This window comes from Carex rostrata, chromosome 1 (genome assembly GCF_964058835.1).
Source record: "Carex rostrata chromosome 1, lpCarRost1.2, whole genome shotgun sequence".
Lineage (NCBI taxonomy): Eukaryota > Viridiplantae > Streptophyta > Magnoliopsida > Poales > Cyperaceae > Carex > Carex rostrata.
Window position 1 is genome coordinate 5080485 of NC_135918.1, and position 113728 is coordinate 5194212.

The window sequence follows — 113728 nt, forward strand, 5'->3', positions numbered from 1 at the left end:
TCCCTATATGGAATAAAAATACAGCATTTGCAACCCTAATACAACACTCCGATTAAAGATGTTTGGAGCACTCTAGGAGTGTCTTCAGAAGTAAAGATAATAGGACATTTACAGCCTTAATACAACACACCAATTAAAGCTGTTTGGAGCACTATAGTAGTGTATCTATATTGCAAGACAATAATGAATCTACAACATTAATACAACACCCTAATTGATGGTATTTGGAGCACTCTAGTAGTGTCTCCAGTTGGCAAGATAAAAGGGCGTTTATAACTCTAATACAACACTCCAATTGATGATGTTTGGAGCACTCTAGTAGTGCCTCTATATGGCAAGATGGTAGGGCATTTACAACTCCAATAAAACACTCCAATTGATGATGTTTGGAGCACTATAATAGTGTTTCTAGATGGCAAGATAATAGGACATTTACAACCCTAATACAACACTCCAATTTATTATGTTTGTAGCACTCTAGTAGCGTCTTTAGATGGAAAGATAACAGGGCATTTACAACCTTAATACAACACTCCAATTGAAGTTATTTGGAGCACTCTAGTTGTGTCTCTAGATTGGAACACAATAAGGCATTCACAACCCTAATAAAATACTCTAATTGAAGGTATTTGGAGTACTATAGTAGTATGTCTATATGACAAGATAATTGGGCATTTAAAACCCTAATACAACACTCCAATTAAGGATGTTTGGAGCACTCTAATAGTGTCTCCAGTTGGCAAGATAATAGGACATTCACAACCCTAATGCAACACTCAAATTGATGATGTTTGGAGCACTCTAGTAGTGCGTCCATTTGGCAAGATAGTAGGGCATTTACAAGTCCAATACAACACTCCAATTGATGATGTTTGGAGCACTGTAGTAGTGTTTTTAGACGGCAATATATTAAGGCATTTACAACCCTAATACAACACTCCAATTTAATATGTTTGTAGTACTCTAGTAGCGTCTTTAGATGAGAACATAATAGGGCATTTACAACCCTAATACAACACTCCAATTGAAGATGTTTGGAGCACTCTAGTCGTGTCTCTAGATGGCAAGATAATAAGATATTTACAACATTAATACAACACACCAATTATTGGTGCTTGGAGCACTCTTATAGTGTCTCTAGTTGGCAAGATAGGAGGGCATTTCCAACTCTAATACAACACTCTAATTGATGATGTTTGGAGCACCCTAGTAGTGTTTTGAGATGGCAAGATAATAGGGCTTTTACAACCCAAATACGACAGTCCAATTTAATATGTTTGTAGCACTCTAGTAGCTTCTTTAGATGGGACAATAATAGGGCATTTACAACAATAATACAACACTCCAATTGAAGTTGTTTGGAGCACTCTAGTTGTGTCTTCAGATTTGGAGCACTCTAGTAGTGCATCTATAGGACAAGATAGTAGGGCATTAACAACTCCAATACAACACTCCAATACAACACTCCAATTGATAATAGGGAATTTAGAACCCTAATACAACACTTCAATTTAATATGTTTGTAGCACTCTAGTAGTGTCTTTAGATGGGAATATAATACGACATTTACAACCCTAATACAATACCAATTGAAGTTGTTTGGAGCACTCTAGTTGTGTCTCCAGATTGGAACATAATAAGGCATTTACAACCCTAATAAAATACTCTAATTGAAGGTCTTTGGCGCACTATAGTAGTGTGTCTATATGGCAAGATAATTGGGCATTTGCAACCCTAATACAACACTGCAATTAACGATGTTTGGAGCACTCTAATAGTGTCCAGTTGGCAAGCTAATAGGACGTTTACAACCCTAATGCAACACTCCAATTGATGATGTTTGGAGCACTCTAGTAGTGTTTTTAGACGGCAAGGTAATAGGGCATTTACAACCCTAATGCAACTCTCCAATTTAATATGTTTGCAGTACTCTTGTAGCGTCTTTAGATGGGAACATAATAGGGTATTTACAACTCTAATACAACACTCCAATTGAAAATGTTTGGAGTACTCTATTCGTGTCTCTAGATGGCAAGATAATAAGGCATTTACAACATTAATACAATACACCAATTGATGGTGCTTGGAGCACTCTAATAGAGTCTCCAGTTGTCAAGATAATAGGGTATTAACAACCCTAATACAACAATCCATTTGATGATGATTGGAGCACTCTAGTAGTGCCTCTATATGACAAGATGGTAGGACATTTACAACTCCAATACAACACTCCAATTGATGATGTTCGGTGCACTCTAATAGTGTTTTTAGATGGCAAGATAATATGACATTTACAACCCTAGTACAACACTCCAATTTAATATGTTTGTTGCACACTAGTAGCGTCTTTAGATGGGAAGATAATAGGGTATTTACAACCTTAATACAACACTCCAATTGAAGTTGTTTGGACCACTCTAGTTGTGTCTCCAGATTGGAACATAATAAGGCATTCACAACCCTAATAAAATACTCTAATTGAAGGTGTTTGGAGTACTATAGTAGTGTGTCTATATGACGAGATAATTGAGCATTTACAACCCTAATACAACACTCCAATTAAGGATGTTTGGTGCACTCTAATAGTGTCTCGAGTTGGCAAGATAATAGGACATTTACAACCCTAATGCAACACTCAAATTGATGATGTTTGGATCGCTCTAGTAGTGCGTTTATATGGCAAGATAGGAGGGCATTTCCAACTCTAATACAACACTCTAATTGATGATGTTTGGAGCACTCTAGTAGTGTTTTGAGATGGCAAGATAATAGGGCTTTTACAACCCAAATACGACAGTCCAATTTAATATGTTTGTAGCACTCTAGTAGCTTCTTTAGATGGGACAATAATAGGGCATTTACAACAATAATACAACACTCCAATTGAAGTTGTTTGGAGCACTCTAGTTGTATCTTCAGAGTGGAACATAATAAGGCATTTACAACCCTAATAAAGTACTCTAATTGAAGGTGTTTGGAGTGGAGTGTCTATATGGCAAGATAATTGAGCATTTACAACCCTAATAAAACACTCCAATTAATGATGTTTGGAGCACCCTAATAGTGTTTCCAGTTGGAAAGATAATATGACGTTTACAACCCTAATGCAATACTCCAATTGATGATGTTTGGAGCACTCCTGTAGTGCGTCCATCTGGCAAGATAGTAGGGCATTTACAAGTCCAATACAACACTCCAATTGATGATGTTTGGAGCACTGTAGTAGTGTTTTTAGACGGCAAGATAATAGGGCATTTACAACCCTAATACAACACTCCAATTTAATATGTTTGTAGCACTCTAGTAGCGTCTTTAGATGGGACGATAATAGGGCATTTACAACCCTAATACAACACTCCAATTGAAGTTGTTTGGAGCACTCAAGTTGTGCCTCCATATTGGAACATAATAAGGCATTAAAACCCTAATAAAATACTCTAATTGAAGGTGTTTGGAGTACAATAGTTGTGTGTCTATATGGTAAGATAATTGGTCATTTACAGCCCTAATACAACACTCCAATTAATGAATTTTGGAGCACTCTAATAGTGTCCAGTTGGCAAGATAATAGGACGTTTACAACCCTAATGCAACACTCCAATTGATGATGTTTGGAGCACTCTAGTAGTGCGTCTATATGGCAAGATAGTAGGGCATTTACAACCCTAATACAAAAGTCCAATTTAATATGTTTGTAGCACTCTAGAAGCATCTTTAGATGAGACGATAATAGGGCATTTACAACCCTAATACAACACTCAAATTGAAGTTGTTTGGAGCACTCTAGTTGTACCACCAGATTGGAGCATAATAAGGCATTTACAACCCTAATAAAGTACTCTAATTGAAGGTGTTTGGAGTAGAGTGTCTATATGGCAAGATAATTGAGCATTTACAACCCTAACAAAACACTCAAATTAATGATGTTTGGAGCACCCTAATAGTGTTTCCAGTTGGCAAGATAATAGGACGTTTACAACCCTAATGCAACACTCCAATTGATGATGTTTGGAGCACTCCTGTAGTGCGTCCATCTGGCAAGATAGTAGGGCATTTACAAGTCCAATACAACACTCCAATTGATGATGTTGGGAGCACTATAATAATGTTTTTAGACGAAAAGACAATAGGGCATTTACAACCCTAATACAACACTCCAATTTAATATGTTTGTTGCACTCTAGTAGCATCTTTAGATGGGACGATAATAGGGCATTTACAACCCTAATACAACACTACAATTGAAGTTGTTTGGAGCACTCTAGTTGTGCCTCCATATTGGAACATAATAAGGCATTTAAAACCCTAATAAAATACTCTAATTGAAGGTGTTTGGAGTACAATAGTTGTGTGTCTATATGGTAAGATAATTGGTCATTTACAGCCCTAATACAACACTCCAATTAATGAATTTTGGAGCACTCTAATAGTGTCCAGTTGGCAAGATAATAGGACGTTTACAACACTATTGCAACACTCCAATTGATGATGTTTGGAGCACTCTAGTAGTGCGTCCATCTGGCAAGATAGTAGGGAATTTACAAGTCCAATACAACACTCTAATTGATGATGTTTGGAGCACTGTAGTAGTGTATTTAGACAGCAAGACAATAGGGCATTTACAACCCTAATACAACAATCCAATTTAATATGTTTGTAGCACTCTAGTAGCATCTTTAGATGAGACGATAATAGGGCATTTACAACCCTAATACAACACTCCAATTGATGGTGTTTAAATCACTCTAGTAGTGTCCCTGTATGGAATAAAAATACATCATTTACAACCCAAATACAACACTCCAATTAATGATGTTTGGAGCACTCTAATAGTGTCTCCAGTTGGCAAGATAATAGGATATTTACAACCCTAAGGTAACACTCCAATTGATGATGTTTAGAACACTCTAGTAGTGCGTTTATATGGCAAGATAGTAGGGCATTTACAACTCCAACTGATGATGTTTGGAGCACTCTAGTAGTGATGTTAGATGGCAAGATAATATGACATTTACAACCCTAATACAACACTCCAATTCAATATATTTGTAGTACTCTAGTAGCGTCTTTAGAATAAGAACATAATAGGGCATTTACAACACTCCAATTGATGATGTTTGGAGCACTCTAGTAGTGCTTCTATATGGCAAGATAGTAGTGCATTTAAAACTCAAATACAACACTACAATTGATGATGTTTCGAGCACTATAGTAGTGTTTTTAGACGGCAAGATAATAGGGCATTTACAACCCTAATACAACACTCCAATTTAATATGTTTGTAGTACTCTAGTAGCGTCTTTAGATGAGAAGATAATAGGGCATTTACAACCCTAATACAACACTCTAATTGAAGATGTTTGGAGCACTCTAGTCCTGTGTCTAGATGGGAAGATAATAAGGCATTTACAACATTAATACAACACGCCAATTACTGGTGCTTGGAGCACTCTAATAGTGTCTCCAGTTGGCAAGATAATAGGGTATTTACTACCCTAATACAACACTCCAATTGATGATGTTTGGAGCACTCTAGTAGTGTTTTTATATGGAAAGATAATAGGGCATTTACAACCCTTATAAAATACTATAATTGAAGATGTTTGGAGTACTATAGTAGTGTGTCTATATGGAAAGATAATTGGGCATTTACAACCCTAATACAACACTCCAATTAATGATGTGTGGAGTACTCTAATAGTGTCTAGTTGACAATATAATATGACGTTTACAACCCTAATGCAACACGCCTATTGATGATGTTTGGGGCACTCTAGTAGTGTTTTTAGACGGCAAGATAATTGGGCATTTACAACCCTAATACAACACTCCAATTTAATATGTTTGTAGCACTCTACTAGCGTCTTTAGATGGGACGATAATAGGGCATTTACAACCCTAATACAACACTCCAATTGAAGTTGTTTGGAGCACTCTAGTTGTATCTCCAGATTGGAACATAATAAGGCATTTACAACCCTAATACAGTACTCTAATTGAAGATGTTTGGAGTAGAGTGTCTATATGGCAAGATAATTGAGCATTTACAACCCTAATAAAACCCTGCAATTAATGATGTTTGGAGCACCCTAATAGTGTTTCCAGTTGGCAAGAAAATAGGCCGTTTACAACCCTAATGCAACATTGATGATGTTTGGAGCACTCCAGTAGTGCGTCCATCTGGCAAGATAGTAGGGCATTTACAAGTCCAATACAACACTCCAATTGATGATGTTTGGAGCACTGTAGTAGGGTTTTTAGACGGCAATATATTAAGGCATTTGCAATCCTAATACAACACTCCAATTCAATTTGTTTGTAGCACTCTAGTAGCGTGTTTAGATGGGACGGTAATAGGGCATTTACAACCCTAATACAACACTCCAATTGAAGTTGTTTGGAGCACTCTAGTTGTGTCTCCATATTGGAACATAATAAGACATTTACAACCCTAATAAAATAATCTAATTGATGGTGTTTGGTGTACTATAGTAGTGTGTCTATATAGTGTGTCTATATGGCAAGATAATTGGGCATTTACAACCCTAATACGACAGTCCAATTTAATATGTTTGTAGCACTCTAGTAGTGTCTCCAGTTGGCAAGATAATAGGACGTTTACAACGCTAATGCAACACTCCAATTGATGATATTTGGAGCACTCTAGTATTGTTTTTAGACGGCAAGATAATAGGGTATTTACAACCCTAATACAAAACTCCAATTTAATATGTTTGTAGCACGCTAGTAGCGTCTTCAGATGAGACGATAATAGGGCATTTAGAACCCTAATACAACACTCCAATTGAAGTTGTTTGGAGCACTCTAGTTGTATCTCCAGATTGGAATATAATAAGGCATTTACAACCCTAATAACATACACTAATTGAAGGTGCTTGGAGCACTCTAATATTGTCTCCAGTTGGCAAGATAGTAGGGCATTTACAACTGCAATACAACAGTCCAATTGATGATGTTTCGAGCACTCTAGTAGTGTTTTTAGATGGCAAGATAATAGAAACTCCAATTTAATATGTTTGTAGCACTCTAGTAGCGTCTTTAGATGGCAAGATAAGAAATCATTTACAACCATAAAACAACCCTCCAATTGATGTTGTTTGGAGGACTCTAGTTGTGTCTCGAGATTGGAATATAATAAGGCATTTACAACCCTAATAAAATACTCTAATTGAAGGTGTTTGGAGTACTATAGTAGTGTCTCTAGATGGCAAGAAAGTAAGACATTTACAACATTAATACAACACACCAATTGATGGTGCATGGAGCACTATAATAGTGTCTCTACTTGGCAAGATAATAGGGTATTTACAACCCTAATACAACACTCCAATTGATGATGTTTGGAGCACTTTAGTAGTGCCTCTATATGACAAGATGGTAGGGCATTTACAACTCCAATACAACACTCCAATGGATGATATTTGGAGTAATCTAGTATTGTTTTAAGATGGCATCATGATAGGGCACTTACAACCCTAATACAACAGTCCAATTTAATATGTTTGTAGCACTCTAGTAGCGTCTTTAGATGGGAAGATAATAGGGCATTTACAACCCTAATACAACACTCCAATTGAAGCTGTTTGGAGCACACTAGTTGTGTCTCCAGATTGGAACATAACAAGGCATTTACAACCCTAATAAAATACTCTTATTGAATGTGTTTGGAGTACTATAGTAGTGTGTCTATATGACAAGATAATTGGGAATTTACAACCCTAATACAACACTGCAATTAATGATGTTTGCAGCACTCTAATAGTGTCCAGTTGGCAAGATAATAGGACGTTTACAAACCTAATGGAATACCCCAATTGAAGATGTTTGGAGCACTCTAGTAGTATTTTTAGACGGCAAGATAATAGGACATTTAGAACCCTAATACAACATTGATGATGTTTGGAGCACTCCAGTAGTGCGTCCATCTGGCAAGATAGTAGGGCATTTACAAGTCCAATACAACACTCCAATTGATGATGTTTGGAGCACTGTAGTAGGGTTTTTAGACGGCAATATATTAAGGCATTTGCAACCCTAATACAACACTCCAATTTAATTTGTTTGTAGCACTCTAGTAGCGTGTTTAGATGGGACGGTAATAGGGCATTTACAACCCTAATACAACACTCCAATTGAAGTTGTTTGGAGCACTCTAGTTGTGTCTCCATATTGGAACATAATAAGACATTTACAACCCTAATAAAATAATCTAATTGATGGTGTTTGGAGTACTATAGTAGTGTGTCTATATAGTGTCTCTATATGGCAAGATAATTGGGCATTTACAACCCTAATACGACAGTCCAATTTAATATGTTTGTAGCACTCTAGTAGTGTCTCCAGTTGGCAAGATAATAGGACGTTTACAACGCTAATGCAACACTCCAATTGATGATATTTGGAGCACTCTAGTATTGTTTTTAGACGGCCAGATAATAGGGTATTTACAACCCTAATACAAAACTCCAATTTAATATGTTTGTAGCACGCTAGTAGCGTCTTCAGATGAGACGATAATAGGGCATTTAGAACCCTAATACAACACTCCAATTGAAGTTGTTTGGAGCACTCTAGTTGTATCTCCAGATTGGAATATAATAAGGCATTTACAACCCTAATAACATACACTAATTGAAGGTGCTTGGAGCACTCTAATATTGTCTCCAGTTGGCAAGATAGTAGGGCATTTACAACTGCAATACAACAGTCCAATTGATGATGTTTCGAGCACTCTAGTAGTGTTTTTAGATGGCAAGATAATAGAAACTCCAATTTAATATGTTTGTAGCACTCTAGTAGCGTCTTTAGATGGCAAGATAAGAAATCATTTACAACCATAAAACAACCCTCCAATTGATGTTGTTTGGAGGACTCTAGTTGTGTCTCGAGATTGGAATATAATAAGGCATTTACAACCCTAATAAAATACTCTAATTGAAGGTGTTTGGAGTACTATAGTAGTGTCTCTAGATGGCAAGAAAGTAAGACATTTACAACATTAATACAACACACCAATTGATGGTGCATGGAGCACTATAATAGTGTCTCTACTTGGCAAGATAATAGGGTATTTACAACCCTAATACAACACTCCAATTGATGATGTTTGGAGCACTTTAGTAGTGCCTCTATATGACAAGATGGTAGGGCATTTACAACTCCAATACAACACTCCAATGGATGATATTTGGAGTAATCTAGTATTGTTTTAAGATGGCATCATGATAGGGCACTTACAACCCTAATACAACAGTCCAATTTAATATGTTTGTAGCACTCTAGTAGCGCCTTTAGATGGGAAGATAATAGGACATTTACAACCCTAATACAACACTCCAATTGAAGCTGTTTGGAGCACACTAGTTGTGTCTCCGGATTGGAACATAACAAGGCATTTACAACCCTAATAAAATACTCTTATTGAATGTGTTTGGAGTACTATAGTAGTGTGTCTATATGACAAGATAATTGAGAATTTACAACCCTAATACAACACTGCAATTAATGATGTTTGCAGCACTCTAATAGTGTCCAGTTGGCAAGATAATAGGACGTTTACAAACCTAATGGAATACCCCAATTGAAGATGTTTGGAGCACTCTAGTAGTATTTTTAGACGGCAAGATAATAGGGCATTTACAAACCTAATACAACACTCCAATTGAAGATGTTTGGAACGCACTAGTGGTGTCTATAGATGGCAAGATAATAAGGCATTTACAACATTAATACAACACATCAATTGATGGTGCATGGAGCACTATAATAGTGTCTCCAGTTGGCAAGATAATAGGGTATTTACAACCCTAATACAACACTCTATTTGATGATGTTTGGAGCACTCTAGTAGTGCCTATATATGGCATGATAGTAGTGCATTTACAACTCCAATTGATGAAGTTTGGAGCACTCTAGTAGTGTTTTTAGACGGCAAGATAATAGGACATTTACAACCCTAATACAAAACCCCAATTTAATATGTTTGTGGCACTCTAGTAGCGTCTTTAGATGGGACGATAATAGGGCATTTACATCCCTCATACAACACTCCAATTGAAGTTGTTTGGAGCACTCTAGTTGTATCTCCATATTGGAATATAATAAGGCATTTACAACCATAATAAAATGCTCTAATTGAAGGTGCTTGGAGCACTCTAATAGTGTCTCCAGTTGGCAAGATAATAGGGTATTTACAACCCTAGTACAACACTCCAATTGAAGATGTTTGGAGCACTCTAGTAGTGCCTCTATATGGCAAGATGGTAGGACATTTAGAACTCCAATACAACACTTCAAATGATGATGTTTGGAGTACTCTAGTATTGTTTTAAGATGACATGATAATTGGGCACTTACAACCCTAATACAACACTCCAATTTAATATGTTTGTAGCACTCAGTAGCGTCTTTAGATGGGAAGGTAATAGGGCATTTACAACCCTAATACAACACTCCAATTGAAGCTGTTTGGAGCACTCTAGTTGTGTCTCCAGATTGGAACATAACAAGGCATTTCCAACCCTAATAAAATACTCTTATTGAATGTGTTTGGAGTACTATAGTAGTGTGTCTATATGACAAGATAATTGGGCATTTGCAACCCTAATACAACACTGTAATTAATGATGTTTGGAGCACTCTAATAGTGTGCAGTTGGCAAGATAATAGGACGTTTACAACCCTAATGGAACACTCCATTTGATGATGTTTGGAGCACTCTAATAGTGTTTTTAGACGGCAAGATAATAGGGCATTTATAACCCTAATACAACACTCCAATTAAAGATGTTTGGAGCGCACTTGTTGTGTCTCTAGATGGCAAGATAATAAGGCATTTACAACATTAATACAACACATCAATTGATGGTGCATGGAGCACTATAATAGTGTCTCCAGTTGGCAAGATAATAGGGTATTTACAACCCTAATACGACAATCCAATTTAATATGTTTGTAGCACTTTAATATCGTTTTCAGATGGGAAGATAATAGGGCATTTACAACCCTAATACAACACTCAAATTGAAGTTGTTTGGAGCACTCTAGTTGTATCTCCAGATTGGAACATAATAAGGCATTTACAACCCTAAGAAAATACTCTAATTGAAGATGTTTGGAGTACTATAGTAGTGTGTCTATGTGGCAAGATAATCGGACATTTACAACCCAAATACAACACTCCAATTAATGATGTTTGGAGCACTCTAATAGTGTCTCCAGTTGGCAAGATAATAGGACATTTACAACCCTAATGCAACACTCCAATTGATGATGTTTGGAGCACTCTAGTAGTGCCTATATATGGCAAGATAGTAGGGCATTTACAGCTCCAATTGATGATGTTTGGAGCACTCTAGTAGGATTTTTAGACGGCAAGATAATAGGGCATTTACAACCCTAATACAACTCTCTAATTTAATTTTTTCTGTAGTTCTCTAGTAGCGTCTTTAGATGGGAACAACATAGGGTATTTACAACCCTAATACAACACTCCAATTGAAGATGTTTGGAGCGCTCTAGTCGTGTCTCTAGATGGAAAGATAATAAGGCATTTACAACATTAATACAACACACCAATTGATGGTGGTTGGAGCACTCTAATAGTGTCTCCAGTTGACAAGATAATAGGGTATTTACAAACCTAATACAATACTCAAATTGATGATGTTTGGAGGACTCTAGTAGTGGCTCTATATGGCAAGATAGTAGGGCATTTAGAACTCCAATACAACACTCCAATTGATGATGTTTCGAGCACTCTAGTAGTGTTTCTTGATGGCAAGAATAGGGCACTTACAACCATAATACAACACTCCAATTTAATATATTTGTAGCACTCTAGTAGCGTCTTTAGATTGGAAGATAATAGGGCATTTACAATCCTAATACAACACTCCAATTGAAAATGTTTGAAGCACTCTAGTAGCGTCTTTAGATTGGAAGATAATTGGACATTTACAACCCTAATACAACATTCCAATTGATCATGTTTGGAGCACTCTAGTAGTGTTTTTAGATGGCAAGATAATATGGCATTTATAACCCTAATAAAACACTCCAATTGAAGATGTTTGGGGCGCTATAGTCGTGTCTCTAGATGAAAAGATAATAAGGCATTTACAACATTAATACAACACACCAATTGATGGTGCATGGAGCACTATAATAGTGTCTCCAGTTGGCAAGATAATAGAGTATTTACAACCGTAATATAACACTCCAATTGATGATGTTTGGAGCACTATAGTAGTGCCTCTATATGGCAAGATGGTAGGGCATTTACAACTCCTATACAACACTCCAATTGATGATGTTTGGAGCACTCTAGTAGTGTTTTAAGATGGCAAGATAATAGGGCATTTACAACTTTAATACAACACTCCAATTGATGATGTTTGGAGCACTCTAGTAGTGTCTCTATATGGCAAGATAGTAGGGCAATTACAACTCCAATACAACACTCCATTGATGATGTTTCGAGCACTCTAGTAGTGTTTTTAGATGGCAAAATAATAGGGCATTTACAACCCTAATATAACACTCCAATTTAATATGTTTGTAGCACTCTAGTGGCGTCTTTAGATTGGAAGATAATAGGGCATTTACAACCCTAATACCACACTCCAATAGAAGTTGTTTCGAGCACTCTAGTGGTGTCTCTAGATGGGAAGATAATAAGGCATATACAACCTTAATACAACACACCAATTGATGGTTCTTGGAGGACCATAATAGTGTCTCCAGTTGGCAAGATAATAGGACATTTACAACCCTAATGCAACACTCTAATTGATGATGTTTGAAGCACTCTAGTAGTGCCTCTATATGTCAAGATAGTAGGGCATTTACAACTCCAATACAATAGTCCAATTGATGATGGTTGGAGCACTCTAGTAGCGTCTTTAGATTGGAAGATAATAGGGCATTTATAACCCTAATACTACACTCGAATTGAAGATGTTTGGAGCACTTTAGTTGTGTCTCTAGATGGAAAGGTAATAAGGCATTTACGCCATTAATCCAACACACCAATCGATGGTGCTTGGAGCACTCTAATAGTGTTTCCAGCTGGCAAGATAATAGGGCATTTACAACCCTAAGACAACACTACAATTGATTATGTTTGGAGCATTCTAGTAGTGCCTCTATATGTCAAGATGGTAGGGTATTTACAACTCCAATACAATACTCCAATTGATGATGTTTGAAGCACTCTATTAGTGCCTCTATATGGCAAGATAGTAGGGCATTTACAACTCCAATACAACATTCCAATTGATGATGTTTGGAGCATTCTATTAGTGTTTTTAGATGGCAAGATAATATGGCAGTTACAACCCTAATGCAACACTCCAAATTAATATGTTTGTAGCACGCTAGTAGCGTCATTAGATTGGAAGATAATAGGGCATTTATAACCTTAATACTACACTCCAATTGAAGATGTTTGGAGCACTCTAATAGTGTCTCCAGTTGGCAAGATAACAGGGCATTTACAACCCTAATACAACACTCCAATTGAAGATGTTTGGAGCACTCTAGTAGTGCCTCTATATGGGAAGATAGTAGGGCATATACAACTCCAATACAACATTCCATTTGATGATGATTGGAGCACTCTATTAGTGTTTTTAGATGGCAAGATAATATGACAGTTACAACCCTAATGCAACACTTCAAATTAATATGTTTGTAGCACTCTAGTAGCGTCTTTAGATTGGAAGATAATAGGGCATTTATAACCTTAATACTACACTCCAATTGAAGATGTTTTGAGCACTGTAGTCGTGTCTCTAGATTGCAAGATAATAAGACATTTACAACATTAATCCAACACACCAATTGATTGTGCTTGGAGCACTCTAATAGTGTCTCTAGTTGGCAAGATAATAGGGCATTTTCAGTCCTAATACAACACTCCAATTGATGATGTTTGGTGCACTCTAGTAGTGCCTCTCTATATGGCAAGATAGTAGGGCATTTACAACTCCAATACAACACTTCAATTGATGATGTTTGGAACACTCTAGTAATGTTTTTAGATGACAAGATAATATGACATTTACAAGAGTAGAACTTGGGTGCTCTTAAGCTCACCAAAGTTTTGGTGAGCTTAACTCTAAAACTCATCAAATCAATTTTAAATGACGAATCCGAACCGTTGAAACCCGCCGACCTTACGTGTGAGACATCTACATGCGAAATTTTCAAACATTCGAATTAATTTAGTATAAAGTCAAGCTTAAAAAAAAATAATAAGCACCCATTTTTTTTTCCCTTCTTGCTACTAGTTTCGGAATTTCCTGAATCGAGGGCTAAAAATGTTCAAATTACTCTTTCCTTCCTTTTCTTTTTGTCCAAAGGAACGGGTTCAGATCAATTACATATTCGACTGACACCATTTAACCGGTTTCCGATTTATATCACAGATTATTTGTAAGTTAAGAATTAGATTACTTTGAGGAAAAATATACATGCGATTAATTTTTTTTTTTGTGTGTGGAAAATCTGGCAGCAGCTGCCATATGAAATTTTGATTGTCTTGCTTCTGGATTTCTCTTTGTTTCCCTTCAGTGCGCCGAAACCAAACCAATTCCAATAAATGATTTTATATTTATTTCTAGTTATTTGCATCCACTAGTCATGAAAGAACTGATTCTCATTTTTTAAAAATATTGATGGCTCTCCAATCTCTTGCCATTAACAGATTCTCATATTTTAATTTGGAAAAATAATGATGCCTATCCAATCCCCAATTGCCATATTAGGTTAACTACAATTTTAACTAATAATTTATTACAGGTTGTTATAATATCGTAAAAACTTGAGCTTGGTTTGCAAGGAATTTTCAACTTGTCATACCCAGCTTGTTTATTTATTGAATTGTGATCAAGTTGGATACAAATTTAGTATTTAATTAATTAGCTAACTCGATCGTTAGTCTGTGCTAGATTGTGAGTTCGTCTAGAATTTTATTTTGGGTCTCAACCCGACCCACAAGTTCATATAATTAAGGAGATCAATTAATGATAATATATATTATGTTGTATACTAAACAATTTAACCATCATATATAACTAATGTTACTTAACTAAATCATCGAATGTTTTTTCGATAAAATTAAATTATAGAATGTAACAGTTACCTTGGACAGTACAAGCAAGAAAGTGGAATGTTATTTTTGTCAACAGGACAATTATGCGGTTGAAAATTTTGAATCGAAACATTACACAATGTTTCTTTATGGATTACTGGGCATCTGGACCATTGTCAATGGTTTAAAACAACTAGCTAGTAACAGTTTGTTGGCTGGTTTGCAAATTTTGTCTTCTTCGTTTCTAAAAATATTATGCCTTAACTTTCTAGTGTTTATGATACTTGATTAACTGATCAAAATACGCACTTTGTTTGATTATATGTCTTCTGATATTGAAGTGTTTTCTTTTGCAGAATCATACAATTTATAGTCTCAAATCTAGTGATTTAATATTGAAAGGTTTAGGTAGATTAAGCAAATACCTATTTTTTTTTGGCTTGAGGTCTTATTTACTGAATAGGGAACCTGTTGTTGTAATAAATAGTAAGCTAGGTGGTAACCTAGCTAGGGAGAGGCTTTGTAAATAACTCTTTTCATTATTTATAAAATCTGTTAGAAGGCATCTTGCCCTCTAACCTTAAAAACAAAAATCTCACTGTACCAACAAATGCTAGTCTGCATTTAAGAATTAGAAAGATGATAGGAAAAACTCAATAATCAATTTTTAAGGTTAATCAGCTGGATGTACAGCTCAGTCGAATGTTTTCAAATTTTGTTCTTATTTTGTCCACGGATGTTAATTTGAATACTATGCAACAAATCTTATGTTTTCAATTGATGTTGCTTGGTTGGTATGCACCAGGAAAGTCAAAGTCACAATTGAAGTTAAATTAAGCAAGAAGATCAAAAGAGAAAACTAGTGTTAATCATAATCTCAAATTGTTAATTTGTCAAGAGTTGAGTTACTAGTTGTTTCACATTAAAAAAGGTTCTTAAATAAAAGCATACTGCGTTAACTGTTTTCCATCAGAACAGCCGGCCATATCAATAATAGCCAAAAGTTTGAATAATTCAAAACTATTTTTTAGAATAACTCAAAATCATTAAAATTGAAGATGGTTACCGAAATATATAATTCTTCAGAGTCTCTTTGTTCTATTTAAGGCTTCTCCCTCCTCACATTTTCTTGCACAAGTCCAAAAACCTTCTCTTTCATTAGCAACTCTACCAACTTAATAAGCTAATTCATACAGCTAACCAAAAAGGCATGGATCTTGTGCAGAAACGGTCTAAAAGCTTTGCTACTGTTCTTGCAGTAGGCACAGCAGTTCCACCGCAAAAGATCTCTGTAGATTATATGATTGACAATTACTTCAGGGTCACCAATACAGAGCACTTAACTGAGCTCAAGAAGAAGTTTGCCAAGATTTGTAAGTGGTCCTTCATTTATATTTTATTTGTGTACATGTTCTTAATTTTTTGAAGAAATTATATTTAATAAACATAAATGCTTTTACAACACGAGCAGTATACATGCATGATAATCGTACGTTAGTGGGTCGAGACTTCAGCATAAGAAAAAGAAACACGCCAAAGGGCTGTTTTTGAAGAAATTACTGGCACGAGCAGTATACTTGCATGAATTATACAAACACAAACACGCCAAAGGGCTGTTTTGTTTCATTTTCAGACTACATTAGGAAGAGAAAAATATATACGCTGCTAATACTAATATCTATGTTTACTTTAATTAGTATGGTATTATATATTTGGTCTATTCTGCTTACAAGTTACAACATACAATTTCCTATTTACTAAATGCAAGATAATCAAGGCAGTCCGTGAAATTTTTAGTCTCGCTACTTCAAATTAATGAGATACATGATCCAAATTAAATATTTACTCTCCAATTTTATCGATTTACTCCAGGCAAGGCAACCACAATTCAAAGCAAATACCTTTATGCAACAGAAGAGACGCTGAAGGAGCACCCAAACATTGCTGCGAGCATGGAACCATCTTTGGATGACCGACTGGACATTCTAGTAGAGGAAGTGCCAAAACTGGGAAAAGAGGCAGCTCTGGCAGCCATCAAGGAGTGGGGCCAGCCTGTCTCCAAGATCACGCACCTTATAGTTGCCACTAATAGTGGTGCCGACTGCCCTGGCGCTGATGCCAGACTCGTACACCTTCTCGGCCTGTCTCGAACTGTCAAGCGTGTCATGCTTTACTACCAAGGATGCCATGCCGGTGCAAGTAGTCTACGTCTGGCCAAGGACCTTGCCGAGAACAACCGAGGTGCACGTGTTCTTATCATCACTTCTGAGAATATTCTCCATGCATTTCGTGGTCCTGCTGAAGCATATGCTGACTTCCTTGTTTCCCAAGCATTGTTTGCTGACGGCGCTGCTGCTGTTATAGTCGGCGCTGATCCGGACTTGGAAACTGAGCATCCACTGTATGAAATTGTGTCTGCGAGAGAGACCATGATTCTAAACACAATGGAGGAGCTTGGGATGCAACTTCGCGAGGTAGGCAATCTCATATTTTTGTCGCCCTCAATACCGAAACACATATCAGCAAACATCGAAGGTTGTCTTCTCGAAGCATTCTCGCCACTAGGTATCACGGATTGGAATTCCCTTTTCTGGGTTTCTCATCCAGGGGGGCCCGCAATTTTGAATCAAGTAGAGGCAAAACTCAAGCTCGATAAGGATAAATTGCACCTGTCAAGGAAGATCCTGAGTGAATATGGTAATTTGTCGAGCCCAACTGTCCTGTTTATTCTAGACAAGTTGCGCAAGGAATCGGTTAAGGCAGGCAAGTCGACCACAGGTGATGGGCTCGAATATGGGGTTCTTCTCGGCTTTGGACCAGGGCTCAGCATTGAGACAGTTGTTTTACGTTCTGTTCCTATCTAAGGAGGAGCATCTGCAGGCAAAAGTATAATACAATTGTTTGGCTATTCAAAATATCATCTCCTTCATTCATTATTAATTTAATTTATCAGTCCTTTAGGATTTGAAATATTTTCTTTGATTTTTGTATTGTTTATGGTATGTGTGTTTTGCTTTGCTGTAATGAGCTTATTATATCCAGATGATTGATTAAATTTTTATGTAATTGGTTTCAATTCATTCTAAGATCTGCGTGCACATGTGCTATTGTTTAATTTTAATTTTCTGAATTGGAGAACAAGAACAAAGAACAGAGTTTCCATAATATTTATTTATTGAGCACAAATGACAAGTATTAGAGTTTCAGAAATATGAGAGAGTTTCTTATTTAAATATTATGCATGATTAATTATGGAAATATGCGGAAATGAATGTTCGGTTGTACTGTGATAAAAACTGTGAGAAATCTTGATTTATCTTATTAATATGTATTTCTATGTTATTTTCTCACTTATTTACAATAAAAAGTTATAATAAATATGTAATTTGTAATTTATTCACCTATTTGTAAAAAAAATAACTTGTATTATAAAATTCTCACCTATTTATATAATTTAATATAATTATGTAATTTAAAAAAATAAAAAAATAATGTCCGGACTTGAAACCAATTAGTCCCACAATTATTAATGAAAAAAAAAGTTGAGTTTTTATATAAGAGGAAAGGACTCTTGCTGGATAGAGAAAATGAGAGAGCTGTAATATCCTAAAAATTAAGTTATAATTATCTATGCTTACAATTTTTTTTTCATAATATATATTAAAGATTTATAAATCTTTTGGTAACATATTTTATTTAAAAATATATTACTTTAAAAAAAATCAAAAGAGAGAAATGATATCGTAAAAAAAATATTGTTTCTTTTATTTTATTTCCTAAAATTATTGATATGGTCAAATTTATTTCTATTATTATATAATCTCCTAATCATTAATTTGATTTAATTCTATTTAATTTTATTTAGAAAGAAATGCTAATGTGGCAATAATCGGGCGGTTTCATTCCTTAATTGTGTCCTCTGATTCCTTAACACGATACACATGCTTTATGATAAATTTCATATAAATCTAATATAAATTCCCCTCCTTAATTAATTACCCTAAACAACAAAAAAATAAAATAATAAAAAGGAAATGATGCGGTTATACATGGCAACCCCTCACCCTCATCGTAACCCCTTTATAATTAGCACCGCTTGCAGTTTTATCAATTCAGAAAAAAAAAAACACAAAGGCAAAGAGACAAAACAGAAGTGTCTCCAGTTGAAGATGTTTGGAGCACTCTAATAGTGTATGATATCTCCATATTATATCTTAATTACGGCCCTGATTTACACTAAAACCTGTGTTTTAAAGTCTATAAAAGTGGACTTTGTAATTGTATTTCGATGAAATGTGGTACTGCTATGCTTTGTTTGATATTTTGCAGGAAAAAGGGCGAAAAACTGAATCTGACTACTTTTCATACGACCCGTAGGACATTCCCTACGGACCGTACAAGATCTGCCCAACCACACAGAAAGTTCCACAATAGAGGCACAAAGTCTCCAAGACAAAGCACAGGCATACGGCCCGTACGGGGTCCCCTACGGGTCGTAGGACGCTAATTCGGAAAATCCAGCTGGAATATGAAATGAGCATAATTTAAAGAAGCCTCTTGGGACGTGATCTGGGGCATTAAATGAGATATTTCATCACCAAAAAAAGGGGATTCAGCACTGGAACTTGGACAACTTTTCTTGGAGCAAAAGACAAGAGGATGAGAAGAGGAAGAGAAGTGAAAAACGCGAGTTTGCAACGGATCTTCGGATTTTCCACTGTTTTGTCATGAACTCTTTCATTTCTTGTTATTTGTGTTATCTTATGAACATGAGTAGCTAATTTACTTTGTTTCTAGGGTTAAGATGTAGTTTCTAGTTTGGTTTTGTTTGCATGCTACTTGGATTTTGTGTTGAATGCTTTGTTTTTACCTTGTCGAGTAGTATTTTGATTGCTTTATTTGTGCTTGCTTGAATTGATTAGTCATTCCGTTAGATGAATGCGCACATCTAAGTGTTAGGAGCCAAGTCTATGACATTTAATCCAACCGAATAAAGTATATGAATAGGGTGAAACCAAAGAGTACCCGAAAGGTGAAATTTCCTTGAGGCGAAAGTCCTTGGATACTTTTAGTAAACCAACAAGTAACTTGGATAAATTAGGCCAAAATGCGAAAGTTGAGGTTTAACGCATCTGAGAGGGAAGTATTTGAGTCCGGTAATCGGGTACTAGGCCAAAATGTGAAAGTTGAGGTTAGGTATCTAGATCTGGTCGATAGAAACCCTAAACATTAGCATCAACGTAGAAAACAGTAGCTGCAACATTAACTCGGGGTCCCCTACGGACCGTACGGGAATCCGTACGGGCCGTATGCCTCGGGGCTGAACATAAATGAAATCTGAACCCTGGAAACGCCTTTTTATCATTTGAAAACAACTTTAATTCTCTTTATTGTCTTTTAAACTTGTTATAAATCATTAGAATTGTTAGAACCAAACCAAACCAATTTCACTCACTTCTAGAATCTCAAGTAGTTTTAAGACGAGTCCGGTCATTTTCTTCCGTCCCTGTGGATCGATACCTGAGCATACTCATCGATAGGATAGTACACTTGCTATCTGATTTGACAGAGTATAACAAAGGTTTAAAAGGTATAGCTTGCTATACCGAAACTTCGTAGCATATATTCTGTGCGAACAAGTTTTTGGTGCCGTTGCTGGGGACGGCAACGAAAATTCTAGACTTTTTCTTATTTTTGCTTGATTCTAGATTTTAATTTTAATTTTTCTTTTTCCTTATTTGCAGGAACATACTGGAAGAGTCATGTTTGCTTCTCAGAGTGTGCTTACAAAGTTCCAAATACAACTAATTGTACTTGTTTTAAACCTTGAATCCACTCACGTCTAGGATTGCAAGTGTACAATCCTATCCGTGTAGTAAAATAAGGTATCGATCCTCAGGGACGGTTAAACTCAATTCTAGACTTTCACAAATCCAAGTTAGGTACTAGAAGTTTGAAGAATTGGGTTTGATTTGTTTATGTTTCCTAATTTCAAAAGACAATTCAATTAAAGGTAAATGAAAGCGATTAAAAGATTTGGTTTTGAATCAATTATAAAAGGCGTTCTTAGGGTTTCAGACTTCATCTCAAACTTTTCCTTCTCTGGACCTATCATACAACTCGCATCATCTCTGATGCGACCTGTGTGATGCGACTCGCATCATCTCTGATGCGGGTCGCATGGCCCTCGAGCAGAGCTGACATGAGTTCGTATCTAAGTTGATTTCTTGTGCGAGGCTTCAACCTGTGGCTCTCGCCTACTGGTATCTATCCTAAATTGATTGTCTGGTTAACTAGAAGTATCTATAACCTCTCGATAATAGAAATTTCACCTCTCGGTTACTATTGATCTTAGATCTACTTCAAGTGCTCAATTACAATTGCAAGATACATCAAGGCCTAATTACTAGAAGAGATGCTATAGACATCTAACAGTAGACAATCAAGAATCAATCAAGAAATCACAATCAAGCAAACGATGAATACTCAAACAACAATCACACAAGTTCAACATTAGATCAAAACATCATTCAACTCAAAGAAAAGGTTTGGAGATTACATCTTAACCCTAAGAACTAGAGATCTACTCAAGCATAACAAAAGTAAACATGAAAGAGAGAGAGAATAAGCAAATCATGATGGAGCTCGAAGATCCAAAGTAGATTGGAGAGGATCTTGAAATCTTCCCTTCTCTTCTTCTTCAATCAAGCTCCAATCTCCTTCTTCTCTCTTGATCTTCGCTCTTTTTGTGTTCTGGAATGTAGAGGGGGAAAAAGCTCTCCAATTTCTGGCTTAGGACCTCTTTATATAGGCATTAGATCTGACTTGGAGCTTATCAGGTCGAATTTGAATTGGGCGGCAACAGTTGATGCGACTCGCATCAACTGGATGCGACTCGCATCAACTGGATGCGACTCGCATCAGATGGTCTTCAAGAGAGAGCAGTGAGGGTCGCATCGCAGGTCGCTTTGGGCTTGGATGCGACTCGCACCAGGTGAATGCGACTCGCATCAGAGCTTCCTGAAGTCTGCCTTTTGCCTGATTTCACCTGATTCTTGCAAAGTAGGAACCAAAACATAGCAGTACCACATTCTAGGGATATTCAATGTAAAAGGTGCTATTTGTTGGTTCAAAATATCATTTTCTGTATGGAAACAAGTCAATATAATAGGTCTAATAATGTGACATCAAATTCCCCCAAGCTTAACCTTTGCTTGTCCTCAAGCAGAAATCTAAACATTGGTACCAATCTAAATTCTAAATGCGAGTTTCCTAAATGTAAGAATTTATATGAGTTGTTTCAATTGGGAACTTTAAAAATCATGTTGGTATAACTTGGACTTTCCTATTTAACCTTGATTCTCCACACAAATCGACCAACCAAACTTCAAATTCTGAAATATTTGAATACTTGTAAATCTGAGCACTTGAATCAATCAAGTTATCATTTATCTATTTAACTATTGTCCTCATTTGTGGAGATTTTCCCTTTTCAACCCCCCCAAGCTTGGAACAAGCTTAGGTCAGAAAGTTGCAGACTTCGCGTGTTGATATGTGCAAAATTTTCTTTCTTTTCTAAGTGGGAGACGAGCTCAAAGGCGCCCTAAAATGACTTATTGCCAGTACTCTTATGTTCTCCGTCTTTTCATTTCTTCTCTTTTTTTATTTTTTTATTTTTTATTTAGGAGATGAGCTCAAAGGCGCCCTAAAAAGGACTTATTGCCAGTACTCTTGGTTTCTCCATCTATTATTATATTTTTATTCTTTTGCACATATCATGAATACACACATCCTTTGATATTCATTCATACAAAATGATATCCCAAACTTTCTTTATCAATAACCCCCATTTCCCTATTTGAGAAGGCACAAGTCAATTTCTAAATGAGTTTCTCAATACAGTTCAAGTTTTCATTATTACAAATGGTCAAAACATTCGTCCTCATCAGTTTGTTGGTCGATTATGGGATAGTTCGAATCTCCTAGGGTTATCCTGATCAACACCAACAATTATTCAAAAAGTTTCCAATTTACACAATCACACAAATTCCTACCTATAAATGCAATAAACAAGTAAACATGGCCTAAGTAAGAACGAATAAATCCTAAAAATCCTAAAGTCACCCCCCCAAGCTTAGTCTGAGCATTGTCCTCAATGCTTCAAGACTCTAGGATAAAGCAAAGGGAAGGGGAGAAGAAAAACAAACCTGCTCAGTCATCGGAGGGGTCGAACCTCCAATCACGCAGAACATCCTCAATGTCTCCCACCCGGCGCTGTAAGTCGTAGAGAATGGCACCCTGCTCAGACCTCATGTCATAGACGAGGCTGTAGATATCCTGGATAGTGGGTGAGGGAACTGGTGGTGGATAGGAAGGACCAGCATATGAAGTGGAGGGGCCAGCATGATAGGGAGATGGGCCTGCCTGGAAGGTGGATGTGCCTGCCTGAAATGTGGGATCAGGAAAGTGCATAGGAGAAGTGTAAGGGTGTGCAGGAGAGCGAGGGACATCTGGCATGGCGACATCCTCCTGGGCTGGAGAAGTGATCTGGATAGGCGGAGAAGGTGGTGCTGGCACATCTGGTAGTGGCTCAGTGAAAAACCATGTGCTCTCATCCTCAAAGGATAAGGGTGCAAGACGGAGAGGCATCAGATGCGAGCCATGACCCTTCAAGGTCCAGAAATACCGAGAACGGTGGCCAGCAGGACCGCGCTCAATCTTGAGAAAAGTGGCCCGCTCGTAGGCCCTGGCATCCAGGGTGAGATGGCCAGTGGAGAGAGTGAGGCCTGCGGTGGAGATGCCCAGCCGATCAGCGATCAGGGTGACATAGGCGCCAATGCGGACAGCGCCACCCACCTTCGTGTTGCGCTGGAGATCCACCCAGTGACGGACCATGAACAACATCAGGTCCGGTCGCACCAACTCAGCCTCAGGACGGAGCATGTGGTCCATAAGGCAAAGGTCCTCCTCATTGACTCGGGCTGCAGTCTCCCCGCGTGCGAAGATAGAGCAGCCGTTGGTGCGCTGGATGCACCGCAGTACCGGGTGAGAGATGGCAATGCTGCGGTACTGGGCACTGGTGGCACTCATCATCCCAGTGATCAGACGCCAGAAATGAGCCTTGTCGAACCCCACGCGATGGTCAAGGAAATCGGTATCGGGGTCGCTGTCAAATCCGAACCACTCACGGAGTCGGACCAGAGTGAGCCGGTGCGTCTGGTTGAGCATCTGGAACTTGATGTAGTAGTTGCCATGCACATCCTGACGCAGCTTGAGAGAGGAGAGGAACTCGAGGGTAAGCTCGGTGTAGCAGTTACGCTCGATTGCCCAGAAGGCGGGAGTGAACCCGATCCTTCCAGTGAGACGAAGGAATTCCTCGCGAACCCCAAAGGCATCCAAAGTGTCGAAATCGACTTGGCGCGTGTTCTCATAAGTGCGCTGCATGAGGTAGAGAAAGCGTTCCAGCATACCATGGCTGGAGAGAGTGAAGTGAGGGGCTGGGTAGTCTGCTTCTCGGGGGGTTTCCCTACCCGAGATGGGGTCAGAGTCATCAGAGTTGTACTCTATAGTGCCCAACCCAGCCCCTGCTTGTGCGGGAGAAGGGTGATAGGAAGACTGAGAAAAATGAGAAGAAGAAGAGTGAGAGGAGTTACCACTGGTGCGAGCTGAACTGGCGCCTAGCTGAGACCAGTCGTGGTCCTCAGACTCTGAAGGAGAGGGAGTAGGGTCCGGTATCCCCTGTTGGATACGGAGATCCCTCTGTCGGCGAAGCTCGCGTTGTCGGCGCTCTTGGTTGCGCTTGGATCGGAGCTCGCGGTTCATGGGTGGTTCTGGTTCACTCATGATGGCTCTGATGCGAGTCGCCTGATGGGTGATGCGAGTCGCCTGACTGTTGATGCGAGTCGCCTTGTAAGCGATGCGAGTCGCACTGGGTAGCGATGCGAGTCGCACTGGGTAGCGATGCGAGTCGCACTGGCTGGTATCTGGCGGCAGAGGCGATCTAGCAGAGGCGGAAGAAGAGAGAATGAGAGGGTTGTGATCGTGGTGAAGAGGGCAATGGAGAAAAGGGAAGTGATAAGGAGGTTTCGGCAGGGAGAGATGGAGATGGGTGTGATCGATGGAGAGGAGGTGAAGGCCGGCGGGTAGAGAAGGGAGAGGCTAGGGTTTTGGGTTGAGGGTTCGGTTGAGGCTCGCACGGAGTTGATTCGAGTCGCAACGAAGAAGAAAGAGGAAAAGTGGAATGTGGGGTATGCTGGGCAGAGAAAGAGAGAGGAAGAAGAAGAAGATACGGCTTTAAAAAGGAAGCCGCACCGTTTCGATGCACCTATTCAGTGCTGCGTCGGTTCACAGCGATGCGAGTCGCATCAGGTTGGATGCGAGTCGCATCACGTTGGTGCAAGTCGCATCAAGTGGAAATTGGCAGTCCAAAACAGTAAAAATAACTAACAAATCTAACTAAAACTAAAAGTAAACTAAAAAGGCTTGGGTTGCCTCCCAAGAAGCGCTTGTTTCAGGTCTCAAGCTCGACCTTCGTTGTGCTAATCCTTTGATGATATGGGATCGGAGAGGTCCTGAACAACCCGCTCCTGATAGTCATGATCTGCCACAAGTGCTTGAGACGCTGACCGTTCACTTTGAAATTCCCACATGCGTCATTCCCAATTTCAATCGCGCCGAAATGGTGCACCTTTCGTACCACAAACGGACCCGACCATCTGGTTTTCAATTTCCCAGGAAAGAGTCGCAACCTGGAATTGAACAAGAGGACCAGATCGCCTTCTTTGAAGTCGCGAGACATGATGCGCTTGTCATGAATTCGTTTGGTTTTGTCTTTGTAGATCCTCGCATTCTCGTATGAGTGCTGACGCAGTTCTTCCAATTCGTGCAAATCGAGGATACGCTTCTCTCCAGCTGCTAACAAGTCCATGTTGATAGCTCGAGTGGCCCAGAACGCTTTGTGCTCAATCTCAACTGGCAGATGACAAGGCTTTCCGTACACCAGCTTGAAAGGGCTCATCCCAATCGGTGTTTTGAATGCTGTACGGTAGGCCCAGAGTGCGTCACTCAATTTCAAAGACCAATCCTTCCTTGTTCTTGCCACGGTCTTCCCCAAGATAGATTTGATTTCCCTGTTGGAGATTCTTTGCAGCATTCCAGTGCTTTATGCCTGGATCAGCCTGATATCTACTCATCACACTCAAAGCGTACGAGTCATCAGGGCGAGTGCACAACATGGCGTATATGATAGAGCCAATAGCCGAAGCGTATGGTACTCTACTCATAGTGCTTTGCTCATCAGTTGTCGAAAGACACTGAGTCTTGCTAAGCTGTGTACCATGATTCATTGGCAGGAATTCTCTCTTAGAATCCTGCATGCTGAACCGATTCAGCACTTTGTCAATGTATGTGCTTTGACTTAATCCTATAAGTCTCTTTGATCTACCTCGGTAGATCTTTATGCCTAGTATATAGACATCCTCGCCCAAGTCCTTCATTGAAAAGACTTTCTTCAACGAAGACTTGGCTTGTTGCAAAAGAGGAATATCATTTCCCATTAAGAGTATGTTATCTACATATAAGATTAAGAAAGGCGATGGCACTCCCATTAGTTTTCTTGTACACATAAGATTCTTCTTCGCATCTGACGAAGTCAAGCTTTTTGACTTCTTTGCCAAATCGAAGATTCCAACTCCGTGATGCATGCTTCAATCCATAAATGGATTCAAGAAGCTTGCATACCTTCCCAGCAGTCTCTGGATCTTCAAAACTCGTAGGCTGTGTCATGTACACATCCTCTTCTTAAATTTCCATTTAAGAATGCTGTTTTGACATCCATTTGCCATATTTCATCATCATGAAATGCGGCAATTGCTAGGAGTATCCGAATTGACTTAAACATAGCCACGGGTGAAAAGTTTCATCAATTCCCAGAATTTGTTTGAAACCTTTTCGCTATTAGCCGTGCTTTGTAAATAGTCATATTGTCATCCATGTCTGTTTTCCTTTGAAAACCCACTTGTTAGCTATGGGCTTCACCCCATCAAGTGGTACAACTAGGTTCCAAACCGTGTTGTCATACATGGACTGTATTTCGGATCTCATGGCCTCCAGCCATTTATCAGAGTCAGGCCTATCCATTGCTTCCGCATAGGTCAGAGGATCTTCAGTGTCAAAAACTGAGACCTCGTGCAATCCCAAGTACCTCTCGGGTTCATGGACTGTTCTCGTTGACCTACGTAGCACTTGTTCTTCAGGCTGTCGAACTTGATCCACAACTGTCTGCGGATCCAGTTCTACTTCAACTTGCGTTGAAGCACTTGAGCTCGAGACTAGAACCTTATTCACAACTACTTGTGGACTTGGTACTTCCAGATGCTCATTAGCCAAAAATCAAGAGGTGGGTTAATCTGATCTAGTTCAGATATTGTATTGTGTGATGTATCTTGAATTTCTTCAAGTATTACATTACTCCCACTACTTCCTTTTGCAAGAAACTCGTTCTCCAAAAGTATACCATGACGAGCAACAACTAATTTGTTCTCGGACTGGTAATAGAAGTAATATCCTTTCGTTTCCTTAGGATACTCTACGAAAAAGCACTTGTCAGATTTGGGACCAAGTTTGTCAGACGTCAGGCGTTTGACAAATACTTCGCAACCCCATTTTTAAGATAAGACATATTTGGGATTTCCCAAACCATAACTCGTATGGAGTCTTTTCAACTGACTTGGATGGAACCATATTTATCGTTAGTGCGGCAGTATCTAGTGCGTATCCCCAAAATGATTTTGGGAAGGGTGGCGTTACTCATCATGGAACGAATCATGTGCAGCATGGTTTGTTTCATTTTCTTGGCAACATCGTAACATTGCGGTGTCCCTAGAGGTGTGAGTTGTGAGACTATCTCACATTCTTTTAAGTACATTTTGAAAACCATAACTCAAGTATTCGCCTCCACGGTCCTACCGTAATGCCTTAATACTTTTGTTCAGTTGATTTTCAAATTTAGTCTTAAATTCCTTGAACTCGTCAAAGGATTCAGACTTATGTCTTATGTAAGTCAATACTTTCATGAAACATTTTGAGTCTTTTGTTATTGATGTTAAACACGGGATTTTCCATTTCTAGCATATAAAGACCATTTAACAAGTAAGATGATCCATAATATGTCTCATTTTTATAAATAGAACATCTATTGTCCTTTATAACAAACGAGAAACCATTCATCTCTTAACACGAGATTGATATGATATTTCTAGAAATGGCAGGAACAAAATAGACATTTTCTAGTTCCAGAATAAACCCGCTAGGCAAGTACAATTCTATCCTACCGACTGTAACGGCTGCAACATGTGCTCCGTTTCCAACTCGGAGTTGTACTTCCTTATTGCGTAACTTCCTCTTAGTGCGTGCATATTCGTGCAAATATGAGCACATGATCCAGTATCCAGTACCCAATCATTAAGAGAAGTCGCAACATTAATTTCAATAACATAAATACTTGAGACTGAGACTTTTGAGACATTCTCAAACTTCATATCTCCAAGATACTCCGGGCAGTTTCTCTTCCAGTGATCTTTGCTATTGCTAAAATAGCAGTCAGAGTTAGCAGAAACATTTATCTTGGGAGAGTTCGTTCCCGGAACCAACTTCCCTTTGCCTTTGTACTTAATCGCCGTTTTTCCCTTTTGCTTTCTTGATCTTCCTCCCACCTTCTTGGATCATGAGGACATGAGAGCTATTCTCAATGTCTTTATCAGTGATCCTCAGCATCCCTTGGAGCTCCTGCAAGCTCTTATCCAACTCTTGCTTATGGGAGTTCACAATGAACTCCGAATAGCTGGGAGGAAATGAGTTCAGGATAACTAACGTGGCCAACTCGTGGCTCAACGGACAGTTAAGCTTCTTCAGTTTCTCATCATCACTTGTCATACGAAGCGTGTGAGTACTGACAGAGCTGCTCTCTACTATTTAAGCAGGGACCGGTGTATTTAGGATATATTCCTTTTTCTCACGTATGTCTACCTTTTCGAGTAGGTAGCGTAAAGAGAAAAACGTTTCTTTAGCCATATTTCTACAACTTTTAAAGTAAAAATTTTTAGCTTTGTTCATGTAATGTTTTATTCAATAATAAAACTCCCACTGCAAATTTGTTCTATTTCCGATTGCAGTAGGACCAAGATCCATATTTTCACCAATAACCAAGGCAGTGTATGCATATCATGGCTATCAGTTATCTTAGGTAAGCAAACTTGCTAATCACAACTCTTTGTGATTCTTAGTTTCGTTAAAACATCACGTGTATTTAACGAAGATTTTGCCCCGAGCCTAAAACTCTTTTAGAAATCATCGGTAAGTAACCTCACTCTATTTTATTTTGTTATGTCTCACATAACCCTCAACCACCAAAGGTAAAAGGCGATGCCTACTGAGTAGGTTTCAATCATACAACCAATGGACAATGATGTGACGAGGATAGAGTGGGAAGGGCATACTACTTAATATTTAATGGGTTGGTGTTTATGCTTAACAGTGCTAGTAATATCCAAAGGGGTATGTCAGAAAGAACGACTAATGTGATTCTATTTGTATATTTATAGCGACCTCTTTCATATGCTTCATTAAGCAGTTGTGGAAAGGAAGTCTTGAATACCGAATGTGATCCCCATTTCTTTTCTTAGCTTATGTCAGAAAGAACGACTAATGTGATTCTATTCGTATTTTTATAGCGACATCTTTCATATGCTTCATTAAGCAGTCGTGGAAAGGAAGTCAAAAATATCGAATGTGATCCCCATTACTTTCTTTTCTCAGCATATGTAAGAATGACTAAATGTGATTCTATTCGTATCTTTATAACGACCTCTTTCATATGCTTCATTAAGCAGTCGTGGAAAGGAAGTCTTGAATACGAAATGTGATCTCCATTAGTTTATGTTCTTATCAGTACCTCTTTGATATGCTTAGCTTTGTTAAGCAGTCAGTTCTTGTAACTGACTTTAGCTACCGTCTATCTTGTAGAGGTAGTTTATATGGTTTCTTATAAAAACGGTAAATCTAATCTATACGTTTTTATATGATAGCAGTAAATCTGATTTACCTATATATGTGACCGAGTCACGTATATTTCTTTCAGTTCGTAATGTTGACCTTGGTCAGCGTTACGGACACGTGAAAGTTGCTTGTCAGAAAAATACCGATTGTGATTCAATTCCTATCTTCCTGAAAGACCTCTTTCATATGCTTCAGTAAGCAGTCGTGGAAAGGAAGTCAGACAGAAAGAATAGTGAATATGATCGCATTTCCATTTTCTTAAAAGACCTCCTTCATATGCTTCATTAAGCAGTCGTGGAAAGGAAGTCAGAAAGAAAACAATGCTAAATGTGATCCCACATTCGTATTTTTCTTCAAACAAAATTTTCTTTCACGGTTCCTTAGAAAGACGGTAAATCTAGTTTTACCCATTTTCATTTTAAAGCAGTAAATCTAATTTACTCTAAGCTGTAAATCTAATTTACTTATATACGAGACCAAGTCGGGTATATAATCTATCAGTTACCAATTCTTTATTTTGCAGCTATGCTCAGTTCTTATTTATGCCATTTAAAGCACATAAACAATTTATATGTTTTAAAATCAAATATTCTTTTCGGTCCATAAAGCAATTTGGTAACGTGACAAAGTTCCTTTTGGGCCAGCCATTAGGACACGTGAAAGGGGCTCCCAGGAAAGATTGGGGTCACGAGGACCGCTTAGACTCAATCTTTCCTAGACAGAACCATCTCTTTCTTGTGTGGAAATGACAGCTCTTACTCAGGTACTTTATTGCTTTATCACATTCTTCGATGAACTTTACTTATCCGAAGGTTTTCGAAAAAGCAAAAACTTACACTTAATTTTGCCATTTCAAAAGCATAGAGTAATTTGGTAACGTGACAAAGTCCCCTTTGGGCCAGCTATCAGGACACGTAAACGAGGGTTAGACGAAAAGCCGAGACTTTTCTTGTCATTAAACTTGTCGTTTACGGGTGGAGATTAGCAGTTATTACTTGGGTACTTTATTGCTTCATCACATTCTTAGATATACTCAAACGCAGTAGAAAGTTTTGAAAACGAAAACATAAAGAAAGCATAAAATCCTATTTTATCTTTCTCGGTCGGAAAACCGATCCAAGAAATGTAAAAATTTACATTTCATAAGAAAGCATAAAGAAAGCTTAAATCTAATTTAGCTTTCTTAGTCGCTAGAACCGATCCAAGAAAATCTCATTTCTAATTGGTTTTGGACTTAAGCTGCAAATGTAAGAATTAAACTGATATGCGGTATATGCACCTAATTTGCATAAGTTGTAACTTTTAGAAAATCAATCAGCGGGAAAGCCTTGCGCTCTGATACCACTGTTGGGTTTCGGATACCACTTTTGGGGTTTCGCGGTAACCAAAACCCGTTTAGGCTTAAGGTGCGGAATGACCGTAGAACAAAAATTTCTACAACCAACTTAAGCTCAGGATTAAACGGGGTATGTCAGGAAACTTTCCAAGGCGGTCCACCTTCAGTATTCCTTTGGCATCAAAACCCAATTTAATCCTTTTACAGATCTACTCCATGATTGATTTCTAAAACTTTAATCTACTTACCAATTAAATAGATTAATATAACATATTTATACCTTGTTTCCAAATCATAGTTGGAATGCAGACCGAGCGAGTAGAGCCTCACCAGGGAAGGAATCGACTCGGAGTATCACACGTGTGATACCTCTATCGGTTATCCACCAGGACTAACCAGAGAGCGGTTTATTTCTTCTGCCAGAAATACCATAAACCGCGGAATTATGCAAAAACACTATTCACGGGGAAAAAGACGAAAACCCGTAAACACGAATTTTCGGTTGCTCAGTTTCATCAATATGCAAAACTGACATACCGCTAAATTCGGTAAAACACTATTCATCGATCCCGTAAATATACTCCACAACAACCCGCAAGATTATACGTCAAGTACGTATAACTTTCTTTTCTCAACCGAAACACTATTTGGGAGAGAAACCGAGAAAGAGAGAAAATACCGATTCGATTCTGCACGAAACGATACAAGTGAATTAGTGATTTTTCTCTCTACATGCACCCCTCTATTTATAGGCTTTTGAGGAGGTTCGCAAAAGACCGAAATACCCCTCAACATATGCCTATTTACAAGATATGCCATTGAATGGATAAGGATGACATGTCATGTGGATAAGATCGATGACGTGTCATCTGGATAGGATCGATGACGTGTCATGCGGATAAGGACGAATCTGAAAAGACCCGAATGCCCTCGGCCCGAACACAAATAATGTTTGTATAATTATTCTGAACAATTATATATATTTTTCTGCGGTTGTTTGTTTCGGTATCGATGACGTGTCATCTGGATAGGATCGATGACATGTCATGCAGATAAGAACGAATATGAAAAGACTCGAATGCCCTCGGCCCCAATACAAATAATATTCGTATAATTATTCTGAACAATTATATATATTTTTCTTGCGGTTGTTGTTTCGGTAATTTATACAACGTGTCTTGCACATTTATAAATTAACCGGTTAACTTTTATACAGCGTGTCACACACGTTTATAAATTAACCAATGTTTTTGCTTGTTATTTTACATAACATTTATAATTTAATTATAACACGTATAATTAATTATAACCATCTTACTATTGATCATAACCAATTTATAATCAATCACAATAAGATTATCCGATTAACTTTATATGGTGTGACCCAATAGGATCTGTGTTATGTTGGTAAATAGAGTTAAAACTGTTTTAACTTCTATAATCATGGGTGGCGTCTGGCAACACATCATGACCATCCAATTACACAGATGATGCTCTACTGTACAATATCACGATCCAGTAAACTATTTACTTGTGTCTGTTCTTCTGTCTCATAGCTATCAGATTAGTTTCAAGGTAGATGTGTGTCATCCTTGCTAACTGAATCTTTTCTTGATCTTGAGCATATTATCAAATATGATTACTCTTGTAATCATACTGCGCGCTGATAATCTTACTCTATCAAGGGGCCCAGTGATGCTATAGCTCGTATAAAATACGAGGGACAAATAGTATTCTTGGTAAACTATCACTTCCTCAGCTAAGCTATACATATGGAAAAGCTACCGTTATGACTGCTTTTTAGGGACAGCGGTGGATAACAATCACACATACATATTTCTCAGTGGGAACGATAAATACCTCATACTGTAGAACGTGACACTGAATGAAAACATAAATGACACGAACACAATTCTATTTAATGTTTCATTCGGGGTTTGTCAAATACCATGTTCCTTGAACATGTATCTATGTGATTAAAATGACAACTCCTTGTCTATGGTCTGTAAAACTTGACCATCATTTAATCCACATACTAACCTTATAGTGATAATTAGTGTTCCTGCTAATTACCTTGGTCAGTGACCTTTTAAGATTAAGAGTATATATCATCTATATTATGGAGTTTCACAATTTCAGTCATGAACTCGAAATGATCCATAAATGCAATAATACTCAAGGCAACAAAATGATATTAATCATCCAATTCATGAACAAAGCTTTATGATAAATTATCGTATTATTGACTTCTAGATTATTACACTAACACCTAGAACATGTATCTATGTGATTAAAATGATATCTCGTGTCAAGTGGTTTGTAAAACTTAACCATCTTTTAATCCATATACTAACCTTATAGCGGTAATTAGTGTTCCTGCTAATTACCTTGGTCAGTGACATTTTAAGAGTATATATCATCTATATTATGGAGTTTCACAATTTCAGTCATGAACTCGAAATGATCCATAAATTCAATAATACTCAAGGCAACAAAATGATATAAACATTCAATTCATGAATAAAGCGTTATGATAATTTTTCGTATTATTGACTTCTAGATTATTACAAACTAACAAGACAGACCCAGAACAAGGCGCAATGAACAACGGCGGAGCTAATCCACCCATCACTGATCCACCCGTTCAGGATCCACCCATCCAGGATCCTCCCGTCCAGGATCAATTCTCTGATGATGAAGGAGCAGACTATGCGCCAAGGACGTTGCGAGAGTTCAATGTCCCGAGAGCTGGAGATGTTAGAGGAGCAATCCGATTGCCAAGGGTTGCCAGCAATCAACCCAACTTCAATCCGGGCGTTGTCAACATCGTCCAGCAAAACACATTCCATGGCATGGATCATGAGGATCCGCATTCCCATGTTCAGACCTTCCTTGAGTGTTGTGCCACCATTAAAATCAATGGCGCAACAACTGATTACATTAGGCTTGCTTTATTTCCTTTCACTCTTAGGGATAAAGCCAAGAAATGGTTAGGGTCATTACCAAGGGATTCAATTACCACTTGGAGGGAACTGTCCAAACCGTTTTTGACTAGATTTTTCTTCCATAAAAGAACTGCCAATGTTAGGACCCAACTGACCAGTTTCAGACAAAGGCCTGATGAACCACTGAATGAGGCCTGGGAAAGATTTAGGGAATGACAATACTCTTGCCCACATCATGGTATTCCTGAATGGCTACTTGTTCAGTCTTTTTATGCTGGTTTAACTGATACCACTCGTACTTCAGTTGATGCAGTTGCAGGTGGAGCTCTCATGGATCGAGAGGCTACCGAGGCAATGAACTTAATTGACAATATGGCAACCAACCAACAATGGTCCGGCCGAGGGAGCACTCGAGCAACTGGAGGAGGCCGACTTGAGGTCGATCAGATAACTGCTCTCACCGCCAAGATGGATGCCATGCAGAAGGCTTTTGACAAGATGAGTGTCAAAGCGCTTGGTAACCAGCAACCACAGCCTTGTGTTATGTGTGGAGACGAGAGACACGAGTATGAGAATTGCCCGCTTGCTCAAAGAGATGAAGAGCCCGAGCAAGTAAATTCTCTTAACAATGAGCCATCTTACTTCCCAAAACCTCCTTTCAGCCGAACCTATTCCAAGGACCCGATTGAATAACAGAATTGGAGGTGGAAGCAAAACAATCCCACACACTTCAATAACAACCCTTCTGGCAACAACAACAACAACCGCAACTTCTACAATAATGTTGCTTTCAATAACTCGAACAACCGTGCACCATACTCAGGACCATCTAAGCCCTATGTTGCCCCTGCAGTGGAGAACTTTATGCATGAGCAAGGGAAGATGAATCAAATGATTTTCGAGCAAATGCAAGCGATCAGTGCTCAGTTGGCTAGTTTTTCCGCCCAAAACAACCCTCAAAGTGGGAGCCAAAGCGCACCACCACAACCTGGAATGTTACCAGGGCAACCAGAGATTAACCCCAGGGAAGAGGCCAAAGCAGTGACATTGCGAAGTGGGACACAGTACCAAGGACCAGCCATGCCTGTCGAGCCAGAAGCCGACCATACGGTCCGTACGACTTGCATGAGTTGCCTGTCGAGCCAGAAGCCGACCATACGGTCCGTACGACTTGCCTGTCGAGCCAGCCATGCCTGTCGAGCGATCAACATGGACCTACTTGCAGTCGGGGAAAAGCGTGTCCTCGACTTGCATGAGTTGGAGGAAATGAGGTGGCATGCATACGAGAATGCCAGGTTTTATAAGAAAAAGACGAAGCGATTGCATGACCGACGCATTTCGCTTCGCCAGTTCAAAGAGGGAGATCTTGTACTTTTGTTTAATGCTAGATTGAGAATTTTTCCAGGTAAACTCAAGTCAAGATGGTTCGGCCCATTTCAAGTGCAGAAAGTGTATCATTTCGGGGCAGTTGATATCTGGAGCACAGAAAGTGGGACCTTCATGGTAAATGGTCAGCGTCTCAAGCACTACATTGCTGACCACTTGATGAATGAGTGGAGTCTTCAGTTTCTTTCTGACCCCGCTTCGATAGAAGCTTAATTTGCAAGGTGGTCTAGCTAAAGACCTAAAACAAGCGCTTCTTGGGAGGCAACCCAAGAACTTTTAAATTTATTTTGTTTAATCATTTCTTTCATTCTTGCTTTAGTTTTTGCATATTTAGTTTCATATTAGTTTAATTCTGATTCTTCAATTTTTAAGTGTCTTTCAATTCAGATCAGGTAGGAGGAAAAATCATTTCTGGGAATTGGTACAGCCCGTACCAAATTTCATACGGGCCGTAGGGCATTCATTCGGCGCAGAAACTCAAGGGACGCAACTTTCTCCCTTCGCGTCCTTTCAAATCACCCCTCTACCTTTTTATACCCCCCCTCCCGACAGCCCCTAACCCACCCAAACCACCCTTGTCGTCTTCCTCCTACTGGCCGCACGAGACCCCGTAATACCAAACCCTAGCCGTCGCCACCCTCTCCTCCGCCAGTAGCCGCCCGATCTCCAACCTTGCACGAAGGAGACGCGTCATTCTCCTTGCTAACCCGACAGCCGCCGTCTCCCTTTCTCACTTCTTCAACCCAGCCAACTCCACCGCCAGCCGCCTCTTCTTCTTCTTCTCAAAGGTAAGCACCTTTACCTTCCTCCTTTTCTTTTTTACTCATTTTTCTCTATTTTCTTTCCTTTTCTCCAAATCTTCTCCGATCTCTCGGCCACCATCACCCAACCAGCCACAACCCCACTCTCACCGAAAATCACAAACCCTACGGTCCGTACACAAACCCCTACGGCCCGTAGAAAGTCTCTGCAGAAACCAACGAAGGCTATCCACCAGCCTACAGCCCATACCCAAAACCCTACGGCCCGTACCAAAGGAACTTGACAGCCATGTCTAGTGAACACCACCGAAAGAGATGCCAAGATCGCTCACCATCCCCACCACCTCATCCAACCCCTGAGCCATATGACTTTGGCTCTGACCAAACCTACTCTGGCGAATACACCGACCGAGCTGACCGCTTCGCGGTATGGTACTTCGAAATGCCCACTTGTTGGATGTACGAGAAATTCATTAATTTCTAAAAGAAGACATTTGAGAACACAACCATAGTCCACCTGGACACACTCCACACTTTTGGAGTGGAGGATGATTTCACGCTTCTCACTGCCAGGGTTGGGTTTGACACTGATTTTTGGAATCTCCGCCATCCCGCCTACGAAATGGACACCAAGGAATTTCTCTCCTCTCTCGAGCTTAAGAGGGACAACCAAGATGTCCCCTTCATCAAGTTTCAGTTGTGCAACAGAACTCATCGCGTCTATTTCCCTTCTCTACGCGAGTGGTTCAGTTTCAACCGACACCCTACTACCGACACCCTCAGTTTCCGCGAAGGGTGGGATCAGGATACCTTCTGGGCCATGATCACTGGCTGCCCTAGATCGACCAGTACCGAATACCGAGCCCGCTTCATCCCTCACCCTACTCTCCGTATCATCCAGCGTGCCCTCGCTTCCACTATCTTCACGCGCGGTGAGACTCAGAACCGCGCCAACACCATTGATATCATGCTCATGGACACTATGCTCCGTTCCGAGACCGAGTATCTGGACTTGGCCCTTCTCATGGTCCAGCATTGGATCCAGCAAAGAGACAAGAAGAAAAGTGGTGGAAAGATCAAGATTGGGACCTATGTCGAGGTAATCAAGCAAAAGTTAGGATTGGGGACGATACCAGGTCGAGAGCCATGTACTGGTCCCACTATTATGGACCCTGAGAGCTACCACCAGGCCCTTTCCATCTCTATCTCACGTGGGCCAGCGGGTCACCAGGACTACTATGACTGGCGCTTTGAGGATGGTTCCTCATGCAGGTTACGATTTGGCCCATCCATCTTACCACATGACCCATCCACCTGGTTGGTCTCAGCTCCTCCACCTCCTGCCTCTGACATTCCCAGCTCCTCTACCCAGCCACCACCATCAGAGTCTGCGCGCCCATACCCAGCCGACCCCACTCTTAGGGATATCTACTCCCTCATGCGGGACATCAGGGTTACTCAGCTGGAGCAGGGCCGTCACATCACGGCTATCCAGCAGCAGACAGACCTTCACAGCGATCGCTTGGATGAGCTCAGTGGACACATGTGTGTCTATGCTGAGGACCAGTTTCACGACTGGCGCTTCGACCCCTCCTATGATTACTGATCAGGTTTGTTTTCACTACCCCAGCTTCTATCTTTTTATCTTAGTTTACTTACTTGCATGTCTTGAAGCATTGAGGACAATGCTCAGACTAAGCTTGGGGGGGTGACTAGTTGCTTTGTTTAGTTGCATGTAGTTTGTTCTTTTTGTTTTTGTGTTTGCATGTTTTGAGGATATATTTGTGTGAATTGCGAGAATTAGGGACCAATTTGAGAAATTTTGGTTGTGACATGGTTCAATTTGTGAAATTGGAAATAACCACACATTTGGTTGAAAGAATTGTATACGATAGTTTGTTTTGGGACTTTGTAAAATTGAGAATTGAATTGTACCAAGAAAGCATTTGAAACCGAACTGTGCCTTGTAAAAATAGAGGAATAAGATTTAAAAATAATAGAAAGGTTGGGATATCCATTGGTATGAGAGAATACCATTGGATATGTGTATTCATGATATGTGCAAACAAATAAAAAAAATAAAAAGATGGAGAAAATAAGAGTACTGGCTATAAGTCCATTAGGGCGCCTTTGAGCTTGTCTCCCAAATATAAAAAAAGAAAAGAAATGATTTTTGCACATATCAACACATGTAGTCCGCGACTTTCTGACCTAAGCTTGCTCCAAGCTTGGGGGGATTTCAAAGAAAAACAAATCACCACAAATGAGGGCATAAACTTGGTAGAAAAATGAACTATTGATGGGTTTGATCACTTGGTTCTTACAAATAGCAATACATTCTTGAATATAGAGTTTTAATCGATTGAATTGTGGGGTGAATCAAAGTTGACCAAAGGAAACCAAATCACTACCCAAAATGACTCTAATAGGCTTCTAACGAACGCAAGATCATGCAAATTTTCCTCTTAGTAGATTAACTTGCATTTAGGTAATTCCAACAACCAGAACCACACCTAAGTTAGAATTTTTGTTTGAGGACAAGCAAAGTTCAAGCTTGGGGGAATTTGATATCTCCATATTATATCTTAATTACGGCCTTAATTTACACTAAAACCTGTGTTTTAAAGCCTATAAAAGTGGACTTTGTACTTGTATTTCGATGAAATGTGGTACTGCTATGTTTTTTTTGGTATTTTGCAGGAAAAAAAAGGGCGAAAAACTGGATCTGACTACTTTTCATACAGCCCGTAGGACATTCCCTACGAATCGTACAAGATCTGCCCAACCACACAGAAAGTTCCACAACAGAGGCACCAAGTCTCCAAGACAAAGCACAGGCATACGGCCCATACGGGGTCCCCTACGGGCCGTAGGACGCTAATTCGGAAAATCCAGCTGGAATCTGAAATGAGCATAATTTAAGGAGGCCAAAAAGGAAGCCTCTTGGGACGAGATCTGGGGCATTAAATGAGATATTTCCTCACCAAAAAAAGGGGATTCACCACTGGAACTTGGACAACTTTTCTTGGAGCAAAAGACAAGAGGAGGAGAAGAGGAAGAGAAGTGCAAAACGCGAGTTTGCAACGGATCTTCGAATTTTCCACTGTTTTGTCATGAACTATTTCATTTCTTGTTATTTGTGTTATCTTATGAACATGAGTAGCTAATTTACTTTGTTTCTAGGGTTAAGATGTAGTTTCTAGTTTGGTTTTGTTTGCATGCTACTTGGATTTTGTGTTGAATGCTTTGTTTTTACCTTGTTGAGTAGTATTTTGATTGCTTTATTTGTGCTTGCTTGAATTGATTAGTCATCCCGTTAGATGAATGCGCACATCTAAGTGTTAGGAGCCAAGTCTATGACATTTAATCCAACCGAATAAAGTATATGAAGTAGGGTGAAACCAAGGAGTACCCGTAAGGTGAAACTTTCCTTGAGGAGAAAGTCCTTGGATACTTTTAGTAAACCAACAAGTAACTTGGATAAATTAGGCCAAAATACGAAAGTTGAGGTTTAACGCATCTAAGAGGGAAGTATTTGAGTCCGGTAATCGGGTACTAGGCCAAAATGCGAAAGTTGAGGTTAGGTATCTAGATCTGGTCGATAGAAACCCTAAACATTAGCATCAACGCAGAAAACAGTAGCTGCAGCATTAACTCGGGGTCCCCTACGGACCGTACGGGAATCCGTACGGGCCGTATGCCTCGGGGCTGAACATAAATGAAATCTGAACCCTGGAAATGCCTTTTTATTATTTGAAAACAACTTTAATTCTCTTTATTATCTTTTAAACTTGTCATAAATCATTAGAATTGTTAGAACCAAACCAAACCAATTTCTCTCACTTCTAGAATCTCAAGTAGTTTTAAGACGAGTCCGGTCATTTTCTTCCGTCCCGGTGGATCGATACCTGAGCATACTCATCGATAGGATAGTACACTTGCTATCTGATTTGACATAGTATAACAAAGGTTTAAAAGGTATAGCTTGCTATACCGAAACTTCGTAGCATATATTCTGTGCGAACAATGTCTCCAGTTGGCAAGATAATAGGGCATTTATAACCCTAATACAACACTCCAATTGACAACACTCCAATTGATCATGTTTGGAGCACTCTAGTAGTGCCTCTATCTAGCAAGATGGTAGGGCATTTACAACTCCAACACAACACTCCAATTGATGGTGTTTGGAGCACTCTAGTAGTGCCTCTATATGGCAAGATGGTAGGGCATTTACAACTCCAATACAACACTCCAATTGATGATGTTTGGAGCACTCTAGTAGTATTTTTAGATGACAAGATAATAGGGCATTTACAACCCTAATACAACACTCCAATTGATGATGTTTGAAGCACTCTAGTAGTGTCTCTATATGGCAAGATAGTAGGGCAATTACAACTCCAGCACTCTAGTGGTGTCTCTAGATGGCAAGATAATAAAACATATACAACCTTAAAACAATACACCAATTGATGGTGCTTGGAACACCCTAATAGTGTCTCCAATTGGAAAGATAATAGGACATTTACAACCCCATTGCAACATTCCAATTGATGATGTTTGGAGCACTCTAGTACTGCGTCTATATAGCAAGATAGTAGGGCATTTACAACTCCAATACAATAGTCCAATTGATGATGTTTGGAGCACTCTAGTAGTGTTTTTAGATGGCAAGATAATAAAATATTTACAACCCTAATACAACATTCCAAATTAATATGTTTGTAGCACTATAGTAGCATCTTTAGATTGGAAGATAATAGGGCATTAATAACCCTAATACTCCACTCCAGTTGAAGATGTTTGGAGCACTTTAGTCATGTCTCTAGATGGCAAGATAATAAGGCAATTATAACATTAATCCAACACACCAATCGATGGTGCTTGGAGCACTCTAATAGTGTCTCCAGTTGGCAAGATAATATGGCATTTACAACCCTAATGCAACACTACAATTGATGATGTTTGGAGCACTCTAATAGTGTCTCCAGTTGGCAAGATAATATGGCATTTACAACCCTAATGCAACACTCCAATTGAGGGTTGAAGCACTCTAGTAGTGCCTCTATATGGCAAGATAGTAGGGCATTTACAACTCCAATACAATAGTCCAATTGATGATGTTTGGAGCACTATATTAGTGCTTTTAGATGGCAGGATAATAGGGCATTTACAACTCCAATACAATAGTCCAATTGATGATGTTTGGAGCACTATATTAGTGCTTTTAGATGGCAGGATAATAGGGCATTTACAACCCTAATACAACACTCCAAATTAATATGTTTGTAGCATTCTAGTAGCGTCTTTAGATTGGAAGATAATAGGGCAATTATAACCTTAATACTGCACTCCAATTGAAGATGTTTGGAGTACTGTAGTCGTGCCTCTAGATGGCAAGATAATAAGGCGTTTACAACATTAATCCAACACACCAATTAATGGTGCTTGGAGCACTCTAATAGTGTCTCCAGTTGGCAAGATAATATGGCATTTACAGCCCTATTACAAAACTCCAATTGATGATATTTGGAGCACTCTAGTAGTGTCTCTATATGGCAAGCTAGTAGGGTATTTACAACTCCAATACAACACTCCAATTGATGATGTTTGGAGCACTCTAGTAGTGTTTCTAGATGGAAAGATAATATGGCATTTACAACCCCAATACAACATTCCAATTGATGATGTTTGGAGTACTCTAGTAGTGCCTCTATATGGCAAGATAGTTGGGCATTTACAACTCCAATACAACACTCCAATTGATGATGTTTGGAGCACTCTAGTAGTGTTTTTAGATGGCAAGATAATAGGGCATTTACAACCCTAATACAACACTCCAAGTTAATATGTTTGTAATACTCTAGTAGCGTCTTTAGATGAGAACATAATAGGACATTTACAACTCTAATACAATACTCCAATTGAAGATGTTTGGAGGACTCTAGTCGTGTCTCTAGATGACAAGATAATAAGGCATTTACAACATTAATACAACACAACAATTGATGGTTCTTGGAGCACTCTAATAGTGTCTCCAGTTGGCAAGATAATAGGTGTTTACAACCCTAATACAACACTCCAATTGATGATGTTTGGAGCACTCTAGTAGTGCCTCTATATGGCAAGATAGTATGACATTTAGAACTCCAATATGACACTCCAATTGATGATGTTTGGGGCACTCTAGTAGTGTTTTTAGATGGCAAGATAATAAGGCATTTACAACCCTTATACAACACTTCAAATTAATATGTTTGTAGCACTCTAGTAGCGTCTTTAGATTGGAAGATAATAGGGCATTTACAGCCCTAATACAACACTTCAATTGAAGATTTTTGGAGCACTTTAGTCATGTCTCAAGATTTAATTGGAGATATTTTCATAAAATCATTGATTTAGAGAGGAATATGTTACCATAAAATTTTTATATATTATTCTCATTAACACTACCTATGGATATTCTTCTCATGATTGATTCTTTCTAAAATTACATGATTCAAAATATATTCAACAAGGAATGAAATCACGATATTAAATTCAAAGATTAGGAATGAACTCTATATAAGAAGAGCTCTTCCTTAGAAAAATATTCCAAGACTACTTACAATAATATCCTTTCCTTTTCCGCTCATCTTTCAATCAAAAGAAAAACCTAACCATGTCTCCAAAACCTTATCCCTTTAGAAAGATTGACATTGACAAACTTAAGAAAGGAGAATGGGTGAGCATTGATATTGAGAACTGGGGAAATTACATGAAGTGTGATGAAAAGACTAGAATGCTGGAGATGTTTTACTGCATGGACTGCGCTGCCACAATTCATCATTTCTGCCTGGATGAGGATGCCGATCTGTATGATGATCCTCGTTTCCAATTCTGGAAGTGCTCCACATGTGAAAAGAAAGAGAAGAACAACAAACTTGAAGAAGGTGAAGGTGTCTCCACAAACAACAATGAAAAACCCAACAAATGAAGTTACTTAGAGTCATATTAAATAAAATCTAGATATGTGCTCTATAGTCTATGTTTGTTGTTTTCACCTAGTCTTTCTTTCATGATCAAGTCAAGAGACTTATATCTTTATATTTTGCAACCCTTATGATTTCTATTTTTCAATCAATATGGTATTATTATTATATGTTTTTCATGTCTACATCTGATGGATGAACTTAGGTTATTTATGCACCTCATTTTCAAAATAACTACAAAATTTACTATATCCTTATTGAATACACACATGAGATTTAATGCAAAGGACTGTGCATTCCTAAGTATGACATAAATTATTATCAAGAACAATAACTAATTTATTAAAACTATAGTGACCTTAATTGACTCAAAGGAAAACTTCTTAATCTTCATTATCTTACAATAATCATATTTCATAGATCTACATAGTAAGGATTTGTAAGTATAAAGTAATGTCCAAGTAGAAAACTTTAGATCTTCTCTATCATACCTAACATAAATAAACATCTATTTGATTTAATTTCAATAGTTAAATATTATCTTAGCCTTGGAAGACAAATTAAAAAAATTATATATTATTGAAAATAAACATCCAGTTTTTGCCATATTTTCTTCACCAAACTTTTATATTCTTGATTAATTGATATTCTGTCAAAAAATCATGATTCCACTTCCAAAATTATGTATATTTCTCAATTCCAAATTGATATATTCCTCAATCAATATCAAATTGCCATATAATCAAAGATGTGTAGCCCTAATTACATCTCTTATTTAAGCACATCTTCGTGCACACATCTCGTATCATCACTTCTCATTCTATCTCACTCCTTCTCACCTTATAATTCAAATAAAACATGTCCTCCTTGAGTCTGATGCGGAGTCTCCAATTGAGTGCTACACATGTCTTGTTTGTAACAAAGATAGCACGGCTTGAAGTATGTTCACATGCAATGATTGCAACAAGGCCTTCCATCCTCGATGTGTTCTCATCAATCCGGTCCATCCTACTGACCCAAGGTTCAACTTCTTTGTATGCGTCGACTGCAAGTGCATTCGCGAAGCATAATAAAATCAACAAGAAGGATGTCAAAAAACCAAATGAAGAGAAAGACGTAGAAGTGGAGACTAAGTCCATAAAAAAATAAGTCATAGGGGTTTAGAAAAAGTTCATTTAATTATCTATGCGTACTTTTTATGTTTTTGAATTTAATTTTCGTTCAAATGATGTATCCTAGGGTACAAGTATAATTTTTCAATATATTCTGTTTAATCTTGTTATCTAGTGATTATCATGATTATAACCTAATCTCTACATTTCACCTATTTGAGAGGCATGAGTATCACACATTATCTAAAATAAATAAGAATAAACCAAAAATTATTAATTAAAATTTACTCCATTAATTATTTCGCCTATTTTAGAGACACCGACCATTGATCATGTATTAATATTCAAAATTATACCGATTAGAAGAATCATTATAATGATCAATTAAAATTCCCAAATTCTAATATTTTGCGTAAAATTAGAGGCGTATGCACTTGATCAACACTTAAACTCAATATTCTCTTGACTTAGAAGATTTGATTGATCAAGTTAGGTCAAATATAACTTAAACAATTTATGACCTGATATCTCCATATTATATCTAAATTACAGCCCTGATTTACACTAAAACCTGTGTTTTAAAGCCTATAAAAGTGGACTTTGTACTTGTATTTCGATGAAATGTGGTACTGCTATGCTTTGTTTGGTATTTTGCAGAAAAAATGGCGAAAAACTAGATCTGACTACTTTTCATACGGCCCGTATGACATTCCCTACAGACCGTACAAGATCCTCCCAACCACATAGAAGGTTCCACAACAGAGGCACAAAGTCTCCAAGACAAAGCACAGGCATACGGCCCGTATGGGGTCCCCTACGGGCCGTAGGACGCTAATTCAGAAAATCCAGCTGGAATCTGAAATGAGCATAATTTAAGGAGGCCGAAAAGGAAGCCTCTTGGGACGTGATCTGGGGCATTTAAGGAGATATTCCACACCAAAAAAAAAAGGGAGATCATTCTGCATCATGGGGGATCAACTTAGGGTTTGGGAGCGAGGGCTTGGCTTGGAGAGCAAGTAGAGAGGAGAAAAACGGGAGTTTTGCGACAGATCTTCTTCCTTCCTCGAGTTTTGCCATGAGCTCCCTTATCATTATCTTTACTTGTTTTATTTGCTTTCTTTTCTTTTAGTTTCTAGGGCTAAGATGTAGTTTATAGTTTGGTTTTGTTTGTATGCTACTTGGATTTTGTGTTGAATGCTTTGTTTTTACCTTGTCTTGATTGCTTTATTTGTGCTTGCTTGAATTGATTAGTCATCCCGTTAGATGAATGCGCACATCTAAGTGTTAGGAGCCAATTCTATGACATTTAATCCAACCAAATAAAGTATATGAAGTAGGGTGAAACCAAGGAGTACCCGAAAGGTGAAACTTTCCTTGAGGCGAAAGTCCTTGGATACTTTTAGTAAACCGACAAGTAACTTAGATAAATTAGGCCAAAATGCGAAAGTTGAGGTTTAACGCATCTAAGAGGGAAGTATTTGAGTCCGGTAATCGGGTACTAGGCCAAAATGTGAAAGTTGAGGTTATCTAGATCTGGTTGATAGAAACCCTAAACATTAGCATCAACGCAAAAAACAGTAGCTGCAACATTAACTCGGGGTCCCCTACGGACCGTACGGGAATCTGTACGGGCCGTACGCCTCGGGGCTAAACAGAAATGAAATCTGAACCCTGGAAACGCCTTTTTATTCTTATTAAACAAAACCCCAAAAATATTTATTGTTTTGAATATTATTATTTATCTTTTTAAAACACCAAAATCACATTTGCAACTTCTAGAGTTTATTTAATTTAAGTAAAGTCCAGTTAAGTTTCAACCGTCCCTGTGGATCGATACCTGATAATACTACGCGATTAGGATTGTACACTTGCAATCTGAGTCGAAAGTGTAATCAAGGTTAAAAGGTACAGCTTGCTGTACTGAAACTTTGTGCATACTTTTGTGTGAACATGACCAAAAAGGGGTAAAAAGTTACATATATAATCTCAAAGTTCACATTTAGTGCAAATTTTCATGCTAAAATTTCAATATTTTTATTGTTGGGCCTTAATTTATAATTTTACCAAATTAAGGGGGAGTGCATGAATTGAGGGGGAGCCCTCTCTTCGTTTTGAGCATAACTGTGTTTTATTTTCTACCATTTCCCATAAGAATTATAAAGGCTCACCGGTTCCACCTTGTACTCCTTTCTCATTGGGTAAAGAAAGGTGCGCCATCTAGAAGGTCGTGAGCCCCAGAGACGTAGGAGTTAGTGCCGAACTCCGTAAACAACTCTCGTGTCAAGTGTCTCTAAACTCTACTATTTACTTTACTTTACAATTATCTTAGGACAAAGTTATTCTAGTTTCCGCCAAGAATAACTTATAGACACGTTTGAATATTATTACTTAGACCAAAAATATAAAAAAAACCTATTCACCCCCCCCCCCTCTAGGTGCCTTTGGGACTAACATCTCCATATGGTAAGAGAAGATGATAGTTGTAACACTAATACAACACTCCAATTGAATGTGTTTGCAGCACTCTAGTAATGTCTCAAAATTGCAAGAGAAGATGGTAGTTGCAACCATAATACAACACTTCAATTGAAAGTCTTTGCAGCACATTAGTAGTGTCCCCAGATGGTGGTTGCAATCTGAATACACACTCCAATTGAAGATGTTTGCAGCACACTAGTAGTGTCTTCATTTAACAAGAGAAGAGGGTGGTTGCAACCCCAATACAACACTCCAATTGATGGTCTTTGCAGCACTCTACTAGTGTCTCCAGATAGCAAGACAAGAGGATAGTTGCAACCCTAATATTACAGTCCAATTGTAGGTATTTTTAGTACTCTAATATTGCTTCTATATGGCAACATAAGAGGGTAGTTGCAACCCTAATACAACTCTCAAATTAAATATTTTTGCAACACTTTTATATTGTCTCTAGATGGCAACATAAGAGAGTAGTTGCAACCCTAATACAACACTCCAATTGAAGGTCTTTGTAGTACACTATTAGTGTCTCCAGATAATAAGAGAAAGGGTGGTTGCAACCCATATACAACACTCCAATTGATGTTCTTTCCAGCACTCTAATAGTGTCTCCAGATGACAAGAGAAGAAGGTAGTTACAACTTTATTACAACACTCTAAATGAAGGTATTTGCCACACACAAGTAGTGTCTTTATGTAGTAAGAGAAGAGGGTGGTTGCAACTCCAATAAAACACTCCAATCGAAGGTCTTTGTGGCACTCTAAGAGTGTCTCCATATAACAAAAGAAGAAGGTCGTTGCAACTCCAATACAACACTCCAATTGAAGGTCTTTGCAACATTCTAGTTGTGTCTCCATATGACAAGAGAAGAGGGTACTTGCAACCCTAATACCAGACTCCAATTGAAGGTCTTTGTAACACTCTAATATTATCTCCATAAGGCAAGAGAAGAGCGTAGTTGCAATGCTAATACAACACTCCAATTGAAGGTGTTTGTAGCACTCTAGTAGTGTCTCCAGATGACAAGATAATAGGATAATTGCAACTCTAATACAACACTCCAATCGAATGTATTTGCAGCACACTAGTAGTATCCCCAGATGGCAAGAAAAGAGAATGTTTACAATCCTAATACAACACTCCAATTGAAGGTTTTTGTAGCACTCTAGTAGTGTCTCTATATGACAAAAGAAAATTGTAGTTGAAACCCTAATACAATACTCAAATTGAAGGTCTTTGCAACACACTAGTAGTGTCTCCTGATGACAAGAGAAGATGGTAGTTGCAACTCCAATACAACACTACAATTGATGGGCTTTGCAGCACTTTACTAGTTTCTCCATATGTCAAGTGGTGATGGTGGTTGCAATGCTAATAAAACACTCAAATTGAAGGTGTTTGCAACCTACTAGTAGTTTCTCCATATGGCAAGAGAAGATGGTAGTTGCAACTCCAATACAATACTCCAATTTAAGATCTTTGCAGCACACTAGTAGTGTACCCAAATGGCAAGAAGATGGTGTTTGTCACCTTAATACAGTACTTCAATTGAAGACCTTTGTAGCACTCTAGTAGTGTCTCCATATGGCAAGAGAAGAGGGTAGTTGCAACTCTAATATAACACTCCAATTGAAGGTTTTTGGAGCATTCTTGCTGTGTCTCCAGATGGCAACAAAAGAGGATGGTTGTAACCCTAATACAATACTCCAATTGAAGGTATTTGCAGTACACTCGTAGTGTCTCTAGATAACACGAGAAGATGATAGTTGCAACTCCAATACAACACCACAATTGATGGGCTTTGTAGCACTTTAGTAGTGTCTCCATATGTCAAGAGAAGATGGTAGTTGCAACACTAATACAACACTCCAATTGAATGTGTTTGCAGCATTCTAGTAGTCTCTCCTGATGGCAAGAGAAGATGGTAGTTGCAATCTAATACAACACTCAAATTGAAGGTCTTTGGAGTACACTCGTAGTGTCTTTAGATAACAAGAGAAGAGGGTAGTTGCAACTCCAATACAACACCACAATTGATGGGCTTTGCAGCACTTTAGTAGTGTCTCCATATGACAAGAGAAGATGGTAGTTGCAACGCTAATACAACACTCCATTTGAATGTGTTTGCAGCATTCTTGTAGTCTCTCCTGATGGCAAGAGAAGATAGTAGTTGCAATCTAATACAACACTCAAATTGAAGGTCTTTGTAGTATACTCGTAGTATCTCTAGATAACAAGAGAAGAGGGTAGTTGCAACTCCAATACAACACCACAATTGATAGGCTTTGCAGCACTTTAGTAGTGTCTCCATATGGCAAGAGGAGATGGTAGTTGCAACGCTAATACAACACTCTAATTGAATGTGTTTGCAGCATTCTAGTAGTCTCTCCTAATGGCAAGAGAAGATGGTAGTTGCAACCTAATACAACACTCAAATTAAAGATCTTTGTAGCTGTCCCAGATGGCAAGAAAAGATGGTGGTTGCAACCCGAATACATACTCTAATTGAGGATCGGTGATGAGATCTACAAGTAGTGGAAATGACTAACGGATATGGAGTGTGGGTTGGGGAGGAGGAGGAGAGGAGGGGGAGGGGAGGGGGAGGTGGCTGGCTCTAGAGTTGTCGTTGGGACTCTCCCAAAGAGCAAACTTATAACCAAACTAATTACATCTTAAGTTACATTTAATAACCTGGCTTTAGTATAATTAGTTGGGCTACAATACATATGTGACATATGACTACAATTATATTCGATTGTTGTTGGAATGCGGCAGTGGTCAAAGAAGTGGATCCGATTATAGAGCGAGATGAAGATTAAGATATTATAATATTAAATGCTATTTTTTAGGATTGAGCATATGAATGTAAATATTTACTTTTATTATATTTGAGATAGAATCTAGAATTTTGTAAATTTTTTTTTTGTTATATATCAATATATTTGTTAGCAGTAATTTTAACCACTAACTTTAAAAAAAAAATAATAAGCACCCATTTTTTTTTCCCTTCTTGCTACTAGTTTCGGAATTTCCTGAATCGAGGGCTAAAAATGTTCAAATTACTCTTTCCTTCCTTTTCTTTTTGTCAAAAGGAACGGGTTCAGATCAATTACATATTCGACTGACACCATTTAACCGGTTTCCGATTTATATCACAGATTATTTGTAAGTTAAGAATTAGATTACTTTGAGGAAAAATATACATGCGATTAATTTTTTGTTTTGTGTGTGGAAAATCTGGCAGCAGCTGCCATATGAAATTTTGATTGTCTTGCTTCTGGATTTCTCTTTGTTTCCCTTCAGTGCGCCGAAACCAAACCAATCCAATAAATGATTTTATATTTATTTCTAGTTATTTGCATCCACTAGTCATGAAAGAACTGATTCTCATTTTTTAAAAATATTGATGGCTCTCCAATCTCTTGCCATTAACAGATTCTCATATTTTAATTTGGAAAAATAATGATGCCTATCCAATCCCCAATTGCCATATTAGGTTAACTACAATTTTAACTAATAATTTATTACAGGTTGTTATAATATCGTAAAAACTTGAGCTTAGAGGTTTGCAAGGAATTTTCAACTTGTCATACCCAGCTTGTTTATTTATTGAATTGTGATCAACTTGGATACAAATTTAGTATTTAATTAATTAGCTAACTCGATCGTTAGTCTGTGCTAGATTGTGAGTTCGTCTAGAATTTTATTTTGGGTCTCAACCCGACCCACAAGTTCATATAATCAATCAAAAGTTCATATAATTAAGGAGATCAATTAATGATAATATATATTATGTTGTATAGTCACTAGTGGAGAACGTACAATTAGTGTCGCCTCAAAAAGCCGACACTAATACTTTAGCATCGGTCGATTACAAAAAACCGACACTAATACAATTAGTGTCGGCTGTTTATAATTAGTTGACACTAATAACTAATATTTAGTGTCGGATTTTTAATTTTAGCCGATACTAATACTTAGTATCGGCTGTTTATAAACAGCCGACACTAATAACTAACAATTACTGTCGGATAATTGTAAACAACCGACACTAATACTTAGTGTCAGGTTTTAAATTTAAGCCGATACTAATACTTAGTGTCGCTGTTATAAAAGCCGACACTAATTGTTCAAAAAAAATCATTTTAAGTCGCGCGCAAGCACCTCATCCAAAACGCGTCTAGGGTTGTGTACAACTCCTTTCTCCCTCCGCACCTGTCTCCCTCCGCCATTTCTAAATCGCCTCAGACCGACAGCATCTCTCTCTCATGCTCTCTCGCTCTCTCGCCTCTCTGGACGCACCAACTCTCTCTGGCCTCAGACCGACGGCCCTCAGCATCAGCACCAGCATCGATCTTGCCAAGCTGCTAGCGCCGCCTCCGGTTTGTCTAGCTCCGGCGATCCTACTCATAACCCGATTGTAGGTAAAGTCATTCTCTCTCTCAATCTCCTCAATCCCGATGTATATCTGTGCCATTTAGTAATTTCTTCTCTTTATCTCCTCAATCCCGATGTATATCTGTGCCTTAGGTTTTGGTCGTGTAATGTTCAATTAACTTAATTTCTGGTGAAATGTGAATCAATTTTGCAATGATATAGCTTTTCTATACATTTCGAAGGTGTGGGCATTTGCTGACTCAAAGCGACAAGGTTTCCTTGGTTTTGGTGAATTTGTGACATCAATACAGGTGAAGCCTTCTTTCCTTGGTTTTCTTATTTTGTATAGGTGGGGTTCAAATTCAACCTGCCTCATCAGCATCAAGTCAGTGGTTCAGCTCAAAATCGCAGAAAAAGGTATCTCCAAAGTTGTACCATCTGATTGATGAATAAAAATCAACAGGTTTCTGACATTTTATAGAAAAATTAAAAGGGCAAGCTCAAGACAGTTGAGCTGTAGTACGTAAATAAACAACAAAACAGAAAATTAATAAAGCATGAAACTAAAATAGATTAAGCAAAATTTTCAGAGGGCTTCTCTGAAGAAAGACACTAAAGAAATTCCTCTGTACCAGTGATGGTCTTGTTCGTACCAGTGGCATCCTGTTTTGTACCAGCACGCTCAATTCAACCAGTATCTCTGAACGGTGCTTCCCGCTTGTTGTCAGTGTATTACTTTAAGTACCAAGCTATCTGAACAATGAATTGATAGGTTAGGTCTGAACAGTGAATTGATGTCAATTCCTTCCATTGCCTCGTGCATAAGTGTGTCACAATGCAAGGCATACAAATACAAGTTTGGAAGCACATTTTTTAATATACCCTCTCCCCAATCATGTTCCCATAGTCTAATTGTGCAGCCGTCCCCTGCTATCCATTTTACTGAAACATTAAAGAATTGTCTAAACCGCCAATCAGTTTCGGATGACAAACGGATACCCAATTGACATATTGACAAGGTTGTACTCAAGATTGTTTTGTATTCACTATTTGTATGTTTATGGACATAATTCATTATTTGTATTCACTATATATTTTTTTTTTCTAATCTAATGGGTGTGCCTTTTATTATTCAAATACACAGCTTCTGACAAGGGTTATGATTTTGAAGCAATCAATATTACATTGACTAATTTGATGGCAATCAATAAATGGGACCTCGAAAGGTAATTTTTCAAATCATAGACATTTTACACCACTAAGTTATTAAAGATGTTTAGTTAATTTGTTCAGTGAATTGTTTGTAGAATGCAAGGACCTGTTCATTAGATCCCTATTTATCTTGGGTGAGTTTGGAGGAAATGACTATAACGCTCCTTTGTTCGCTGTGAGAAAATTCAAGGTGCATTTTTGCTGTTTTTCTTGTTTTGAAAGGTGGACTTTGGAAAATCATATAAAATCGAATAAAAATGCTAAAAATGCATATTTCAGCTCTAATCTGGTTGTTTGAAGTCTTCTATCTGATTGTGTATTTGATTTTCAGGTTTGGACTTGTGATAAGTCTGCATTGACTGATCTGTCACAGGAGGTCATTTTGGGGTTTTAGAGGTACCACTAGGGGCTTACATGAGCTAAGCTTAGTTCCTAGATTTATGAAATTGTGTGTCTTGAATAATGATAAACTTTGATTTTGTAAATGTGATATTTTATCTAGTGAGTGTTATTTGTAAATTAGGATGTGTTATTTGATATTTTTATTTCAGACGGCTTGTTTTATATATAGACCAACAAAAATATATGTTAGCTGGCCAAATAATAAAATTTATTTTTTTTGAAAAAAAAAATCTAGTGTCGGGTATTTATTAAAAATGTGACACTAATAAGTATTAGTGTCGGCTCTTTATTAAATAGGCGCCACTAATGAGTATTAGTGTCGGCTATTTAATAAAAATGCGCCACTAATGAGTATTAGTGTCGGTTATTTAATAAAAATGCGCCACTAATGAGTATTAGTGTCGGCTATTTAATAAAAATGCATCACTAATGAGTATTAGTGTCGGATGTTTAATAAAAATGCGCCACTAATGAGTATTAGTGTCGGATGTTTAATAAAAATGCGCCACTAATGAGTATTAGTGTCGGTTATTTAATAAAAATGCGCCACTAATGAGTATTAGTGTCGGCTATTTAATAAAAATGCGCCACTAATGAGTATTAGTGTCGGCTATTTAATAAAAATGCATCACTAATGAGTATTAGTGTCGGATGTTTAATAAAAATGCGCCACTAATGAGTATTAGTGTCGGATGTTTAATAAAAATGCGCCACTAATGAGTATTAGTGTCGGTTATTTAATAAAAATGCGCCACTAATGAGTATTAGTGTCGGCTATTTAATAAAAATGCGCCACTAATGAGTATTAGTGTCGGCTATTTAATAAAGAGCCGATACTAATGGCTTATTTTTAGTGTCGGCTATTTACAAAGTATTAGTATCAGCTCCATTAGTGTCGCCTTAAGTCCGACACTAATACCTATAAACAACTGATACTAATTCCAAGTTCTCCACTAGTGAGTACACAACAATTTAACCATCATATATAACTAATGTTACTTAACTAAATTATAGAATGTTTTTTCGATAAAATTAAATTATAGAATGTAACAGTTAGCTTGGACAGTACAAGCAAGAAAGTGGAATGTTATTTTTGTCAACAGGATAATTATGCGGTTGAAAATTTTGAATTGGACCATTACACAATGCTTCTTTACGGATTACTGGGCATCTGGACCATTGTCAATGGTTTAAAACTACTAGCTAGTAACAGTTTGTTTGGTTTGCAAATTTTGTCTTCTTCGTTTCTAAAAATATTATGCCTTTCTAGTGTTTATGATACTTGATTAACTGATCAAAATACGCACTTTGTTTGATTATATGTCTTCTGATATTGAAGTGTTTTCTTTTGCAGAATCATACAATTTATAGTCTCAAATCTAGTGATTTAATATTGAAAGGTTTAGGTAGATTAAGCAAATACCTATTTTTTTTTGGCTTGAGGTCTTATTTACTGAAACCTGTTGTTGTAATAAATAGTAAGCTAGGTGGTAACCTAGCTAGGGAGAGGCTTTGTAAATAACTCTTTTCATTATTTATAAAATTTGTTAGAAGGCATCTTGCCCTCTAACCTTAAAAACAAAAATCTCACTGTACCAACAAATGCTAGTCTGCATTTAAGAATTAGAAAGATGATAGGAAAAACTCAATAATCAATTTTTAAGGTTAATCAGCTGGATGTACAGCTCAGTCGAATGTTTTCAAATTTTGTTCTTATTTTGTCCACGGATGTTAATTTGAATACTATGCAACAAATCTTATGTTTTCAATTGATGTTGCTTGGTTGGTATGCACCAGGAAAGTCAAAGTCACAATTGAAGTTAAATTAAGCAAGAAGATCAAAAGAGAAAACTAGTGTTAATCATAATCTCAAATTGTTAATTTGTCAAGAGTTGAGTTACTAGTTGTTTCACATTAAAAAAGGTTCTTAAATAAAAGCATACTGCGTTAACTGTTTTCCATCAGAACAGCCGGCCATATCAATAATAGCCAAAAGTTTGAATAATTCAAAACTATTTTTTAGAATAACTCAAAATCATTAAAATTGAAGATGGTTACCGAAATATATAATTCTTCAGAGTCTCTTTGTTCTATTTAAGGCTTCTCCCTCCTCACATTTTCTTGCACAAGTCCAAAAACCTTCTCTTTCATTAGCAACTCTACCAACTTAATAAGCTAATTCATACAGCTAACCAAAAAGGCATGGATCTTGTGCAGAAACGGTCTAAAAGCTTTGCTACTGTTCTTGCAGTAGGCACAGCAGTTCCACCGCAAAAGATCTCTGTAGATTATATGATTGACAATTACTTCAGGGTCACCAATACAGAGCACTTAACTGAGCTCAAGAAGAAGTTTGCCAAGATTTGTAAGTGGTCCTTCATTTATATTTTATTTGTGTACATGTTCTTAATTTTTTGAAGAAATTATATTTAATAAACATAAATGCTTTTACAACACGAGCAGTATACATGCATGATAATCGTACGTTAGTGGGTCGAGACTTCAGCATAAGAAAAAGAAACACGCCAAAGGGCTGTTTTTGAAGAAATTACTGGCACGAGCAGTATACTTGCATGAATTATACAAACACAAACACGCCAAAGGGCTGTTTTGTTTCATTTTCAGACTACATTAGGAAGAGAAAAATATATACGCTGCTAATACTAATATCTATGTTTACTTTAATTAGTATGGTATTATATATTTGGTCTATTCTGCTTACAAGTTACAACATACAATTTCCTATTTACTAAATGCAAGATAATCAAGGCAGTCCGTGAAATTTTTAGTCTCGCTACTTCAAATTAATGAGATACATGATCCAAATTAAATATTTACTCTCCAATTTTATCGATTTACTCCAGGCAAGGCAACCACAATTCAAAGCAAATACCTTTATGCAACAGAAGAGACGCTGAAGGAGCACCCAAACATTGCTGCGAGCATGGAACCATCTTTGGATGACCGACTGGACATTCTAGTAGAGGAAGTGCCAAAACTGGGAAAAGAGGCAGCTCTGGCAGCCATCAAGGAGTGGGGCCAGCCTGTCTCCAAGATCACGCACCTTATAGTTGCCACTAATAGTGGTGCCGACTGCCCTGGCGCTGATGCCAGACTCGTACACCTTCTCGGCCTGTCTCGAACTGTCAAGCGTGTCATGCTTTACTACCAAGGATGCCATGCCGGTGCAAGTAGTCTACGTCTGGCCAAGGACCTTGCCGAGAACAACCGAGGTGCACGTGTTCTTATCATCACTTCTGAGAATATTCTCCATGCATTTCGTGGTCCTGCTGAAGCATATGCTGACTTCCTTGTTTCCCAAGCATTGTTTGCTGACGGCGCTGCTGCTGTTATAGTCGGCGCTGATCCGGACTTGGAAACTGAGCATCCACTGTATGAAATTGTGTCTGCGAGAGAGACCATGATTCTAAACACAATGGAGGAGCTTGGGATGCAACTTCGCGAGGTAGGCAATCTCATATTTTTGTCGCCCTCAATACCGAAACACATATCAGCAAACATCGAAGGTTGTCTTCTCGAAGCATTCTCGCCACTAGGTATCACGGATTGGAATTCCCTTTTCTGGGTTTCTCATCCAGGGGGGCCCGCAATTTTGAATCAAGTAGAGGCAAAACTCAAGCTCGATAAGGATAAATTGCACCTGTCAAGGAAGATCCTGAGTGAATATGGTAATTTGTCGAGCCCAACTGTCCTGTTTATTCTAGACAAGTTGCGCAAGGAATCGGTTAAGGCAGGCAAGTCGACCACAGGTGATGGGCTCGAATATGGGGTTCTTCTCGGCTTTGGACCAGGGCTCAGCATTGAGACAGTTGTTTTACGTTCTGTTCCTATCTAAGGAGGAGCATCTGCAGGCAAAAGTATAATACAATTGTTTGGCTATTCAAAATATCATCTCCTTCATTCATTATTAATTTAATTTATCAGTCCTTTAGGATTTGAAATATTTTCTTTGATTTTTGTATTGTTTATGGTATGTGTGTTTTGCTTTGCTGTAATGAGCTTATTATATCCAGATGATTGATTAAATTTTTATGTAATTGGTTTCAATTCATTAATTCTAAGATCTGCGTGCACATGTGCTATTGTTTAATTTTAATTTTCTGAATTGGAGAACAAGAACAAAGAACAGAGAACAAAGTTTCCATAATATTTATTTATTGAGCACAAATGATAAGTATTAGAGTTTCAGAAATATGAGAGAGTTTCTTATTTAAATATTTTACAGTAAAGTTTTTTATTAAGTAACTGTTAATAAACTTCATACTGACCAAATAATTGGCTCAAATTATTTCTTCTTTTTAATTTATTGTTGACGTGGCTTAATAAAATTTCTAAAATTAATTTTAGAGATGTGAGAGTTAAAATTTTTAAAGATCTTAATTTCTAAAAAATAGTTAGCAGTTATTTAGAAACTCATTTGAGTTGCTAGGATGTAGATATTCTTAGAAAGAAGGACAAAGGTGGAAGATACCTGCTCAAGTGCTATGCTGATGGTGCTTGGTGCTATCTGTTGGTGTGTTTGGCAAACAAGAAATGTTATTTGTTTTAATAATACTCTTTTACCTACAATTAGAAATATGCTTTTGCTGATATGCTCTTTGCTGGATTATTGGATAGGATACAAAAAACAGAATCTGAGGCCATTTACTGATGAGTGATGCTTGAAGACTATGACATGGTGCCTATCCAATCCCTCTCCCCTGTGCTTGCTCTTATGCCACCTATGGCACATGTCCCCCTGGTACCGGTCCTGATGAGTGCCTGAACCAATGCCTTATCCTTGTCTATTATGCATTTTGTCTTTATTTTATGAACTTGAATATTCTGTGTAATAATTGAGGTCTTCTCGTCTGTGATTGATACTCTGTTAGTGCCTTAGGGCTGGCACACGTTGTTCGTGCCTGGTAGAAAACATATGAGTTGCTACCTTTTGTTTTGGGCTAGCTTTTCCTTTTGACTTGTATCTCTTTTCTGTTTTTGAACCTTTGTATTTTGCATATTATTCTAATGGAAGGGCTTATGCCTATTTTTCCAAAAAAAAATTAAAATCATTTTGTTAAAGGATTCTAAGTATTTGTGCAAGAGCTTGTTTTTTTGAACATTTATCTTAAACATGTAACATATTTTATTTTTTTTAATAAAAAGTAAAATGATTTGTAAAAAAAATTAAATAAATTTGTATTTTTTTTATTGAGAGGGATAAATATCATGTTATAAAATTTAGGGAGACAAATACTTCATTTCGAGGCTTTTGAGGCCATAGATGAAATTTCCCATTTTTAAAGATAATTTGTGACTTTCGACAATGCACGATTGCTCCATCTTCTTTTGACACAATCCGTGTCTTTTTTGCGGAACTAAACAAAATACTGGTATTTCCAGCGCTTGAAGACTTTTAAATGTTAGCAAAGTTGGTGTTTCTGAACTGTCTTATGCTATCAATGTTAGCACTTTTATTATGAGACGATATTTGTTAAAAATATTGTTGTAGATTTAATTTTTTAGATGCTACATATAAAAATCAGACCAGTCCTTTTTGTAATAAACTTATTTTCTCCGCCCGTGGATAAGCCCAATATTAGTTTTCTCGGCTTCCATGATATGGCCCAAAGGTAGTGTTATAAAATCTTTCCTCTTTTTCCTTTCCAGGATGAGACAGCTGACAGCCTATATGAGTGTGAGTTTGTTGAAAATTTCTGCTCAGTCCTCTTAACAAAGGTAATCAAAGAATTTGTATAGTAGACCTCAAACTTAAGGGCATGTCGTTTGTTACGGAATTAGATGGGATGGGATTTGACAGAAATGAGAATCCACTTTTAAAAAAAAATGGGAACCCATGGATATGGGTATATATGCATGATTAATTATGGAAATATGCTGAAATGAATGTTCGGTTGTACCAAGATAAAAACTATGGGAAATCTTGATTTGTCTTATTAATATGTATTTCTAGGTTATTTTCTCACTTATTTACAATAAAAAGTTATAATAAATATGTAATTTGTAATTTATTCACCTATTTGTAAAAAAAAAATAACTTGTATTATAAAATTCTAACCTATTTATGTAATTTAATATAATTATGTAATTTAAAAAAATAAAAAAATAATGTCCGGACTTGAAACCGATTAGTCCCACAATTATTAATGAAAAAAAAAAAGTTGAGTGCTTATATAAGAGGAAAGGATTTTTGTTGGATAGAGAAAATGTAAAGAAATGAGAGAGCAAAGAGAGAGAGACGTAACAACTTGTAGGAAAGAAAAAATAAAGTTTGAGTCGATAGTTTTTTTCTCACTGGCTCTGAAATCAAGTTGGGATCTAAAATAGAAATAAGTAGGCCAAAACTGGAGACCGAATCCTCTGCCTCTAGAGTCACTGTCGGTGAGCCTCCAGTTCAAAAATTAAAAGTGACCGGCTCCATTTAACAGTGATCGGCTCCACCCGGCAGTGACTGAGAGAGCAGGAATTAATTCCTAGACCCCGGAGGGCAGGTGATCTCATTCCCCAAAACAGGTGATCTCATTCCCCAAAACTGACCATTCGAACACCTACATAAAATATGATAGAAAATTCAATCAAATCCCATCAAAATCCCAATAGCTGAACATGCTCTAAATTTCATATCAGACTTACCTACGTCACCACCAATACAAGCCAGGAGTCAGGACATCACTGGTACCAGTGACGAGAGAGCAGATGCACTTTGTAATTAAGGAGCCAATCGAGAACGTTATTATTATTTTTTTCTGATTTCTCCCAATTTCAACCAATTTTTTTTTTAACATCCACCATAAAATCGGTCAGAGATCATTAATCCTGGATACTGACAGACCAGTCGGTACAAATCGGGATACTGGCAGACCAGTCGGTACAAATCGGTTAGAGATCATTAATCCTGATAAGTTACTTCATTCTATGGAGAGAACGTTGCACGAGAATTTTTAGGGTCTGATCGAAATGAAAGTGTAACAAGAGTTCAATTCATTTCAATAGAATAGAGTTGAAAAGAAATGATTTGGAATTGAATTTTAATGATCGGAATAGTTAATTCTAAAAGAAGAATTGATTTAAAGATATGTTAAAAAGGTTATAATATTCAATTTATTTACTGTGTATGCCATTATAATTTCTTTGTCATTTTCATTCTCATTCGCATTTATTTTGAGATACATAAATGATAGCATGTACTAGATAATCAAGATAACTGTTGGAGATATGTAACAAAACCAAAGCATTGGGAGATTCATTTTTCATGTGCACATAGCATAGATATCATGTAGATTTGCGAAATTTACCCTGTATTTTTCTTTCTTCTCTATTGAGCAGTTTCTGATGCATACCAGAAAAGAGAACCGGTTATTTACTATTATAGGATAAATCATGAGTTGTAAATTGTGATTAGTAATTCAATAAAACAATCAACTTAATTATTTTGCTATTGACTAATAATATTACCAAACCAAAAAATTATTCTAATTTGGTACGATCTTACTTTTATTTTAATAATTTGGCTCTTGAAATAAGTCAAATAAAACAGAAATTTCTATAGTGTAATCCTTGTAAATGCTAAAAAATAATACAAATTTTGTTTTAAAGCAACTTCTCTAATCTCTTGCTCTGAGTTTTTCTTATGATGTTAAAATTACCCCTCTAATCGCATCTTGGATGTGCAAGAAAGGAGCTCTAAATGGGAAATAAAATGGCAGCTTCTTGTTCGTTGTTGTACATGCATATTGGTGCAGAGATTCTCAGATGGACGAGTAATGAAGCCCACCATTTTCCTCGTGCACCTTCCTGATCTGCCTTCTATCTTGCTAATCGCTTTCTTGTCAATTTCTTTATCGGAAAAGATAAGGATACAAACGACATTTCATCTCAGAAAAACGAATTCTCGTCAAATACCATGCTTTCTCCTGCGATTTCTCAACGTGATTTGGGGCTGTTCAAATCCCGTCGAATCGTCTCTATTCCCGTCCCATTTGACGTTTCGATCAGAAAATTCACGAGAAAGAGAATTCTCTTTCTCGTTTGTTGGGAGTGGACTCCGTTCCAATCAGACTCTTAGGGACACGGAAAACACGATTCAGGATTTGATGGAACAAGTTTCCACACAGTGGAGATACACATCAATGCAGGCTGTACCGGTACAGTAGCGGCAGACAAACAATCAGACAGATTAAAGAACCAAAGGGGATTCCGTTTCCTTAGAACTTTATTGTATCTTTACTGCTTTACTTTATCATTACAATTGCTTTCTTTAGCATTTTTTTTCAGTTTTTTTAGTTTCAGTTTTTATTTCGCTCAATTTTCTTTGAGTTTGTTTTGTAACTCTTTTTGCAAGTTCTTACTGTAAGAACGTGCCTATCAATGAAATAGGGACTGGATCCCTGTTCTTTCTCAACATCCACCATAAAATTAAAAAAAATACAAAAATATCCAAACTGTCAGGACTCTTGGTGGTTGTTTTTTTTTTTGTTTTTTGACCGACAGGAATCCTAGCGGTCCAGTTCAGTTTTTTTTTTCTTTTTTGAAAATTCTCAAAATGAAAATACTAAATAAAATTTTGATAAAACATTAAACTAAATACTCAAAATGATATGTTTTTCTTATAGCATACCCTAGATCTGAATATCAAAAATGCTAAATTAAATTTCAAAATGAAAATATTCTAACTAAAAAAAATGAAAACACAACAAAAACACAACAAGAAAAAACTCTAGATCTTAGACTTGATACATTTACATGAATAATGTGTAGGAAACAATATGGTAAAGGACAAGAAAATGGAAAATTATATTGAAAAAACTTAATCGAAAACTTCAACTCAAGTTTTGAGGCTTTTTTCCTTTGTCTTTTTGTAATTTGAAAATTTTGATAACCGCTATACGGTTAAACCAACATCTTTTTTTCTTGCAAGCTTTCTGAAAAGTTGTTATATGTTGAAAGCGAACTATCGAGATATGAGATACGCCTGTTTGAAATTTCTTTGCCATTTTTTACACTTTTCAATGAAGATATTGTCTCTCTTGTATTATCCTCTTGCTCTATCATGTTTACAAAAAATATGTCAGATAAATATATACATGTACAACCAACATAAAATTTTCGCTAAGACGAAATCATGACTCCCCGTTTCCTGTCTCTAAGAACCAATTCAGTCGCTGGTAGCTTCTGCTCTGCCTCCCCGTTCCCTGCCTGTGAGAAACTTCTTATTAACTAGTCTTAAATAAGAATACCAAAGATCGTATTAGACACAATTTAATTTCTAATTTTATAAATTTGTTGAGTTGTGACTTGCTATTTTTTTTCTACTCTGACAACGTTTCTGAGTTATTCTAAAAAAAAAAAAAATCGGAAAATAAATTTATTTCCGAGACTTCAACAAAAGGAGCGGCTTGTTGTTCTTTACACACTAATATATTTTTTATAACATTATTTATTTATTTATTTTAAAATTGTTTACAATTTTTTTCACATTTTTGTCAAATTTATGTCATTATTTATTCCAAACGACAATTTAAATTTCAGTTATATATTCACTTTTTGTACACAAATATTTTTTTATGAAATTATTTTTTATTTTATAATTGGCTACAATTTTCCACATTTTTTTATAGTTTTTAGAGTTCTCTTCCTCAGCAAATTTATAGTTTTTAGAGTTCTCTTGGTGATTGACTATATTCATTGGAGAAAAAGATGCATGTTACTATTTTGAGAAATTTTTTTTTATGCCACTCCAAAACATGAAAATTAGAAAATTGCCACCCTAAAACATAAAATTAGAAAATTGTCACTTCAAAGTCATCAAATTTATAAAATTGCCACAATTATACATTTGATCTACAAATTTAATTAAAATTAATCTGAAAAATAGTGTATAAAAATCGTATTTTAGTATTTCCAATAATACCCTTCAATTGAAGAGATCAAATTCCACCAGTACTTATCTCTTTCACCCTTCCCTTCCAGTACTTCATCTCTTTAACCTTCGGCAATCAAGTTTCTTTTTCTTTTTCTTTTCTAATATTTCGAGTCGCCATGAAACCAAGAGAAAGAGAAAGAGGAAGAAGAGAAGATGATGTCATCTCCGACGGAGGTGGTTGCTCCACTCCACCTCCACCGGCGCTGAGGCCTCCTACTGACGTAATTTGCCAGGTGTTCTCCCAGCTGGACTGCGTTGACCTCCTCACTTGTTCCCTCGTTTGCAAGTAACTACTCCCTTCCTCAATTTAATTAATTAATTAATTGGATGATTTTGGGAAATGAAAATGAATTCAAAGAGGATACTGGTTAGTTGTTGGTGCCTCGTACCATTGACAGTTTTACTGGTACAGAAAAGCTATATGTATCCAAGTAACATAACTTATTTATAATTTTTTACCAGAAAATGTTTCCTTGCATTTGGACAGGGCAGCTAGATTAGATTATACATCTGGATATGATTGATGGTGTCATTTGATTGATTTCAGGCAATGGTACAGAGATTCGTCGGAGCTGAGAGAGGGATGGAAGAGTGAATACAAGGAAGCATCAGCTTTGTTTTGTTTGGGTATCAAACGTGACGTGCATCCCCCTTCCTCTACTTGTTCTATCAGAGGCTTGCATTGTTGGTGCCCTTAATTTAATTTACGTACCGTCTTTGCAAGGGAAATTTTAATCTTGAAAAATTAATGTTGTATGCTACTTTTATTATTGATATGAGAAGGTCTGAGATAAGACCAGTGGCTTAGTTTGTCATGGGTGGTAAATTCCTGCTATAGTTTTTGCTTATTTTCCATTATTATTTTTATTAACTAGGGTGATCACAATAAAATATTTTAACAATTTAACAGCTTTTTATAGAACAGGTTAAAAGAATTCCTAAACTAAATAATTAATTTATTGGTATAATGGATTAATTTGCCATTAACATTTATACAAGTATTAGCACTTCTAAGTAACAATGATATCCAATAATTAACCCATTGGTGGTTGAAATTTTTTACTTAACAATACTTCTTTCATAAATTTCCAATTCACTTTATCATAGTTTTTTCCTGATACCACTAATTGGTTGCTTGATACCACTAATTCCCTTCAGAACTTATGGTTCTAGAAAAGAATAATAACGAGATATATGATTTTTAAAAGTATTCTAGAAATATATGCACCAAATTGAACTTTGACAGAAATATATGCACTGTAACTTTGACAGAAATATATGCACTGGAAATTCAAGTTGCAGCATATATGCACCAAATTGAACTTTGACAAATGCAAATTGAACTTTGATAGAAATTCAAGTCCCAGCTGCATCTAGCGCCATATATGCACCAAATTTCCAGGTTCAGCTAGTGAGGTTTCAGCTTTTGGTTTTAGAGAGAAGATTTATTTCGGTTTCTGCTTTGTCAGCAAGTATTTTTGTTTCTGCTTTGTCAGCTAGTGAGGTTTCAGGTTTTGGTTTTAGAGAGAAGATTTATTTCAGCTTTTGGTTTTGGCGGAGGAGGAGGAATGGAGTTTAGGGTTCCCGTGAGGTGAGGCACTACTGTATAGCAATTGGACGTGATATGAATTCGATTCCAAATAGAACCAGGTCTCCGCCTTAAAATCTTAGGCGTGATATGAATTCGATTCCAAATAGAAATATCAGAGATGAATTCAAGGGTATTTTAGTCCACATGTAAATTTATTGTATTTACAGATTAATTTTAATTAAATTTGTAGATTAAATGTATAATTGTGGCAATTTGATAAATTTGATAACTTTAGAGTGGCAATTTCCTAATTTCATGTTTTGGGGTGGCAATTTCCTAATTTTCATGTTTTGGAGTGGCATAAAAACAATTTTCCCTACTATTTTCAGCGATGACTCACTAGAGAATTTTTCTTATAAACCATAGTTAATTAAATCAAATTTAGCAAACCAGTATGATTGGTATTTTTTTTTGAAAAATCATAAAGACCGAATAGCCATTTCGGTCTCCACATTTACTTTTCTCCGAGACCGAATTGGCCATTCAGTCTCCAAGGTTTTTTTAGTTTTTAGCTAAGACCGATCGGTTCTTAGCTTGGACCCGATTTAGATACTATCAGGATCGGTTCTAAGCTAAGGACCGATCCTAATTATCAAGTATTAGGATCGGTTCTAAGCTAAGGACCGATCCTAATTGTCAAGTATTAGGATCGGTTCTTAGCCGAAACCGATCCTGATAGTATGTGGTTCGGTTCTAAGCTAAGAACCGATCCTAATTATCAAGTATCAGGATCGGTTCTTAGCTTAGAACCGATCCAGATACTATCAAGATCGGTTTTAAGCTAAGAACCGATCCTGATAGTGCATTTAAAGGCTTTCCTAAGTCTGATTCTTCACATAATCGCCTTTCTTTCTTCCTCAGACCTCGCCTCCATTACTTAGCGCAGCAGCTATCTTACTGGGCATTAATCAGCTATCTCACCCTTCTTTTCTCAGGTTCATTAATTGATCGATCATCTCTTTTATCAAGTTTGATGTTAGATGGAGCACCATTTAGGTTCTAATTCGGCTCATTTTATAAACCCTAAATCTCTCTTTTAGGTTTTAATTCATTTTCTATTTCAAATTTTTCTTTATATGTGGAGATTAGCAAATTCATGCTATATATGAGCTTTTGATATAATTATATTTGCACATATGAGCTTTTGATATATACCCATATATACCCTAGCATGCATCATATATATGTTATATATATATATACATCCCTTAATTAGGTTCCGATGGTTTAATTTTGTAGTTTGGCTATTATTGAGAGATTTGGTGCAGTGATCTTCATCTCACTCGCTACGGCATCTAAAAAATTTGGAAGTACAACATAAAACTCATGTTTAATTAGTTTTGTGCATGAATGTATATTTTGATAGCTAGAGTAAATGTATTTATATACGGTTCTTAAGCTAGAGTGTTGTCTTATGAGCCACAACCGCATGATTAATGCCTTTAGGTTATGATACCCGTTCAAAATTAATCCATTAGGGATTAATATTGAATAGTCCCCATTTTGGGACTGCTCTTTGAATACTTTGTCTCAATTAGGATGTGACCACCTGTTAGTCGTGTTTTAGTATTTAAGAAAATTTTGGCTGCATTTCTCCTTATTAGTTCCTCGAATACTCGGGGAACTAAAGGGAAATGCTGCCGAAATTTTCTTAAATACTAAAACATGTCTAACAGGTGGTCACTACTGGGACAAAGTATTCAAAGAGTGGGATAGGATGGTAACCAGGCCCCATGTAAGCCCTATTGTGAACATAATTGAGTACCCCAACCTTGTTCTAAATTAATTGTGTTCTATTATAATTGCAGATAGACCGCAGTTGGATGTACGAAACATCACGTCTATCGGATGAATATACGATAGGTGTCGAGGAATTTATCAGAGTTGCTATGGAAGATATGGCGAATAAGGGGAGTACACTGATGTCATGTCTTTGTCGTGATTGTAACAATGGTAAAAAAATTTCCAACCCGAACCAAGTGAGGAACCATTTAATCCGTCGTGGATTCAAGCAAGGATATAAATGTTGGATATGGCATGGTGAGAGTTTTCCAATCGACATAGGTACTGGTACTGAGCATCCGGAACCATACCAGTGGAGATGAGGGGAATGACCTACGGGGATTGGAAACCGACATAGGTACTCGTACTGAGCATCAGGAGTACCATACCGAAGAAAATGATGATATAGTGGTAGATAAATGTGATAATTTTGATCAAATGTTACGTGATATAGAACAGGAATTTGATAATGATAAGCAGTATTGTTTATTTAAGAATTTGTATGAAGATTCTAATAAGGAATTGTATCATGGTTGTTCTAAATTTTCAAAATTGAAAAGTGTATTAAAATTGTATAACCTTAAAACATCTAACGGTTGGTGTAATATCTTGAAAAATTAAGTTATAATTATCTATGCTTACAATTTTTTTTTCATAATATATATATTAGATTATAAATCTTTTGGTAACATATTTCATTTAAAAATATATTACTTTAAAAAAAAGAGAGAAATGATATCGTAAAAAAAATTATTGTTTCGTTTATTTTATTTCCTAAAATTATTGAGTTGGTCAAATTTATTTCTATTATTATATAACCTTCTAATCATTAATTTGCCGTATTTAATTCTATTTAATTTTATTTAGAAAGAAATGCTAATGTGGAAATAGTCAGGCGGTTCCATTTCTTAATTGTCTCCTCTGATTCCTTAACACAAAATAAATAAATAAAAAGGAAACGATGCGGTTATACATGGGAACCCCTCACCCTCATCGTAACCCCTTTATAATTAGTGCCGCTTGCAGTTTCTTCCTCTCATCAATTCAGAAAAAAATAAAATACACACAAAGGCAAAGAGACAAAACAGAAGAAAAATGATAAACCGTATAAAATAAATAGAAAGGAAATGAGAGAATAATAATAGAGATGTTCTCTGAAGATTATGATTTCCACTATTGATTGATTTTCTATCTGATTCGAATTCCTACTACGTCGCAGTGATTTTGAGTTGTCGTTTCAATCTGAGAAATTCTGAATATATCGCTTCAGGTAATTGGACTTCTCTATAACTGTGTTTTCGTTTTGTATGGTTAATTTGAATATTGGTATTGCATATTGGATTATGATGGCATATTTAACGGGATAGCGGGTCTGAGGTTGGAATTTGATTTGTCCGATACACGGGGGCTGCTAGTCGTGGTCGGGACCGATATGCGGGGAATGGTAGTCGTAGTCGGGTTCGATGGTTGAAAATATGATGTGACTTGTTTTACGGATAACCTAGACCGACGTGTTATCGCCGATGAAATATGCGTGCATAATTAATTTGATGTGAATTTGTGTGGATTAATTCGGCCTATTTGAATGGTTGTTAAATTAAGCCAATTATAGAGAAGCGCGTCGTTAAATAACCGGTTACTGAGCTTTGTAGCTGACTCCGTTTTGTTATTTTGTTTTCATTTCTGTTGGCGACGTAGGTTGTGTGAAGATGCTTATATAATCACGCTCCGGATGGTAAAAATCTGGGGTGTGACAGTTGGAGTGATAGAAATTTTACTGAGTTATTACAAACTTTAAAAGAAATGCTTCCGGATGAAAACGATATACCACCCAATGTTTATGAATTGAAGAAAATATTGTGCCCAGTGGATTTGGAAGTTCAAAGAATACACGCGTGTCCAAATGATTGTATATTATATCGAAATGAGTATAAAGACCTTCACGAGTGTCCAAAATGTGGTGCATCACGTTACAAACCAAAGCAGATAGCCAGTGATAAAAGTGATGATTGTAAACCGCATAAAGGACCTCCGGCAAAAGCATTGTGGTACCTCCCCGTGAAACCGAGATTCAAACGTTTGTTGTCAAATGCTAAAGATGCGAAATTAGTGCGTTGGCATGATGATAACCACAAAAAAGACGGGAAATTACGGCACCCCGCTGATTCTCCTCAGTGGAGAAATATTGACAGAGAGTTTCCCGAATTCGGACGTGACCCTAGAAATCTAAAGCTTGGGCTGAGTGCAGATGGAATAAATCCACAGAGTAGCATGAGTAGCAAATATAGCAGTTGGCCGGTTCTATTGTGCATTTATAATCTTCCGCCTTGGTTATGTATGAAATGCAAATACATCATGTTGACCTTGCTCATATCAGGACCCAAACAGCCCGGGAACGACATAGATGTGTATCTAGCGCCATTGATCGAGGATATAAAAGAATTATGGCAACTCGGAGTGCAGATATTTGATGCATACAGCAAGGAGAAATTCACTTTACGGGCCATGATTTTCTGCACCATTAATGATTTTTCAGCTTATGGAAATTTGTCGGCTTACAGTGTCGAAAGAGAGACAGCGTGCCCTGTTTGCCTGGACGATACAGTCGATGTGTGGCTACCTAATTCCTCTAAAAACGTGTACTGATGCGCGCAAAAGCGTATGCACAAAGTTTCAGTACAATGATGTACTTTTTAAACCTTTAACACACGTTTGATTTAAATTGCAAGTGCACAATTCTATCAAAGTAGTATTTGAGGTGTCGAACCGCAGGGAGTACGATAAAAACTTAGTTTAAACTTTAGTAATAAATTTCAGAAAATAAAATAAAGTAAAGTGCAATAAAAGTAAATTGGGGGGGTTTTGTTCTAACAATTCCTAAGGTTGGGTTCAATACCCAAAAGAAAGGAGTTTGAAACAATAATTGTAAATAAAAGTAAAAGAAAGGAATTGATTTGCTTTCAAGATTTAGAGATCTAGGGGTCTTTGGTCTACAATCCCTTGCTAACTCTATCTATTCGGTATTTGTTTGAATTCATGTATGATTTGATGAGGTTTCTAACCTAAAATGTTAAAAAGGGTCACGGTCGTGAATTAATAACGTGCCTAGATAACTTCGGACTTCACGGTCGTTCTTCACCCTAATTATCTAGACCCATTAAGCTCTTGTTAGCCTATATTGACTAATTACTTAATCAATATAGGTGTCCTAAGTAGGGGTTTGACTTCACGGTCGTTCTTCACCAAACCCTAACCCTTAATTTCTATAGTTCCGGTTATAGGTATCAAAGTACGGTCGCTTCTAACCTAAAACCTAAGATATTTGTGTTCATAATTTGGTACTCTCCTCTCATCCTAACTTCTTTGGATCTTTTGCCTAACAAACCGATTCCAAAGCGGGACTACAACGATTTCAAGTACTAAACTATGTAATCAACACAAATGATAAATCACAGAAAATAACAATCAAATCCCATAAAACAATCATAATAAAAACAAATAACCGAATAAAATAGAATTAAACAAGTTCATGCATTGACCTAAACCCCTAGAGAGAGATCTACTCCCTCATGGAGAGATCCATTACAAAAATTGGCAAAGTAAGAAGAAATGAAATAAAGGAAGTAAATACACCCTTTGACAAATCTAAAACCTCTATCTTGCCGATTTCTTGCTCAGGAAACCCTTCTTCTCCTTGCTTGAAAGCTTTCCTTTTCTCCAGAATTTTATCGCTAAGAATGGTATGTATGTAGAGAGAAAAAATGGATGAGAAAAGAGATGTTGTGTGAGATGATGCATGGGAAGAGATCATATGCCTTCTTTTATAGCCAATGATCATGCCCAATTAAGAGGCTAGGAAGTGGAGTTAGTGGGTGCTATATTTGGATTGTTTCTCAGGATGCCTTGTCCATGTTTTGCTGTAAAAACGTGTCCATCATGCGCCAAAAATAGAAACCGTGTTGAAAACGTGCAATTTTGGCTGTCTGCGAGTTTTGTGCGTCCAACTGACTCCAAATTTCCTTTTTTAGTTTCTCATGTTGTAGATCTTCTTCCTAGCTTTCCAAAAAGTGGTCGCAATCCTAAATCGGAGTTACGAGTCAAAAGTTATGGCTATTTTAAGATCAGGCTTCAGTTATGCGTTCTGCTACAGTGCGGCCAGGCCACCCGCATTGCTACAGTACCATCCGCACTGGGATCCGCACTGCGTCTTCACCATATGCTACAGTGCGTCCGCACTGCTACAGTATCATCCGCACTAGGATCCGCACTGCGTCTGAACCACCCGCACTGCGGTTGCATCGAGATCCGCATTAGGCTCGGACTTTTCCTGTGCAACCAGAGTGTGGCTGCATCGCGATCCGTGCGTCCGCATCGATATCCGTGCAATCGCACGGATTTTGATGTATAGCTTATTATATCTTTTTAAAATTGGCGCGCGTCCAGAAATCCATCTAAGTACTTATTTTGGCCATATCACAAACCGTGTGTCCGCAATGAGCAGTTTCCTTCAGTTTTCTTCATTTTTCTTCATTTCCTACAAATTAAAACCAAACAAACGCAGTAACTTGATCCAAGGTGTATTATATTCACTTTATATTCATAATACAAGATATTTGGTGTTATTTCGTAATAAAAATCAAATCGAATATGTATATAATTTAGGCCTATCAAATTCCCCCAAGCTTGAACATTGCTTGTCCTCAAGCAACATCTAAACTTAAACTACAATTCGATCTCTAATTTAACCTCATATCAAGTATATTTCTTCAATTGAAAAATTTGTATGACTTTGACAAAATTTAAAAATCTCAACGTAAATTTTTACAAATCTAAAGTTCAACCCTTGGCTAATTATGCTTCACCCCACAATTTGATTACTCTAACTTTAATTTCCTTAAAGATTTAGAATTTGTAAACTTCGGGTATCTAAATTTAATACAAAAAATGCACTCTTATTTGCGAAAATTCTTTAAAAATCCCCCAAGCTTGGATCCAACTTAGGTTAGAAAGTCGCGGACTTCATGTGTTGATACATGCAAAAGTTTTGGAAAATTTTTGAGCTCAAAGACATCCCGTGGGATTGTACCAGTACTCTTTTTTTATTACTTTGGGAGATGAGCTCAAAGGCATCCCGTAGGATTTATTGTGCCAGTACTCTTATTTATCTCCATCTTTTCTTTTGTTTCACTTTGTTTTTCATTTTCATATATCATGAATACACACATCCCTAGGCATTAAATCATACCCATGGATATCCCGATCTTTCTAAATCCATTTTTCACAAACAAGTTGCATTTTCAAAAAAATAAATTTAAATCCTAGGTTTCCAATTTCTTAAACCTTTATTTCCACAAAGTTTTTCGCCAAATTATGTGGTTATTTCAAATTATTCCAAGGGTATTCCTAAAAACTCATTAAAATTCGCATCAAAATCTCTAATTTCCATCAATCACTCAAATTTATCAAAAGTTTTATTTTTGCCAACTTTTAACACAAAATTTAAACATGATTTTATACTTTATGCATTTTCAAACAATTAAGTCCAATTATGCAAGACTCTATTTTTTATAACCTCATAAAACATCTTGACAAATTCGTAATTTCAATCATTTAAGTTCAAAATCACAAATCCTATTCATGGTCAAGTAAAAACAAGGTTATAAATCCTAAAATTTTTGAAAAAACTGGAAAAAAATAAACATGCATGCAAAGATACAATTTCTTCCCATCCCCCAAGCTTAAATTAAGCATTGTCCCCAATGCGTAAAAATAAACAAAAGTAAATAGGAAGAAACATGGATTACTCTATTGGCGGAAGGTGGTGGTGGTGCGCCTCAATGATTGGGTGGAGGATCGGGAGGGCGGCCTCCCCATTGCTCCGTTTTGTTCAACTTCTTCTTCTTGCTCCTGTTTTTGAATATTTCCATCAATTTTATGCATTTTGCTTTTGGGAGCCAAGCTTGTTTTGTCTTTATAACTTCTCGAGGTTTGTCGGTTTCAGATGTTGCCACCGACTTCTTTTGCACAAATTCTCTATTAACCTGTGAAATTTCTATCATGCAAACTGAATTTTTAATAGAAGGTATTAATGGCTTATGAAAATAAAAATTTTCTTTCTTTTTCCCAACGGAGAAAGAAAGCTCCCCCTCTTTGACTTTGATGTTTGCACCTGCAGTTGCTAAGAAAGCTCGACCTAAGAGAACGGTCGAATGATCATCCGTTTCAATGACAACAAAATCGTCAGGAATTTTAATCTTACCAATTTTGACAACCACATTTTTCAAAATACCAAGTGGAGATCGTGTCGTCCCATCAGCAAGAGTTAGTGTCATATTGGTTGGTTCTAAATTACTGGACTCAAGTTTGTCATAAACCGATTTAGGCATGAGACTGACACTTGCTCCTAAATCACACATTGCATTTTCAATTCTAGTTGTGTTTATAGAGCAAGGTATCGAAAAACTACCTGGATCTTTCATTTTGGGGGGTAAATCGGTAGAAAAAATTGCGCTACATTTTTCATCTAATATCACATGTTCGCTTTTCTCTATTGTGCACTTTTTCTGATCTACGAATTCGGTAAACTGTTGGTCAAGTTTATTCTTCACTAACCTTTGAGGAAATGGTACAAACCTGAGTGGAGGAATATACTTAGGAGTTTCAATAGGTTTTACCTTGGTCGGGTTGGAATTACCCGATTCTTGAGATTGATTTGATGCCGGTGTGTTTGCATTGAGAGGAGCCGGAGGCGGTTGTGTCTCCTTTGGTAGTTGTTGTTGCTCTTCTATGCTCATCATCTTTGGTCTTTCGTTTTTCGTGTCACTCCTCAAGGTTATGGCATTCGCGTACTCCCTTGAGTTTATGTCGGGCTTGCCCGGAAGTGTGCCTTGTTGGCGAGAGGTTAAAGATGCTTGTTGTGCTATTTGTGTTTCTAGCATTGAGGTCTTGGTGTCTAACAACTCAAACTTCCTCTTCAAGTCCCTCAAGGAATCCGAAACATCCGTGTTGGTGTTCCTTTGATATGCTGTAAAGTCGCTTACTTGGGTCATCAAGTCTTGGATCATCTTTTCTATGTTGCTATTTTGGGAGGTTCCTTGATACGAGTTTTGGTTGGGCCGGCTTTGATATTGGTTGGAATTGTTGTTCTCGGTCTTCCACTTGAAGTTCGGATGGTTGCACCTGTTGTTAGGGTTATAAGAATTTGAATTGAAATTATCATTTTGCCTAACCTTGTTGTAGATTGGATCGTTCCTCTTATCTCCCTGATTATAGAACATAGTGTTCGCTTGTTCTATTTCGTCGCCTTCAATAAGGACTTGACACTCGGCGGTGATATGAGTCACCTCTCCACATATGCCGCATGGAGCCTTCTTTGTCATAGATTTGGAGCTGTGAATTTGTGCCACTTGGTGTTGCAAGGCTTCCATCTGTGCTCTCAAAGCGGTAACTTCGTCGACCTTCACCATGCCCGGTGTGGTTTGGGCTCGTGCCCCTCGCTCGGCCGTCCACTCCCGTTGGTTGATTGCCATATCTTCAATCATTGCCATGGCTTGTGCCGGATCCATTCGTGACATGTTACCCCCTGCAGCTGAATTTAAATGAGTTTTAGTTGCTATTGTGCAACCCCCATAAAAAAATTGAAAGAGCAACCACATGTCAAGGCCATGGTTAGGGCACAAGCGTTGGAGCTCCGCCCATCGATCTCATGCCTCAGTTAGAGACTCCCCCTCGGCTTGCTTGAACGTCGTGATCTTTGTTCGGAAATGTTGGGTTTTGGATGGAGGAAAGTATTTTCCTAAGAATAACTTCTCCATGTCGTCCCATGTCTCTATGTAGTCTCGGTTGACAGTCCTTAGCCATGTTCTCGCATTGTCTCGGAGGGACAAGTGGAAGCATTTGAGTTTTAGGTTGTCTAGATCATCTCCTTCTCGAGCGAAAGTGCCACAATGCTCTTCGAAAACCGCCAAATGGGCATACGGGTCTTCGTTTTGGGCTCCCCCAAACTGACTTTGGCCAAGAAGGTGGATGAGAGAGGGCTTGATGTCGCGTGGATCTTGGCCATGAGGAATGAAACCGAAACGGGGGCCTTGTTGACGGTTACGGCCATTTCCGTTGTTGTTGTGGTTGTTGTTCCCATGGTGAGATTGTTCGTCATGGTGGGATCTATGTTGGGATTGGTTGTCTTCGTTTTCCATGCTTCGATCTTCTTCTTCTTCAAAATAAAGCGTTCCTAAAGGGGTTCTTCCAAAGTTCATAGAACGCTAAAAGAATTAAAGTTAGTTCTCAAATAAAAAGAAAAAAAAATCTGAAATAAATTTGTAAAGTAAAAACTTAGTATTTAAACTATACTCCCCGGCAACGGCGCCAAAAACTTGATGCGCGCAAAAGCGTATGCACAAAGTTTCAGTACAATGATGTACTTTTTAAACCTTTAACACACGTTTGATTTAAATTGCAAGTGCACAATTCTATCAAAGTAGTATTTGAGGTGTCGAACCGCAGGGAGTACGATAAAAACTTAGTTTAAACTTTAGTAATAAATTTCAGAAAATAAAATAAAGTAAAGTGCAATAAAAGTAAATTGGGGGGGTTTTGTTCTAACAATTCCTAAGGTTGGGTTCAATACCCAAAAGAAAGGAGTTTGAAACAATAATTGTAAATAAAAGTAAAAGAAAGGAATTGATTTGCTTTCAAGATTTAGAGATCTAGGGGTCTTTGGTCTACAATCCCTTGCTAACTCTATCTATTCGGTATTTGTTTGAATTCATGTATGATTTGATGAGGTTTCTAACCTAAAATGTTAAAAAGGGTCACGGTCGTGAATTAATAACGTGCCTAGATAACTTCGGACTTCACGGTCGTTCTTCACCCTAATTATCTAGACCCATTAAGCTCTTGTTAGCCTATATTGACTAATTACTTAATCAATATAGGTGTCCTAAGTAGGGGTTTGACTTCACGGTCGTTCTTCACCAAACCCTAACCCTTAATTTCTATAGTTCCGGTTATAGGTATCAAAGTACGGTCGCTTCTAACCTAAAACCTAAGATATTTGTGTTCATAATTTGGTACTCTCCTCTCATCCTAACTTCTTTGGATCTTTTGCCTAACAAACCGATTCCAAAGCGGGACTACAACGATTTCAAGTACTAAACTATGTAATCAACACAAATGATAAATCACAGAAAATAACAATCAAATCCCATAAAACAATCATAATAAAAACAAATAACCGAATAAAATAGAATTAAACAAGTTCATGCATTGACCTAAACCCCTAGAGAGAGATCTACTCCCTCATGGAGAGATCCATTACAAAAATTGGCAAAGTAAGAAGAAATGAAATAAAGGAAGTAAATACACCCTTTGACAAATCTAAAACCTCTATCTTGCCGATTTCTTGCTCAGGAAACCCTTCTTCTCCTTGCTTGAAAGCTTTCCTTTTCTCCAGAATTTTATCGCTAAGAATGGTATGTATGTAGAGAGAAAAAATGGATGAGAAAAGAGATGTTGTGTGAGATGATGCATGGGAAGAGATCATATGCCTTCTTTTATAGCCAATGATCATGCCCAATTAAGAGGCTAGGAAGTGGAGTTAGTGGGTGCTATATTTGGATTGTTTCTCAGGATGCCTTGTCCATGTTTTGCTGTAAAAACGTGTCCATCATGCGCCAAAAATAGAAACCGTGTTGAAAACGTGCAATTTTGGCTGTCTGCGAGTTTTGTGCGTCCAACTGACTCCAAATTTCCTTTTTTAGTTTCTCATGTTGTAGATCTTCTTCCTAGCTTTCCAAAAAGTGGTCGCAATCCTAAATCGGAGTTACGAGTCAAAAGTTATGGCTATTTTAAGATCAGGCTCCAGTTATGCGTTCTGCTACAGTGCGGCCAGGCCACCCGCATTGCTACAGTACCATCCGCACTGGGATCCGCACTGCGTCTTCACCATATGCTACAGTGCGTCCGCACTGCTACAGTATCATCCGCACTAGGATCCGCACTGCGTCTGAACCACCCGCACTGCGGTTGCATCGAGATCCGCATTAGGCTCGGACTTTTCCTGTGCAACCAGAGTGTGGCTGCATCGCGATCCGTGCGTCCGCATCGATATCCGTGCAATCGCACGGATTTTGATGTATAGCTTATTATATCTTTTTAAATTGGCGCGCGTCCAGAAATCCATCTAAGTACTTATTTTGGCCATATCACAAACCGTGTGTCCGCAATGAGCAGTTTCCTTCAGTTTTCTTCATTTTTCTTCATTTCCTACAAATTAAAACCAAACAAACGCAGTAACTTGATCCAAGGTGTATTATATTCACTTTATATTCATAATACAAGATATTTGGTGTTATTTCGTAATAAAAATCAGATCGAATATGTATATAATTTAGGCCTATCATGTACATGGGTCATCGTAGATTTCTTTCTGCCAACATGATTGGTTCCTAGCTTAAGAACTGATCCTGATACCTATCTGGATCGGTTTTGAGCTAGGAACCGATCATGTTGTTTTATTTATTTTAAAAAAATAAAATAAGTTATCTGGATCGGTTCCTAGCTTAAGAACCGATCCAGATACTTATCAAGATCGGTTCTTAAGCTAGGAACCGATCCAGATAGTGTGTTAGGGTACAAAACCTCATTCCTTAGCCGAAATTCAAATTACTCTCTTCTAGCCTCCACCGTGACCTCTTTCTCTCCTCCTAAAATCCTTCATTCCGTGACTTTTGCTCTCCTCCTCCTCCTCCTCCTCTGTGACCTCTTTCTCTCCTTCTCCTCCGTTGGCTCCGCCTCCCTCTCTCTCTCAACTCGGGTAAGCATCTCTAAATTCAAATTATGAGATATTATAAATTGAATTGAGAGATTTGTTAGAAATTTGAGAAATTTGATAAATAATTGTTGCAAATTTAATTCTTGTGATACTTGTATATGCTTATATCCCTTTTATGGTGTACTTTATGCTTTCCTTCTAGATACTTGTATATGCTTATACCTCTTGTTGCAAATTTAGACTTGTTGCAAATTTAGATATTTGTTTGAAATTGTTAGAATTTGAATTTAGAAATTCGGATTATTAGAAATTGTTAGAAATTGCTAATTGTTATTTCGGTTTGTTAACCCTAGTTGCTCAAGTATTGGTACCAAGGTATTGCTCAAGTATTGGTTAGAAATTCTTAGGATCCAGAGGTTATAATGGTGAGAACTTCCAGAGTAGGCTTAGAGATGCTATGCAGGCGATTGTAGACGAGAAAGCATCTAGTGATCCGTCTTCCCAAGGGTCAACAAGTGCATTGACACCAGAAGAGGTCATTGATTTGTCGGTTGAGCATAGGCACGTCTCATGGAGACTAGAAAGACAAAAGCTCAATAAGGAGGCCAAATAACACTTTTATCCTGAAAAATATGTACCGGTCATCAACAAAATTGTGAGAATCTTTAATATTGTCATTCATTGAAACTTCAACTTTAAATTATTACGTTGTAACATGTTGTCATTTCAGGAAGAATAAGAAGCGGCTCTGAAACAAGGGTTGTTGGCCGTCGAACGATACGACGATGTTCTGGAAAAATCTCTTCCAAATCCGGAACATCCTGGGAGGGTGAGAGGAGTGGGAGGTCTGGTTCCAATCAGAAAAAACATACGAGAAGAGCTCAATAAGGAGGAGACGCGCTCCCTCGAGGTCCGAAGCAGAATTTGAAGAGAGAGTGGATAGAAAAGTGGAGGAGAAAGTAAGAGGAATAGAGGAGAGATTACAGGAAGAAATGGAGGTAAAATTTGCAATGCTTCAACAGACAATGGGCCAACAAGTCCAGACGTATACCCCAACAGTCGTTCAGAGCAGCTGCCAGTCAGTCAAACCATATGCAGATCTTTCCGAGTTTACTGAGGTAATGCAAATTCAAATTCATACATATTCAGATTTTAATTTATTTTCCATTACTTGTCTTAGTTTCATACATATTATTTTATTCGAGTAAATACATATATTTGAACAGGAGGCAGAACTAAGCTGCAAACTCTAGGCGGTTGTCGATGGGAAAACTGTTCAAGTGGCCTTGGGGACAATTCATGTTCTAGTTGTACCCTGATATCACTTTATTAGACCTATTATTTCGACTTGTTTCCATACAAAAATCTATGTTTTGAACCAACAAATGGTGCCTTTTACATTGAATATCCATAGAATGTGGTACTGCTATGTTTTGGTTCTTACTTTGCAGGAATCAGGCGAAAACGGGCAAAATCAGGGAAGTTACTGAAATCTGAGACATCTGATGCGACCCTTATCACATCCGATGCGACCCTCATCAGAGCCGATGCGACCCTCATCAGAGTCGATGCAGGTTGCATCAGACCTGATGCAGGTCGCATCGCGAGTTTCCAGAGCAGACAGCAAAGGCCCAGAATTGAAGCACTCGTTTTAAAAAGCCTATAAATAGGCCACCCCTGCTACCAGAGAGGGGGTTCCGAAATTTAAAGATTCAAAGCCTCAAGGAGAGAGAAAAGATCAAGAGAGAAGAGAGAGATTGGAGATCGCTTGGAGAAGAAGAGAAGATTGCAAGATCCTCTCCAATCCACCTTGGATCTTTGAGCTTCATCATGATCTGCCTATTCTCTCTCTCTTTTATGCTTTCTTTTGCTATGCTTGAGTAGATCTCTAGTTCTTAGGGTTAGGATGTAGTCTCTAAACCTTGTCTTTGAGTTGAATGATGTTTTGATCTAAGTTTGAACTTGTGTGATTGTTGTTTGAGTATTCATTGTTTGCTTGATTGTGATTTCTTGATTGATTCTTGATTGTCTACTGTTAGATGTCTATAGCATCTCTTCTAGTAATTTGGCCTTGATGTATCTTGTAATTGTGATTGAGCATTTGAGGTAGATCTAAGATCAATAGTAGCCGAGAGGTGAAATTTCTATTATCGAAAGGTTGTAGATACCTCTAGTTAACCAGACAATCAATTTAGGTTAGATACCAGTAGGCGAGAGCCACAGGTTGAAGCCTCGCACAAGAAATCAACTTAGATACGAACACATGTCAGCTCTGCTCGAGGGCCATGCGACCCGCATCAGAGATGATGCGAGTTGCATCATACGGGTCGCATCAGAGATGATGCGAGTCGCATGATAGGTCCAGAGAAGGCAAAGTTTGGGATGAAACCTGAAACCCTAGGAACACCTTTTATCTTTGATTCAAAACTAAAACCTTTAACTGCTTTCATTACTGTTAATTGAATCTTCATTTGAAATTAGGAAATATAAATAAATCAAACCCAACTCTTCGCACTTCTAGTACCTAGCTTGGATAAGTGGTGATTTAGAATCGAATTAAACCGTCCCTGAGGATCGATACCTTAATATACTATACGGATAGGGTTGTGCACTTGCAACCCTAGACGAGAGTAGATTCAAGGTTTAAACTGGTATAGCTTGCTATACCTGAGACTTTGTAGCCTACTTTTGTAAGCGAACATACCCGGTGGAACAATTCACAGCAGGCCGATGCCGCCCGACCATGCAAGAGTAATGGTGGATGGTATTTCCGATGCGGACTTCATAGACCTCCCATTACCTGTACCAAATGGCGAGCAGGAAACCCTAAAGGATGCCCTCAGCAGTTTCACTACATGGCCGATGCCCATGATATTGATAGCTTCAGATGAGGTATATTATTATTACAAGTTCTTATACTTCTTAATTAGTATCTATATGATAGAGTTATAGTTGATTCTGGATTTTATTTCAATTTATTATGAAATTTTGCAGGAACCACGCAAAGAATTAGGATTTCCTGGAGGTCGGAACGCAACGAGTCACTGCAAGGCGTTTGATGGTATCAATTTTGACAAGCTGGGATGGACATTCAAGCAGCTTCGTGATCGGTTTTCGGAGCTAGATGGCAATCCATTCAAAATCGATCCGCCACTTGATCTTTTATGTTTAGATGACTCCATATGCGTCTATGCAGATGATTATGCGGCCTTGCTTACACCACGGGAGTGGATCACTGTACCATTTGTTCAGATCTGGATGCTGTGAGTTAATATTCGTAATAATTGCATAATTTAGTACTTTTAATTCAAATTTCATAAAATTGAGATCACCTGTATGTCTTTATTTTGTAGGTATTGGCACAAATTCATCAAGGAGGAATTTCCCGATGAGCAAGTTGGTTTCATGGACCCCAATCGAACGAATGCCACCCCGATGAGCAGGTGTTCTTCAATACATAGGGAAAGCACTCCAAGAAAATCGGGACAAGAGATTGATATTCATACCTTACCATCAGATGTTAGTGTTATATATATATATTCTAATTTTATTATATTTCTTTCAATTCATATAAATTATAGAATATGACATGCTACAAACCTAACATGCATAAATCATTGGATATTGGTCGTTCTTATGCCAAGAGAACGTGCATTGTACGTGTACGATTTCGATAAGAAGAGCAAAAAAATGGTAATGATCACTGCTGCTGTCAAGGAGTAAGTGCCTTCCTAAAATTTACGTTTGTTTAGAATGCTAATGATTTTATTATTATATTATCATTTTAAATATGTCTCGTAAGTACTGATTGCTCAATGTGTTCATATTTCAACATCGTTTTCATGAGGGAAATGGGTACTTCTTTAACGGTTCGTAACGATTACAAGGTAATAGTTTCTATTGAGATATAATTATAATGACCTAGATGCAAAAATTTGTGAATATACATATAAGCCATTTGTATGCTCGTAATACATACATTTTATTTTTTTCAAACTTGTTATATAGTGTCCACAACAACCAGCCGGCTGGAAATGTGCATATTATGTCATGTTGCTCATGTAAGACATAATAAAGGAATTCCTCGATGTTTTCCAGCAATTAAAGGTATATATGCATTTATAAATTTTCCAAAAATAAGCATTGTTGCTTAAAATATAATAAAATACAAAATTTAATTGTACATGCTCTTCTAAATTCTAAAAAATGTAGGATATTCCCGCTAAACATACGGCACAACGCTTGGCCGACTTTCGCCTAATGTGGGTCCAAATTTTGCTAAATGAGATAAAGCCGAGAAGAAGTACAACAATTTAGGATGTGTTATCTGAATTTGCATGAACATGAATTCTTTGTAATAATTTAGGATGTGTATGATATATAATTAATTTAGGATGTGTGATATTGAATTTAGGATTTGTGATAAATTAGCATGTTGGCCAGCTAAATATATATGGAAGCTGGTCATTTAATAAAAAATATATTTTTTTAAATTCAATAAAGCATCAGGGTCGGTTCTTAGCTAAGAACCGATTCAGATAGAATTTTTTTTTTTTTAAAAAAAGGCAAAATAACTATTAGGATCAGTTCTTATATAAGAACCGATCCTGATAGTCAACAATCTGGATCGGTTTTTACATAAGAACCGATCCAGATAATTGTTTTCTGAATTTAAAAAAAAATCTAATTTAAAATATACATCAAGATCGGTTCTACAGTACAATCGATCCAGATAAGCAGTCATCTGGATCGGTTCTACTGTAGAACCGATCTTGATGGTGCCTATCTGGATCGGTCCTTAACTAAGAACCGATCCAGATAGTGACTATATATTAGGATTGGTCGCAAAACCGATACAGATTTGTTTGATATTTGTATCGCCCTGATCAGAATCGGTTGAATTCCGATACTAATATGTGTATATAACTGATTCTGATTCTATTTTTTCCAATAGTGCTTGTGTTAATTGTAATACTCGTACAATGTACATATATATTAAAACTTCTTCAAAAGTCGATACAGTAAGAACAATATGTATAAAAGGACCATCAACAGCATTCCTGAATATATATACTTATTTGTTGCAGTACCCGGCCCATCAACAGCGTGTAAATTAATGATCCCTTGTGTTAAAGTACGTCCTACTTGGTGTTTTTTTTTTTTTTTTTTTTTTTGATAAGAGAGGAATACGTCCTACTTGTACCTCTTCTTAAACAACAATTTGAAATTAATTACCTTTGTTCCAAAATTGAGCAACTGTGCGATGTCATTACTAATTTACTATATTAATTGCTAATATCATTATGATATGGCCACAGGCTTCTCTTTGGTAAGCTGATCAACTCTAATAGCATACTCCTTACTTTCTATATATATATATATATATATATATATATATATATATATATATATCTCTATATATATATAACTACAAAAATCTGCCACTATCTGCAAGAGTAAAAGTTTTTTTTTTTTCCGACGGTATTTTTGCGGATACTCTTGTTGGTAATACTGTACACTCAGAAATAGTAATTTCCGTCGGTGTACCCTCGAAAATAGTAACTTTTACTTTGACGGATAGTGACCTAATTTTATAGTATATCTATATTATATTTAGATATGATCTGGACCTATCACATTCCAAAATGGACAAGAACCTTGATGTCTAAAGGACAAGATCTTGAAAGTAATAAAGTAATGATTAGCTGAAGACATTTCAAGATTGACATGCATGCACTTAATTTGGTGGATAACACTGAGCATCTTGTTGATAATTGGATTGGTACCTATTTTAATTGGATACATAAAACTCTGTCCTAACTTGATAATTCAAGAAAACAAAATCATAATTATATCATAATTAAGCATCAAAAGTAACATTTTAGCAGTGGTAGCATGTATGGGAACTACCGATCGGAAAAATATATTTTCTATAAGGGAACAATGAATAAATGGTCAGAATCCTATAATATATAGCTCATTTGCACAAAGTGCGCGAGTGGTCCTTTTACAAGTTGCTATATATTGAGTCTATATATCATGCAGTAGGAGCCAAAGAAAAAATAAACTAAAAAACTCTTTGAGTGCTGCTTTGGCATGCATGCATGTCATAGAAATGGTGGAGAGGCTGGGATAACGCTTTAATCATTCGGCATGTGGCATGTGATACTTTACAGAAAAAAAAATTGATTGAATTTATTAGAAAGAAATAAAATATACAATATATATATTTTTTTTAATCTCAAGCTCTGGCTTGGACCTAATTAAGCTTGCCTAGTTGCCTATGCGTAGGTAGTGGTTTGACAATACCCTAGTCGGGTACGCGGGTACCCTATGTCCGAGCTCGTCCGTACCTTATGCCCGGGGTACTCGTGCCCGAGCCCGGGTATAGGTCGGGTACGCGGGTACGGGCAAAAAACGGACCGGACCGGATTTTTTGGGCAAATACCCGACCATACCCGGACCGACCATACCCGTACCCGTCTACTCTTACCCGTATACCCGACCCACTTTAATTCAAAATTCAAAATCCAATTTTTAAAATTCCCTCCACCCGGTTCAATCCCATTCGGACCCGACCGGCCGAACCCACCTGGCCCAAACCGGACCGACAGGATGGGAAATAAAGTTTTTTTTTTCTTTTTTTTTTCTTTTTTTCTGTTATTCTTTTAAAATTTAAAATTTAAATTTATCTCTCCAATCAAATTTCTTTAAATACCCCTCTCTTCCTCCTTTCATTTTCACATCTCCATCTCAATTCTCATTCTCTCAATCTAAATTTTTATTATTCTCAAATTTTAAATTTATTGTTTAAAAAAATATATAGCTGTAAATTTAATTCCTTCTACAAATACACAAACGGAATTACGAAGGTATCGAAATTACGAAGTTCGGCACCTCCCGCAAGATTTTTCCGCGAGATTTAAAGGTTACATTTATTTCATGTTAGATTAATTTATTTTTGTAGAGTAAATTTAGTTTATGCTAGATTTATTGGATGTTAAGTAATTAGATTTGTTAGATTTATTGAATATGTTAGATTTATTTAGTTTATGTTAGATTTGTTAGATGTAAAGTAATTAGATTTGTTTTGATGTTAGATTTTATTTTTGAAATTCGGATTTATTTTTCATAGGTTTAAAAAATATGTTATATTTATTTTTCAAAATATGTGAAGTAATTAGATTTGTTTTGTATATGTTAGATTTTATTTTTTTCAAATTCAGATTTATTTTTAATAGGTTAAAAAAAGATGTTAGATTTATTTTTGTGAATATGTTACATTAGATTTTATTTTAAAAATGTTACATTAGATTTATTTTTAAAAATGTCAGATTTATTTTGAATAGGTTAGATTTATTTTTGTAAATGTTAGATTTATTTTTAAATAGGTTAGATTTATTTTTGAAAATGTTAGATTTATTTTTAAATAGACTAGATTTATTTTCTGTTTTTTAATTTTTAGATTTGTTTTGATGTTAGGTTTTATTTTTAAAATTCGTATTTATTTTGCATAGGTTTAAAAAAATATGTTATATTTATTTTTGTTTTTTAATTTTTGTTTTTTAAATTCTGTTTTTTAAATTCTGTTTTTTTATTTCTGTTTTTTTATTTCTGTTTGTTAGATTTATTTTTGTAAATGTTAGATTTATTTTTAAATATCTTAGATTTACTTTGTAAAGGTTAGATTTATTTTTGTAAATGTTAGATTTATTTTGATAAATGTTAGATTTATTTTTGTACATGTTAGATTTATTTTTAAATAGATTACATTTATTTTTGAAAATATGTTAATTAATTTATGTTTAGGAAGAGAGCGAAGAATGGTATAGGAATGAGAACTTCTAGATAGGTGGTGTCGGTATAAATTTCTAACATCTTTTAATCTTTATAATTATTTTTTAAATTATAAATTTCAGACGATCCAATTAGTTTTTAAATTATTCGTTTTAAAGAAGAATTACTAACAATAAAAAAAGTTAGAACTCCGCCTATGTTATTTTACATAGCCGGTCCCAAGCCCGGAATAAAGGAGGAGGGTAACTTTTATTTTTTAATCTATTTCTTTAAAATAATTCATAATTATTTTAAAAGTAATTGATTTAAGAAATTTTTTTTTATATTTTATTGTTTTAAAGTAATTTATTTAAGATATTTTTTATTTATATTTTATTGTACCAATTAAAAATAAATGAACGTTTAGAAAATATATTATCAATTTAAAATGAACGTTTAGAAAATATATTATCAATTTAAAATGTAAACTAAAAATTTTGAGATATAAATAAATTATGAAACTATATAATTAGAATGAGAATTTGAAAATAAAATAAAATGACTCGGGTATAGAAATAAATAAATACAAATTTTCGCCCTACCCGGATAAACATACAAATTTTCGCAAGAATAATTTTTATATATAAGTTACAAATTTTATTTATGTAGGAATTATAAAAATGTGACTTGATAATTTTGTATATATATATATACTATTTGATATTGAACTATTCAGATTTTAAAAGTCGAATTATAAACACGTAATAATATTTATACGACACTGTTAAAAAAAACAGAAAAAAAAGGACCGGACCGGACCGCCCTGCCCCTCAAGGGTACAACGGGCACAGGTGTAGGACGGGTAGGGCACGGTTTTTGAAAAAAATACTCGAGATACCCGTCTACCTGTGATACCCGTGCCCGACCTCTACCCGTGCCCGGGTATACCCGGCCCGCCCTGCCCCTACCCGATAGCAGACCTCTATGCGTAGGTCCTTCCTTGCATTTAGTGTTTACCCATATATAGCAGGAAATTTAGTTGGGCGTTGCATATTTCAAAAATGGTGCACCCATGTCCATGTGCATGCAATAAATTAGCAAAAGATATATTAATTAAAAGAGTAATTATTTCTTTTTCCGTCTTCTATCCTCCATTCATCCCCAAACTCATTAACTACTCTTTAACTGATCAAACTGACAAATCGTTCGCCCACTCAGTTCAATCTCTCATTCTAAGAAAAAAACAAAAAAAAATAATTAGTCTCCATCGGGAATAAATGACTTTCAGAGCCTGGCGCGTGTGCTGGGTACATTGGATCATGTTTTATGATGACTTCATAAGCATGTGCCCCTTTAATTTATCTGATTTCTAAAACCAACTTGTGCAATTACGGTTTTGTTATTTTTCATGATTCCTGCAAATTTGTTGAAAGTAGTACAAAAAGAACTCCTTATATGGAAGATTAAATTTCAATCTTTTTCATGAAATGTAGCCTTAATTACATTTATATCACATGTAGTTGTTTCAGGGAATTGCAATTTTTTGCATGATCAGGTTCAATTATTGGCTCTGGGTTATCTCAGGTGATAAAAAATTAAAATCACAAAAACATTACTGCAAATAATACTAGAAGGTCGAGTTTAATTAGGGGGGAAACACATATTTTGCTTGTTAATTACTAGGTCTTACTTTGAACAACCGTTTTAATCTTATACAACCGTTTTAATCTTATACAGCGTTTTTTTTTTTTTTCGCAGAGGATGCGACGGAGTATCCGAAATTACTTTATCATGGATCTCATTTGAAAGATAAAATTATGTAGAAGACGTTTATGATTTTCGATTCTCAAAATTTCTCACAAATCGTCAGAAATATGGATGATATTAAACAAACAAAAAAATTCACCTCTATATGTAAAAGATGGGTGTATGATGAGAGAGGAAAAAGAAAGTTGATATGTTCAGTTTTTTTTTTATAAATACTTGATATCTTATGTAAAAATATTTGCAATATGAGATATAAATACTTGATCGATGAAGAACTAGAAAGTACTTTATCATGGATCTCATTTGAAAGAGAAAATTGTATAGAAGACGTTCGTGATTTTAGATTCGCAAAATTCTTCACAGATCATCAGAAATATGGGCGATATTAAACGAAGAAAAAATAAACTCACATCTAAAAACGTGTAAAATATGAGAATGTGATGAAAGAGATATAATAAAATAATTGATGCATGTCTATTTTGTTAAATAAATATTTGATATCTTAGATATGAATACTTGATATATTATATGTTAATACTTGTGCGGGTGATTGTGTGGTGGTTACGCATCCACTTTGCGCTTATGGTCTCTGTCTCTGTCGCTTTCAAGTGACGTTTGCAGTCCTCATAGCTGTCGTTTTTCCGCATATGGTCTATGTTGCTTTCAAGCGACGTTTGCAGTCCCCCCATATAGGTAGTGGTCCCTCCATGTAGTTAATGTCTGTAGCACGTTTGGCAGTTTCTCAAGAATATTTTACAACATAAATATTCATTCTTTAATGCACAAGTATAAATACTTGATATTTTAGAGATTAATATTGTTTATAACAATTATAGCGCTAGAACTTGCGATGGTTCTATGCATTCACTTGTCTTTGGTTTTCCTCATGTGGTTTGTGTCACTTTCAAGCGATGTCTATGGTCCCCTCCCCTCTCCCCGAGTAGTCCCTAGGTAAGTAGTGGTCTCAGGTAGTTAATTCTCAAGATCGACACATCTGTGAGTTTCTCATAAATAATTTACATAATTAATATTCACACTTTAGTACGTAAGTATGATTACTTGACATTTTAAAGATAAATAGTTCATCATGAATCTCATTTGAATGAAAAAATTACGTAGAAGATGTTCATGATTTTATATTCACATCATTCTTCACATATCGTCAGAAATATGAGCGAGATTAAACGGAAAAAAAAACTCACCTCTAAAAATGTGTAAAAGATAGGTGTGTGATGAGAGAGAAAAAACAAAGTTGATATGTCAATTTTTCTAGAAATACTTGGTATCTTAGATATGAATACTTGCATTACAAAGTATGAATACTTGCTCGACGATTTATGAATATTTGCACGATGAGGTATGAATACTTGCACGACGGACAATCTGAAAGTCTATTATCATCGATCTTATTTGAAAGAGAAAATTGAATAGAAGGCGTCGTGGTTTTAGATTCGTAAAAAATTTCACAGATCGTCAGAAATATTGGCAAGATTGACGAAGAAAGATAAACCCAACTCTAAAACGTGTAAAAGATAAGTGTGTGATGATATGTCTAGTTTTTTTCGGAAAACTTGGTATCTTAGATATGAATACTTGATATATTATATATTAACATTTGTAGATATCCATATTTGCTCGCCAGTTGTAAAATCTATCAAATATTAAGCAGTACCCCCAAGTAGTTAGGAATTCACATTCTCTCCAATACCTGATAAGGGAATCTTCTACAATTACTAGATCTGAACCGTTCCTTTTAACTTGGCACAAATTCAAAGTCCAAAAATACTGCCCCCTACTACGGCCCAAATACCAAACCGGTTAAAATTTAATCTCAAACCGTAAAGTGAGGGTGATCCTCTGCAATACCGGAGAGGATACGGATTCAATAGTTAGTGGCCCCCAGTCAATGTGCAATCCCCAGATAATTAATGCTTGGGGGATGAATGAGGAAAAATGAACTGGGGATAGTTAGGCACTCCCATTTTTTTTTTTTTAGGAAAGTTGGGATCAAAATTATCCAACTGTTTAATATCTAGAATTCTTATTCAGATTTCAAATTTGTGACCTCTCATACGGAAAAATCATTGTTCCTGACAACTTAAACAAATTAATAAATTACAAGGAATATATTCTTAATTATTTGAGAAAAGTTAATTGAATCTTTTTTACGTAAATTTTATTTGATATCCACTTTAACTTGCCAAGCAATTTCAAAAAAAAAAAAGAATCTAGTTATTCCATGATACACAGACTATCAAGCTTTCAATTAAAAAAAAAAAAAAAAAAAGAGGGGTATGCAGGCTAATGTTTCTGAATGCACAAAACATTCAACAAAGAAAAATAACAAAGATCTATTGAATAATTAATTGGAAGGAGAAGACAGCCCAGAAGTTTTTAGATAAATATTCTTATTAATAGCGATAGATTTTCATTTAGAATAACTATTTTAAAAAAACAACATATTTATTCTCTGTATTTTTTTTTAGTAAGGGTCTAGCCATTGTTCATAATTTCATTTATTGATGAGTTTTGTAGGCTTTAATTGGTTTAGAAAACCCTGCATGAAAAGCTTTTATCTGTATTTAATGATAGGAAAAACTCAAGAATCAATTTCTAATCTTAATCAGCTAGATGGACACAGCTTAGTCGATTGTTTTTTTTTTTTTTTTAAAAAAAAAAAATCTTATTTTTGCCAGAGATGTTAATTTGAATGCTATGCAACCACCCTTACGTATTCAATTGACGTTACTTGATTGGTATGCACCAGGAAAGTCAAAGTCACAATTAAAGTTGCTTGCCTGGTTGGGAATTTTTTATTCATAGTAATTATAAAAAAAATGTAGAGTATCTCATTTTCAACTAATATAATAAGATCGTCAGCACGGATCACGATCCACATTTTATGAATCGTGGGCATTGATAACGATCCATCTTTTTTTTCTTTTTTTGTAAAACGGTTTAAAACTACAATCTAATTAAGTTTTAAAAAAAATAAAAATAAAAGATGGATCGTTATCAATGTCCACCATCCATAAAAAGTTGGATCGTGTGATCTGTACTGATGATCTTACTATATTGGTTGAAAACGAAGTATTCTATCTATTTCCATACATCTTAATTTTATAATTACTATGAATAAAATATTCTGTCTGGTTTGGTATCCAGATTTCAAACCAACGGAAATTTAATCAAGAAGTCAAAAGAGGAAACTGAGCTAATCATTATCTCAGATTGTTAAATTGTCAAGATTTGAGTTGCTAGTAAGCTAGTTGTTTCACTTTCCAAAATGTTCTTAAATAAAAGCATACTGCAATAACTGCTTTCCATCAGAACAGCCGGCCATATCAATAATAGCCAAAAAAATTGAAACAATTCAAAAATATATTTTTAGAGTAATTTAAAATCAATAAAATTGCACACAGTTTCCAAATTTTATAATTCCTCGAGTGCCAATCTTTGTTCTATTTAAGGCTTCTCCCTCCTTTCATTTTCCACAAGTACAAAAACCTTCTCTTTCTTTAGCAATCCTACCAACTTAGCCAATTCATACAGCTAACAAAAAAAAAGTTTTCAAGATGGATCTTGTGCAGCAACGGTCTAAAGGCTTTGCTATTGTGCTTGCAGTAGGCACTGCAGTTCCATCCCAAAAGATCTCTGTAGATTATATGATTGACAATTACTTCAGGTTCACCAACACAGAGCACTTGACTGAGCTCCAGAAGAAGTTTGCCAAGATTTGTAAGTGTCCCTTCATTTATATTTCATTTGCTATCTCTTTTTTACAGCACCAGCAGCAAACATGCATGATAACTGTCATTGGGTTGAGACATTAGTAAAAAGAAGAAAATATAAGCTTAAAAAAAATCTAAAGAGCCTGCGTATTGGAATAATCAATCTTTCTTATATACAAATTACTGCAGGGCTGTATACCACAATTAATATTATATTCTGGCCTTCTGGGTTGTTTAAGCAAAATTATATATCTTAACGAGTGTAGCAGAAGTGGCCGCACAACATGAACCCATTGCTGTTCTAAAGCAATTATTTGTAGTTGTATATACAAATAACAATAATTAAACACAAGATTCCGTACTAGATACTAATCCATTTAATTGAGGACATCCATTAAACGTTCAACACCCCGAATACAAAAACAAATTAATAACTTGTTTGTTTTATTTTCAGACTACATTACGAATCGAAAAATATATACACTGCCAATGCTAACATCTATACATATGTTTGCTTTAATTAGTATGGTATTTTCTATTTAGGTCTGTTCTGCTTCCAAGATACAATTTCCAATTTACTAAATGCAACATAATCAAGACAGTCCGTGAAAGTTTCAGTACTTCAAATCAATGACATGCATGATCCCAATTAAATATTTACTCTACGGTTTTTCGATTTACTCCAGGCAAGGCAACCACAATTCAAAGCAAATACCTTTATGCAACAGAAGAGACGCTGAAGGAGCACCCAAACATTGCTGCCAGCATGGAACCATCTTTGGATGACCGACTGGACATTCTAGTAGAGGAAGTGCCAAAACTGGGAAAAGAGGCAGCTCTGGCAGCCATCAAGGAGTGGGGCCAGCCTGTCTCCAAGATCACGCACCTTATAGTTGCCACTAATAGTGGTGCCGACTGCCCTGGCGCTGATGCCAGACTTGTACACCTTCTCGGCCTATCTCGAACTGTCAAGCGTGTCATGCTTTACTACCAAGGATGCCATGCTGGCGCAAGTACTCTACGTCTGGCCAAGGACCTTGCCGAGAACAACCGAGGTGCACGTGTTCTTATAATCACTTCTGAGAACATCCTCCATGCATTTCGTGGTCCTGCTGAAGCTTATGCTGACTTCCTTGTTTCCCAAGCATTGTTTGCTGACGGAGCTGCTGCTGTTATAGTCGGTGCAGATCCGGACTTGGAAGTTGAGCGTCCACTGTATGAAATTGTTTCTGCAAGAGAGACTATGATTCTAAACACAATGGAGGAGCTCGGGATGCAACTTCGCGAGGTAGGCAACCTCATCTTTTTGTCACCTACAATACCGAAACACATATCCGCAAACATCGAAGGATGTCTTCTCGAAGCATTCTCGCCACTAGGTATTACAGATTGGAATTCCCTTTTCTGGGTTTCTCATCCAGGGGGGCCTGCAATTTTGAATCAAGTAGAGGCAAAACTCAAGCTCGATAAGGATAAATTGCGCCTGTCAAGGAAGATCCTGAGTGAATATGGAAACTTGTCGAGCCCAACTGTCCTGTTTATTCTAGATGAGTTACGCAAAGAGTCAGCCAAGGAAGGCAAGTTGACCACAGGGGATGGGCTCGAATATGGGGTTCTTCTTGGCTTCGGGCCTGGCCTCAGCATTGAGACAGTCGTTTTACGTTCTGTTCCTATCTAAACAGCAACATCTGCAGGCCCAAGTATAAAAAAGTTGTTTGACTAGTCAAAATATCTTCTCCGTCATTCATTATTCTTTTTACCAGTCCTGTAGGGTTTGAAATATCATCTTTCATTAATGTATTGTTTATGGTATTTGTGTTTTCCTTTGATGAGCTTATTCTATCCAGATATTTGATTAAATTTTTATGTAATTGGTTTCAATTCATTCAAAGATCTACATACACATGTGCTATACTGCTATTGTTTACAATTAATTTTCTGAATTCATAGAACCTAAACTGTCAGTAAGCATGCCTTCTGATTGTTATTATGGAAGATAATAACTAATTAGTCTATCGACACACATTTTATCTTCTACACACCTTTCAAGGAAAATTATGCTTGGAGAAGGCTAGACTGACTGTTAAAACCAAGGCCCAAATACTTCTTCTAGCTTTTTCAAGAAACATTATGAACCAAAGTCAAAGTCGGTAGTATATAAATTCTAGAATTTTGTAGATTAGTGCATTCCTTATAATCTAGAGTCCAAAACTAACTTTGCTAATGTCGGTAGAAATAAAATGAATTATGTTGAAGATTCTATCACCGACATGTATGGATATAAATAGAGCCCATGTATGCCATCAGAGGTGAATGAGTGAATCAGATAGTGAGGCGTGATTGAGTCTTTACCTGTAAATTCTATTCAATTAAATAAAAGAAATTATATTATATAAACTCCTCTCTTATACCATCCACAATCTGATTATAATTTTCAACATTTGATATCAGAGCTTTAGGTTTGAGTAAAAATTAGTGAAGTAGACAAGGACGTTCGGATAATAGAAGAAGCATGATGTCTTCAATTAGTATGGACGTAACTATGGCACAGTCGATGGTGAGAAAATTATGCCATGTGGAAGATCAAGATGCGGACACTGCTACTCTCGCAGGGATTGTGGGATGTCGTCGAATAAGGTTTTACAGCGCCAACGGGAGCAGCAACAATAACAAATGAAGGATGCTAAGGCCTTGTTTCTAATTCAACAATGTGTTATCGAAAGTCTATTTCCACGAATAAGTGGAACAATTTCATCCAAGAAAGCATGGAAGATTTTGAGAGAGGAGTTTGAAGGCTCGAAAAAGGTGAAAACGGTGAAGCTACAAACATTAAGAAGACAATTTCAAAATCTCCAAATGAAGGATGCCGAGAAGATCAAGGAGTACTTCTCGTGAGTTGTCGAAATTGTCAACCAGATGCGGGCGTATGGAGAAGACATCTCCGATCAGAAGGTAGTCGAGAAAATATTAATCAGCCTCACTGACAAGTACGACTATATCGTTATTGCGATAAAATAATTGAAAGATCTATCAAGCTTTCGATTCAACAATTGATGAGCTCCTTGGAGTCTCACGAAGAGAGAAAACTCCAATGCGAAGTAAATTTGGTAGAGGATGCATTACACTCCAAGCTAAGCTTCAGACCACAATATAACCCCACGAATCAAAAAAATAACCAAGGCGATGGCGGTCCGTGACAAGATACAGAAAAGCAGTCGACGCAAAAGGAGAAAGCACCAGGTTTGAGTTATTCAAATTTATTGTGTGATATACACAAAAGGTCGAACCATAGTACATCTGGTCGACAAAGAGATGCAACAAATGCAAGAAGATCGGTCACATAGCACGAATGTGCAAATCAAGGATTAACAACCGAGCAAACTTCATAGAAGAAAATGAGAGTCACGAAAATATTTTCTATGCGTGCCACTCAGCCAAAGAAGAGAAATGCGATATCTAGTTCCTTGACAATGGTTGCACAAATCATATGACTGAAAATCACGAATTATTTCAACACATCGATACTTCGGATGAGACAGAGGTACGTATGAAAAATGGCTCAATTGTTAAAGCAAAAGGCCAGGGAAGTATTGTTGTACAAACCAAGATGGGTCCAAAATTTATCCGAGATGTACTGTTGGTTCCGGACCTAAAACAAAACCTGCTAAGCGTGGGGCAATTAGTGAAGAATGGGTATGCAGTTCATTTTGAAGATGGAGGCTCCAAAATTTTCAACCGAAGAAATAAAAATCAAATAATAACAAGAATACAAATGGAGAAGTCTGGAAGCTTCCCACTCCACATAAGCTACGCTCCTCATTTGGCTCTAAGAAATGAGGTGATCGAGTCATGAGAGAAAGGTGATACACACCAAGAAGAGTAAAGTACAAGACAAAAATTCCGGCCAAGTCCAGGTTTAAGCTAGAGTGCCAGTCCAACAACTAAAGAAGATTCAAATATATTAGAGTCATCCCTCAGGCAAGTAAGATCTTTATCCAAAAGTTACGAGTCATTCAATTTTTCAATATTTGAACCTCAAAATCATGAAGAAGCCGAGAAGCAAGAAAATTGGACAAAGGCGATGAAGAAAAAAAATGCAAATGATTGACAAGAACAACACTCGGAAGGTTGTAGATCGACCAAAAGATCGTGAAGTCATTGGTGATAAATTAATCTACAAGATAAAGTTAAATTCTGACAATGAAGTTGAAAACTACAAAAAGGTTGATAACGAAAGGCTTCAAACAAGAATTCGGCATCAATTACTGGAAGACATATATTCAGATGAGAAGGCTTGCAACGTCCAAGAAGTGGCTATCATATCAATCTAATGTTAAATTGACATTCCAAAATGACTACCTTGATAAAGAAATTTACGTGAAGGAGCTACACATAATTTCATATCAAGAGGGAGTAAATAGAGGATACAAAAAAATTGATCGGCAAAATAAATTTTGAAGAAAATCAAGTCGGGCCCAAGGCTCAAGGCCCAAATATTTCTAGCTTTTTCAAGAAACATTATGAACCAAAGTCAAAGTCGGTAGTATATAAATTCTAGAATTTTGTATATTAGTGCATTCCCTATAATCTAGAGTCCAAAAATAACTTTGGTAATGTCGGTAGAAATAAAATGAATTATGTGGAAGATTCTATTTAAAAAAATTAATTCAATCACTTGACAATAAACGATCTCCACAAAATAAAAATTAAAAAAATAAATCCAATCACATGACAATAAACGATCTCCACAAAATGAAATTATCTATTTAATTCACAAATATTAAAATACTTGTTATGTTATAACTTTCTCATAATTTTAATGACACGGAGCATTATCCGCTCCGTATCCGCTCCATTTTCACTCCTATATATACTCATATCACATATCACGTAATGAATTTATTTTGTTATTCGTATGATTTAGTGTCAAGAGCGGTGAAGAGACATATTGATAGCCTTTGTAATAGTTATGTGCGAACCAAATATGATAATGAAATTTTTTTTAGAATACTGAAGTGATAGTCATGTACAAATTAAACATGATAATAATATATTCTCTAGAATCCCTCTATTCCCTGGAATAGACTATAGCGCAAACCAAACCCCCCCCTAATATTTTGGAGGTATGTAGCATTACTGAGTTGCAAGTTGCAACTAATTTCTGTTTCTTTCAATATTTAACCAAATTAATCACAATCAGTGCGGCATAGGGGTGCAAAACGGAACGGATACTTACCAGATAGTGATAAAATTATATTCCGTATCTGTCTTTATTTTTCGGATACAAATACGAATTGGATATTAAACACATACGAATCAAATATCTTTTTTTTCATAATAGTGAATAATATAATATTTTTCATAATATATATTAAACTATATAATATATATCTACTATTCAGATACGGATAATTAAAATTTAAAACCATATTTGTATCTATATTCACACGGGTATTCAAATATCGGATATCTGTATCTAATTTTGGGACACAGATACGGATCCGGATACGGTTGGATAATATCTGATCCGTTTGCACCCCTAGTGCGGTGACTTAGGCTCTAATCGAAGTCTATCTTTTGTACAACATTCAATTTCTTAGGAGAGATTTATAAATTACTCAAATAGTTAATTTAAATTACTATTACATTGTTAGGGTTTAAGGAAAGTAGGAAAATATGAAACAAAAAGAAAGAAAGAGAAGGAAAACATATTTAGTTGCACGTACAAATTTCTATACGTTATGGGGGGTATTTAGCAATGGTGCCATTTAGAGAGAATTTTTTTTCTTTTTCATTTCCAACAACTAGGGGTGTCAATGGGTACGATACAGGTAGGTCTGCTAAACGATCCGGGCCGGCTCATGGGCTATGAGCTGGGCTCTTGAATGAGCCGAATTAAGCTGAGCTCAATTCGAGTTGAGTCCAAACTCAGCTCAAACACGAAATTGAAAAGCATTTCCCTAACCGAGTCGATCTGATCCGAGCCGGGCCGCCCATTGAGTCTTCCTTCTCTTCTCTTTTGAGCTCGCCCATTGAGTCTCTCTATCGAGCTCCTCCCTAATCGCGTTCTCCTCCCTGTCGAGTTCGCCGATCTCGCCACATCTTCTCCCTGTCGCGGCGTCCCAAGCACTGTCTCCCTCCGCTTCATTCCCAAGTTTCTAGCCTCCTCATCGTCTCCCTCTCGCGCACAGGCCTCGCTCTCTCTCTCTCCAACTGGTATCTCACTAAGTTGCCCTTGATTTTCCTATTTTAGTTTTTTCTAACTTGATTTGAATGCAATCCATTAAGCACAATGGCCTATATTTGAGATTTATTTCAATTTTTTCTTATACTGGTAATTGTATTTGTCTGAAAATTGAAACTTTAACAGTAAATGATGACCTCAGTTCTTATACTGGTAAGCAGCTTATACTGGTAATTTAAAGAATACTGGTAATATAATATCCGACCCTCACATAGAATAATGATTACCATTGTTGACAGTTTGACACATTGTTTCATGGAATAATATTATATTTCTTCAACTTCCGAATCATTGGCAAGCTTTGTGCGTAATAAATAACGAATCATTGGCCACAAAAATAGTAAATTCCAAACTCATGTAGTCTTCTTCTAGTCCTGACAGTTCAATTCTTTGCTATTAACTTTTGTATGACGAGATATTTTATTATTATTGAAGAATATATAAACCTGATATCTGTTTGTTGTCTGTTCACTATTCTTCATTTCTATAAACCTGATACTTTATTTATATCTTTTCATATTGCATTCCTTATGTTGTGGTATACAACTATATATATTATATTAATTTAGTGAAGTGCAGCCACTGAATGCAAACTTAGGGGCATTTTTGTCAATTGAAAAAGATTTACCACATATGTCATTAGTATCACAAGGATCCCTTGTGATAATGGTGTCTTATGTATACTTAAATTACATAAATTATTGTCCTTACATAAATCACATTTATTCTTTTTCGTTAGAAAGAATTAACTTAAGTTAAAGCCTGCTCTTTTATAAAATGTCACAGGATCAGCGAGTGATATGATATTTTTGAAGTGCTGATTTGGAAAAAGAAAATCACCTGGCAATTGAAAAAGATGACGGTTCGAGCAGCTTTAGTTTTTTATGCTTTGTGGACTGACTTGCAAAAGTTCATTTTCTTAAGAAAGTTAAATGTCTGATTCTATTTGATGTTCTGTTTTGGCTTAAGATTTCAAATATTTTGTTGTCGTTTGTTGTTTTGGATCATCTTAGATTAGAGAAGGTGATGCTTTTAATTCTGTAATATTTGATCCGAGTTCGAATTTGACATGCTCGTAAGATTCTTGGGTTTATGTTTGAAACTTTTAAAAACGAAATGATGATATGTTTGCTTTGGGATGTAACCAATTTGATATGTTTATTTTGAACCAAATCAATTATATTTACTATTTCAAAGTCATGCTCTGATAAAAAAATTTAAATATGGAGAAAATCGGATGTGATGGTAGGACAGAGAATGAAAGAGTTGGCAAATTTTATTGACGTTATGGAGCAGAATTTTTTATTTATATAAATTATTTGTAAATGATATAGAAAATTATATGGAATGTAATAAAATTCTGGTCCCATACAAAAATTCGAAATTCTGATCCCGTAAATTATTTATTGACGTCATGGACAGAGAATGAAAGGCCCAGCGACTTCAGCTTTTGATCTAAATCTCTGCATTTAAGCCGAGTTTCTGGCTGAGCTCATTTCGGGCCGAGCTGAGTTCGGGCCGAGCCGAGCGAATGGGCCGAGTTGAGTCGAGCTATTTTCTTCATATTTGAGCCAAGTCCGAGCCGGACCTTTAATGAATGTTGATTGAGCCGAGCTGGGTTTTGGGTTGGATCCGGCCCATTAGCAGGCCTAGATACAAGTAGGGTGGAAGCATTTTCATATTCACACCCACTAAAAATGAACGTATCCATATCCTACCCTTACCCATTAAAATTTAATCTTACTCTACCCTACTCTTATCCATTAAAATTATCGGGTAACGAAAAGGTAGCGGGTGAATAACGAATAATCCTACTATAATAATTAGTTTTGTTATATTTTACAAATAGAGTATCAAAACTCATTTATTTCGCACATATGCAATAATATTATTAATAAAAAAAATTAAATTAAAATTAATGTGCAATTAATTTCAACTAAATTATATTTTTTATAAAACAAGATAATTCAAAATATATATATATATATATATATCTTCCAACAAATTTAATTGTTTAATTAAAGAACAAGACATAGAAATAAAAGTAATATGTTTAATATTTTTCTTACAACAAAAACAATATACTGAATAACAAGTAGAACTAGGGTGCTCTTAAGCTCACCAAAGTTTTGGTGAGCTTAACTCTAAAACTCATCAAATCGATTTCAAACGACAAATCCGAACCGTTGAAACCCGCCTACCTTACGTGTGATGCATCTACATGTGAAATTTTTAAACATTCGAATTAATTTAGTATAAAGTCAAGCGGTCAAAATTAGAAGGTTAATAAATTAATTTTAGTGCATTCATTTTTTGGACATTTTTGACCGCTTGACTTTATACTAAATTAATTCGAATGTTTAAAAATTTCACATGTAGATGCATCACACATAAGGTAGGCGGGTTTCAACGGTTCGGATTTGTCATTTGAAATCGATTTGATGAGTTTTAGAGTTAAGCTCACCAAAACTTTGGTAAGCTTAAGAGCACCCTAGTTCTACTCCTAAATAACACAAGTACTCACTAATTATTGCTCAAATATTATCATATTATTATATTTTATATAATTACCATATAGAGTAACGGGTACGAAATAGCCTTTATCCGTACCCTTATCCGTTTAGCTAACGTAAAAAAATTCTTATCCATACCCATATCCAATAAGCTGACGAAAAAAACACATTACTCATACCCATCTTATCGAATACGGTATGGATCGGGTAAACGGCCAAAAGGGTTTCATTGACACCCCTACCAACACTACTAGAATTCACACTTTTTTCATGCTCCCGAAAATGGCTATTTCCAAGGGTTTTCCCTTGAAAGAAGCCCAAAAATCACCATTTTCAAGCGCTACCCTTGAAAAAACTACCGTTGATAATACCCTCCTTGCAAATAGTATGTATTTCCAAGGGGACCGTTGGAAATACTCTTTTCTGGTTTTTTTCAAGGGACTACCCTTGAAAAAAGGGTCATTGGAAATACTTTCAAACTTGGCTACCGTCTGCATTATTTTTAAGGGAGCATCGTGGGGCCCACCAGATTATTTCCAAGAGGAGTGAACGTGGGTCCCACCTGAACATTTCCAAGGGTGACACCACTGGGACCCACTTGAGTATTTCCAAGGGTATCATACGGGGGACCCACTAGAGTATTTTCAAGGGTAGTTTACGGGGGACCCACCCCAGCATATCCATGACCAGCGAAAGTGGGCCCCACCTGGTCAGAAATTGGCGCTATTATTTGAATGGGCCCGTCCATTTTTTCCATAGATATACCCCTGGAATTACTAGCCTCCTATTTTTGGTACCAGAATGCTTTCATTGGACAATCCTCCCGGTACCAACCCAGTATTCCTTTACAATCCCCAATTCCCATTCAAACTGAGAACACGTCTTACAAATCGATAGAAAACACATTGAGAAAAGAGATTGCAAAGCATTTAATAAGCATAATCATTAACATAGCATAATCAACACATTGTATCAAAATAAGGTGGAAAACCCTTTACAACACAGTATTGTGTGCTTGAACATTGCTAATATAAACAAAATATACACACTATGCTATGAGTTAACAAAAATTCACATAATACGCTACCCAAAATATACCCACTATACCATGAGTTAACAAAAATTCACATAATAAGTTACGCAAGACCCATTCACCTTGCTGATATGCTACCTTGTAAATTCACAAAAATCTAAACTTTCTGGCACACTATAAGGCATGGTTCAGTTTGTAGGTAAATTGGCCCACCATTCGTCATCCCTTGCAATTTCTCTATTTCCAAGTGGAGCTTGATTCAATAGTGCTTGAAACGAGTCTCTCTGATTTGGTTGCATTGGAAAAGGAAGACCCTATGTATTACCAATTACCACATATATAGAGACAGCATGTTATATTTATGAGGGATTTTGCATGTACACCCTCAAAATAATTAATTTTGCAATTTAAGTATTGGGATCATTAATTGTACCTGAAAAGTAGGCAAACTCCTAGTTACACCTTGCTCAGTTCCAGAAATGTTCGGTTGAGCCTTAGTTTAACAATGCACAATGTAAAATGTTATTGTACCTTTATTACCAATGCTTTGCTAGAAAACCATAACAGTGTCAGAATACGCCATATGATAATTGCAGAAATACCAAATGAGTTCATAGGTTAATGGTGGTACCTGAGTAGTAGGCAAATTCCCAATGACACCTTGCTCAGTTCCAGAACTGTTAACTTGAGCCTAAGTTTCACAATTCGAAAGGTTTAATGTTAGTATACATCCACAACAGTAGCAAATAAGTCATATACAACTTACATAATCACTAATACATACTACTTGTAAATACTACATTCACAACAGGAGCTAAACTTTCTTTTAGAATAGTTGCCTATTTTGTAACACTAATACATATTACTTGCAAATTCTTCGTCAACGCAGTAATATTTTCAATTTAAACAAATTGAAATTTGCTATGAGACCCCGCTCAGCCATTTGAATTGGTATGTTCTAGAAAGCAAGCACTTCGAACTATAAATGATTAATGTGTATTTGATTTTATGTTGAAGTAGAATTATGGAACTATAAGTTGTGTATCTGATTCGAATCTTATATAGACTTAGAGGTTTATGTAGTGTATTATGAAATATTCAATTTTAGCCCTAATTTATGACCCATAATGCACTAAAGGAATGTAGTTCACATACCTGCAATGTAGGTTTTGGTACACCACACATTGAGAATAATTGGCTGAAGTACCAGTCATAAGTTGCCATTTTTCTTTCCTTCTCAGCCTCCGCCTCATCTTGACGACATTCACTCTGAGCTAAGAGCAATCCTACTTCTGCGCGAGAGAACATTGACTGCTCCTCATTTAGCACACCAGAAATAGAAGATGTGTGGTGCTGTTTGGCTCGGGTGGTTGCTGGTTGCACCTTGTTTTGAAGCATGCTTCCAAATCCTCGGACCCTACCGTGTTTTGATCCGCCAACAGCTGAGAGAAACATGGTGTTCTCGTCCATGTCAGAATTGGCCTGATCAGCCATCATGTCCCTCACCTTTTGCTATGAGTTGTTTCAAATTTGAAATAAGAGGGGAAAAAAATTAAATCATTACTCAATCAGCCTTGTGCTATAAATACTGTACATATTGTACTTATACTGAAAATGACAGAGGCTACAGTTTGCAAGGCTTAAAAAATAACAGAAAGTGTTGTAAGCTTGTCAGTACCAGTGGAGGTGCTGTGGCACTTAGTGGTTTGAATTTTTCAATAAATTGTATGTATGTAATAGGTAGAGTTGTAAGTAGATATATCTTTTTTACAGTTGGTAGTTACTACCCGGTCTTTCAAATAAAAAAATTGAATGCATTGCAATGTATGTAATGCAACTTACATAAATTGCCTCTGAATCTGTGTTGGTAAAATGTAAGGAATTGACATCCAAATCCGGAATCTCCGTGCAACTCTCATCGGTAATTGACTCCATTGGCCCGTTACCATCAGTAATTTCGCTGTTGGCCTCCGCAGCCTTCATGGCAGCTTCGATTTGGGCCACAATCAGTGATTTGCCATTCACTTTAGAACAATGAAGATGTGTATAAAGTTGTACTTTTTATGGTTCTTTTCCTTTGCGCAATTTTGTCTCCACATGAAAAATAATAAACAAGCAATAGTAAATGTCACAATAGTTATCCAAAATCGAACTCACAAAAAAACAAAATAATTTAAAAGGCACAAAAAAGCAAAATAACTTATTATGTGAATTTTTGTTAACTCGTAGCACAGTGGTTATATTTTGGGTAACTCACCCATGTTCAAGTACCAGCCCAGTGTGATACTACTTAAAAAAAACTCACATAATAAGTTGGTTTCCCATAATATATTAGAAGGTTAGCAAGTCTTTCAAGTTCACACAACAACAGTCACAGACCCATAATATATGTTGAAATATCTCAAATAGATTTTCATGGTTCTCTAGTCAAACATGAACAAATCGAATATATACAGTACATGCAAGATTTAACAAATCTTATTACAAGACCAATATAAGGAATCACATATATTAGAGATAATAAGAGTTAACTAAATCTATTTTCAGCACTACACATATTAAAACATATCAAAAAGAAACCCAAACCTTTAATTTCTACATAATCCAATCCATTTTAAAAAATCAGCAGCTGAACAGTACCAAAATTATCCAACTCATGTTGGTATGCAATCAGATCTAAATATAAACAACCCAATTTGATCTTATGAACATCAGAGTAATCTGATTTCCAGTGCAATTTATTAAATGACCTTATTTCTGAGTATACTATAAAATATTCGCTAATTACATAATAGTTCGTAGAGTTTACCAGCATTTGATGGTGCTGGTGTGCGCTTGCTGACCCACCGTGGTGTGCCGTGATATTACGTTTCTTGCGGTTTTCCTGGTTTTGTGTACTAATTTGTTTCCAATCTTCTGTGAAAAACAAATCACACAAACCATGCCAGTTGGGGTGGTCAAGGCACCAATGCGGAACCGTGGCCTTCCATAATTGTATGTTTGTACCATATCTTAAGGTCCATGTAACCCTCGCCGTGTGAAGCTCCTCGGTAACCTTTTTGGTTGCTATGGCCTCCAAAACATCCCGACAATGATCGGGGTCTTCCCCTTCCTTGTACCTGAATTTTTTCTGCAAAAACACATATGCACTGCCTTAATAGTGGTCATTGACACTAAAATCGTAAAAAGTGCAACTGAACTTGAATGTCTTTCATACCGTTCAATTAAGTCACTGTGCATATTAACCCTAAATATTCAATTAACTTTTCATGACTTATCCAATCAATTTGTTTTGGGACGTCAAAGGCTAGGATTATAATCCATGATATACTGTAATTTAAAAAAAGGGTACCAAAAAGAGAAACTCGATATTATCCTTTGTGTTATCATCATAGGCATGGGTGGATTGAACTCAAACTGTGTTATGAAATAATTTGGTTGGATTGAACTCAAGGGTCCCAGTTACTGTGTGTACTGTGATCAATACATACAAAGAATCATGGATGCATTTGTTGAGATTTAGTTGAGAGAAAATTACATGGTTAGTAAATTTGTGCATTTAGAAAATTACATGTTTAGAAAATTACATGGTTAGTAAATTAGTGCATTTGTTCATATGCTACACTATATATTTTATTTGTACTAAGTCCATATGTTTAATTGTACAGTTTTATCAGGAATTTAGAAAATGACAATAATCAAAATAACTGTGTGTATTATTATTGTTAATTTTTACAGAAAACAAGGGAGGTGCAGATGAATCAGAATCAGAACCTGCTCAGGCAACGGGTCTGGCTCGACCAGATGTATCAGTGCCTCTTCAGTCAACGGGTCCGACCCGACCAGAGGCATCAGTGTCGGCTTCGTCAGAGGAATCAGAGCTGGCTCGGTCAGAGGCATCAGAGCCGGCTCAGTCAGATGAATCAGAATCAGAAACTGCTCAGGCAACGGGTCCGGCCCGACCAGATGTATCAGTGCCTCCTCCGTCAACGGGTCCGACCCGACCAGAGGCATCAGTGTCAGCTTCGTCAGAGGAATCAGAGCTGGCTCAGTCAGAGGCATCAGAGCCGGCTCAGTCAGATGAATACTTCTCCTTGAATTCACAGGCCCGACCAGAGGCATCAGACCCGGCTCGGTCACTGTCTCGGTCGCTGTCTTCATCTGATATTAACCAAGCTGAGCAGTCCACTTATAGGCCACCTGTGGAACCTATGGATAAGACACAGAAACCATGGGATCGGTGGCCGCCTGTGGGCCAGAAGGAGGCTGCGAACCAGTATTCGGATCCCTCAGAAGATGAATCTGATGATGGTCAGTCGAGCGGGTCAAAGATGTTATTGGATGATGATGGTGGTAGGAGGAGGCACAACCATCTGCCCCTCAGGTGTTATCCCGAAGCTATTGCAGCATGCGGGAGAGATCTTGAAGAGTCTGCCGCTAAAGGGACAACTGGCAACCAAAAGAGAAAGAGAAAGAAGGACAAATCTGGTCCGAGGAATGGGCGGGGTCTTGCGAAGCCTCGTGATCCAGCCCGTCTGGAAGACAGACCAGAAGTCATAGTGGTTGGTGACTGTGAGTTCACAACTAAGCCCCTCTGCACAAAAGTCATAACAACGATTCGGATCCTGACTTTGGAGAACCTACCAGGACCTTGCAGGTCATACCGGTGGTTTCCAAGTAAAACGAGGTTGAATATCCTACAACAGTTCCTACAGAGGTATCGATGGGGTGAAGGTGAACGAATTGTGCGCTGTCTCGATGTTTTTGATAACATAGCGGCGGTCGCTTACGCTTCCCATTTGGCAGAGGACAGAGCTTCGTACACGAAGAAACACGGGGAAGATAAGGCGAAATGGAAAGATTTTCCTCCTAAATGGTGCAAAAATGTAGAAGCCTGGAAGGGGTTGTGTGACATTTGGTCCACTTACAAATTTGCAAGTCAATCGTTGACCAATAGTGACAACAAAAAAAGCAAAAACATCTGATCCACCACGTGACTGGTTCTAGGAGTATGTATCGACACAAGCAAGCCATGGTATTGGTTTACTACATTAACTTGAATTAAATTACAAATGTATTTATTTTATTAACATCATCTACATTTTTGTCCAATCTGCAGAGCAAAGAGAAGGGGGTGCACCAGTCGAGTTGAAGGAGGTTTTTGATCGAACTCACATGATAAAAACACCGGAAGGGCCAAAGAAATACGTGAACGCTAGTGCTGAAAAGGCAGCGGTGAGTGCCTCTTAATCCACCTTGAGATAACGTGCAATCTGGTTTCTTTCTTCCTTTGAAGAAAGCAAATTTGCAAATTAACTGTTGTGTTTGTTAGTCCAAAGATTTTCAATCACTGACAGTTATTTCTAACAAATACAGAAAACCTATTCTGTCCTTAAGGAGAAGTATTCGGGGAGGCTTTCTGATGAGGAAATATGGGAGCTAGCTGTGAACGGAGAGGACAAGCGAGGGAGGTTATTTGGATTTGGCAACAAATCAAGGACAAGCAAAGCCACCCGTGTTTTGGAGACATTGGAGGCAGACATGTCTACTCCAACCAAGAGCACTGCCACTTCTGCCAGTGATGCAGATACAAAATTCTCAAAGGAGGAGGTGACAGAATTATTAGCAGCTGAACGTGCCAAATTTGCTGCTGAACGTGCCAAGATTGTTGCTGACATAGTTGCCCAAGATGAGCGGCACAGACGTGAAATGCGGGATGTTCAAAGTTACAATGAGTACACGCAGGACTGTTTTAACAAGCTCTTCAAGGCTTACGGCCGTCGACCTCCACGTCCACCTCCAATGTACAAGGTAAACAACTAAACAACATAAAATAATTTATGCGTATGATACTTATATGAATAATTTCCAACCCCGAGTCTTTGTTTGCTCTTTGATTGGGCAGGGTTCGTCAAAAAAAGGCAACGGTGGTGAGGGCAACAGCGGTGGACGGACGGATGACAATGGAGCATCGAAGAGCCTTTGAAGGGGCAGAGCACACCAATCGACACATGGTGTTGGATTATATATGTGATAATTGTAATAATTGTAGGACTGAACAGTATTTTGAAATGTTATTGTAAGGATGTTTTAAAATGTTACGGTTGAAACTAGTAATCGTAGGATGTGTATGAACTGTTTAATGACTGGTAAGGCAAACATGCAACTGCGATGTGTAGGATGTTTATGAACTGTGATGTGTAGGATGTAACTTGTTAATGCTTTAACTCAGGTTCGTTAGCTAAAGGATGTTGTGCTTTGTCAATGTAGTGTACTTTGATTTCTAAGGATTTGTACATGTGTACAAAGTATGCATGTTGTGCTTTGTGCATTTAAGGCATAGGGCTTTGGGTAGTGGATTAATCATGGAAATTGTTGGTGTGTAATAAATCAAAATTTATGCGTACAATGGGTACGCAAACAACAATATATATTTTATCCAACAATTACATGACACTATTTCTGTTGGAATACCGACGAAAATAAGTGCAACAATCTATCAAAACCTTCTCGCCTATCTATTGCAACACTAGTGGAAAAACATGAATCAGGATCGGCCTATCTGGATCGGCTATATGAAACAACCGATACTAATACCTATCTGGATCGGTTTTCTGAACAAAACCGATCCTAAAAACTAATCATATCGGATTTTTTAGTCAACCGATCCTAATTTGTGAACTATCAGGATCAGTTTTTTATAAAATCCGATCCTGATACTATTAGGATCAGTTGTTTATAAAAACCGATCCTGATACTATCAGGATCAGTTCTTAGAAAAAACCGATCCTAATAGTTCAACTATTAGGATCAGTTGTTTATAAAAACCGATCATGATACTATCAGGATCAGTTCTTAGAAAAAACCGATCCTAATAGTTGAACTATTAGGATCGGTTTTTATAAACAACCGATCCTAATAGTATCAGGATCGGTTTTTTATAAACAACCGATCCTAATACTTTTTTTTCAAAGTTGGTTCTGCAAAAAAAAAAATTAGTATCAGGATCGGTTTTTTATAAAAACCGATCCTGATAGTAATTTTTTTTTTTTTTTTTTTGCAGAACCAACTTTGAAAAAAAAAATAGTATTACAATTTTGTTAGATAAACAAAAACAGTATCTCTGAAGTAGTTGGTTTGCGAATTAATTTTTTTTTTATATTGTATTAAATAAATAACCGCTTTTCCATTCATTTTGTTGCTGCGGCATTATGTAATGAAAGTTTTGAAATTTAATTCTATTTAAAAAAAAATTTATATTTTATTTCATGGAGATAGGTCCATAAGAAAATTTTAAATTGCTGGTAATTGTCTTTATTTCATCACCTTTTTTATAGTTAATTCATCTCGGTAAGATTCAAATTAAGATTTAATTGTTAATTATTGTGTGAGTTCAGTTAATTAATTAAGTCAAATTTTAGCATTAATAATAAAAATCTCAATTGTACTATTATGTGTCAAATTTGTTAATATTAAGCTCAGGTAGCAAAAGAAGTAATAAAAACATTTTAAGGTTCATTGTATGAGATAATACCATATAAGAATTGCATAATGCTAGCAAATTGAATTGTATAGGTACATAATTATAAGTAAATCTTTGAATAAAGTTTTAATTTAGTCTTAATATTAGACAAATTAAATTTATAATTCAATTGAATTATTTTTCTCACTCTTAACAAACAATGTCAAGCTTTTTTTTCTAAAAAAAAAACCTTTGTGTTTGTGTACAATATTGGATAATTTAGATAACATATATTATTTTTGAAAATTCTATTTTAAATTTAATAATAATTATAAGTAAATAGAGTGTAACTAGTTCTATATAAAAATATAACTATTTTTAAAATATTATTCAGGACAAGTGAGTTGAAGCATTTAAATAATATAACAATATAATAGTAGTTGGATTTCTCCAATATCTCATATGAGCAAATTATGAGTTGTGCTTTCATATAACAATTGTTGCATGCACATCGATTTTCAACCAGAGCTTATCTTGATATGTATATTATAAAACACCATAGCCTCACTTTTAAAGTAAGATGTTATGGATTTTGTAAAATTGACATCCATACTTTCATACTGTGAAAATTTTATATGATTGACATCTAATTTGTATGTTTGACACTGATAGTTTAAAAATCTGACTCTGTCCGTGCATGTTATGTGAACATGTGACCGACATGTATTTTTATGATGTGTGAATTTTTTTCCTCAATACCAATAACTAAAGTTGTTAGAAACAAAAAAAAAATTTGTTCAGAGAACAAATCATGAATAGTTCATCAATTAATTTTAAGAAGTTTGTTAATTCAGTATAATTTAGTTTAGTGATCCTTCTTCAGAATGTGCTAACATTCATAAAACTAAACATTATGAATTATTACAAATAGTTCGTATATAATTTTTAAAATCAATAAAATAACAGAATCAGTTCTTAGATAAGAACCGATCCAGATACTTTTTTTTTTTTTTGAAAATCAATAAAATAACAGGATCAGTTCTTAGGTAAGAACCGATCCAGATATTGTTTTTCTTTTTATTTTTTAAAATCAATAAAACAATAGAATCAGTTCTTAGATAAAAACCGATTCTATAACTGATCCTAAAACCATCTCATTTGGCGCTAGGTTAATTATTTTCGCTTGGCGCCTCATCCAATCTATCTCATTTTCAATTTCAACTAACTTAGCCAAAAACCATTCCCCCTCTCTCTCCGTCTCTCCCTCTCATTCTCCGCCTCTCCCAATCTCTCTCTCAATTCCTCCGTTGGTGACCAATCTATCTTTCTCCGTCTCTCAATTCCTCTAGCCAGATCTGAAGAAGGCGAAAAAGGCAAAGAAATTGACGGTCCAGATCAAAGATGACGGGGACTTCGTGGCGTCTGGTTCGCCACTCATGTGACTACGTCCGGGGAAGACAGGGCGCTATGGCTTTGGCTTTGGCTTTGGGGGGGCCTTCCTAAGGGCCTCGCGTAACATGCTGGTCAGGAGAGGTTGAAGCCGCATGAAGACAAGAGCGAAGAGGGTCGATCTAAGGTTGATGAGAACCATGCGATTGTATCAAGTTATTTGGGGCCTGAGTATTATGTTGGAATTTTGTCGTTTGTTGATAAGGATCAGCTTGAGCCGGGTTGAAATTTTGTCTTTTCTAGAATTTTGGATCTTGGGTTTTCAATCTTGGTGGGATAACTAGAAAGAGTTTGCTTTAAGGTAGCAACTGGTTCAGTATATTTGCATTTACATTTTCGTTTTGAATTAATTATTATTTGCAAACTTAATTTATGACAAGCATGAAGGTAACCCTCTGTAGATGACCATATAACATGCTTATGTGTTGATTTATTACCAGGTACTATCTGTTGTTGGTATATTACAAGATGAAGTGGACCCCATGGTGTCAGTGATGAAAGTCGAAAAAGCCCCTCTTGAATCATATGCTAACATAGGAGGTTTGGATGCTCAAATTCAAGAGATTAAAGAGGCAGTAGAGCTACCTCTGACGCATCGTGAGCTATATAAAGATATTGGTATTAGGCCTCCTAAAGGTGTTATACTATATGGAGAGCCCGGTACTGGCAAAACACTTCTTGCCAAGGTTTGACTTATGAAATTTTTGTCTTTGCTATTGTTAAAATTCTTGTCTATAACCACTACATTATCAAAGTATAATGTTAGACCTTGAAATGCACAATTCAATTTTGTAAAGGACATGTACCCTAGTGAACCGATTCAGCACAATTGCTCATGCCTAGCAACAATTCAAGGCCCTTGAAATGCACTTGGTTGCAAAATGTTAAAAACAAAAGTACCCTTCACTGGCCAACTTCACTAATTATACCATTCTTCTTTTGATAATGAACCTTTTCTAATACATCGTGCTTTTTATTCCACCTATTACCATGAATATCCTATATATAGCTTCCAAAAAGTAGTCTGTTTAATATTATTGTTATTGTTATTGTTAACTTTTTGAAAGTTTGGTCTTGAGCCTCTCTTTAAAAAAGGGTATGCAGGTCCATATGGTATAGGCTTGCTACAGGGACCTTCAAAAATAAATTATGACAGAGGAATCAGCCAAATATCTCATTCTCTGTTCATTTGATTACAGGTGTTAACTAGCTTTGGAGTAAGCAAAGTAATAGATTCTACCCATGCAAATTTTGAAGTAGGAGACTTGGTTTGGGGCACTACAGGACGTGAAGAATATAGCTTGATTACGGAACCCCAATTTTATTTAAAATCAACCACCCCGATTTGCCTCTTTCTTACTACACTGGTATACTCGGTAAGAGTAACTACTCTGATTGTGTATAAATTTACTATTCCCATCCATTCGTCTCAGCAAAAATTGGCTTTCACCATTACACCCTTGTTTGTTACATGTGCAAATAAAGAATTCATAGGGATATGTCGGTAAAAGTATACTTCGCTAATTTATACGTTGGTTTTAAAATACTTGGATATATACAGGGATGCCAGGTTTTACAGCATTTGTAGGATTTCATGAAATAGCATCGGCTAAGGAAGGTGAATATGTGTTCGTATCAGTAGCAGCTGGGGCAGTCAGGCAGCTTGTTGAGAATGTCGGTGGTGCAATGCTCGAGGCGGTGCTCAACAACATGCGACTTCATGGAAGGATTGCTGCATGTGGGATGATCTCGCGAGTGATGTCATCATACAATGGCTGGTGCATATGTGCAATGCCATTAGATGTAAGAAACAGGTCCTGTGGGAGATTTAATTAGCGCTTTGTATTGGCAGAGTTCCAGATGAAGTGCTGTTTGTGCTTCATCTAATTTATTGTACATGTCATGTTTTCTTAATTTATAATCCTATATAAGTTCCCAGTGAGATTTCTCAGTTTAATGGATGTCGAAGCAATCCATCATTTAAATTTGAAGCAATCCTGATATGTAATATTAAATTTTATGGATTTAAATAGACTATCAATATATAAATATCAATAATGCAATATATCTGAATATATAAAATGTTGATTCTTAAAAAAAAAAAAAAAAAAGAAGAATCTGGATCGGTCAAAAATTAATAACCGATCCTAATATAAATTGAATGTAAAAAAGAAAACAAAGAATCAGGATCGGTCAAAATACATTACCGTTCTTAATACTTCAAAATTTAGATCGGTCAAAAATTAATAACCGATCCTGATATAAATACCGTTCTTAATACTTCAAATTTAGATCGGTCAAAAATTAAGAACCGATCCTGATATAAATACAATGTAAAAACAAAAATTATTTGACCAGCTTCCAATAGGATCGGTTTTTAATAGAACCGATCCAGATTGTTGACTATCTAGATCGGTTGTTTAGTAGAACCGATCCAGATAGGCAGTAATCTAAATCGGTTATATTAAAGAACCGGTCCAGATTGTATCTGGATCGGTTTTTCTTCAAAAACCGATCTAGAAAAACAATTTTTAATAAAAAAAAAATTGGAAAATACTATCAGGATCGGTTTTACATAAAAACCGATCTTGATAGTAAGTATCTAGATCGGTTTTTCTTAAAAAACCGATCTAGAAAAATAATTTTTAATAAAAAAAAATTATAAAATACTATCAGGATCGGTTTGGTTTTTTGTTAAAACCGATCTTGATATGAATAATCTGGATCAGATTTGTTTTTTTAAAAAACTGATACTAATTTATTTAATAATGAGTATTAAAAAAATGAGGGAATAAACTATTAGGATCGGTTAAACGAAAGAACCGATCCTAATAGGTATTAATCTGAATCGGTTATTTTAAAGAACCGATCCAGAATATACCTATTAGGATCGGTTCATTAAGAAAAACCGATCCAGCTAACTGCTATTAAGATCGGTTTTAATGAACAACCGATCCTAATAGTTTCTATTTGAATCGGTTTTTAAAAAATACAAAACCGATCCTGATAGTATCAGTATCGCCTTCATCAGGATCGGTTGTATTCCGATACTGATATGCGTATATAACCGATCCTGATTCCATATTTTCCACTAGTGCAACTATCTGTTGTCCATTCTCTCTTTGTGAAAACCTTGTCGCCGTTCTCATCTTGCGACTGAAAACCCATCGCCTCTAACCCTATTTAGGTCGCCGTTATGTGAGACCTGATAAACCCCATCGCCATTTCTCTCTTCACGTGAACTTCCGATCACCCTCTCCCACCATCTTACCTTCTGTTGTGGTCTCATCCTCTTTGGTTACTGCATTTAGGTAGGTAACACTCACTCTATCTCCACTCTCAATCATTTCAAGAGAAAAAAAAAGGAAATAAGGAAACAAATCTTTCCAACGGTAGCCTCATGAAAATATTATGTCTAACTATAAAATAATATAAATTAAATCAATAAAACATTTCCAAGAGTGTGCTCCAGCATTTCCAAGGGCTTCAGCATAAAATAATATAAACTGAATCAACAAAATATTTCCAAGGGTATTGTGCTCCAGCATTTTCCATGAGCCTCATTATAAAATAATATAAACAGACTTACCAAAACATTTCCAAGGGTAGTCCCTTGAAAATAATATGGGCTCTCAATAAAATATAATGTTCGTTCTATTTAGCCGGTCATTGGTCGTGCAAAAGTATTTCCAAGGGTGGATAACAAGCATTTTCAAGGGTTGGCATCAGGGATTTCCATGCGCTACTATTTTCAAGGGCCTACCTTTGAAAATAGTTAAATGTGTCAGCAAACTCAATTTTATTTCCAAGGGCCCTTCTTACCCTTGAAAATACAGATGCTACCCTTGAAAAAAGCGGAAATTCTAGTAGTGCAACAACCTATTGCATGTGAATTTCATCCGATTCACATTTGACAATTCGCGAGGATCATCGCATATTTTTTCGGGAGGGGACATATTTTTTCTTTACTTGTGAAACTTTTCATTTTGTTTTCTAAGTACTTCATTCAATTTTTCACTAAACATAACGTATTTGTGGTGACTGGTGGTTTAGACGATTTTAAATTTTAGAATTTTCTTGTAAAACGAATCTAATACTATATATACTACTTGAAAAAGAATGAAGGTTGGTACTTCAAATTCACAGAGTATAATAATTTTGTCAATCTAAATTTGTCTGATCGATCATATGTTGTGGTTTTGCACTAATTAAAAAATATCAAAAAATAAAAAATAAATCCAAGTACAAAACAGAGGAAGTTTGATCTTGTGACCTTACTAATTTAATTACACATTGTAATAAGTTTTATCAGCTGTGCGTTATTTTAATTAGCATTTTTGTACTTTTTTTTCTTGAACATTTTAATATTTATTCACTGTGGAATTTTAATCTATTATTTCTTCTCCTTCAAAATTTGGTTTAAACTCATAAAAAAGTTAAGTTGTTTTAGATTGGTTTATTGTTCAATTGGCACTTTTGATCGGTTGGTCCCGTTATGATTTTACATATCAAT

At 36.6% G+C, this 113728-nt stretch overlaps 5 protein-coding genes, 3 long non-coding RNA genes and 1 other non-coding gene across 9 annotated transcripts; 5 read left to right on the forward strand and 4 right to left on the reverse strand.

The window, feature by feature from the left end:
• Nucleotides 1-16253: 16253 nt before the first annotated feature.
• LOC144565258 (stilbene synthase 4-like) lies at nucleotides 16254-18181 on the forward strand. Its single transcript, XM_078314971.1, has 2 exons — nucleotides 16254-16488; nucleotides 16988-18181. Exons 1-2 carry the CDS (start codon nucleotides 16326-16328, stop codon nucleotides 17977-17979), a joined length of 1155 nt encoding a protein of 384 aa, XP_078171097.1. The 5' UTR covers nucleotides 16254-16325; the 3' UTR covers nucleotides 17980-18181.
• Nucleotides 18182-25625: 7444 nt separating this feature from the next.
• Nucleotides 25626-26132, reverse strand: LOC144564611 (uncharacterized). The gene has a single exon (XM_078314222.1). It carries the CDS (start codon nucleotides 26130-26132, stop codon nucleotides 25626-25628), a length of 507 nt encoding a protein of 168 aa, XP_078170348.1.
• An 8453-nt stretch (nucleotides 26133-34585) lies between these two features.
• On the reverse strand, nucleotides 34586-34692 carry LOC144566616 (small nucleolar RNA R71). Its single transcript, XR_013515237.1, has one exon. It is a non-coding gene; the product is annotated as a small nucleolar RNA R71 (small nucleolar RNA).
• An 18051-nt stretch (nucleotides 34693-52743) lies between these two features.
• Nucleotides 52744-53248, forward strand: LOC144547768 (uncharacterized). The gene is made up of 3 exons (XR_013509152.1): nucleotides 52744-52765; nucleotides 52847-52941; nucleotides 53083-53248. It is a non-coding gene; the product is annotated as an uncharacterized LOC144547768 (long non-coding RNA).
• Nucleotides 53249-55283: 2035 nt separating this feature from the next.
• On the forward strand, nucleotides 55284-57211 carry LOC144565268 (stilbene synthase 4-like). Its single transcript, XM_078314983.1, has 2 exons — nucleotides 55284-55518; nucleotides 56018-57211. The coding sequence occupies exons 1-2, from the start codon at nucleotides 55356-55358 to the stop codon at nucleotides 57007-57009; spliced, it is 1155 nt and encodes a 384-aa protein (XP_078171109.1). The 5' UTR covers nucleotides 55284-55355; the 3' UTR covers nucleotides 57010-57211.
• A 5843-nt stretch (nucleotides 57212-63054) lies between these two features.
• Nucleotides 63055-63909, forward strand: LOC144565278 (uncharacterized). The gene is made up of 2 exons (XR_013514864.1): nucleotides 63055-63382; nucleotides 63644-63909. It is a non-coding gene; the product is annotated as an uncharacterized LOC144565278 (long non-coding RNA).
• Nucleotides 63910-72303: 8394 nt separating this feature from the next.
• Nucleotides 72304-74034, reverse strand: LOC144564622 (uncharacterized). Its single transcript, XM_078314231.1, has one exon. It carries the CDS (start codon nucleotides 74032-74034, stop codon nucleotides 72304-72306), a length of 1731 nt encoding a protein of 576 aa, XP_078170357.1.
• A 16273-nt stretch (nucleotides 74035-90307) lies between these two features.
• On the forward strand, nucleotides 90308-92266 carry LOC144553734 (stilbene synthase 4-like). The gene is made up of 2 exons (XM_078301940.1): nucleotides 90308-90521; nucleotides 91201-92266. Exons 1-2 carry the CDS (start codon nucleotides 90359-90361, stop codon nucleotides 92190-92192), a joined length of 1155 nt encoding a protein of 384 aa, XP_078158066.1. The 5' UTR covers nucleotides 90308-90358; the 3' UTR covers nucleotides 92193-92266.
• An 8265-nt stretch (nucleotides 92267-100531) lies between these two features.
• Nucleotides 100532-101038, reverse strand: LOC144555490 (uncharacterized). Its single transcript, XR_013512053.1, has 3 exons — nucleotides 100936-101038; nucleotides 100738-100797; nucleotides 100532-100618 (listed from the first exon to the last, which is right to left on the reverse strand). It is a non-coding gene; the product is annotated as an uncharacterized LOC144555490 (long non-coding RNA).
• Nucleotides 101039-113728: the final 12690 nt, after the last annotated feature.

Excerpts from the sequence above, each read along its gene's own strand:
- LOC144565258 (XM_078314971.1), top strand. The coding sequence starts at position 16,326 with ATGGATCTTGTGCAGAAACGGTCTAAAAGCTTTGCTACTGTTCTTGCA. Across the intron at positions 16,489-16,987 it reads GAAGAAGTTTGCCAAGATTT|GCAAGGCAACCACAATTCAA; the intron begins GTAAGTGGTCCT and ends GATTTACTCCAG.
- LOC144564611 (XM_078314222.1), bottom strand. The coding sequence starts at position 26,132 with ATGAGCCCTTTCAAGCTGGTGTACGGAAAGCCTTGTCATCTGCCAGTT.
- LOC144565268 (XM_078314983.1), top strand. The coding sequence starts at position 55,356 with ATGGATCTTGTGCAGAAACGGTCTAAAAGCTTTGCTACTGTTCTTGCA. Across the intron at positions 55,519-56,017 it reads GAAGAAGTTTGCCAAGATTT|GCAAGGCAACCACAATTCAA; the intron begins GTAAGTGGTCCT and ends GATTTACTCCAG.
- LOC144564622 (XM_078314231.1), bottom strand. The coding sequence starts at position 74,034 with ATGGATCCGGCACAAGCCATGGCAATGATTGAAGATATGGCAATCAAC.
- LOC144553734 (XM_078301940.1), top strand. The coding sequence starts at position 90,359 with ATGGATCTTGTGCAGCAACGGTCTAAAGGCTTTGCTATTGTGCTTGCA. Across the intron at positions 90,522-91,200 it reads GAAGAAGTTTGCCAAGATTT|GCAAGGCAACCACAATTCAA; the intron begins GTAAGTGTCCCT and ends GATTTACTCCAG.